Source organism: Gymnodraco acuticeps, unplaced genomic scaffold, assembly GCF_902827175.1.
Source record: "Gymnodraco acuticeps unplaced genomic scaffold, fGymAcu1.1, whole genome shotgun sequence".
Lineage (NCBI taxonomy): Eukaryota > Metazoa > Chordata > Actinopteri > Perciformes > Bathydraconidae > Gymnodraco > Gymnodraco acuticeps.
In genome coordinates, this window is record NW_022990949.1 from 290,148 (window position 1) to 413,040 (window position 122,893).

A 122,893-nucleotide genomic window follows, 5' to 3' on the forward strand; every position below is an offset into this window, starting at 1 on the left:
TGATCACATAAAATTGTTTTATTTTGTCAAGAAGTTGGCGGTTGGATCCATGGCCCCTGCAGTCAACAATCCACTTTACTCCTGATTGAACAGCCATCGTGTGTAAGTGGAGTCAATGTTTATCGCTCCTGATGAGCAGGTTTTGAACCAGTGTAAGAATGTGTGTGTGGGTTGCAAAGACTAGACCAGCATTTTAAGCAATCCATTTATTTATTTAATTGTTTATTTGGCAGGGACAATGCACAGTAATGAACACTTATAACATTTAAATGTGTCAAGCATTTACCATGTCATTGCAGAGGGCATCTGAACTGAATACATTTAATAAAAGTGGTCTCTGTTTCTCTGCACGTCTATCTTGAGAGTTCATCACAAAGCGTTTATCTGATCGACCTCACACTTGGCGAGCCATCGCTCTGGTTAATAACAGACAACATCCAAGTTGTATGTTGTCTGTTATTAACTAATCAAATGTCAAAGTGAGGTGTTCGCTTTCCCTCCCTTTGTCACTCTCAACACTGGGGCTCTCAGTCTCAGTTGTTAAGGGAACACTGTGCGGTAACATAGTGTCTGTGTGTGTGTGTATAAGGTATCACACACCCCTATCCTCATGAATTCACACAGGTGAGGCGGCCCAGACACAATGCCCTCCCCTGTGTGTGGCTGTGGGAAATCTCAGGTCATTGTGAACCTGGGACTTTCTGATGTAATACAAGAAACGGAGACACCTCTGAGTGAATAAGTCTCACATTTAAGGTGCTAGTTGTTATTAATTGGAAAAGCACTTAATGAGATTCCACAAGACCCCTAAGAGAGGATTTGGGTCAATTTAGACGATATCAAGAAAAAAAAAGTCAGTTAAGCCTTTTATCTGATTAGAGAGGATCCCCGAACTGCCTTTAATACTAATGCGTTCTTACCAGTGTGTCTATACATGAGACAGAGAGGTAATAAGCTGTGCACAAAATCAGCAAATTAAAACCTTTACAATAAGAATATCTTACTTATCCATCACCTTATAACATTCACAGTGCAACACGACCGCTTAATGGTATATAACGTATTGGAAAATGTCAGCTCAACTGCAGAAACCGAGTATTAACGTTGTATAAACAAGTGTCTGTCAGCAGCCTGAAGCCTGCCAAATTCCTCCACGTGAGTCAGCACTCACCCTTCTTCTTGAAGATAGACAGCAGAGAGTGGAGGCTCTTCCTCAAGGACACCACCATGCCTACACCAGCGCCATAACAGACACAAAATCAAAGTATATGGGAAAGCTAATTAAAGTCCAACAAGTCCTCTCTCTGTCTGAAAAATAAAGTAGATCCAAATGAGCTCGGAGGATGGAACAATTATAAAAATCTTGTCAAGCTCTCTCTTCCTCTGCAGGGACTTGAGAAGGACGAGTTCACAATCTGCTTCCAGCCAAGCAGCATGTCCCAGCTGCCTTATCCCCGAGTCTGATACCCCTCCTCCCCTCCCTCCCTCTCTCTTTAGCTCTGTCGCTCACACTGGCTCGCTCCATTGCAATTCCCTCTCTATTGTCAAATTAAGAACCCCCCCTCAGCAGCAAAACGGCTGTCAGAGTTTGGCTTTCAGGAGGCATCGACCCCCACTTTGCTCAATACAGACGGACACGTGTGATTGTGAATGCTCACACACGAGCCAAGAGCCTTGAAAGACAAAGCTTTCTAAGGCAAAAGGGAATATTTGAGAAAAATCGGACAAAACTATCACTAGGATTTTGTGAAGCTTCAGATTTCTCTTGAGACCCCGTAAGGAGTCTGACTCACAGGTTGGAAACGACTGTTTGATTACCGTTCGGTATTTTAATATTAAATTATTTATATCTTGTACATCAAAGTATTTTACAAGTTTTTTGAAGAGTTTGGCGGAGAGCATGCATTACATTCTTGTTTTTTTAAAACGAAAGTAAAATATTACTAATAATTACTGATACAACCTGAACATTTTACAAATGTTTGTGTATAAAACAACAACAATATAAATATTCTTCATTAGAATACATAGAAGCTAGAGACTCAGACTCAATTCCCTCATAACAAGACATAACAAAATAAATAATAATTTAAAAAATGTGTTACTTTAAAATACTGCATTCCTCAGCCTGTGCCATACAATGTTATTTATAGGCACTTAGAGTAAGGCTTTCCTCATTGTGTTAATTGTTATTAATTACAAGTGTGGCTATAATAAAAGCTGGTTATTTATTTAGGGTTATACAGCTCCATTTGTCATTGTCCTTTCCCCTAATGAAAGCCTTCAGCTGTCTGACGCTGCGTCTCATTATCTCACGGCTACAGGGCTACATGTGACAGCAGAGGTTGTGTCCTTACTGCTAAAAGTAACTGCATTTCCATGCCTACGTCTAACCCTCGTCCCTGCATCACTTCCTCCAGTGGCCTCTCTCCTCCCTCTGTCTCTGCAAATCTCTCCTCCTTTACATCTCTGCCGTTCCCTTCCTGTCTGCCCCTTTGGCTTTTAGCCACAGAAGTTTAAAGTTATAAATAACTGACACAGCCGCGGATCATCATCATCACCGCTTTCGTGGCGCTGTGTGTGTGCGTGTGCGTGTGCGTGTGTGTGTGTGTGTGTGTGTGTGTGTGTGTGTGTGTGTGTGTGTGTGTGTTGATGAGTTTCTATGCGACTACTGATGTTTCCTGAGAAACTGCAGCGGGTATGAAATACAACACGGCTATGGGGGGGGGGGGGGAGACTTTTTTGTGTGGAAAAAGGCTGATTCTGTGCCAAACAAACAACCAGTGCTGTGTTGCAGGGTTACTTCCACACTATAGAAGCAGCACTTGTCCTCTGAATGGGTGTTTATTCCCACAACAATTCCCCTACAACAGGACCAGCTGGAGGGTGAACACTATCACGTTCATCCACAACACTCCCACCATCCCGCCTCACACCCAAACCAACACGGAACTCCTACAATACAGATTTGAAGGATAATAAATGACTGTCAGATTAAGGCTGACATTTGTCACAAATATGCATCGACAAATATTTAAGACATACTTTTAACATAACTTTACATGACTAAAAACAACAGATTCAAGGCCCTTAAAGGTAGGGTAGGTAATTCACTTCAGAAATACTTTTTGTTATATTTCATGGAATGCTCTCTTAACATCCCGATAGCAATGAATACATTAAATGCTTTGACAATAAATACATTAAAAAAATGGATCTGTGGAAGCCGTGGCGCTAAAAAAACGCACGACCAATCATCTGAGCCGGCCCGGCTAAAGTAACTGGATGGCCTACCTGCCTGTCAGCCTTCCATTCTGTGCACAAACTTATCTCGTGCCCTCATTGGTCATGTGCACGTTCGTGTGTGTTGGAGGAGGGGCTCTGTAAGGAAGTCTGAAGGAAGGGGCAGATTTGTTCCGGTTGTGTATTTTCAAATTCTAGCCCACTCGAGCAGGTTTCTCCATTCTTACCTATCCTACCTTTAAATCTACATTTCATATGGGATTCAAATCTGTGTTTAATGTTGGGATTGTCTTCATATTTAATTGTTGGATCCTGTATCTCTGTTCAGTTAGGGTATTTTGGGTTTAGGAAGTTTCCTAACGGAGTACAATTACCCAGAAGTACCTAAATGGCAGCCATGATAATAGTTATTGAATTATTAGAAAGCTGAGGAAAGGCTCTTTAATTCTTCCCTTATTGTCTCCTTTAACAGGAGACATTTGACCCTCCTTTATAAAAGAAAAATGAGATAATCCGACAGCCTGGCGTTGGTGAAGCCTGTAGTCGGTTTGGGGCTGGAATAATCTGAGACCTTCAGGAGAGCAGCTTTCAACATGGGAGTCATGCCAGAGGATTTACTCTGTCAGAGACTAAACCTGTCCCTCTCATCACCTCACACCCACATATTTACTTCCCCTCCATCAGCACTTCTCTTTAGCTCCTAATCCATTTTCATTTGTGCACGACAGTTTACTAATATAAGGGAGCTTATGTGCATGAGGAAATGGCTGCTGTTTGACAGTGATGTGGCCTTTTAATATATGCCAGGGCAATATTAATATTATACTGTTATCATGATATGACACTAGATATTGTCTTTGCATATTAATTTTAAATATTAGTAGCAACTGCTGTTTTTTCCTTATTTAAAGGCTGCATTACAAACAAATATGTAATTTTCAATATTTGCCACTTGGTCATTAAATCCACATTTATGGTGATGAATTATAAAAATGGCAATTTGGCCACCATAGAATATCATCATTATTTGAAGGTATTTGGTCAAAACTATTGTTATATATTTGAATTTCTGCACATCTTAGCCCTATTCAAAATACTACTTTTCCTTTAAATAAATCCCTTCTACACCCAATCCCCTCAATGCAGACCTTTACTAAGTGCCAATTTTGGGCTTCTCTGGACCAGCCTGTGCACCCCCCTGTTCTTAACCAAGACCCCTCATATCAATATTCATTAGAAGGCCTAAAGAGACACCATCTGGTCCTGGGGCAGAGGGTTTCTAAATGCCTTTGATTCAGCACACAAAAACACACCATTCCTCTGCATAGGCTAAATTAAACCGTGCAAAAGAGAGAAGTAACATATGCTAACTTCATGTGACTTTTACCAGACTTTAAAAAATAAGAAGAGACAGCAAACATTTTTCTTCCAATATATTTAACTCTAGTGGCGACAACTTTCTTTCAACACTTTTAATTAAAGTACTGTGTCTTTTTAAGGGCGGCCCAGAGGCTGATTTACGGCTTTCTGTGTGTAAAGATAATACAATAAATCAGCCGAGTGGACGGTTAGCCGGTCAGACTGCAGGAGGACAATCCGAGTTCAGACAGCCAACAAAACAGACTTGTTCAAATGTCAAAAGGCCAAAAGAAAAACAGCTCATTAGTAAGAGCCACGTTGAAAATAATGTTGGTAATTTGACATGCTGCTTTCTCTTTCTGATTTATATCTAGTGTTGTGGATTCAAGCCAGTATAGCTGGAATGTACATGTAGAGCTGAGGGAAGTAGTTGATAAGTCGGGGTTAGTAAATCAAAGAAAACACATTTTTTATTTTGATAATCGTTTTAACAAATCAATAATCAAAGTGAACATGTTATTGTTTATGTGTCCAGTTTCTCTCAGACATTTTGTAGACTGGATATATTTTGTTTCTGTGTTGGTATTCTGTTTGTTCATGTTTTCCTGAAATGCCTTCCCCTCCTTTCCCTATCAACACACCTCCCCTCAATCAGCCTGGTTATTGTTCCCCTGCCTTTCCCAATCTTCTGCCTGACCTCACCTCAGCTTTCTCTCCACCTGCACCTCATCCTCTCTTCAGGTTAGTCTGTATTTAAGTGTTGGCTCTCAGTATTTGTTTAATCCTTTGTTTTTGTCTTGCCTGTGTGATTTTATGGTTATATATTAAAGTCCCGTAGCTTCCTGCATTCAGGTTCACCTTCTCCACTCTTAATGACACTTTTATGAGGACGAAACATCCTAAATGTTTCATAAATAAAATAAAGTGCACCTTTAAACCAAAACTGTCATCACCCAAAATTCTAAATAAACTACAATACATCCAGAACTGCGCTGCCCGCCTCCTCACCCACACCCGCTCTAGAGACCACGTCACCCCCATCCTTCAAAACCTGCACTGGCTCCCTGTCCGTCAACGAATACACTTCAAAATCCATCTGCTAACACACAAAGTTCTCAATAACCAGGCCCCCCCCTACCTCACCGACCTGATCCACCACTACACCCCTTCCCGCAGCCTTCTTTCATCAGAAGCGAACCTCCTCTCTATCCCCACACGAACCAAGCTCCGAACCTGGGGGGACAGAGCCTTCTCCATCGCTGCCCCCACCCTCTGGAACTCCCTTCCACAACACATTAGAGACTGCACCGACCCCCCCCACTTTCAAAACACTGACCAAACACACCTCTTCAGACTGGCTTTTAATTTGTGAATTATGTTGTGTTGCTGTTTTAATATTTTTTATTCTATTTTATCTCGTTTTATCACCACTGTAAAGCGTCTTTGAGCACCTGAAAAAGCGCTTGAAATTAAATGTATTAATATTATTATTAATTGCAGCTAGCTCTTGAAGACAAAGTCACCCACCATATATATTCTGGAATCAAATGCTGCTTATAAATCACTAGACAAAACGTAATAATGAACAAATAAACCAGACAAGACTGACTGACATAAATCAGGCACTTGCTGATTTAATAAAAACCTAATATATCAGTTTCACCGGATAAGACACAGATATTCTGCATCAACACGCCATTTGTTGTACACAGATATAACGTATTGCTCCACTAGAGGGTGCTGTATCCACTTCTACTGTTCTGCAAGTATGATTCTGCAAAAACAGCAGGTCATTGTATGAGAACATTAACTGGAGATAAACAGGGCCCGTTTGTACTGATGACAGAGAGCTAAATGTAATAAATGAGTCCCAGTGGACTGACCAAGCCCAGAGTCTGACTCTAACACACACACACACACACACACACACACACACACACACACACACACACACACACACACACACACACACACCACACACACACACACACACACACACACACACACACTTATTGGAAAATGTAATACCTTGACCACATGGGGAGTATTAGCTCATCTCATGTCCTCAGCTCAACCTCTTATTAGCTGCAGGGGAAGAAGCTTGTAAACAGAGACTCAGAGAGAGGATGCAAGAGGCTGTTCTATCTTTGTCTTAAACTTCAGGTGAGCATTCAGGCCACTGGGCCATGAGAAGTAGCCGGGTTTCCACTTCATGCACGACTGCGCTTTAAATGGCCGCTGTGTGTGCATATTCAGTGCCTACATGCTGGGTCTATTAGAAAGATAATTGGGTGAGGGGGACAGTGGAAGGAAGGGACAGAGCTATAAAGATAGACTTGAGTACCACAAAGATAACATTGAAAATAGAAGGAGCAGTGATTCACACCAGGTGTCAGGCACACCTGCAGAGCCACAAGGTCACAGCTGGGGAATACACAAAGCGTCTGTTCAGGACCGAAGCCTGGGACTTTCTCATCCTGGGAAAGTGTCTTGAGGTTTCAGGGAAATGTACCGTTGGATTGATAAAACACTGTAATTCTATATGAGCTTAATGTCTGTTAATGTCTACAAAATTGAAAACTGAGCGTAAATGTGTGAGGCTGTAAGATGTGTTAGTGCCTCTTAAAATACTTTCCTTCCTGTCTTTCAGCCCCAAGATATATTTGTTTTCATACAGAGGATTATAAAGATAAGGAAGACTAATGGGGAAGATAAACGTAGAAATCAATGATCATAAACCTATTTTGTGTCTCTTATAAGAGAAGAAAACAGTTATTCGTCTTATATCTGTGACTTTACAGTACATGACAATGCTTTCATATCATTTAATATAAATAATAATGAGCACTGACTCAACAATATACAGTATGTTGAATACTCTTAAAGAAAGAGGGAAAAAACTACAACTCGTACAACTAAATATTAAAAAATATATACAATACAATTTCATAAATAAAAATAAATACTTTAACAAGCAAGCACAATAGTTTTTTTCTTGAGGTAATGTTATGTGATGTTAAACTGGAGTCAATGCATTTGTTGGGAACTATTTTCAGATGCGGATGAATACACAGTTGGACGGTGTTTGTCAGATTGTAGAAGATAAGAAAGGAACATACCACAGGGTGGCCCATTAATGTATTTTAAATGATTTTTAGACAGCATTGCAGCTTTATTGCACATATAAACTCTTTTTGCCTTTGATTTGTTGGAAGAAAATATAAAATCAGTAGCCATAGTGATGACTTTCCCTATCGACCACAATGTGTTCACTACTGGTTGTTCAGATAGAGGTAATGAAACTGCCAGAGCACAGAGAGACAGGGTTAACATGTGACCAGCAATAAACCTTGCCCCAACACACACACACACACACACACACACACACACACACACACACACACACACACACACACACACACACACACACACACACACACACACACACACACACACACACACACACACACACACACACACACACACACACACACACACACACACACACACACACACACACACACACACACACACACACACACACACACACACACACACACACACACACAGGTGCCATTACTCCCCTGATTTGTATTCTATGGTTGCTGTGGTGTACTTGAGTTATGAGCGCTCCCCTCTATTGAGTGGTGTAGTATTAACCAGGGGGGGGGGGGGGGCAGCAGACTATGCACATTTTAGTGGAAGACTTCATGTTGCATTGTTATGTTGTGAAAGTATCCGGCACAGCTGTTCAGGTAACAAAATATATACAGTAAGATTACTCTGTGTCTGTCTGATGGGAGCTGATCGTCCTTGAGGGAGCGTTACGAAACAAAACATACACAATGTAAGACTTGGAGATGACAGTCTGAGTGGTGGAGAGAGAAGACATGAGGAAGGAGACAGAGGGGAGGGGAAAGGAAATAGGAGGAGGAGGGTTCAGGGGAGAGGCGGGACATACATCACCGAGTACAGTAACTGTCACATGAACCTCTGCATTTCTGATTTCCTCTGTGGGGGGAACGGAGAGAGAGAGAGAGAGAGATAAAGAGGGAACAGGAAAGAAGGTGAGAGGGTTGAGTAGAAAGGGGAGGAGGATGAAGAGGGAACAAGTCACTGTAGGGTTATGAGCAAAACTGCATCATAAAACGTGCAACACCAGATTATGTTGTGGACTCAGATCATGTGCTTTCCTATCATTTATTGTAAAATTCAAATGTCAGTTTACCTCTTTGTTACGTATTCTATGTTAGATATCAGGTATAAGAGAAAAAGCTTTGACAAAGTTGAGGTTTTTACTGTGGGCATGTTTTATTATGATAAATAAGTAAAATCAGGTCACTGCAATATTTGAGTTATGGTAAAATAACATATTCTAAAATCTAGATTTCCCTCTTAATACAAATAGTATTGCCTAAACTGAGAATTTTAATATACGATTTGTATACACATCTATCAGAAGGTGTGGCAGACTAATGGCACATTTCCACAGCGTCCTCGCTCAGGCCTCGGGCTGCCTCGCTGGCCGTCCGAGGCCGTGGCATTTCCATTACAGTTTAGGACCTTGGGTAGCAACGCAGTGTAGGCGGGGCGATCGGCTTTGTTGTTCCGTCGAGCTCCCGCTGGATTGTATCATCCCCAATGAGATGTAGGAACGTCGTCACCTCCTCGGTCGACCACGGTGTGCTTTTCTTTGACGTTGCCATTTTTGTAGCTCCTCCGTTTACAAAAATGCTGTGTATAAAAATGCTGCAAGCTTGCTTCTAGATATATATGCGAGGCTAGGGATGATCTCGTGCGCGATCTTGTGACGATTCTCTCTGGCCAATCAGCAGTCGAGAGTGTTGACGTCACTAGTTCAGCCCTGGCCCTGGTCTGAGGGAACCACGATTTTATGGGGCCAGAAAAAGAGGGAAAAAGTACCCGCTAGCCGGTGCTAGGCTATATGGAAAGGCCACCAAAAACTGGCCTGGCCGCTTGAGGACGATTAAGGACGCTTAAACGGGGTTACCCGCTGCAGTGGAAATGCGCCATAACATACATAAATACTATTATTGTTTATTTATGGTGGGCATCAAGACTATTGCTCCACTACTAGGTTTGTATAAATATAAACAAATGGAAGTTAAAGAAGACATCTTATCCTAATACAGGTCTAGAAGTATACACTATTATTTAGATCATCCCTGTAATTAGCATAAACTGAATTAAATGAATGCATTGGTTCTTCTATGGTTTATATATTTCATATTGCACTGTAGGCCTTTCTAACCTAACTCTTGTTTCTCATTTCCTTAGCACAGGTCAACTCAGAGCAGATGATCCTGACGGGCAGCAGGTTGAACACCTGAGCGGAGAGACTGGTTGCACTTCAGGACTCTGCGAGGAAACACTGAGCTACACTGAGCTGCTGCAGCACCACGAGCTTAAAATAGTAACTGTGTCTCTTTTTGTATTCCTCCCTATGTTCCTTCTTCTTTCTCTCTCTACCCGATAAGGGGATTTCTCCTCATGGAGGATGAGTTGTTTTGGCTTCCTGTCATATCGACTCAGAAGCTTTTTTAAAAGCCAAACTGAGAGCTCTGCAAACACTGATACAGATGCGTCACAGCGGAGACAGATCTTCTATTGTTCACTTCAATCATACAGTCTTAACACAAGATAATACATCTATTTGTTGCCAATTAGTGTGTGAGTTAGCAAAGTAGTCCTTTAAGGTGACCCTAAAAAATGTGAGGGTTGGAGAGACACAAAGGCCTCCAGACAAAACAGACAGAGGAGATAATACAACAAAAACTGTCTTCATTTCATTTTGTATGTCTTCCCATGCAGTGTCACAGAGACAGATGCCAACAACTAGAGCCAAAAAGCCAACTGTTTAGAAGCAAAAACTTGCGTTACTATTATTAAAGGTAAACCAGCCAAGCAACAGCTGTAAAAAAGGCACAGCAGGTGCAGCAGGTTATGAGGTTAGGCCTCATTTAGTATGATTGATGAGTTAATGAGAGACCTACAGCTTCCGCACAGACTCATCTTCGAGCAGGACATGACACGACAGGCCCGACGCCCTCAGGCTTCTGTCGGACCTAATGTCCGTCTCCAGAATAGTGTGAGGAGACGTGGGTGTAGAAAAAAAACAGTCCTACAGTAGCTGAAAAAAAAGGCATATTTAAAAAATGTCTTGAAATATACAATGTATTTAAGTCCCAACATGGTGTATACTTTGTTTAAGCATTAGGGAACTTTTTCACTTCCCAATTAGCATTAGCATTAGCATTATTTAGCACAAAGAACGGCAACAGCGGGAAAGAGCTAGGCTGGCTTTTGTTAACTTTGGAAATCAAATACGTAACAAAAACGGCCAAGCAGCTTAATTCCTACAAAAATAATGTGAGAGTAGGATGACAAGTTGTGGTTTAAGCGTGGTTATGTCCTCCCCTGCTGTCAGTCTTTATGCTAAGCAGCAGCTAAGCTAACGGTATCCTGGCTGTAGCCTCATATGTGATCGTTCTGACAGTGCATTCATCAATGTCACTTTTCAACTTTCAAGAGGGAGAATGTGTCTGTAGAGAAAAGGCGGTTTCACACATATTTAGTTTTAGTGATATCAATAAAAGAAAAAAAAAAAGTCATGACACCACTAAACAAAACTTGGGCCCAAAGCAGAATCACACTCCTGTTACGGACAAACCCTCATTTACAATTGAAAGGTATTCCTTGCACTTGCTGTAAAAGTAAGTGTTTCTATGTATTAACCTACACCTAACACGAGACTGATGAATGCATACAGAAAGACAGTGTTTCTCTCCGCAGTCACACACCATGACCCATGAGGACTGGATTATCACCATAACACTTCCACAGAGATAAAGACATGTGTTTTACAGGAAAACATTGTTTCACATCGAGCTGCTGTTCCAAATCCCCGCCTCCTGTTGCCCTTTTCTCAATTTCTATAAAATCCAAATGTCACAGCCTGGTTGGTCTCATTAGTGAATCAGAATGTATGTCTTCATTTGACTTTTAACCAAAATGTCCCTACCCTCCTCTGGAAGTTATAGAGATTGTAAAGATTTCCAGACATGGACATTTCTGTGAGACAATGTTCCCTTGTTCTTTCCTGTACATGGACTCTGTCTATTGTAATGGATTGGTCTCATGTGATTCAGCCACAAATTGCTGAAACACATGGGAATGGATATGGCTGTTTTAACAACAAAAAATATAAAACTACGCATTCAGGATAAGGTCACCATGTTGACGCTTTTCACTAAAGTCAAGTGAGCTGATGAGGAACAGAGCTACATTTGTTTACGTCTGAAGTCCTGAGCTGTGGGGTGAAATTAAGTTAATTTCACTTTAAGTTTTCGAATCACACTGAACACATTAAACAGTTACACGCTGTTTTAAAGAACCACACATTAAAGCACAGTAAAAGTACTAGTTGTTTCATCAGCAATATAAGTGCTACAACATGTGCATGTGAGTAAGAGATATGCAGATATTTTGGGTTGTGAGTGTGCCCCCTGCCCACAGACAACAACATCTTGTTCTGCCAATTCTGAGTCTTCATTAAAGCCCCCAAAACTCACTCCTCTTCATCACTCTTCCTCAGTCAAATCCCATTATTCACGGCCAATGAACTAAGCTCCCTTTTCGTAAACAAGTCAAATTTAGACTGAATCACTCTGAAAACACTCGCAAATCCGCGTGAAAAAACGACAGTGTGTGTGAGTGAACCTGCTGCCAAGTGTTGAAGTACAAACAGCGGCTGAGGTTCCACACCATCTGCTTGGCACACACACACACACACACACACACACACACACACACACACACACACACACACACACACACACACACACACACACACACACACACACACACACACACACACACACACACACACACACACACACACACACACACACACACACACACACACGTCCTCGCCAACATGGTAACAAGGTTTACTGTCACCAGTTAGAGGACATAACTAATGTTGTTGAGGTTAATTATAGCTGGTGTCATCAAAGACTTACACTGAATCATATGTATTTAAATAGATAAGAAAACCATAGCTCTGACTAGTCCAAAACTCCACAATATTAAAGTTGGAAAAACACATTTTCCGTATCTTTGTCTTAAAGGGGACCTATCATGCAAAATGCACTTTTTGATGTCTTTTATACATAAATATGTCCCCGGTGTGTCAGGGAACTCACGCAGCGTCAGAAAATAAAACCCTCTTTTTTTCCCTCCGTACCCAAATCTCTAAAAACGGGGCTACAACGGAGCTGATCCAGATTTGCGTCCGATAAGACGTAATATCGGAAATGTAGGCTGGCTTTACACCCACGGCCCTATCAGAAACGTTGCTATCAGAAACAATGCCCGACTGTTTTGAACGTAATATGGTCAGTGTTTACATTAGCATCGCTAACACGTACTGCACAGAGCATGTGTGTGAAGAAGCAGGAAATAAAAAGGAACTCACCTTGTGGTATAACCGGCAAGAGAGAAAGCCTTTGAGCTCCATACTGTTTCAGTGATAATCCTTGATAATCCATGATATGGCGTTTCATCACCGCAGTATCTGCCGGTAGAATCTCCCGCATCAGCTCAGCGCCCTCCTTTTTTTAAATTTATCAATTTTTTTTTTTTTTAAGCTTTATACCCCAAATCAGCACTTTTGAAACAGGAAGTGAAATAGAGGGATATGAGGCATGGCTAGAATGGGTGATCTGTTTGGTATTTTGAGCAAAACACTTCAAAGACATGTTTTTTATATATTTGTATATATCTGAGACCCATGCTATTGCCTAAAAATAGCATGATAGGTGCACTTTAAAAAAAAATGTGTTCCTGTTTGCTTACATTTGTGTTTCCAAAGTGTGGCGGCTCAATCCCCAGTTACGTTTGAGTCGCAGAGAGGCTAAACTTGGCTATAAACTGTGACGTGTTTTCGAAGAGAAAGTCCATAGTGAAGCAAGATAGTTTTTGGGATATTTAATAAACAAAATCATAACATAGTAACTATGGACAAAACGGTCAACAGAAAAAATGACAGCACAAGCTCACCCTCTGTCATACGCACTCGACATGAAACAGGTGACTTAAATAGACAAACCACACCCATGTGACAATTACCGGAAGTGCTCCACAAACAAATAAAAGTGACGTAAACAAATAATAATAATAATAATACAAATAATGAACTTGGGCTAAGTAGCATTATGGCACCTACACTAAGACCAAAGTCATTTAAATTATCTGACAAAATAAACCCTACCTGGTGTTTGGGATTTACTTAAAATTGGTCGATGTCAGTCTGTAAATGCTGCTCTGAACTCTGTGTTTCTGCCTATTGCACTTAAAAGATATCACAGTAACAATTGGTTAAAGAGAAAAGGTCTTTCATGCCCTATTGTGGTCTGCAAAAAATACAAATTCTGTGGCATTTTCATGCCGATGTGATGTAACTGAACCACTCATCGTGGTCCAAGCTCTATATTTGTTTAAATCAATCAAAGAATATTGGTTTAAGTCTTGTTTTTCCCACGCAAGACAGAACAGTATTGAGTAATGTTCTCAGAAAATAAAACTAGATTTACTCTTGTCAGTGTCAGAAGAAAGCCTCTGAATGAGAGCTCTGAGACGACCAGTATAAGCCATTTTGATTCATTGATAAGTTAATTTCAGCCAGGTTTAATCTTCATTCTCCATCAGCAGGCAAGACATGCAGCGCTAAGACTGTCACAAGTTTCAAATTACAGATTGGACACTGATTTAGGAAATTGAAGCCTAACGTGAGCATTTGAAGATGATTTTGTTCTCGTTTTAAAAGGATAGCATCAAATCCATGCCATGTCTACATTTGAAATAATGTCCTTTGAATGTGGAGGTCACACACGGGTCTGTGTGTGTGTGTGTGTGCTGTTTAGCGACATGGCCTGATGCTTTAATTCAATTTAGGTGGCGATGCAGGAAGCTACTGGACTGGGCCCCATTACAGAGCAATCCAAACACTGAGTCCTTTTGTTCTGAGACAGAGACATGAAGCTACCGGGGATTGGAGCAGCAACATGGATTATGCCTAGTCATAAACATTACTGAAACACAAAGTCCATTAAAACAACGTCTACAAAGTAAAAGTGACATTTTTTATAAATAACAATAACAATATGTACGTCATTTTGAAGGAATGAATTGTAAAAATGAATTAATGCAGATTAATGTCTTAACATCCAGTTGACATGGTGCAATCAAAGAATTTGATGTTGCCTTTAAGACCAATTGAAGTGCCCGTTCCATACAAACAACATAAACATCGGGATTTGAAGTTGCTTAATCTTTTTTCTAGTCAACTTTAATGTGTACTTTGATTGGTAATACCTTCCTCTTATTTACATGTATTGCTGTTACTGTATCATATTTTAAAATTCATGATTTTCCTGTTACAACGCTGTTATTCTTGTATATTTCTAGTACAGGGGTGTCAAACTCAAATACACAGTGAGCCAAAATTAAAAGATCGGTACTAGTCGAGGGCCGGACTGGTTCAATGTTTATTGCAAAACTTATTGAAATGAAGTTATTGCACATATTAAACCTGGAACTAACAAAGCTTAAATTATTGCCTATAAAAACAACATTAAATAATCAGATGCATTCATTTCTTATGGCTCCATCTGCAGCTTTCCCAGAGTCATTTCTTATGGCTCTATCTGCAGCTTTTCCAGATTAATTTCTTATGATTACATTTTTCCACAGGCCAACAACAGCTTCTAAAAAACTATTTCCCTCAAAGAAAAAACCAAACATGCCCTGTGTCTCAAGAAAGAAAGTGCAGAAGGAAACATCCATTAAAACTCAGTGTGCTGCTGTGTGATGCTAGCTCAAGCCAGATACTTGGCGTATCATCTCGGGTGCAAGTTCATCAATGTTTGGGCTCAGGCTCTGAGCTGAGGAAACCCTCAGGATTGAGTGAAGGTGTGCGTGCAATATACCGGCGTGCAATATACCGGCGGGCCAGATCTAATAGTAATTAGAAATTATCCTGCGGGCCGAAATTAAATCTACCAAGGGCCTGATTTGCCTAGTCAGTTATATAATAACAGTAAAAACTGTTCATTGTAAAGAAAATATGCTTTATTTAAAACCGTGTTCACCAGCTAACATCCAACATCTGTTTTTTGGTGCTGAGTACAGTGTTTCAATTGTTTTTAAATGAATGCTAAACACAGCTATCTGGAAACAAGGGTACTAAGATTTAGATTTTGAGTTTAAAGGCCAGGTGGAGCGGAGAATAACTGCAAGGTCGTGTAAAATGTATCTTTGGATTTGTTACTAGCAGCTACTCCTTTAAAGTCCTTTCATCCACTGTTTATACAAAAGTTCTTGATTAGCGCTGCTTTAATTAAGCAATGGATGTTATCATTAGTTTAATCTATGACTGCCTCGGGTCGTAAAACACTTTTTTAATGAGTAGTGAGCCCAACACCGCTCCTTATCATGGCTGAAATAACAGCATTTCTTTCACAACGACAGCTTAAGTTAAATTTGGGTCAACTCTTCACATAGGAAACTTAGAAACACTCCACATACACTTTCTTGTTTGAAGAAAGAAGGATGTATCCTTACTTCAAAGAGTCCTGGAACATTCCCATTCTACTTTTAGGACCAGAGTATGCAGACGAACCACAATTGCATGGTGCTAAACTCCTTTCATTCCGAGGAAGAAAACAAAAGTTCCTAAAGCTAAAGGGCATGAGAGGACAGGGTAGAGGAAGAGGGTAACGACCCCCTTTCATCTCCAAAAAACACTTTGTTGCAACAAGCCAGAACATGAGGTTACAGGTTTATGTTTATTAAGGATCCCCATTAGCTTTTGCTCTCGACAAAAGCTACTCTTCCTGGGGTCCGACACTTAAAACAATACAACAATAATACAGCAACATTTAGGACATAAGTCCTGACATCATTAATAACATTAACAACATTAAAAACATCACCAATATCATCAACAACATGCGATCAAATTAAATTAGGGTTCACAGCTCACAAGGGTACATGGTCATTAGTAGATGGCCCTTCAATCTCTTCTTGAAAGAGGCTCTGGACTCTATTTCAGTAAGGTAGTTTGGCAATGAGTTCCATTCCTTTATAGCTCTATAAGACACAGAAGATCTCAGAAGATGTGTCCTGGGTTTAGGTGCCAGTAGATGGCCTGATGTAGCTTGTCTAGTCTTATGGTCATGCTCGTCTCTTGTGTAAACTATTTGATCATAAAAATACAGTGTTTTTTTGCTAAATTGGACATTTTTTAGAAAAGTGATAACACGAGATTGCAGAAGTTTCTCAACTGGAAGCCATGATAGGCTTCTATGCATAACTCCAATATGAGTGTGCTTCGAACAGGTGAAACATTGATGAGGCCTTTTCACTGACTTAAAACAGACTTTGAAATCAGGAAGATGTAGATGAAGAAGAAAGGCAAACAGGAAAGTAAGAGAACAGTTTCTTAGGAGGAGGAGATCGGGTGAATAGATGGTTCAATCCTGAGCTCTGCAGTCAAAGTGTCCTTGGGCAATGTACGCCCAAAAATGCTCTGCCTCTGTATGAATGTGTGTACATGCTGACTTGTATATGCGAAAGCACTTTCAGGGGTTGCAAAGACTGGAAAAGTGCCATATAAATGCAGTCCTTTTACCATTTAGTTTGTCTTGCCTCCTGTGTTGGGAAAACTGCCGTCGAGACGTGTCTGTGTGCAGCGGTTGCTCGGCCGCATGAAAAGTAGTGTAATGCAGAAAGAGAAACAGCAACAGAATATAAAAGATCAGGGCTGGATGGCGAGATGGGGTAGGAGGGAAAGATAGCAGAGAAGAAGAAAAAGTTGACTTATTTGTATCCACGTATGTTGCCTAAGCTCTCTGCAGGGACTCCATGACTTTGACAGTGGCGCACAGTAAATGGGATCTTCAAAGGAGGACCAAGAAGAGAGAGTCTTAGCCCAGCTTACAGAAATCAAAAGGCTTAGGCAGGATAATGGAATATGCACAAGACAGTGGTAATGAAAATGGCAGGGAAATCTGCCTGCAGCCTTGTTCCTGAATTATCCACAGCGCCATACATCGTGCTTTATATCCTCTAGTCTCGAGTCAAGCTTTTTCAGATTTCCCCTCACTAATTCTGTCATCAGTTACTTCATATCAATCCTTCACTGTTACTTAAGTCACACTTGCTCCATGTTGCAGTCAAAGGTGTGCAGTCAGTGTAAATCTTACAGTGTGTTCATGCAAATATCAGCCCTTTGGAATGCTGTAAGATAAACGACCAGCCAACAATGCAAGGTCAAGAAGATAACAGCATAGGGGAGGAAGCAGAGGGGAGGAGGAGGTGAAAGTAAAAGGCAGAGGAGATGTTTTATTTTAACAACATGTCCTAATGTTTTAGTTTTCAATTCACAGTGCAAGAGATGAATCATTCTGACGTCTCATCTTAGTGCCGAAACACAATATATCCTAGGATGAAAGCCAGCTGAGGTTCTCCCTGCAGAGCGGACAGTCATGAGAATGTAATATGAAACATCTGGAAGCACATCAGTGACATCATACAAGTTTCTAAAATCTCAAAAGGGCCCAAGAATGATATAAAGACGTCACTATGTCTGTATGTGTACAGTGTGTGTGTATGTGTGTGTGTGTGTGTGTGTGTGGCTCTCTCTGTGTGTCACTGACCACCTGTGGATAAAGTGAGCTAATAGGGAGCTAATCTTATCCGCTGTTGTTGCGCCCACAGCTCCAGATGAATGGGCATCTGTGTGACTTTGGTGCTCATGGCAACATCTCCACACTGTTTCTTTTAACAGACTGTACAGAGAAACGCAGGCACTCATTGATAATTATTTGATGAGCTGATAGTGGGAATGTGCCAGAGAAATCAAAATCCATATTAAAAAGTTCAAAAGCATCTAGTTTTAACATTGTAGTGAACAATAAGAACGTTTCCCTGTTTTAAGAGACTTTAGTCAAAATGACAATTCGTCATTTAATTAATTACTCGATTGAAAGACATGACATTTTTCTGTTCCTTTAATCAACCATTCCCATTCACAATAGTGACCATCTGCTGCATCACTGCTTTGTGTGATAGATAATTTAATGTAGGGGTTTTGGACTGTTGCTTAGGCAAAATGTGTCATTTAGAGTAATTAGTAATGCTTTTCTAGACAATTTTTAGACTTCAAAAACATTGCTCACAATTCTTCTGATACTATTCCGCCCAACAATTAATTGAGACAGTAATCAGCATCAAATGATTTGATGAGGATAATTATTTGTTACATCCCTAACAGTAGCTCTTCTTCAGTGCTTCCCTGTGGTTCCCCTTCATTATGGCGACTCGACAATCAATCTCGGCAATTATGACTTGTTTTCATGATGACACTTAATTGGGTTTTGAGTTCACACTGTTGTTTAAGGAACAAAGGAGCTGAAACATGAGGTTGCTGAGCAAAGCAAATGGGGAACAAATACCCTTATGGATGACAATGGCCAAAGATACAGGAAAAGCTGAACATTTTACGTGTGACGTCCAGTCGTTTCCCAGTCTGTTAAGTGTTACATTCCTCAACACAAATAACCTCTCAGGTGTTGTGAAGGCCACAGGCAGGGTGTTTGATTTGGAAAATGTCCAAAACCACATACATAACACATATTCCATGAGCACACAGTGAAGATCTGGTCTCTGTGTTCATATCCTGCAGCACAGCGATATCATGTACCATAAGGTTGCTGCGTTTACTGTAACTTTAATCAATTAGCTATGGTTTACTGGTATATAAATACACATTTGAGGAGAATTGCCATAATTCAACTCCACATAAACACATATAATGACCATTCCATGCAATACAAAGCACTCTTTTCTTCTCTCTTGCTCAATCTTTAATCATTTTGGGGCATTGTGTAACAAAAAACAGCTGCAATAAGCCCCAAACAACAGGAATTTTGCCTAATTTCATGTAGTTGTGTGCTTGTGTGCTAGATGGGTGCTCATGCGTAGGGGAACGGGCTGGAATGTGGGAATGCTTTCACACCCCAACTTTCTGAATACACTCCTCATGAATGAGGCGGCTGAATACAGGAGAACAGAGGAAGACAATCACACACGGCCGCATGAGCATCGACCACCCGGACAGAAAATTGAATCAAGATGTGCTTGTACATGTACACACGAAGCAGAACACATTTATATTCTAGAAGAAGCTTTGTCCATTTTTTTTGTACGCACACTAACAGCATTTTGATGTTTTGATGAAAGACTTAACTGCCCAGTCTCCTGACTGAATACATTTGTGTTTTGTTGTTTTCTGTCATCTTCCAAAGTCTAAAAATAATAGAAAACAAACTAAGAAGAAGAAATGGAAGTCTGTCAAGAGTGGATTAGTCTCGGTCTGATTGTTATTTGTGTTCCAGCTAATGTAAGTGATATTTTATGCAGCCTAATGACACAAGCATTGGATGCTTTTAGAAATGTTCCAATGCACAAACTCCACCTAATGGCCTATAACCACGACTGCCTTCTAACGGAAAGAGGAAACGTAGATCTGTGGTGGACAGATTGCTTCATCAGCATCTGCTCGTGACAAGTCTTTCACCTTTCAACTTTAAAAACACATCAAGTGTTGCAACTAGGGGTGCACCGAATGGGAAATTCTTGGCCGAAACCGATACCGAAAATAGGAAACAGTTGGCCGAAAACCGAAAGGCCGAAAATGATTAATATAAATATATATATATAATGTATACATTTTTTACCAATGTTGTTCAGCTACCTGATTATGGAAATAGACATGATTATGGCAAAACTTAAATAATAATCACTATTATGGGTCCATAAAACATTTATTCAGCACTTTTGAATGCATACAGTACATTTATATATGTCATGTATTATTGCTAAAAAACATTATATCGCAGTCTTAGTGTCGCCAACTCGTTTCTAATATGCAAAGACAACAAATGCGTCTATGATGTGTTTTCGATCAGACGAGATCTCTCTCCCCCGTCTGTGTGCGAGGGGGCGGGGCAGTTTACACACACGCAGCTGCTACATGCAGCGGAGCACACTGCGGAGATGGCGGAGAGAACGCGCTCCGAGGTGTGGTTAAACTTTACCCGTCTCGATGTGGAGAATACTTGTTACCATAAGTGCAATAAGAGTTTAGCATGTAAACACGAGCAATTTGTCTAAACATTTAGCAAAAGTGCACCGCATGCAGACGGAGGAATGTACCGGGTTCCACTGTCTTTCTAGCAGCTCTGTAGCCCCATCCACGAGTAACGTTTCCACGTCAGGTGTTATGTATGCTAGCAGCAACACACGGAGTTAACTACATGATACAAACATGGGTTAATGATTAGAGGAAACTGAGTTATTTAGTTTGTTAAAATTTCAGCTATTCTGTTTACAGTCTGTCATCAGATTATTTAATACGATTTGTTAAAGGCTCAGGGCAATCTCGATGACAAAGGTCAATGTTCCCCCCCCCCCCCCCCCTGTGAGCCAGCCGCGAGCATGGTCGCCGCGTCTTTATTACGTCATCACAACAACACGTTAGGTTACCAACGTAAGCCTGTTCTGACATTCGGTGATATTTTTTCGGTGCTAAAACGCCGAAAGGGCCTTTTTAACCATTTTCGGCCGATAATTTTCGGTGGCCGAATATTCGGTGCATCCCTAGTTGCAACAGTCTTTTATCAAAACGTCACCACACTGACTTTTGGATTTGGTTTAGAACTGTTTCCCTAAAGGTACTTGGATGGAAACTAGTCAACATAATAAAACAGCTGATAGGCTTATAGTCGTTTTAATAGTGCCCTTATAGTTATATTCTGGGTGGCAGTCTTTGTCAGGTTAAAAATGGTACCAACCCAAGAGTAAGGAAGGATCATTAACGGTATGTTTAATGCTTGCAGTTTTGGTTTGTTTTTTAAAGCACAATAACAATTGAGCCTGAAAAATAATTGACTCAAACTGCATGGCTCCAAGCGTCATTTACTGAAGCAGCACTAATTGATTCTTGTGGTCATTCTAGGCTGTGGAACAAGCTGTAAACATGATATATTATTACCTCATTGGTTTGATTTGTAGCGTTACCGGCCATTTGGTGGATATGGCTCAAATATCCACTCAGCTTTAAGCTATGTTTTGGTGTGTACCAACTCTCAAATAAAATACCTGGCTTGTTCTCTTCTTAATGCTCTACTTTGTTCCCCAGCTATTATATAAATACGTATTTATTTGAAGTTTGGTGATGAGGATGTGGGGTAAAAAGGGTTTTTCCAACAGCTGCCTGCTGCGACGGGAAACAAGGTTAATGATAGCGGAGTGACCCAAAATAGTACAATTTATAAAATTAAAGTGCAGGGGAAAAAACAAGGAAATGAGCCAAACATACAAAAGCTGTGTAGAGATAAAGGGATCTGCAGATTCCAGAGATCATTCTGAGTGAAACAAGTAACCTTATACTGTGTACACGCAGTGATTGGATCCATTGTTAATATACAAATATTGACTGCAATTTCAAGGATAGAGTTGGCACAAGCATCCAGAAACCAGAAAGTTGATTTTGTCAATATAAAAGGCAGAAGAGAAACGAGGTGGATCTATGTGCGAAACACAGGTAGACTAAAAATAGTCCTGGGCGAGGACAGAAAACATGAAATGAAAAGTAACAGCCTGAGAAACAGAAAATGTCAACAGCAGATCAGTGAAAGACAAATCTCATTATCTGACAATCTGTCTGTGTCAGTGTGAGCTTGTGTTAAACCTGTTTGTCTGCGTTTTGTTGCTCCAGGGTCTGTTAACAGAGACAATGATCAGTGTGGGACAGGCTTGGCTCTGTTTTCCACTGCAGGTAGACGAGTATAGCAATAACAGCTCTCAGAATCACAAGATAGCCAACACACAGGATCAAATACACACGTATACAATGAGGTACATGGAGGTCTAGGTGAAAATAGCTGCAAAAAAAGGCTAATTCACAGTCTGTCTTCAACCACAATCCTCTGTTAATTCTCATCAATCAGCAGGAGAAACAAATCACTGGAACAAACTCACACTCTTGCCCACACACAACTCTCTTCTGCATACGTGTGCAATAAGCAGGAAGCCTTGAAGCTGACTAAGGTAAAGTCAGCATGGGAATATTGTCACTCTGCAGCTAAAATGCTTAGTGTAGGAACTAATTCACAACCAAACACCCACAGGCATACAAAGCCAAGTACGTATATGTCATCTTAACTCTGTGATCACATTCAAAACTGAGAAAGGCTCAGACTTTAACCAAATGTCCTATCTGACAATAACAAATGTAAAAGTGAAAAATAATTAGTATCCGCTTCATAATTGATCAGGTTCTATCCTTGGCCATGCTACAGCCTTATGCAAAGTTTCATGAATATCGGGTCAGTCGTTTCTTTAACCCTAACCCTAACTCTAACCTGCTTACAAACAAATACATCAACTAACAGAACCGAGAACAACCCATTTGACATATCCAATAACATGCTGCTAGACTGTGCATGAACATTTATGACAACTGCATCCACTTCAGATATCCTGCGTCCCGCTCACCTGTTTTCACTTTGTCTTGATGTCCTAACAGCCAGAAGCCTTTCGTTTTCTCCCGCTTGGGGCTCGGGAACACAGGTACAGAGAAGTTTTTCTCTGCCTGGAGTTTCTTCTTCTTCTGGACGCTGTTCCCCATTTTGGGGCAGTCCTGAAGCCCCTAAAGGGGGTCTGTCATCTTGTCGTCCTGTGCCATTACATCTGTATTCCTTCTCGTAAGACCTTCTTTCTCCAGCATGAAAAAATGATGTGCTCCTGAATCCTTTTGGTCAAATAATTCCTGCTCATTCAGTCCTGCTACACACACACACACACTCCTCGGTATAGTGAATGCGTGCTAAAGACCTATTGACACAATTACTATAACACAAACAGAGCTAATGCTAACACACACATATCCAGCATGCAAGAAAACACTTAAATCAATCCTATTCTCCAAGCTGACACACTTCCAGTCCTCTAGTACATCCAGCAGCATCCGCTACTGACAAGATCACTACCAAGTGTGTGTGTGTATGTATGTGTGTGTCTGCAAGTGCCCCTCCCACTCTTTCCCTCTGTGCTCGCTGCGCTCCCGAGCTGAGCATTCACAAAGCGATCTCACTGTTAGAGGGGAGGGGGGGGGGGGGGGTGAAGAAACACACATATACACACACTCTTCTCCTTACTATTCATCATGCTACGATTAACACACATTTATCTCATGGTTATTGCTACTGTTCATTTTCTTATGTCCCAAAATGTCCTCTTTTGGAGATAAGTGATTTGTTTTCTTTATTCCAAACCATTTCAAGCACAGCTGACAGATCCTGTCAACGAAACGTTGTGATTGGAGCAAAAACACAGATTCATTTATGACACACACACACAGTCTCACACACAGTCTTACACACAGTCTCACACACAGTCTCACACACACACACACACACACACACACACACACACACACACACACACACACACACACACACACACACACACACACACACACACACACACACACACACACACACACACACACACACACACACACACACACACACACACACACACACACAAAGCTATTGGGCACAGAACAGTATATCAATGGTGTTAATAGGAACGACTGATCAAAAACTGACTAAAAGGCAAGACTGGAATCTAAAAACAGCGGACGGGGATGTTCAATAATTCAAACGATATTCACAGGTGCAGCTCTCCTGCCCGGCACCTTTTGACATTTCTCACAACTCACATAGATAGATAAAACTATAAAGGGCAGGAGATGTGCCAGTCAACCGGTATGACGGATCAAAGCTTGTTTTGAGATGAGAAACATTCCTGCTATGCCTGACGGAAAAATACAGATGTTGAGCCAGATGGGTGAGTCACAGAAACAGGGATGATGGGGGATTTCACAGAAGCAATATGACTTTAAATGTAGCATTTAACACTGTAGTGTGAGAACATATTCAGCAAACATGAGGAAGTAAATGATTACAGTAAGTCGTTATCATTCCTCATGTTCTGTTTTCTTCTTCCACCTGCCATTTCTCTCTATCCTTCAAAGTGAACATCCCTGAATATCACGATGACTTGGCAGGCTATGTCCCACAATGATGTTGTCATGACCCATTGCCTTCACTTAGGGCTCCCAGAGCTTCTGGATCGATACCGGTCATCCCGAGCGAGGTCAGACAGAGACAAATGGAAGAAGAGAAACGACTCAATGTGCTCAAGACACGTGAAACTGAGATTCCTTGTAGGAACAAAATGGAGGAAGAGGCAGGGAGTGTGTAATGATGAAGAGCAAGAAAGTGAAACCCCACACTGCTCATCACGGTCACCCTGATCACGTTTCTTCCCATCCTCTCTCCAACATCCCCCCCCCCACCCCTCTTGTGTGTAGAGGGCCGCTGGAAGATAAAAAGCCTCCAATAAAAAGCAGATTTACTGACTGAGGGAGTCGTGAGGAGGGGGGGATGTGCTGGACCACTGAGCGAATTTACAATCCCTCGTTTTTCTAGTAGAGGAATTGATTCGATTTCTGAAGAGAGTAGTTTGGGGAATTCCCAAGTATGAAACATATAAAACATGCAACGTGCAATACAGACACTTCTTTTGGCGATTGTATTGTGTGACGATCACTTTAATGTGAAAAAAGACATTCTTTATAAATGTCTCAACGTCTTTTATCCTTTTTTCATAATGTCTCAACACCCTAATATGTTACTTATGTCTTACTAGTTGGTCTGACTGTCTTTATTTGTTATTCTTTTACTAATGTGTGCTTATTTTCCCTGTATATAATAAGTTAGCTTTCCTACTGCTTGCCTTTTCCACCTGCTATGCCACTTTTACTGTAACACTGCACATTTCCCCGCTGCGGGAGGAATTAAGGAATTCTGATACTGGAAGGCTTTGTGTATAAAGAGAAAGTTAGATCGAAGATATGAGATGATATCACTCGAGCTTAATGTGTAAAATGATCTGCAATAAAACGCTCACAAAGAGATGCTGCCTCCTAATGCTGCCCCACCAGAACCACACCCAGTACAATTGTGCTGGTGGAGCTCACTACCTCTCTGTAATAGAGAGTGCACTTTGTGTGTGTGTGTGTGTGTGTGTGTGTGTGTGTGTGTGTGTGTGTGTGTGTGTGTGTGTGTGTGTGTGTGTGTGTGTGTGTGTGTGTGTGTGTGTGTGTGTGTGTGTGTGTGTGTGTGTCTGTGTTGGATGCTTTGTACCCTGCCATCACCCACCAGCTGTAATACAACGTGCCCTAGATACATTTAAATATGAGTGTGATCAAAGTGTGTGTCACTGTCAGGAGACATTTTAGGATTTTACAGCAGCGGGGGAACTCAAAGGATATCGAGTCTGCACGTAGACATGCGTACATTAAAGGGAGTTTGTGCAGGGGAATGGCGTTGTCAGGGGAAAGTGGTTGTCAGGGTGACCATCACCAGGGTGTCAAGACTGGATTAGGGACCCTACCTTTCTTAATGTACTTTAATTAGTGAGACTTGGCTGGTTTAGGATTAGTTGCGAGAATTTGTTTTAAAGAAAAGAAAATGTTTCCAATATAAATCCCTGTGAGTCATTCTAGATTGACATATATGGCATTGATAGTGTCGATTATCCTTTGTACAAATATTACAGTTTATTCTCCACATCCAATGAATATGCCAACATCAGCCCAGCACTCCCATCTTGTGGCAAGGCACGGCTAAAACCATTACATTAATAGCAGTTGCAGAGCTGCAGACCAATATGTGCCATCTACAGGAAAAAGCAAATGCAGGTGAATAGATGAGAATGTGCACCATGTCAATCCTGTAGTTTTTTCTTCGTTGTAGCTTCTGTCTATGTATATGTGTCTTTTTGAGGTATTAACTAAGATTTCTGTTAACTGCAGCATGTTTTCTGCTGAATACAGTGGAAATGTACAAAGTACACACAGCTCTAAATGTCACTAAGAGTCCTTTGTCCTTCTGGTTATTCAAATCAACGTTTTTTTTTTTATCCAATCCAAACATAATTTGGATCCAAAAATATTAAGATATATATCATATTTTTGTAGACTATTTGCAAATGTCCTCCATTAGAGTGATAGATAGATGGCTGATCAACCATTTTGGACCCCCTTCCTCCCCATTCTGAATATCAGGTGATATATATATATGTTAAATGTAAAAATCCAATTAAATTCTGAAAAATGAAACATACTTCCTAATATCCTGCAGGGGGCAACTCCCCCAAAAGAAGTCTGACTGATGAGAAAATGACCTAAACATTTGTAATGTAATGACTGTATTGTCTGAATTGCTAGTTTCAGGTCTACAATTCACAGTGACTACATCCACTTTTTAAAGATATTTGACCGAAGCCATCAGTACATGAATGGTCCTAAATGTTCCTTTACTCAAGACTGACTGAATTTCTAAGTTGCTTTATCATCATCTGGTCTATTATTTCGTTTTCACAACAAAAACAAGTCTGGATCAGGTAAACATCATTCAACAGGTGTATCTATTACTACAAATTACATAATAGGAGCCACACACACACACACACACACATACACACACACACAAACACACACACACTTTAAGGGTAAATCAGTTGTATATATCCCTGTGTGTATACAGGCTCCGACTCCCTCAGTCCCACGCTGATGTCTCCCATCTGCTCCCCCCCCCCCGACATCAAACGCACTCCATGTCCTATAAAACAAACCATTAGCTCTTATTCCATAAACAACACCCTCTGGAGAGGAGCTATGGATGTTGATCACGAGTTATCTTGGTAACCCCATCCAATGTACATGTGAGTGTATCCATATGTGGAATCTGCATGGGTTTTCACAAGGAGTGTGTGTGCATGATACTGTACAGACATATGGTGAAAATATATAAAGACTAGTGTTACACGAGAGGGCAGACCTCCGCCAAGGCCAATGGTGCATTCGCATAACCTGGGAATGTCCATGGGAAGGGTTACTTCTGACTTCAGTGTGTTCATGAGCTTTAAGTCTCAATGTGGAAACAACATGGAAACTAAAAAGTTATTTTTTATCATAACTCTTTCAACATGCTTTAAACAGCATGTTGAAATCTGTTTCTGAGTTGTTAATCCGACCTAAGGGGGCGTTCAGTGGATTTACCCAGTCTGTAAATATATACCTGAATGCAGCAATGTAAAGAAAAGTGAAACATAATTCCTGTCTTCACCCTTAGATTGGCTCCACATTTTTTTGGAGGAATGCTAGAACCTTCCTCAAAGTTTCATGAAAACCAGGCCCCTAGCTTTTCTGTATTCTTTTTGACAGACAAACAAACCATACAAACAGACCAACTGAGCTGTAAACGTAACCTCTTTTGGAGGAGGTAAAAAGTGACTTGCTCTCTGCGTTGGTGTGTGGATTGGCCTTATCATTAAATGGATGAAATGAATCTGATAAACACAAAACGCTGGGGGGTTGTGACCTCAATTCTTATCGTGTTTTCCATTCTCTTCATGTTATCTCCATCCGCTCTTCATTACCCCACTTTGCTGCAACACATCTCGAGACGAGAAGACGAATAATGTTTCCGTGCAACACGGACACTATTGTTGCCACAGTGTTGCTGCCACACAGTGCCGTTGCCTGGGAGACGTTTACCTCACCACCATGTCTTTAGGTCTACGGGTGATGGATGAGGGCTGGAGGTATCTGCTTACCCAGGTAAAATTACCTCGTTCATCAAAGTGTGTGTGTGTGGTGAATGATGTCTGCGGTGAGGTTGCATTAAACTTTCACACTCCTCCCTCTCTCTGCTTCGCCCTCCACCCACTGCCTCCATCCTGTCACACTGTTATAAAGTGGCCCTGAGTTGTGGCCTGTAATAGAGCTAAGGCGGTATTCAGTGTTCTCCATGTAATGAGATGTTTGCTCTTCAATTACTCCGTTGAGTCTGTAATCTGCATTATAGTTTGTGAATCTACACACGCTGACTGTGTTTTGTGATGTGGCAACCACACCCACACACAGATAGAGAGACATGCAGAGAGAAGGAAAATCAAGGAACCATTATGAACAGATTTACAAGGCCGGCCTTTAAACGTATTCTCTCACACACACACACACACACACACACACACACACACACACACACACACACACACACACACACACACACACACACACACACACACACACACACTGACTACACACTCGGATACACACGTGGAATCCCAGGGATTGTGCAGAATGACCTCACCGCTCAAACAGCCAGCAGCAGAAGATGGGCTCGGCTGGACAAAGCAGGTAGTTGCGGGGGCTCTATATGCACTTCTGTGTGTGTGTGTGTGTGTGTGTGTGTGTGTGTGTGTGTGTGTGTGTGTGTGTGTGTGTGTGTGTGTGTGTGTGTGTGTGTGTGTGTGTGTGTGTGTGTGTGTGTGTGTGTGTGTGTGTGGAGGTGATGTAATGAACGCCAGCGCTGGATTGGCGCCGCCCTAAACCCGGCAATATGCTGCTGACACACAAACACAGAGATACCCTCTGATACAGGGTAGCACTCAGTCACACACACTCCCTCAGCAGCAGATGTCCACACACAACTTTAAACACACGCTGATTACACAGTAATAAGCAGTGAATGCCAACAGACCCACAGCAGTGCTGAATAGAAGGTATGAAGCAATGTGAGAAACATATGAGCAGAATGATTGAGAGAAAGAGAAATAGGTGTGTGTTTGTGTGTGCTGAGAAGTCGCTCTAATTAAAAAAAGCATTGAGAGAGTGTTCCCTAAGAGTCCTCTCAAGGCTGAATGGGCCTTTGTGATTCCTTGTAATCTCTCCTCTTCATCGCATAACTCTAGGCCCAATCTGGCATCCAGGCTGCCACGCACGCTGAAAAACCTTGACGACACACACACACACACACTGTGATGAACTGCTCTCAGGAATTCAGCACATCAAAGAGAGTTAGTTTCTTTTATGGGAGAGAAATCTCTGTAAAATATAGCCGACAGTCAGTGATGGACTGCAGAGCTCTGGATCACGGAGGAGAAGATCTGAGCCAGTTCTGCAGGGAGGATGACACGGCCAATGTAAACACAGCAACAAAGACATATTATAGTAAGAGTTGCATGACATTGCAACAGAAACAAGAAGGCATTGGCTAACCAGAGGAGGATAGAGTCAGAGTTGCTCTTTCACTTCACTCACTGTGTTCTGTTGGAAGTCAAATTTCCCAAAGAAAAAAAAAATTATTAATTTTACGAGAAGATCTTTTGCTTGTACCTTAATTAAGAGTTTAATTTATTCACCAGCACTTACAATGTTATTGCTTGTTTGAAGTGTTGTCAGGACTGTTATTATTGTCCTTAGTTTGAATATTTATGGTTTATTGCACTTATTGTAAGTAGCTTAGGATAAAAGCGTCAGCTAAATGTAATGAAATGTAAGGTAATGTGATCTACCTAGACATTGGAAAAATGATTTCAGTTTCTGAAATGGTTTCTTCACTATGTATTCAATATTTCCAATATGACTGACTTTTCAATCAACATGAGTGGCATCACAGGTGTAGATTTTGCATTATTGTAAAGTATTGTGTACAAGATCTGTTGTCATTAGAACAAAGACAATACATTGTCTATTTTTTTGCTCCAGAATATAAAAAAGGGGTACTACAATGTGAAGAAACAGAAACAGTCAGAATGAAGAAATTGGATGCATTTAATTAGTACAGTACTGATTAGCAAATAAGTGATGATTTCAGATGTAGCTTACGTGAGTGGATCCCCACCCTTTATTGGCTCATGCCCCATCCAAAGAAAAGCAGCTAGGGCCCATAGTTGACAACTTTGAGTTTTCAGCAATTACATTTCATACACAATTTCCCCTTTATACTTCGAAAATACATTTATTTGTAGAAAATGGGGACAAAGCAATCATCTGCTGACCAATCCGACTTATCATGTGACCCTTTGGAGGGGCCAAGCCTGTGTTTAGGGCCACTGGCTTATTTCAACATATTTAGATGATGCAACCTGTTTCTAATGCAGCCACTGGTTCAGAGATTTTGTTCAAAGAATCAAGAGGGAACTGAAACTTTTTACATTCCGACATTTTCCAGTATCACAATAGGACAAGTCACTGCTTGTTCAGATTGTGTCAAATAGAAACTTGATTGTGACTTTTGCTTTGTAAACCATTTGATTGGAACCCGTCAAGTCAAGGACTAAGTAGCCAGATAAAGGGCCTATGTGTTTAAGTACATCATGTGTCGGTATAGCAAGTGTCAGTTGTCTTTCACACATTTCTGCTTTGTCTCGTAAGGTTTTTAAAGTCACCCAGCGAGAGAAAAATGAATGGTGCAATGAGCCAATTATTTACTGGTGGAAAAACAGGCTTCCTATCACTCTATCTGTAGTCTGTAACAGACAAAGTGTCAAAGGAAAAAGCAAGACAATCCAAAGCTAACAATTTGTTGACACTTACGGGTGAAACAGAGAGCGTCAGCTGTTCATGTTGGTGAACTAAGGAACAGATTGTTCTGTCACTAGATACAGTGTATGAAAACGTCAACGATGGCTGCATGAACACAAAGCACCTTCCACTTCTTTATGTTCTGGTTTCACTGATTTCTGATAAAAATACAACTTTTAACCAATGGTAATCACATCTGCAGATACATAAGGTCAATCACCATCAATCAACAGCCAAACTAAAACAAAATAGTGAGAGTTATTAAAAGAAAACAATTGAAGGTCACTTGAATCTGCAGTGCCTGGCATGGTGTTCATAATTATCTGGGAAAATGCCCAAAAATATACTTCCTACACGTTTTTACTATGAGCCTTTGACCACATCCTCTTCTGGGGAATTATTAGCCCTATTACTAGTTAATCTTTGGTTTCAAATGGAGTCACTGTCTGCTACCCATCCAGTGTTCATAGTTCCCCAAAGAAGAAAACAAAAACATGATGTAAGGCATAATAAGGGATCATGGAAGATGTTTTTAGGCGGAACGAGCACAAAAACCACAAAAGCCCAGAGACATAATCTGGATTTCCAAGAGTTGTTAGATAGTTACTACAGTAACACACACACACACACACACACACACACACACACACACACACACACACACACACACACACACACACACACACACACACACACACACACACAACACACACACACACACACACACACACACACACACACACACACACACACACACACACACACACACACACACACACACACACACACACACACACACACGCACACACACACACACACACACGCACACACACACACACACACACACACACACACACACGCACACACAATGACAGAGGAGAAAGGGATGGCTTTTGGGGTGGAACAAAAACAGGAAATGGGGACCGTGGGTAAGCTCTGTGCTGCCGACCAAGCAAACGCATCAGTAAACAGAAAGGGGGATTAAACCCCTGTGTCAGTCTACGTGTGTGTCACTTTGGCCATTTTAAACATGTCCAGACAGATGATAACCCTGTTTCCATCTTAATCTAAAAGTCAACACATGTATCTGAAACATCATGACTATAAGTATGCAGTCTTTGTCATGAGAGGCAAAACAAGACAGAAGTATCGGTGGAGTTTCCAAACAAGCAAACTGACCTCACCTCACCTAAACTGAACCTTATGAAGGAATGTCCATCCTGACACAGACTTTGATGCAACTCTTATTAGAGACTGAAATGGATGTAATTGATATCAGGCAGCTTTTCTGTAGATGATGGATTTAAGAATAACTGTTCGCAATTTTACTAATAAACAAAATACCTTCTTGGATGGAAAGTTGCTGCAAGGTCAAATATTTTTAAAGTTAAGCTCACGTCTTAAGTGTTTTTTATATTAAACCTATTTTGGCCACTTGGGGGCAGCACAAAAAGCTGTAAACACAACACTGACATACAGTATAATATTATGGGAGACATATTAGCTAACGCTTGTTTTATTTGGACTTCCAGCAGATATTGGGTAAACGTTAATTTAAAGTTTTTTTTTGGATGACCTGAAACAGTGAAGTTGCTGACCATACAATTAAAACAATGATCTGAAAGATATAATTGTCTAATATGAACAAAACTGGTCGTACCATAGTGCCATTTAGTGTCAGCAGAAAGTATTAAAATAATGATTACAACAAAATGCAAAAAATAAATTAAAATATAAAATATATTTTAAGATCATGTTTAATCATCTAATTCGTCTGTCCATTGCTGTTTTAGTATGTGTTCTTCTAATTAGTGTCTACAGTGTGTGCCTATTGAGCTGTTTGTTTAGAGCCATGTGGGACAAAACCTCTATGGACAAAACCCGATCCTGCCCCTCCCTCTCACTGTCTAAGTGAACGGTGACTGTAAAAACTACACTGCGCATGCTCAGAGTATTTTCTTATTTAATGTGTGTGGCAAAAAATAATGACCATCATCTCACATAATTCAGAGTTGATTGGCTGTGAGTACGTGTGCCGCGAAAAGTGTGGTGTGTGAAGAGCAGGTGAAGAGGAGGAGAGAGACGCGTCCTAAAACCAGAAGGATAGGCAAATGGACTTCATCTTCAAGTCAAGGTAAGACCACAATTTTATTGAAAATGGGATCTTACTAAGAGAGAACAATTCAATATTTAAATAATAAAATTACATTTTTTGGGTATCCTTCTGTTGAACTGTCTGTTTAAAATTAATTGAAGCATCAGACTAAAGAGGCTTTTGAAAATAATATTATATTTTGATTTAGGTCAAAATATAATATTTGTAAACCTGAAGAGTCAGTGCCAGTGCCTCAGCAGCCATGAACCTCACTGCTGAAGCTTATATATAGACATCTAAGTTGTTTGTGCCCCACCACTTTTGTACATATAGAAACGCCACTGGGTCAAACAAAAAGTCTTGCTTGCATGGGGTTGGGGTTCTGTAGTCCATGACCTACATTTTCTTTTTTTGTGTCTTATGTACTCACTGGATAAAAGCATTCGCCGAGCACCAAAACTAATATAAAAAGTATTAAGTCTTGACCAACTCACCTTTTGCAGGGTCTTGATTCTGAAGTCCTTGCTTGGCATCCGTCACACCAATTCCAGTTCGGTTCAGCCCATTACCGAGGCCCTTCTTCTTTCGGCTCCCTTTTAACCAACCAAAGGCCTGTCCCAGGGAGCTACCCGGCTTCTTCTGCCCACGCTGAACCTTCGCCTCCCGGGCTAAGATCTGAGTGACGTCCCTGGGCACCAAGTCCCCTGTAGACCTCCTCCGGGACATCTTGGAGGTCGGTCCTGGGAGCTAAGTCTCGGTACCTCCACCAGGATCAATGTGTCTTCTTTGGGAACAAGTCAAAGAACCTCCCAACTCTCATTGGTTTGATGAACCCCTCCGTCCCTCTTTGGCCTCACTCAGTGTCTCTGTTTTTCCTGTGTGTCACCACCTGGGACAACAATGAGATCAGCAGGATGAGAGAGAGAGGGCGAGATGGAAAGACACCAAAATAGGTTAAAAATTAAACCCAGAGGGAGGACAGATTGAGATGAGATAGCAAGGATAAGATGAACAAAAAGCAGATTCATTAGAAAAGATTAAGTAGAATAATTCAAACTCACATAGGGTTGTTACAGAATAAAAAGGGAAAATTCCGAAGATACCAGCCTACATGTTAACAATGTATCAAGAGCATTCCCACATTGTCCTTCTAATGTTCCCCTCACATTCGGCCTCACTCCCCCTTTTCTATTCTCTCATTTCTGTGTATGTAGAACAGGAGCCCCTGGGAGGAAAGCTGGACCTCTGCAGAGTCTATGCGTGTGTTATTGTGTGTGTGTGTGTGTGTGTGTGTGTGTGTGTGTGTGTGTGTGTGTGTGTGTGTGTGTGTGTGTGTGTGTGTGTGTGTGTGTGTGTGTGTGTGTGTGTGTGTGTGTGTGTGTGTGTGTGTGTGTGTGTGTGTGACATGTGGTTCACATCAGCAGAATAGTGTGTATGGGTGAGTTGGAGACGAGAAAGAAGTTCAATTCAATAAAACTAGCAGTGGAAATGTTTTACTTCTTTCAGACTAATTTAAAGAATGTAGATGAGTACATGCACTTCATCTGCTCTGAGTCACATTAGAAAGCAATGAAAGAGTTTTGCTGTAAAACGGTCAGACAGTATATTACGGTATACAACTTACTCAGTGATCGAGAAGTCCTCTCCTTCGTTCCCCTCTTTTCTCTCAGCCTGAGAACAGCTTTTCCGAGCATGTGTGTGTGTGTTTAGCAGTGAATGAAGCTCCATGCTCTCTCAGCCCCTCCCTCTGTGTGAGAGCCAGCCTCTCCTCCCACCTCTCACAGTGTTGTTAGGATTTAGCCATACCATTCCAGTATTAGGTGCTTCTTCTTAAACAGTATTTTAGCTTTAGCATTGAGTCCTTTACAGAGGTCATTCAGAATTACTTGTCCTGCTGTTGGCTTTTCCGTTTGTCTTTTTTGCTAGTCTCCTTTCCGAGGATCAGGTGCAGTCATCCCAGTCTCCCTCAGGAAGGGAACCCCTGGGTGACGATTCATCATAGTGGATAGGAAATCAAAATAGACCTTTTGCCAGTATATCTCCAGATAGATCAACTCCTTTGTGAGGACAGCAGGTGATTTTGCTTTTTCTCTTGAAGTTAGAAAAATTGTAAAAAGCAAATCTCATGACAACGTTTCCTGGAAAACTAGTGAGCAGTCCAGTGTTGGAAGCTCGTCTGGCAAAGGTGAAGAGGTTCAGCATTTGTTATGCAGATAAGAGGGAGTGGCTCTTTCCTGTCACTGTGCAGCCAGGTGGAAACCCAACCCCCCCTTTTAAACATGACAGACAGACAGACAGACAGCAGACAGACAGGTGAGGTGGGTCACAAGGGGTCATTTATCTTTAAGTGATGTCTAATTGTCGATCTCAACATACAACATCTGTAACTGAACTTTAAAGTGAGTTTCAAATTGCTCTGTGGTGAAGACAAAACAAGCTGACATCACTGTATGTGTGTGGGTATGTGTGTGGGTGGGTGGGGGGACACTTGTCAGAAGTGGGTGGAGTGCACATGTGTGTCGCGGGACTGGATCATCTGGTTTGAATGTGGAGGAGAGTCACTGGGGTAAAAAAGGGGAAGCAGGAGTTAAAGGAGTTCATCTTAAGCTGCATTTACACCAAACCAGGAATTGTCGAGAATTGTGCATTGTTGTTGGTCGGTGTAGGAGTGATTCTAAAATGTTTTAACTAAAAGGGATTGAACAGCGATTTACATGTTTGTTCCTCCTCATGGTGGGCTTGTAAAATGATGGATTGCCGGTTACATGGTTGGCCACTTCAGCATTATTTCAAGCTGGTTTTATCCAAGCAGGTTTTATCCAAGCAGTTATTTTGTTTCAACTTTACGCAGTACCTAGCTACATTATTTTTCAGCTATTTCCTGGGCTCCCCAACCCCCACATGCTATTGTCAAGCAGCTAGAACATATCCTGCCTCACAAATAGTAATGTTCACTTGCATTAATAGATATCACTTGGGTATTAAAAGGGCACTGGATGATCTCCCGGTAACCTCTTGCAGAACTTACAAAACCCCTATCCCCACTTCTCGTCTGTGTAAAAACACCAAAGAACATCGTAAATTGTCCAGAGACGCTTAAATAAAGTAGCAACATTTGTTAGAGATGATTTCCAGCAGACACATTACATGAAGTAGTACATATCCACACAAAAACAGTAACACAGCTTTATCATATCCTTGGTTTTAGTTTTCAAAGCTAAAAGAAAAAAAGTTGTTCTAAACAATTGACATTGCCTATCAAGAAAACTAAACGTGTATATTATCTTGTTATATAATGTGTGACAAAAACAGATTCACAAAGTTTGCTTCCATTAGAAGTGACCTATTGGTCACTGTCTTCATTTAGTTCCTGTGATGAGGCAGCAAAATTACCTGTCCGTTGAGATTCCTGGGCTAATTCTGGCACACGACCTGAAGATATCACTGTCACTGTTCTTCTGTACACTGCAACTTTAATGGCTTCATTCCTGAACTAGATCACATACCGGCAGCCTCGTGCTATATCTCATGAGTAAACATTACAGAGAATCATATGGATCCTCTTCAGTCAAGAGTGGATTCATACATGTGGAGTAGGTGAACTTATACATCAAATATTGTGTTGAATGTGAAGCAGATTCACTTGGTAAAACATATCAAAACTTTATTTGCTTTTCCCCTGAAAAAACCTGTTTTCAGTAATGGATGATTCATGATGTTTCTCCATGTGGTGAGGTTTTTTTTTTTCGACTGGGGGAATCCATACTGTGTGCGTTTAACTGGTGTGTTGGGAGGGGTTCAAATGAGTCATAGTTTAGTTCACTAAAACACTGACATATTTCAATGTTTCCATGGTGATACAACCGAAAACAGCCGCCCTCTGTATGTCTGTGATGGAGTTGCAGAGTGTCTGTACATTTGCAGTAAGAAGAACAAAATAATGAACAGCCAGACCCCTCTGAGCCTTCGGGGGAATGTTTAACCAATCCTCCCTCATCTGTTCCTTTTCTCTTCAATCTCCACTGTTCTAGCTCAACTGTTAGCTTCATTTGCTGGCTATGTTGGTATGCACACACTACTTTGCAGGCATATACTGCTATAAAAAGAAAGTAAAACAAAATTGATGATCAAAATGTAAATACGTTTTTAAGGGACAGATTGTTATGCAAACCACTTCTGGATTGAGTTATAGGGCAAAAAGACTGCTGCATACGTTTTGGATCCAGCATTTCTCTGTGCATCAAACTTAATTCTATATAATCTGTGGAGAACAGAGAGATGTGAAAGAGATCTGTTTATTCATGAACCCATGATTACAGAGACTTACCAGACCTTGTTATGTATGGATGATGAATATTGCAGAAAACAAGGCAGTATCTGGAAAACGGTGTGCATATAAAAAAAAACAACTACCCAAAACAAGTTAAAACAAATCTGAAGACAAACAGCAAACACAAGGAGCCTAAAATGCCTCACAAGTAGGGCTAGCAATATGTTGTCAAAGTACTGGAGAATATACAACAATGAACAGAGTGAGAAATTGAGGTAATTTACACAAAAGTTGACGAGACTATTTACTTAAAGGCACTGTTATGAACCTAAAGGTATAGCGCTCAAGAAGAAGCCAAGAGATCATCAATACCAAGGGTTGGATGGACCAAATGTCACTGCCGGTGTGTCCTTGGGCAAGACACTTCGCCTGAACTTGCTCCTGTGGGTATTGTCCACAGTATCTGACCATTGCATGTATGATATATGTGTAATGTGTGTATATATAAAGCGCTTTGAGTCATTGAAAAAGCACTATAATAAATGTAAGGAATTAATTAATTATTATTACTGCCAATAGTTGAGACGTGTCACTAGCATGACTAAATTATACTATATATAACTAGTACTCCGTATATACTTTGAATTAACGGTCTGGCAAATGTACTATCATCATATCACCGATATAACAGGTAGTTAAATGATGGTACTAAAGTAGTACGGAAAATGCATAGAAAATATTATCGTCACCTAATGGAGTGTGAGAATAAAGCTGATTAAAAAACTTCCAAAAATCGTTACTGGCGTAGAAAGGCACCTTGCTCAAGAATATTTGAGGCTGTGAGATTGAGCAATCACACAGTGAGCTGACAGCAGCATCACAGTAATGACAGTAGCATGACCTTTCTGTCAATGACCTGGGTGTAAGTGTATTTTAGTTTGTATTAAGGCAGGAAGTCCATACTGCCAGTTGGGATAAGCTGAGCTCTCTCGGACCAGTATTATCGTTCCCGACCTGCCTTTGTCCGGCCACACACACATTCTTTCTGCACCGACTGCTTCTCTCTGTCTATTCCTCTAACAACAGCATAACATATTGAAACTACATTGAAAAAAAAACACCAAAACATTTTTCAACTGCACTTCTCTGTTGTTATGTTCAGATACCTTCTTTAGCATGTAATTAAAAGTGCTAAAAATGAACTAAACTCTCCAAAAGTTAAATTCCACAGTCCACTATTTATACAGTCAAGGCTGGGAGGGGTGGCAAGAGACATTGAAAGAGAAATGAGGACAGAGAGAGAATCAAGGCATGTAATAATAGTTTTAGAGAAAAGAGGGAGATGTTCCAGGTTGAAACTCAGATGTGAAATACAGAGGGGACTCAACAGAGACAGCTTTGTCTCACCAGCCTACGACTGGAATAGATGTCTGTCTCTTGGCAGTGAGTTCTGGTTGGAAAAGGGGTAGGGAAAGAGGAATGAACATAAGTATAAAGCAAAGTAGTGAAAAATGCAACGAGAAAGAAAAAAGGAGGTTAAAAAAAGGATCCTTCGACTCAACTGCACTCCAGTTTCCCCTGTCCAGACATGTTTTGCCCTTGGTGATAGGAGAGCCATTCACTGTCCCTACCACATTCCTCTGACCTGTCTTCATAGGAGGCCCAAAAAGACTGGGTAATAAGGTTATAAGAGCAGGAGGGAGGTGTCCATTTCATTCCCCTTCTTAAGGAAAGGGAGAAAGTAGAAGAAATATCGTTGAGGCATGTCTCTAGTGAGAGATGAGGAGGACAGGAAAGAGAACATGTGGGTTGAACCAGCTGAAAATCAAGCTGTAAGAGTTGGCTGTTGTCTGCTTTATGGTGCCTCTAGGGAACAATTTTGTCCAACAACCTGACGGCCTAGATAGACACTAGGGCTAAAGGAGGGTCATGGTCTTATAGCTGTAATTTCTACCCTTAAACAAAGCAATCTCCTCCAAACACTGCAGTTTGTGAATCTTAAAGTGACCACACCCTTTCAAACAGACAGGCGTGTTATTCTGTTCCTGTCAATAAATGGCCATGTCAGTTAGACAAATTACATAACAGACCTATAATCCAAAAAAAATGCTGTATAAATTGCCATTTTGTAAACTAAGCTGATTTGAAGCTGATGCTAAATACACTTTTGTATCATCTGTAGTGCTTTGAAAATAAAAATGTGATGGAGATACTTAATAAAATGTAATTGAAGTGTCAACCCTGAATTAGTTTTTCTATCTGTGATACTGTGTATGTAAGAGGCCAGGGGGTGGGATCTCCGTGTGTGTGTGTAACCCAGTCATAGCTTTTTGACCCATCCATCAAATGTTATGAGCCAATCAGTGTTTGCTTCTGCCCAGACACGTCGATGTTAGCCTAATGATGGTTCTTGCTTTAAGTTGACATGACCATTTTCTGGACATACATAAACAGATATAAATAGACATTATAAATGGTCCATTTCAGTTACCCTGGATCTTGTGCTTGCACTTAAAGATTAAAAACCGAAGTAAGAGCAAACTTCCAAATCCCTTTGTTGCTGTTCAGAGTGAGACTGTCTGCACAGTGGACAGTAAAGTATTTCCCAGAATCCCAGAGTGGTCTGAGCCAAAACACACTGGCTGTGTACAGAGCCATCTGGCTGGCAATTCATATACACACAAAGATACACACTCAGAGACTAATACACACTATTTACTCAAATAAAAGCCAGATATACTTAGGGCTTTGATACACAATACTTGAATGAAAAGCAAACCTGACTACATGACTACAGTCTGTAATTGTTTCCTCTGCTTTACTCCTATTGTGCCCTCTGACATTTGAGTATTTTGCTATCTAAACTAATTAAATATCTCTCTAACAATGGTCCATATATACGTTAGGGTTTGTTACGTTTGTATTTATTTCTTGTAAAAAATAATTATTTTCATTGATACATTTCATATATATTTGGACGTGAAATATATGGCTTCCATATATGGGGGTTATTCCCTATCTTTATTCAAGAGCGTGGTATTTAAATTTGAGAGCATACTTTATGTATTTATTTCCCTCAAACCCTGTCCTCGCACTCAAATAGTGCCTGCTTGCACTTAGATTTGCTCTGCTTGTGCTCAAACTGTACGCTTGCACTCAGATATATTGCTGCTTACAGATTTGTTCTGCTCTCAGATTTATTCTGTGCGCGCTCGAAAATGTTGTGCAACAATCCTGTCAAAATCCCTCAACCAATAGGAGGCCTGGTGTCCTTGCGGGTGCGTTCGCTTTACTTATTACAGCGTCCCGTAAGGGCGGTTACTCTTTGGTTTATAAAGGTTACTCTTTGGTTTATAAACTCCCGCCCTCCACGGCTTTATAACATAACATGTACTTCACTTTGCTGTACAACTTTTTTTTTGGGGGGGGTAAGCACAGTTAGTATATGTTTATAAAACGGGAAAGTCAAATCAAGCAATCTGATGTTTCTTAGCCGTGATATAATGAGCGTATATCCCGGATATATATGTAGTTACTTTTCACAAGTCAGTATCCCTCCGCGTCTGAGAACCGTTACAACTGTTACATTACGTCCGTCACGAAACTAACTAACTAACAAAGCTTAAAATGGAAACATTTAAGGTTAACTTCGAACTCCGGGGTGGCCTTACTATGGAGGAGTGGATTGAGAAGTGCCTATCTCCAGAAAAAAAAGCACCTAAACGACGACAATGCTGTCTGTCTAATATGTTCTCTAGCCGTTATTGTTGTTGCATAGCAACCACCTCGCACTATGTTTTGTGCAGAAGGCAACGGAGGGACTATTTTATTTTGAACATCATTATTTAATAATAAAAACTATTTAAATTGGAGTGTGTATTTTTCTTTCACATTGCCAGCCACACGTGGTAACCGTTTTATAAATGCAATAGCTCACTTCAGGCCGTGATATACGAATATATTATGTATACAATATGGGGTTGTCGACACTCCGCTTCGCGTCGGGCCGAACCAAGCCGTAGCACAACAGTGCTGGAGCAGAACAACAGTCTGGAGGAAGAAGTGGGCCGGTCGGAAAATTCACTAGCAATCCCCCCTTCCCCCGTTGACAATTTACTAGCGATAACGAGGGCCGGTCGAGATTCCCGGGCTGATTTTTAGTCCCAGTACGCCACTGAACGTAGCTATTATGTAAGGTGCTGGTATATATATATATACTAACTGTGCTCCCCCCCCCCCCCAAAAAAAGCTGTAAATCAAACAAGTGAAGTACATGCTATGTTATAAAGCCGTGGAGGGCTGGAGTGTTTATAAACCAAAGAGTAACCGCCCTTACTGGACGCTGTAATAAGTAAAGCGAACGCACCCGCAAGGACACCTGGCCTCCTATTGGTTGAGGGATTTTGACAGGATTGTTGCACAAAAGTTTCGAGCGCGCACAGAATAAATCTGAGAGCAGAAAAAATCTGTAAACAGAAATATATCTGAGTGCAAGCGTACAGTTTGAGCACAAGCAGAGCAAATCTAAGTGCAAGCAGGCACTATTTGAGTGCAAGGACAGGGTTTGAGGGAAATAAATACATAAAGTATGCTCTCAAATTTAAATACCACGCTCTTGAATAAAGATAAGGAATAACTCCCATATCCATACATCCTGTTAGGCAACATCGAGGCTTTTTTAAGTGAGAAAACATTAAACATGTTATTTTAAGGATTAACTACTCCTTTAAATAACATGACATGAAATATTTTTGCAGCAGGAATTCCTGCGAGGGTGTGGTTGCTGCTGAGTTGTTTGGGACTGGACAAAAACAAGCCACAAGTTTCCATCCAACTATTTCTCTTTTTTCTTTTCTTTGTCTCTCCCTCTCTCCATTTGCAGTTAAACTATCTGCCAGTTTTCGATCTCTCAGGGGGGGTCGTTTAAATTAAGCACTGACGTCTGTCAGCCAGGAAACCTGCGTTAACCTCTGTCGAATCTTTATTAAAATAACAGGTTTGGCACATGCACAACATCTAATTAGGATAGCTGAAAACAGAAACCATTTCTGAAAACAACAGGGATTAAAAACATATTTGTGCAGTCCCACTCCAAGGGTTTTGGGAGTGCGTATAAGGACCTATTGTTTTTACTTTTTAAAAGTCATAAAACCTCAAATTATATTTCAAGAAGCAATCTTAATACTTAATAATATTAGTGCCTCTATCAAACACACACACACACACACACACACACACACACACACACACACACACACACACACACACACACACACACACACACACACACACACACACACACACACACGTTTGGGATAAGGGCTAGCTTCAGGTGAAGGCTGTTCTATTGGAGCCTTTATGATGGATGGTTTTGCTAAAAGCGGCACCAGCAACTGGGTGAGCCTCTACTGGAGAGAGATGAGTAAGACCAGTGGAATGCTACAATTTATACTGACTAGTGTGCTGGATAATATGTTGATGTACTTACTGGAACCAAGTAAGACCTACTTGGACTAATGTTGAAACAAGACCATAAATCTACAGCCATGCTAGCAGCTCTGTGTGAGAGCGCACTGAAGCACAGGGGTGCTTTGAGATACATGGTAACAAGTAAGTTTAAAAGATAACAATTACAGCTAAAATCTCAAAAGTACAACTAGGGGTGATTGGAATTAGGGCTTTTATTACTTTTTAATGATGATGGCATAAAATAAGGAATTAAATAATCACCAAAGGGATTCCAATTCCTTCTGACGGGGCCGTGATTGTTTGTACAACATTTCATGGCACGACAATTTAATAGTTGTCGTGACAGCTCAGTCAAAACCAGGTATCCATCTCGTGGTGGCAATAACTGGAAAGTCAGGTGGTTTTCAAACTCGGAGGGTAAACTGTCTGGAAACCATTAACGTCTGTAAAATAAATGTTGCTAATCCACCGAGTAGATATTAAGATATTCCACAGGATATGTGAACACTTTAACCTGGTGGTGGCACCAAATAATACATCTGCTAGTCATGGATATCTATACCCAATTTCATGGTAATCAATCCAATAGTTCTCAAGATATTTTTGCTTTGTAAAGGTTGTGGAAATGGCAGAAGGAAAGATCAGAAGTTCAGCCAAGTATGTACTGTATGTTGACTAAAGCAAAACATTTCCTAAAAGGACTGAAAAATACATCTGGCTCTTGCGACACTGACTCTGCAGTCACTGAATCCTCCCACAAATACTTGCGTAAATCAGTGAACATAGGAGGATTATGTTCCCACACTCATACACAGAAACAGCCTGTCCAACTCATAAACAAACACCCTTACACTGATGTAAAGCAAGTCTGTGGTTAAAGATTTACAGATCAACATTGAACATCTCCTAATGATATAATTGTTATCGCTGTTCACTCTGTAGACGAAATCTGTCAACTATACATGTGATGTTTTGGTGTTGTTTTGTTTCTTTCCGTTAACCGTCAAGTGGGAAATAAGTATTTTTTTTGTGTGTTTCTCTTAGTATCCTAAGATACTGTTATGTTTGGCTGTGAAAAAAAATATTATTATTATGAAGGGCAGACCATCTATTTGTATTTATTTGTTTTTTTTAGAAAGGGGCAGGTCACATAAGATTTTATTCTTCTCCCTGCTCCTTTTCGCTAAATGGTAGAGTCATGTTTTGTGGCAATTATTGTACATTTGGTTTTGCGTACCATGAGCGGGACAAATACAAATGAAATGAAATGTATGATTCTTACTGACTGAGCATGTGACCAGTCAGCTCTTCTCTCTATATCAGCTGTTTTCATCTGCGGTGTCTCTTCATGGGAACTGGTTGTGACTGTGTAAAAGTGATTTCACTGAACAATAAGAAATTGTCAAGGAATACAAGACAACAACACATGCACTCTGTTCCCCAACGCTGTGAAACTTCTCAAAAACGATCAGAAGTAGCCTAATATGAAAATAGTTTATGTGAGATTAAAGAAAATAATTGAAGCACTGTGGGAACAAACCGGAGCAGCTCTGTGTCTTTTTAAGGGTAAGCGTGTATGTCATCTTTAAAGAGAACATTCTTAATCCAGAACAGTGGAAAAACACACTAGAGAAGGACATGGGCCCCCTCCTTTATTATATTAAGTGATCCCTTAAGACCAAGAAAAGCCAACTGGTACAAACACTGGGTGGCTGACGACAGTATGAAGATGGTGGCTGACAATTATGTAGCAGAGGCACTCTCTTTAAAGTAAACACACGATAAGGTCACTGTCATTAAAACACACTTAGCCACAGTGAGACAATGCTTTATGGTGCCCCACATGACAGAAGGCAGGGAACAACAACGTGAGAGAACCGAAGTAAGAGTTAGAAGGTTTATTAAACTTTCTTTTCAACATCACAAAAAGAAGAAACGTGCCAAAATCACAAGAATTACACAAAATGGACTCCTTTCAACACAAGGGTTCCTTTCCCCAAACCTTTCTTGAAATATGGCAGTTTGTTTTGATATTATGAATATTGTTATGAAGAGGTACTTAGTATTCCACCAGTCAAAATGATGTCGGAAAGTAAAATAAAACAGATGGCCATTGAACAGATTTTAGTAAATGATACAATAAATACTGTCCGGTTGTTCTTCAATTCTTATAGATTCTGCCCTGCCATCCCTTTCATGGCAATTTAAATAAAAGAAACATAAGAAATCATTCCTACAATATACCAAAGGGTTTGAAAAGTGAAAAAAACATTGATGATTTCAACTGGAAGATATTAAAGGATGGAATAGAAGAGAAACAGGAGGAAGAGGAGGACACACTGACAGGATGTTCTGGTGAGTTTGGACAGAACTGCAGATTGGAGCAGACAGTAACACACGAATGTCCAGCATATGGTGCGTCTCAGTGGGACATTCAGACCTCAACGCCCCCTTAAATATGTGGTTTCCCCCTTGTCCTACTCTACAAACACACACTGGTGATCTACATCATCTACGAAGGGAAGCAGAGACTGAAAAGATTATTTTTATGACAGGCAACGGAAAGTGGCTTCTTAGAGTCTGTTGGCCGTGCATCAACACAACAGGTTTGAAGAGTGTGTTGCAACAGTTAATCCCTCGACATAATGTCATCTAAATTACTGTGTTTCTCCCAAAGCCTAGACTTGCCAAAACAAAGAGTCATAGTGGTCATCAAGAGTGATTTAGATAAACATTACATCTATTCTTGAGCACAAGGCATGTCATCTTATCATGGAAACACTGAATCAGAATGTCAAAGGAAAGGCCGTCATTGTTTCATAGGGTGTTAACTGCAAATTAAAGTATATTTAGTAAGCCTTCGCTAACACATTTGAGAAAAAAGCAAGACAGACAAAGTCACTTTGTATGCTGCTGTCATTGTAACATGATAACATCTACACAATATGTTATAAATCACAATCACATTTAATGCTGTTTTAAAAAAATAGAAAAGCATAAAGAAAGACTGGGAACGTTTGAAAAGTTTCCTAAATAAATGACAGTATATTTTTTAGAAGTTAAACAGTGAGGCCATCTAGTGGTGTCTGACTGCAACGTATATGTGTGGAGAAATATTCAGAAATAGTGTTTAATGAAAAGTATGATACAGGAAGTAAGGCAAAAACATATATGTATAATCAATAAAAGGGATGTCAAAGAATAATAAAATATTATTATTTAAGATAAAGTATGTTTTCAGAGCAAACATTTACAGGTCGCAGTTTTTCCACTGATGTCTCTTTCTCAACATTCCACCTAGTCCATCATCTCCTCCTTTATCCCTGGAAAATGTTTCCCCTTACATCTGCCACATGTTTCCATGTCTTTGACAGGCCTGTCTCTTCCCCGCTGCCCTCTCCCTCAGACTACACCACCTGTGGTCCATTGTTGGGGTCAGAAGTTTAGGCTGAAACCAATCCTCCCTTGGGAAGTGGCCAGAAAAGCGAGGGGTGCTATTTAAAGTATTTTAAGACTCGATAATGAGGAGGCATGGGAGGACTGCTGGAGGCATATTCTCTTTCATCATAAACATACACACACATCATAAACAGCCTCCACACACACCCAACTCTCAACAGCCATAATAAATGCATCCAGCTGTAACTCCACCAGTCAATCCAGCGTTAAAATCCGAGAGATGCGTTAACATTTTCAGTCAATTATTCAATTTTAGGTTTAAATTCACCTTCAGTTTAAAGGTGGGGTAGGTCATTTTGAAAATTTGAAAATACACAGCCGGAAAAAATCTGCTACTTCCTTACAGAGCCCCTCCTCCAACACACACGAACGTGCACATGACCAATGAGGGCACGAGATAAGTGGAAGGCTGACAGGCAGGTAGGCCATCCAGTTATTTTAGCCGGGCCGGCTCAGATGATAGGTCGTGCTTTTTACAGTACTACGGCTTCCACAGATGACATTTGATGGATTTTTTGTCAAAGCACTTAAAATATTCATCGCTATCGGGATGTTAAGAGCATTCCATGGAATATAACAAAAAGTGCTCGAGCCGGTTTCTCAAACGTACCTACCCCACCTTTAATCTGAAATCCCTGTGATAGTGGGATAGAGGATTTCCGACGATAGATTATACAAAAAGAAACTTGTGACATATGATTACCCGGGGTTCAGTAAGATTCTTAGAGGTCCATTTTGAGACAATCCTGCATGTCTCTCGGGTTGAAACAGCCTGCAGTGGCTCCTCTTTCTGCCAGCCAGTGTTTATTAATAAACCTAAACAGAATTGAGGTAGTCATGGTCACACATAGCAGCACAGTGACTGAGAGAGCGAGGAGGCTGGGTCAACTGTCTTTACTCCCCCCCTTTGCCAAATTCATGCACACACTGCTCCTGCTCACTCTTTGCCGCTCACTTTGCTGGGGTTTGAACCTGAACTCACATTGGAAAATTCACTTCGAGGATAACGCCTAAAGGCTGAAGAAACGACAATATTCACACAAAGTAAGTGAATTATGATTTCATGTTTACATATGATGGCTGATCAAATTTTAATGGAAACTCGTGAAGAAAATCCAAAAACGAGCTATCATTCATGCCGCTTTTAAACTGTGAACTAATGTAGCTTTTTTTAAATTAATACATGTATCCCATGAGGCTTGAAAGAAAGTTACTATTTATATGATGATTAGTGGAAATACGTGTTCTTAATGCTCAGCAAATATAGGCCAGTGCTGTTTTGGGTGCCGGAGGTCTAACGGAATGTGACTTGTGCCAGTGCATGTCCTGCAGCAAGACAGCTGATGACTTTCACAGGGCTTTAGTCAGCCTTGCATAGCACAACTACATCCATTCTAGTAGGTTTTAGTACTCAGCATTAATTTTTTATGTGACCTTGTTTAACACAAAGATACGTCTTGCATTTTGGTTTAGAAGAGTTCTGGTCGAAGAAACAGCTGCTATTGAATAAATCACACTTGTTTTCTGTGCCCTTTCTACATTACTAATGGGTACCGATGATAGAATTGGGTCAATTTGATCAATCTACCCTTTAAGAGTCTCTGTATAGTTTTTGGCAAACACCTCAAAGGGTGAAATTACAGCTTCATTATTCACCAGGGAAACACTCAAATGCCCATCCATCAGCGGTGTGACATGTTATGATAATATGCTTTCCAATGTAATCTGTGTTATGCCACTTGTTAGTTTTGTATGTGTTTATTTAAGTAGTCCTGCGGTGTTCATGTAGATGCATGGGCAGGCTTGTTTGAGGTGTGTTTCAGATCATTGCCAAGCATTCAGTCGGTCCCTGTGGGCATCTAGCCTTCCAGGACAGCTGCTAGTAGCTTACCATCTGCTAAAATGCCCCCTTGCACACCTCTACGTGTCATCAGCATGACTTACACAGCTGTCTGGCCAAAATATTAACGCAGGCTGAGTATTTCTGACTCGCAACATGACCGCCTTGACCTACAGCTACCATGTTTAATATGTATTAGCTAGGATTACTAACCTATTCATGTGCTTTTGTTAAGGGATGGGACAGTTGTAAAGGAGACTCTTTCATCTGAAGTGCTACAACAAGACAAAACCAATGGAGGACGATAACATTTCCTCACCTGGGGTCAGGCCTCTTTTCATTAAAGAAGAGGATGAAGACCCGAACATAACCCTCATGGCACAAAGAGAGTTCAACATGGCACAATCTGGACTCACCTTCACAGGACCACAGCTGAATCAATCATCTTTAATCAAGCCATACTTGCAGGAGATGGATGGCTTATTGAAGAGCTGCGAGGAGCTCACTGGTCTCTCTTTTGGCTCTCGATTCAATGAAACAACCCTGGCCGAAACATCTTATAGCCACAGCAGAGAGGAAGTCAAAGTAGAGAGCTACGGGGAAACAATAGTTTCTCCCCAAGCATATCTTTCCACAAGCTACATTGACACACACATGGACGGGTCTGGAACAGAAGACCAGCCAGCACAAGGCCAGTCGCAAATGTTGGGCACCACTATTGACAGGTGTCAAGTGACCTCAGAAGATTCTCACCAAAAAGCAATGCCTCTCACTTCAGCAGGAAATAAACTGAGTGAAACCATGGTGGCGTACGAGGGTCAGCTGTTGGGGATGTTGGCTATGTTGGAGAGCTGTATGGAAGAGTCTGGGATGGATTTTGAGCCCCAAGGCTGGGCTACAGAAGCAAGCCAAGAGTATGTACACATCAGTAAGAATCCTCATCGGGGTACAACACTGGTGCCCATTCAGCAAGAAAGCCCAATGAGGTTTGAAACCCAGCCGATGCAGTTAGAATCCTTGGTTGGCCAACATGTGGAGGAAGATAAACCTTCCAAGAGAAGCAGATATGAAGAAACAGTGGGTTCAGCAGCAAATGGAAACCAGAGTGGCCTCTCAATGGAAACCCTTGAATGGCAAGACGCGGAGGCTCTTGATCCTCAGTTTAGGTTTTCAGGGCCATCAATGCCATGTGAGAGTAAAGAAAATGCTCCCATGTACTGTGAGGCGATGAAAACTACTAATAAAGCCACATCCAAAACATCAGACATAACTGGGATTGAAGTAGACAACACGGAAGTGCCTGATGAAGAGAGACAGGAGGATCTGGAAACTGGCATTAATGAACTTAGTGCAATAGGGTGTCAGATGGAGGAGTGTATAGATGAGGTTCAGCAGTTACAGAAGAGGAGAAAGGAGTTACTGATGGAGGTGCTGGAGTTGAGAGGGAATAAAGACACTGAGGAGGCGAGGGTGATCCATGAAGAGGAAACAGAAGAACAAGTTGAAAGCAAGGTGGCAGAGCTGATTATGGCACTGAAGAGGGAGGAAGAAGGGAGAAGAGAGGAGAGGAAGAAAGAGATTCAGAGCCTCCGGGAGGAGAGAGCAGAGGAGGAGAGGAGGCTGTGGAAGGTGAACCTGGAGAGGCAGGGGCTGCATGACGAGCTCAGAAAGCTGAAGAGGAGGTTGTTCTCCATGGTTAGGGACTGCGCTCACAACCAGGCTGCACTGAACACACAGCACCGTGAGGTGGAGATACTGAAGAGAGAGGAGGTAAGAAATTCCTCAGGAAAAGTCCTAATATGTGCAACACATCTCAGACGAAGCCTTGAAGTAAAAATATTTGTATTCCCATCTTCCAGGAGAGGCTGCAGTTGCTTGTGCTCCAGCTGACTGAAGGGTGCTCCCAGCTGAGGGCAGCGCAGAATCAACGGCTCTTAGAGCTGAAGGCGCAACTTCATGCCCAGCGCTCCAGTCAGACCAACACCCAGGATGAGATGAACCGGAGCAAGAGGCACTCCTGTGGAGACATCCAGCAGTATCTGCAGGCTGGGCTAAAGGCACTGGAGGACAGGTACCGTCTCCGTTTAATACTGATCATGATAGTTACTTTACTTTTAATAACACTTTAAATGCAGATCTTTCGTGTCTGATCTCTTTTATCTGTATATGGTTGTCTCGGCCAGGTATGAACCCATTCTGCTCACGTTGCTGAAGAGAAGGGAGACAACAGTGGAAACCCTGGTGAAAGCCAGAGAGCAGGCCCAAGAGATGAGGGCCCAGCTCAGACCCCTAAAGGAGGAGATCCAAAAGCTGAGTCTCCAGAGGGCTTGCTTAGAGGAGAAACTCAATATGGTTTGCATACATAGGAGAGAGGATGTGGGGCAGTACAAGGTAAGCAAGATGGTAAATGGGTGTAAAATGTGCAAGGGAGAGAGAGGGTAACAATCTCAATGGGGTTTCTTAGGTAGAAGACCAACCCTGTGCATTACTAAAGGCAGGGTCATCTGACAAACAAAGCAATACGCCGCTGTGCTATTTTTACAGGAGACAGTGTACTTCCTGGAGGAAAGCAGCCGAGAGCTGAAGACAGAGTTAAAGATTCAGAAGAGAAAAACCAAAGAGACGGAAGAGCTGAGAGACAGACTTACCAAACAACTACTCCTTTACAGGTACGATTTGGTATTCAGTATCAATTATTTAAAAAAACAACATTTGAAACGGCTCTAATTAAAAAACATTTTTTCTTACAGGGCAGCCATTGAGGACGTTAACAAGTGTGAAGACAAGGAGAAAACATGATTTTATAACAAACTGTTAGTTTTTCTTTTAGCAACATAGTGAACTTCAAGATTCAATTAATGCACTTTACACACATTGAATGCAGTAGGTTTTAGAACAGTCTATGAAGATTAGCTTGTAGAACGTTTTTTTATGAATAAAGCTTTTGTGTTGGTTGTAATCCAAGTGCGACTGACGATTAATGTCTGTGAGATGAGGGGAGAGGGGATAATGTACTTATAAGGGCAACCTGGATGGAGATCTAAACAGTGGGACAAAGAGTAATGGAGTGAGAGTATGTACGGCAGACAGGAAAGCACCAACACGTCACATCAGACATCAAAGTTTCATGAGGTGTAACTCAGGATTGTTTACTAAATACTTCCAAGCTTAGCAGGGCGCTGATCCTATAAAGGAAATATGCAAGTAACACATTCATACTGAGAGATGTCGACGAAGCGCACCCGATGACCAACGAAACACATTTTATTAAGAATGCAATCACTGTACAATACAAAATATTGAAAATTTAAAAAGTTCAAGCACTAATCTATAGCACAATATTTAAATGATTAATATATGACTAGGGTGAGGGGAGGTGGGAGGACAAATGAACACTTCAAAACACAAATATTATTTTCTAAAATAGTAATTTCACCGAGAAGCAGCTGGTGTGAAAATCCAGAACAAGTAGGTGATGACCAAACTGAAGCAGGGAAAATATGAAACATTTTTAGGCTGGCCTCTTTAGAAGAAACAGTAATCAGGCAGTTCATCTGGTCAAAAAGCTGGATACATTTAACTTTCCTGCAATATGTCCGAGGGACTTTTTTTGACAACAGGTTGTTGTGAATTGACCACTTGTTGTAGGCTTACAGTATGATCACCATCTTAGGTTCTTGAAACGCATTTAATTTATAATCGAAAAAGCATTCGCTTCATTTCAGTACACAAGGGAGAGCCAATTTCATTACAAAAATATATATTTTATAGGCAATGCGAGAAACCCGAGTGAGATCCATCCGACAATAAGTTATTCAGTATAAGGAGAGTTCTTCACAATAAGTATTCGAAAAAGGTGTTACAGGATTATTATCTTACTTGTATTTACAGGGATTTACAGCATACACTTTCCCTAAGTATAATAGAGAAAGGAAGGAGTGATAAGTAGCTGCATGGAAGTACAGAGGTGGCTGTTGGCAGTTTGTGATACGGTTGTAGTTTAAGACACAGCAGAGAGAAGTTACACTGTGGCCTCGGGGTCTGTCGAACCCTCCGGATCTTCATCATTGTAGATGTTCTCAGCCTAAAATGGAGAATCAGTGTGTTAGTCAGTTAGCCAAGGGTCCTTAAGAGGTATTAACGTCATCTTTTTGATTCCACAACAAACAGCAATAGATCAACTTTGAAGCTTCAAAGAGACACATTTAAAAAAGAAAGGAGTAGGAATACTAGGGCTGTGCGATTATGGCAAAAATCATAATCACGATTATTTCGGTCAATAACGATTATTAAAAACGATTATCCATTTACTTTGAAAACATCTATTTATTGGAGAAAAAAATGTTGGACATTATGTTTTTAACAGTTGATTACCCTAAACTTTAAGTATAATTAAAGTAGTTTTATTAAATGTGCCAACTGCTAGGACTGTCTTAGGGAAGACAGCTTTTAGATGCGCAGCTCCTCTGTCTTGGAATAGTCTGCAAATTAAATGGAAACTGAACAATCTGGTGCCACTAAATGTTTTTAAAGCTCGATTGGATGCTACTCAATCGGAAGCTATAGGTACCCGTTTATGTGGATGATTATGTAAATGATGCTGTATGATGTCCTTTTGTTCTATTTATGTTTTTATGTTTCATGTGGAACTACTTGAGCAGGTCTCCCTTGAAAAAGAGATCAATGGGATTTATCTGTATAAATAAAGGTTTGAAATTAAATGAAATCATTCAACTGAAAAAACAATAAAAAAAACAATAAACGTTTTATTTCGATTACGTTGTTTTCGGAATCGTTGCAAGCCCAAATCGAGATTAAAATACGATTAATTGCACAGCCCTACGGAATACTGCTCAGCTTTAGCTTTTCTGACTATTATCACAGTTCAGTGTTACAGAAAAGACAGAAGTGAAAGAAGGGCAAGACAATTAGGTTAGTAAACGTACCATTCCTCTCTTCGGCTTCCTCACTTTTCCCTGACTGAATCATTCCAAATGATAAATCAAGAATCGATCTTGACTGAGATTCTCTCTTTGCAGCTAGTGGTGAAAATGTCAGGAACTTCGTATCTCACCACATTTCCCTGAAAATACTTTGAAGTCTGCTGTTATTCACGTTTTAGTTTTGGTATGGGAGATGGAAACCGGAGAGCAGAGTTGCCTGCTGTTTGTGACCAAAACATGTGGCTGCAGAATGTATTATGTTCCACATGTTCTTACAATATAAAACAAAGGAGTAGTCATGTTATCTGCCTGTCCCTACAAACATGCAATTCAATAAAAAGGGGTGTCAGCTGTCTTACCATTTGCCAGACTTGCATAATGTTGTCTTCAGAGACCGAGCAGATGACCCAGGGCTCGTTGGGGTTCCAGGAGAAGTCAGAGATCTTGGCTGTGTGGCCTCCATGGATAAACTAGAAGATAGAAGAAAAGCCCCCATGTTTATTACCATTATACAAGCTGATGTGAACAATAATAGATCATCTCAACAGGCTTCAATGAGACTCACCAGTAGCTCGGGTGGGCCATCCTCTGCATCTTCTGGTGACTGCTCCTCTCCGATTTTACTACAAAAAACAATGCAAAACAAAAGAGATGAACTATTTCCAACGTCTGTTCAAGTATGACAAACCCCCACATGAAGGAGATCATCTCTGGTTAGCGCAAAGGAGCCTGAATGCAACACAGCTGAATTGTGTGGACATCAGGGGAAAGATGGTAAGTTGTTTACCTGAGGTCCCAGACGTTGAGACGGCGGTCGGTTCCACTGGATGCCAGGATGGTCTCATTATGAGGTGACCACTGAACCTGGAATAGCAAATCACACATATTAGGTGTTGATACTTCGGATTTATGATAACTTTTTGGCATATATAACAGAAAGTCTTCCATGAAACAGGAAAGCATGTTTTCTCTTAACTAGAACTTATAATTGCACAAACTGACCGTACAGATTTGCACACACTTCATCCGGTTATCCTCATATCAATAAAGTGTCATGATTGATAAATATCCTACCTGGAAGATCTCATCTTTGTGCGACTCAAAGGAATGCAACTTCAGTTTTAAGTTTCTCAAGTCCCAAAGAGCCACAGTCTGTGAGCGAGAGAGAGAGATATTTCACACACTGTAGTTGCAAAGTCAATGAGTTAAATGCATGTGATTTCATGGAGTTAAACCACATGCTGTAAATCAATCTAAATAGCAACAATTAAGATGGAGTGGAATATACATTACCTTGTCTGCAGAGCCGGAGGCCAGAATGAACTCGCTGTAAGGGTTGAATGACAAACAGTTGACCTCTGCTGTGTGGGCATCGACGGCATGGCTGGGTTTGGAGGTGTTGTTTGAACGAGTGTCCCAACTGAGGTGAAATAAGACAAATTCAACAACTGTGGAGATGCAATATCAAATATTTTTTTTGCTGAATTGTCCTCCTGTCAGATTTGACTTGGCTTCTTACATCATCAGCTTTTGGTCATCGGCTACAGATCCGAAGAGTGACTCGTGCAGCAAGTGCCATGAGACGTCCTCCACCACAGCAGTGTGACCAGTGAAGATGGTCTTTGCCTCTACGATCTTCCCCTCCTTCGGCACAGCACTTATGTCCCACAGACAAATTGTCTAAAACACATACAGATAAAAACACATTTGGTGACCTAATAAAACGACTAAGTTATGGGAAGCTTCTTGATGCAATAGCAATAAAACCTGAATTTTCTCTTACATGGTCATCTGAAGCACTAAGGAGAGAGCCGGACAGATTTGGATTCCAGGAAAGACCATAGCCTTCTTTCTGATGGCCTCTGAGACGAAGATCAGGGTGACACTCTCCAGAAGCATCTGCTGACAATTGCATTTATAAATAGTTTGTGTCTTTCACAGCATGAAAAAAAGCAGATAGTGTAGAGAGGCAGTATAATTAAAACACTTTTCCATAAGTCACTTTACTTTCAAAACAAAATGTCCCCTTTAGCAGTGTTATGTGCTGTGTGTGAGCTACATACCTGGTTTGGAAGGGTGTTTGGTGTAGTCAAACACCAGCACTTCAGAGGTGGGGGTCTTGGTGGCAATGATGCATGGGTTCTGGGGCATATAGCGGGCACGGTTAACCTCTCCTTCATGGTTGATCTTGATTTCTATCTCGATCTTGCCACTCACTGAGCCAAAGCCTCCAAACTCTGAGGGGAAACGAAGAAAAAGTGTTTTAAACAAAAAATAAGCTACAATTCAGCCAAGAACACCTAAATGGTTTCTCCAGTGGTCCCTTGAACCAAAGAAAACTATGTTACATGCAACAAACACATTCATTTGTCACTTTTAACAAATTGACTACTGTAACTGCCTGTCATTGACACTTACTTAGCCGGTAACCCACCTCCTTTTTCGCTGTCATAATGTGATGCTTCAAATTGGGCGTCATCATTGGGTAGCTGAACGCTGGCAATGACTAGGTGATTTTGCTCATCTGATGTATGAGTGCCCAACACCAGACGGTGCACACTGTAGTCCTTCCCCTCCGGCCTGGAACGAGGAGAACAATTCTTGATTATTATTGTCATACACAACAGTTGAGTGCATGTTGGTATGTGTGTGTAAAAGCGTGTACCTGGAAACATCAGGCAGCCACTGGGCAGTTAGGCTTGGCCACTCTAAAGCATGGGTCATAACCAGGTCATACAGAAAGGGGGTGTTTTTCTTCCAGATCTTGTACTCCTCATTTATCACCCTCTCCTCAACTGCATCATCAAATGCTCCTACTGAGAGTGATTACAAAAAGATGTTAGTGCATTTTGAAATAGTTGGAAAACAACCATTAATAAAAACAACCCTTGAAAGATGAATGTATAGCTTCCATTGACTGTTTATGAAGGTTTAACATCATGGAAACCGCCAGTGTATCTCAGAAAGTCAAGGCACTTAATTAACAGCTGTATACGCTTTCCTTTGCAGACGAAACAAAACAAATCATGGCCTGCCTAGTCTTCAGAACGTAGCAGTACGGGATCATGTTTTCACAAACACATCAGTTAGCTTACCATGCTATCATGATTATGTTCTTGCGAGGGTTAACCTACACGTTACTTTGTATTACGTTAACTGTGTTGAGCTACCATGGCAAATATGATGTATGGTAGACCACGCCAAGCGGTGTGAAAACAACAACTGTAAACTAAAACGTACATTGTTACAGCATACAAAAAGCAAATGCACCAGGCTTTTGTTATTACCGCTTATGGCTTCTGCGCTACAGCAGCTAGCTGCTACCAAAGCTAACCAGGTAGCTAATGCTAGCTAAAACATGTCAGATAACAACAAAAAACAATAACATATATCAACTTACCTTCCTTGTCCGCCATTGCAGGTTTCTTAACCAGCTGATAGTCCACAGAAACCTACGGATAATTGAGATGCTGAGCCAAAAATCCTTGCCTTAGGTCCTCCTTGTTGTGTGCCAGCAGAGCCCCGGTGCTGTTAAAAGCACAGAGTGAACAACGCTAAGCTAACAGCTAGCTAACAGCCGATTGTGAGAGACGTGGGTGCATTCGCGCGCTCTCTCCAAGCGGGAGGGCAGTCATTCAGCGAATCAGAGCACTGAAGAAGGGAGCCGTGCCGACCACATCACCAGTGGGACGAAGGAATGTCAATCTCTCATGGGCGTCACTTTGTTAGAAAAGTGGTGGGGACAATTTATCCATCAGCATAGCAGAAGACAGAAGATGTCCCTCCCCTGGGTGTTGAACCTCGAGCACCTGCATGAAAAACAATGCATAGACCTCTGGACCACCAATGTGTTACATCTGCATTAAAAACAATGAACGCCCAAATATAGGTGTTTTCTTGCTGTGATGTGATTTTGAGTGAATTTGTACCTTTATGCACTCAATGAGCACACATGTATGGACGACAGAACATGACATAAGTAACAGATAAATAAATGCATAAATACAGGAATAAATAAACACTAAATAATAATATATAAGTTGAGAACAAAACAGAACACACATATCTTTAATGTATTTTGTATTTTGACTGTATTTTGACTAACATTCATATTAATTTCTGTGTCTGTGCGTGTTTCACACAATGTTGTTCTGCTTAGCCTTGTATTCTGGGGATACGACAAAAATGTATAGTAATTGTACTTTCAATTGCTCTGAAAGTTGTGAACCTGTCTTAACAATATTTTTGAGTTGCTATAATATTTTACTCTGCTGACCACTCCCACTTTTGTGCCCTTGCCAGCCTAAATGAGACACACCCTGATTGATTGATTGATTGATTGATTGATTGAAAAGTTTATTAACAGCTTGTATATTGGGTACAGTACAGTACAGCTCAAAACATACAATTGTTAAGGGGATGCAGACCAGAGAAAGACTTTCGTCTTGTTTACATCAGGGTCCCCCATTTCCAATTCATCATAAACCACCCTATGGACACACCCCACCTCCGAAGGAAACAAATAGGTGATTTAATCCATTTAATCCAATCCTGTTTGCTCAAACTGCTTTATATTTAAGTGGTTAAAGCAGGCTGTTTAATCCAGATCTCTGTGAGACCCCAGTTTGGAAGAACATTTAGGCTTGTAGTTGTAATAGGTATAATAAAATAAAACGACTCTTATTTTTTTACTCGAAGGCCTAACATTGCCACGTCAGACCAAAAATGTTTAGAGTACATGACATTTAAACAATTTTAGATTCATATTTTCGCCATACTCTTTTTTTTTTCTCGCACGCTGAACCGTCACATTTCATGAAAAAAAAGACAACATGCCTTTTCTTGTTGGCTATTGGTCAACTGTGAGTTTGGACTTTGTAGTATGGGGCTTTCTGATTGGACGCTTACAGTAAACTGAACTGTCATTGGCTGAGGGTGACGCGGGACCTTCAACGGCATAATAAAGCTCAACCTATGGCTCAACCTCGAAGTTCTAATGCTAACCGCTGTTGAATTTCACCCATATTTCACCGTGTCCTGAATAACAACCACATCAACCATCGGTATGTCTACGACTGATATGTCTCCTACGCTGGACATTCTCCGGTTTCTGTATACTCACACACCGACACTGGAGGAGTTTGCGAACAGCATCGTGTTCAGAGAAGGAAATAAAGCAGTGCTGATTGAACAGTCTGACACAAACCGCTTCAAGTCCTTCGTCCGGGGTGTTATTGTCTGCTTTGACAAGGAACTACAGCAAGTGCCAAGCTTCAACCAGGTAACTTTAATTACCTGGCATTTCAGTTTCTGAGAGTTGACATGTAGTTAACAAAACTTGACTTCTGTAAAACCATGTAACAGTTGTTGCTAACGCTAGCTGTCGGGCTAACTGTCATAACGGTTTTAATGTTATGTTATTCCATGGCAGTGCAGACAAGAAGCGTTCTTCATAAATATCAGAGGTGGAAGAAGTACTCAGATCTGGTACTTAAACGTATGAGTACCAGAGTGTAGGAATACTCTGTTACAAGTTAAAGTCCCGCAATCAAAATATTACCTAAAGTACAACAATATATCATTTTATTGTGGACTTTTATAATAACATAAATAGGGATTATGAGGATAAATGTAAGGTTCAGTAGCTGTTTGGTCGATTATCTCACTTGTGTTGCATGCCACATTTAGATTAAGCCATACATATTGAGTTATAATTCCCTATTTTAAAGATGCTCAGACCAATAAGCCATCAGGTGTACAAGAGACTGGATTTTATGTTTTTATTTTATTTAAAAGGGAAGGAACATTTATTGCTATAACTGAATGAGAAACACTTCTGATGAACCCTGTTATGTTATTTATGCTTCCCACAGATCTGCACTCTACCTGAACTGCTGGCCGTCGTTCTTAACAGTCTGAAAAGAAAAAGAAAAAATAACATATTGGCACATGGCTACAATTTGCAGGCTCAGGAGAAGCGGGATGCAGACCCCTTTAAATTCCAAGGAGATTTAACTCAAAGTGCTGCCTATATTCATGGAAGTGACATGTGGAAGAGAGTCACACTACGCCTTGGCACAGACCTCGCACGGTACCTGCTGGAGAGCTGCTCTGTGTTTGTGGAAGTCCCTCCATCATGTGTATTCCAGTTGTGCGGCACTCCAATATATTACAGGGTGTCCATGTCTAATGTTACCAACCGGTTTCTTCTCAAGCCTGGGTCTCAGAAGAATAGCGGTGCTCAGTCTGGAAGGAATCAAAGGGCAGTGGCTTACAAAAAGAGACGGGCTGTTGAAAAGCCTACTCACAGCAAAACAAGGAACCAAAGGAATGAACGTGTGATGGAGGGGAAAAGAAAGCGAGAAACTGATCAGGAGGAGGAGGAAGAGTCTCTGACACGTTCAGGAAAGAGGATACGAGTAGCAAAGCAAGAGCCCACAAAGGAAATTCAACAGGTTTGTATTGAACCGGTGGAGGAAGAGCAGCCCGTATCTGTGGTACCAACACTATCAGTAAACCCTTTGGAAAAAGGCCCTACAGGTTCCAAACAGACTGTTGAATTACAGACAAGCACAATGCCCATGGAGGGAGGACCCAGTTGGAGAACGGGGATGTTCCCCTCTCTGCCTCCCTCGCATTGTTTTATCCGCACACTGGGATTTCTGTATGGCGGAAGGGGTATGCGTGGCTTCATTCTCAACAGGAAGAAAAAGAGTGCTAATGAATGCAGAAGGCTGCAAGGGCAAGATTTGGTACGAACTATCTTCTTTGAGGGACTGCCGTACTTAAACGGGATAGAGAGGAAGCCAAAGAAACTCCTGCCTCGGCGCTTCTTTAACATGGTCCCCCTGTTCAGTCAGCTGTTGCGTCAACACAGGAGATGTCCTTACAGCAGAATACTGCAGAGGGTGTGTCCAGTGGTGGGGGAGAGAGACGCAGGACAAGGGGAGTTAAGCTCCCTCTTGTCTCAACACTGTGCACCTCACCGGGTCTTCCTGTTTGTCAGGGAATGCCTCTCCACTGTGATCCCTCAGGAGCTGTGGGGCTCCGACCATAACCGACTACATTTCTTCATCAGGGTGAGGGGTTTCTTGCGCAGTGGCAAGTTTGAGAAGCTCTCACTCTCTGAACTGACGTGGAAGATGAAGGTGAATGACTGTGATTGGTTGAAGCTCAGTAAAACAGGTAAGCTTATCGTAGGTTTACATTTTTCTGCTTTACATTTTGGCCGTTTTAACTACATCACTCTTATCCGCAGGCAGGTTCCCTCCCAGTGAGCTCTCCTATCGGACACAGATCCTGGGTCAGTTCCAGGCTTGGCTTCTGGACGGCTATGTTGTGGGCCTCGTTCGAGCTTGCTTCTATGTCACGGAAAGCGCGGGCCAGAAGAACGCCCTCAGGTTCTACAGACCGGACGTTTGGGCAAAACTGCAGGACTTAGCCTTCAGGTACACACACACCTGCAAAGGTTTTTACTCATGTAATCACTGGACACACAAGCTCACCACCATTTTTGTGATTTAGGGTTCACCTCTCTACAGGTCAGATGGAGGAGATGACTCCGGCTCAGGTGGCATCCCTCCCCAAAGCCACCGTCACATCTCGCCTTCGCTTCATTCCAAAAACTGATAGCATGAGGCCTATCACACGAGTCATTGGAGCAGATGCCAAAACAAGGGTACATCTTGATAATGACATTAAAGTTCTCCATTTAAAAATCCATAAGCTGTGTGTTATTACAAGTTGGGATCATTTGCATTTAGGGCATTTATCTTTCCCCTGCAGCTCTACAGAGGGCGGGTCCGAGACCTGCTGGACATGCTGCGGGCCTGTGTGCGCGCCTCTCCGTCCCTGCTGGGCTCCACAGTGATGGGGATGACCGACATCCACAGGGTGTTACGCTCTCTAGCTCCAGCCCTGAAGAAGGAGCCACAAACCCTCTACTTTGTGAAGGTTGGTTTTGGTCGGCCAGTTTGTTTATTGTACTGGCAGAAGCTGACAACATATTAGTCATGTCTTTTGTCTATTTATCATATACAGTTTATAAAATGTATACATTTTGTGATTACTCCAGCATTGTAATATTATTAAGCACACCTACAACTATGAAACAAATACAAAAGTATTTTGTTAAAGGCAAAATTAGTAAGATTAGTTTGATTTTAAACTAACATGTTATAATGTTAATACATTTGTCATATTGCTTGAATACTTTGTGTCCAGCCATCTTCCATACAATCAGGGCTTGTAAATCAGACCCCACTTTATTTGTTTGTTGTTTTTACAAAAAGCATCCAACAAACCTATTCATTGTGCCTTTTAAATGCTATTTTTCTTCATCCCTGCATTTTAGGTGGATGTGAGTGGAGCCTATGAGAGTCTGCCCCATGACAAACTGAGTGAAGTGATTGGTCAGGCGCTGTCCCCTGTGCTGGACGAACTCTTCACCGTCCGCCGCTATGCCAAGATCTGGGCAGATGGCCGTGAGGGCCTGAAAAAGTCCTTTGTTAGACGGGTACGTCATACACACACACACACACACACATATTATACACAGTATTCTTGTGTGTGCAACCGTTGAACTGTTTCTCATGTTTGTTAATACAGGCAGACTTCCTGGAGGATAGCATGGGATCCACCAACATGAAAGGGTTTGTGACGTCACTTCAGAAAAAAAGAAAAGTCCATCACGCCATACTGGCAGAGCAGGTGAGACACCCTGAGATGTTTCTCTAGATCAGCATGTTTGTCACTTCTTTTAAATCTTTTCTTTTTTTCTTTTAGCATTTCTGCATTGATCTCCACGGCAGAGACGCCTTGCAGTTCTTCACCCAAATGCTAACGGGAAGTGTTGTTCAGTTTGGAAAGAAGTAAGCATCAAGATGAAATAGACCAATGTGGAAGCTGCATGTCACATCTTATTTGTGAATGTGATGTCCTGCAAAGAACCCAGGATGTTTTTGAGTTTATATAAAATGAATACTCTCATTGACATTTATTTTGCCTCGTTTCGAATACAATCTGCTTGTCCCCCCGTGTTTCAGAACATACCGTCAGTGCCGAGGGATTCCTCAGGGCTCCGTCGTATCCAGCCTGCTGTGCTGTCTCTGCTACGGTCACATGGAGAATGTCCTGTTTGAAGGCATGACTGAAAAGAAAGGGTACAGCAGACGGTTATATATTTATGTCAACGTCTGTAGGTGTAATATCTGTAGCAACAGAGGGCAGTCTTTCGGTATTGTTACTTTTGTAGTATTTACTGTATGTGTTATCTTCCTCTCTGTGTCCTGCAGATGTTTGATGAGACTTGTCGATGACTTCCTTCTGATCACCCCAGACTTAAACAAAGCACAAAGCTTTCTCAAGTATGTTGGTGATACTAGTTTTCCTTACACGCATCACTGTTGATATTTCAGAAGGGCTTTTTTGATATTTCAGAAGGCATCTTTTTCTCACAAGTATTTTGTTTCTCTTTTGCTCCCTTTTATTTTGATAAGAGGGTTAAAGGTTGATAATGACACTTGTTCATTGTGTGTAGTATCTTGCTGGCCGGAGTACCACAGTATGGTCTGGTGGTCAACCCGCAGAAGGTGGGGGTTAACTTTCAGGTGCCGGGGAGCATTGTCTCATGTCCCGGCATCCGAGTGCTGCCCCCTCACTGCCTCTTCCCCTGGTGTGGACTGTTGCTGGACACACACTCACTGGACGTCTACAAAGACTACTCAAGGTGAAGTATCTCGTCAGAATAATTATACTTCAGATGTAATGCTTCAAGTGTGCTTGTTGTTGTGAGGCTTTTTGCCTCATTTTTGTAAGCTTAGTGAAACCATTTTCTCATGTACTTTGAACGTACTCATAAATATTATTACAGTTCCCAGTCTTGCATAGAGCACAATACAAATGTTAACGTGCAATAATTGTTCATGGCAAAGCTGTAGTCTTTGCAGTATGTCCTTTTCAATGTTTGTTTTTTTCTTTCTTTCCATCTCCCACAGCTATGCAGGCTTGTCTTTGCGCTACAGCCTCACGTTGGGCTCCTTCTACTCAGCTGGACAGCAAATGAGGAGGAAACTGATGGCTGTCCTCAGACTCAAGAGCCATGCCTTGTTCCTGGACCTGAAGGTCAGAAAAATAATGGTGCCAGCTTTGATGAAAACTACTTTTATTCGAAAGTTCTCTACAAAGGAGTTACACCCCTCAAAAAGGCTGTTGACACTACTGTCTGTAAATTACGCTGCAAGACCAACTGACATCTGCTGCATCACAGTTAAGGGGCTGTCTCCTTCGGAAGTAGAAACCAAAGGAAACAAAGTATAACAAATTGCCTTATGTATCATGAAGAAATCTAAAAAAAAAAGATAATGCATTTTGATTTTCATAAAAGTGTTTGCACTTGACTGAGATGCATTTAATAAAGTAGAAGTCCCACATATAGGTTTTATTTTTCTATCAGTTTTATTATTGTTCCTGCAACTTTGTTTTTGTCCTTTTTAGAACAATTCTCTTGAGGCAGTCTACAAGAACATCTACAAGCTGGTGCTGCTTCATGCATGCAGGTAAAGTTCACTGAGAACTACCTGAACCGCCTTTTCCTCATGTACATTTTTCAAAAGTGTTGTTTTTCCCTTTTGCCTTTTTCTGATTTTGTTTGTTTTCCTCTTCAGGTTCCATGTGTGTGCTCAGAGTTTGCCCTTTGACCAGACTGTTGCTAAGAGCCCTTTGTACTTCCTGAGGATGATATTTGATATGGCCGAATACAGCAATCAACTCATCAGGCTCAGCAACAAAGGCATTTCCCTTTATTAATCTGGAAAAATATCAGTATTATATATGAAAAAAGAATACATTCACTTATCTCTTTCCCTTTTCCAGGATTGATTTTAGGCAATAAGGCCCAGACTGGGGTTTTGCAGTACGAAGCAGTGGAGCTGCTGTTCTGTCTTTCCTTCTTGCATGTACTGTCACAGCACCGTCCTCTCTACAGGGCTCTGCTCCCACACCTGCACAAACGTATGTACCCTTCGAAAACATCCACACATACACAACTATATCACACAGGAACTATTATTAGTGCAATTTATGGCTCACCAACCTTAAATGTTAACACAGAGATCAATAAAACACAAACACAGACATGGTTGAGATGAATTATTATTCAGTTGCACAATAATAATATTGGAGTACATCACTTGCCACAGCAGCCAATCGTGGAAATATGGGCTCAGAACAGTCTCATAATACACACATGCGCACAGAAGGATTCACACTTGTATTTCATGATCTGCAAAAGGATTCACACTTGTATTTCCGGATCCACACTTGTGTTTTTCAATGCACACACAAATGTATTCCGTTTCATATACATGTAAATAAAATCCAAATACAGAAAAAAGTTTTACATGTGTATTTTTGATCCTCACATATTTGTTTTCCGTTTAAAACCGCTGAACCTGCAAACACAAACAGCTTTCTGTGCACGGATCGCTGTGCATTCGTGTGTGGGTTTTTTGAGACTCCCCTGACGGTCAGTCGATTCGTACTTGTAATTATTTCTATCTATAGCCAATCAGATGTCTCCTCAATTCTAAGCCAATCACATGAGCGCGCCCCCACGAGGGTAGATTTCTTGCGTTCATGACGTAGCACTTCATGTACATATTTTGCGCAGTCCGGAGCTGACAGCTCCATGGAGCCTGCCTGCAGGCGCTAATCTCAGGACACCCTCCACTCTCAGTACAGCGCCACTTTCCGAACAGGAAATGCACGCAAATACAAGCCTTTATATTATTAAGGTACAGCGCCACTTTACAAACCATTGATGAATGCTTGTGTACACAAAAACGGCAGGCAAACCCGTTTTTAAATGAGTGTTTCCTGTATGGCGAATACAGCTGCTTTATTTATGTCTGTATGAAGTTGTTGTGAGTGTGGAGGGAGCAGCTACAGGTTAGCTTAGCCTAATCGATCAGTGCACTACGAAGCCAGTGCTAGACAGTGACCTGTTAACGGGGGGGAGCCCCGCCGGTCATTATCGGCCGATATTCACTCTTAATAGTTTGATCGGTGCTCTCTATAAAGGCCGATCAGGAGAGCTGGATCTGATCGATATGGACATAAACGCGAGTGAAGTATAACCAGACGCGAGAGAGAGAGATCAGATCAGCTGCTGAGTGAGTCTGATGGAGACACGCTGCTCTGCATGATCACCTGATGCTCCGCCCTCTGTTTAGCGAGCTGACCGGACTGCGCAAAATGCGTATATGAAGTCATCTTATGATGTGATTGGCTTAGAATGAAGGAGACATCTGATTGGCTATAGATAGAAAAAATTACAAGTACGAATCGGCTGACCGTCAGGGGAGTCTCAAAAAACCCACACACGAATGCAAAGCGATCCGTGCACAGAAAGCTGTTTGTGTTTGCAGGTTCAGGGGATTTAAACGGGAAACTAATAAGTCCATCCATCCATCTTCTCCCGCTTATCCGTGGTCGGGTCGCGGGGGTAGCAGTTCCAGCAGAGAGCCCCAAACTTTCTTTTCCCTGGCGACATCAACCAGCTCTGACTGGGGGATCCCAAGGCGCTCCCAGGCCAGCGAAGAGATATAATCCCTCCACCTGGTCCTAGGTCTACCCCTTGGTCTCTTCCCAGCTGGACGTGCCTGGAACACCTCCCTAGGGAGGCGCCCAGGTGGCATCCTGACTAGGTGCCCGAACCACCTCAACTGGCTCCTTTCGACGCGAAGGAGGAGCGGCTCAACTCCGAGTCCCTCCCTGATGACCGAACTTCTCACCTTATCCCTAAGGGAGATACCAGCCACCCTGCGGAGAAAAACCCATCTCGGCCGCTTGTATCCGCGATCTCGTTCTTTCGGTCATGACCCATCCTTCATGACCATAGGTGAGGGTAGGAACGAAAATGGCCCGGTAGACAGAGAGCTTTGCCTTCTGGCTCAGCTCCCTTTTCGTCACAACGGTGCGGTAAAGCGACTGCAGTACCGCTCCCGCTGCTCCGATTCTCCGGCCCATCTCACGCTCCATTGTTCCCTCACTCGAGAACAAGACCCCGAGATACTTGAACTCCTTCACTTGGGGTAAGGACTCATTCCCTACTTGAAGTGGACAGTCCATCGGTTTCCTGCTGAGAACCATGGCCTCAGATTTGGAGGTGCTGATCCTCATCCCAGCCGCTTCAACACTCGGTTGCGAACCGATCCAGTGAGTGCTGAAGGTCGCAGACCGATGAAGCCATTAGAACCACATAATCTGCAAAAAGCAGTGGTGCAATCCTTAGTCCACCGAACTGCAGGACCCCCTCCCCCATGACTACGCCTCAAAATCCGATCCATGTATATTACAAACAGGATTGGTGACAAAGCGCAGCCCTGGCGGAGGCCAACCCTCACCGGAAATGGGTCCGACTTACTGCCGAGGACCCGGACACAGCTCTCGCTTTGGGAGTACAGAGATTGGATGGCCCTGAGTAGAGACCCCCTCACCCCATACTCCCGCAGCACCTCCCACAGTAACTCCCTGGGAACCCGGTCATACGCCTTCTCCAAGTCTACAAAACACATGTAGACCGGATAAGCGTACTCCCAGGCCCCCTCCAGGATCCTTGCGAGAGTAAAAAGCTGATCCGTCGTTCCACGACCAGGACGGAATCCGCATTGTTCCTCCTCAATCTGAGGTTCGACAATCGGCCTGACCCTCCTTTCGAGTACCTTAGAGTAAACTTTCCCGGGGAGGCTGAGTAGTGTGATGCCTCTGTAATTGGCACACACCCAGGGGCGGATCTACCGGGGTGGCATGGGGTGGCAACTGCCACCCTAAACAATAGCCTTGCCACCCCAGCTGCCACCCCAATTGGCATCTTTGTTTTGAAAGAAAAGTTGTGGCTCATCGGACATTTATGAGAGAAAGTCTCTAATGTCCGAGTGCAAGTGAATGCAGCACAAGATGCACGTCATGTAACCCCTCCCCCGGTCCTGGCGCGAGAGTGGAAATATGATTGGTGGCGAATTCACTTGAACGTGGGAACGGCGCAAAACGAGAAGCCTTTCGGACCCAAGTACTGAAGGAATGAGGTAGTTGCGGTCTACAATGACAGAGAAGAGAATGTCAAGTTTGGCTGTACTCAGCATTGAATCAAAACGCACTACAGCTGTTGATCTTAATAAGTTTGTGAGGCGTTTTGCTGAACAAAATAGTAATCGCCGCATTAGACAATAGACAATAGACATGCCAACTTGATGCTCTGCTCACGGATGACTCGATGAGATAAGATGATGACCTTGTATGCGTGTATATATATTTTTCTTTGAGGGGGTCTGCCCCCAAAAAACAGTTTTAAGTCCTGAGAAAGTAAAATAAGACGGTGTGTAAAACTACACTGCCCAGCCAACAGAAAGTAACCACTTTGATTTAACTAGGCCAGTAGGTAGGACCTTCCACTGGATAATAACTGCAGCGATGTTTATGTTTTAGCTGAAGACACGTTTTTTTAACCCTAACTGATGCAGTTAGTCACTTCTTTAATGTTTGTTCTTTCTGATGTAAAGTCAAGGTTGTAACTGTATATCAATAATGATATAATTACTTGTTTTTCAAATTTGAAGGAGGGTGAGCAAGCATCTTGATGAACATTCATCATTAACTCCTCCAAAAAATATAGTTTATTCAATAATAAATGAATATGTGAATCATAACAGTTCTTCACTATATCTGTAAAGCGTCTTTGAGCACCTGTAAAAACGCTAACAAATTAAATCTATTATTATTATTTATTAACAGTGATTGACAGCTGATAGGAATAATATGATTGTTAATAGTATCATATTCATTCAGACAAACATCGATGAGACAGTTAATTAATGTACTTATTGCAGCAGTCTGTATAGATTTGGTACCCCTGCTGGTCTAAGAGTGAAACAAACTCATTCAGTTATTGTTCAGTTAAAATTCATTAAATTACGTCTGCCACCTTGTAAGGCTTTACTGATGTGCCACAATAATATCACCTATGTGATTGAGTTAAAATATTAATATTGTGGCTTTCCAAGTTAACATTGATTGTAGGGGTGTAACGGTTCACAAACATTTCGGTTCGGTACGTACCTCGGTTTTTAGGTCACGGTTCGGTACGTTTTCGGTACAGCAGAAAAAATTATCACAAAACATTAAATATTTTTTTTAAATTATTATTAAACTGTGACTAATGTATTCAAATAAATACAAAATATAGTAAAATAAACATTAAGGTGCAGCATTTCGATGAACTGAAATAATCTGTATTTGAACTGTACTAGTACCTAAGCAGCCAGCTTGACATTAGGACTTGCTTGTCATTGTATTTTCATGTTGTTTAAAGAAAGATGAACTTGTCCACATTGCTTGCCGAAAGGGCAGATCTGCTGGCACTAACAATGGCTCCTGCTGTGGAGAACACCCTCTCTAGGGACAGTGGCAGCAGATACAGCCAGGTAGCGCTTTGCTAACATGGCAACATAAGGATATTTGGCGTTTGTAATAGCTTTGGCTCGGTCTGAACTCTTTGCGAGTGGTGGAGGCTTACATGCTAGTGGGAGTTGGGTTTGCACTTCAGTCTTTTTTCTTTTGTTACCGGTAATATTCACATTCGGGTGATGCCTTTTCAAATGAGTGTGATGTATTGCCAGCCGCGTAACCAATGTTAGTTGAACAATGCCGACAAACAGCTTTGGTTCGGTCCACCTGTCTTTGTCCGTCATCCTTGTACGTAACTGCGAAACCAAAATGTTCCCAAACCGGAGACTTCAATGATGCCGGAGGATTTTCGAGCTCAACTTTATCTGCGTTCGCCATTTCGACAGTGCCTCAAATTACTGACTACATTTGAACGCATCCCTGTGACCAGCTCTCATAGTATGCCTCTCGTCCAATGAAATGACTTGGTCGCTCTATGATATAGATTACTTCCAGAGAGTTGTTCATGTTCTCAATTTTTTACGTTTAACGCTATATTCGTTCGGTACACACGTGTACCGAACCGAAGGGCCCGTACCGAATAATTTCAGTACGGGTACGTGTACCGTTACACCCCTAATTGATTGATATGATTGCGATTTAAATCAGCATATACTTCTGTCAGGGGATGCCACCCCTCAAAATCTCCTGCCACCCTCTTGCCACCCCATGAATATTTGTCTAGATCCGCCCCTGCACACACCCTCTGATCCCCCTTTTTAAAAAGGGGAACCACCACCCCGGTCTGCCACTCATTCGGTACTGTTTCCGACTTCCACGCAACGTTGATGAGACGTGTCAACCATGACAGTCCCTCAACACCCAACTAATAAGTGAGGATCAAAAATACATATATAAAACTTTTTTCTGTATTTGGATTTTATTTACATGTATATGAAACGGAATACATTTGTGTGTGCATTGAAAAACACAAGTATGGGTCCGGAAATACAAGTTTGCGGCGGAGCTCAAGTCTAGTTTCTCCACCTGGAGATATTCCCACTATTTCACTTTTGTCGAGCACAAAGAAAAGAACGTTTTAGTTAAATGTAAGTTGTGTCTTGGCGGGTCAAAGATCCTATCTACTGCCCAAACCAGTAATTCAAATCTCTTAAAACATCTGCAAAAACAACATGCTGGGACGAAGCTAGTAGCTAAGACCACAGGGACTCAGCCGACGCCACTCCACCTCCACCTAAGCAACAGCGGCTGGATTTTAACCAAGGGACTGCTGGCCAGGGAAAAGTCGATAAAGCCATTGCACGGTATGTTGTAGAACACATGCAGGCTATTGCTACAGTGGAGTCACCCGCTTTCAGGGAGCTAGTTAGCATGATAGCATGTCCGGGCGGCACACGGCATATGGGACGGAACCCTTTTTCCAACTACCTGGAGAAAGAATATACACAAATGGAAAGCCAGCTAATATCGATGCAATCCAGATTGCATATAATGCATGTCAAGTTGATCAACAGATTGTATTATTCTCCAATGCAATAACAGTACTGAAATGAAGGCTATAAGGGCATTAATGGGAGCCCTTTTTTCAAGTAACAAAAACGTTACTTTTCACAGTAACGCATTACTTTTGGGTTTAAGTAACTAGTAAAGTAACTGAGTTACTTTTGACATGAAGTAACTAGTAATGGTAACTAGTTACTGGTTTTCAGTAACTAGCACAACACTGTTCATATCACATCATAATGTATCATATATTTCCTTATCTGAGTCAGCTGAGCCGTATCTGGCCGTGCAACACTCACAGTGTCACATACTGTATGCAGAAGTGTTATTTTAAGCAACACATTAAGTTGAGGAAACACTCGAGACAAATGTAATTAAAGTCAGATCCACTCGTGTCTTAGACGGGGCAGTGATATCATAAACCTGTTAATGTACGCATTCAAACACTTTTTTCTTAGTTAGCCGGTTGGCCTAATCCAAAACATACGGGCTCTCGCTAAACGGTACTACGACGCGGGTTATCAAGTGGATCGCTCAAGCCAGCCGTGTCCTATCTAGTTGCGCGTTCACATGAGAGGGGTGGTATTTGTAGCATTCTACCAATCACAAATATGGAGAAGCATACTGACAGCGCAGCGTCATACTTCCTGAATTAAAAGTCAACTATAATATTAGACATATGAAGAAGTTAAACTTTAAACATCCATGACTTAAACACTTTATCCAGGATAAAAGCCACATAGCTGCACCTGCAAGGTTAATACAGCTGGTAAACTAAACATATCCAGGTTAGGTTGAACCAGCTTCGTAGTACAGGCCTCTGGTCTGCTTCAGTCTTTTCCTCCTCCACTGTGGTAGCTGTAAAGACAAACCTTCAACTACTATCTTTCTAAAATGCTAGGCAGTTCTCAGATCTGGTACTGATGAGGCTAATCCTATTTTGTATCACTCACACCAACTAAAGCTATCAACATTTTGTGGCTAATGCAATGAGAGGCGCTACTTAATAATAAGCTTCACTGAGCATGTTGGTTAAGAGCAAGAAAGTTACTTACCTGCAGGAAAGTAGAGCCATTGGTCTCAATATGAACAATATGTAAACATCATCATGACAACTTGCCTATAAAGCCAATCCATTTTAATCTGGCTTTGTGAGAGATTAACCAAACCCAACAAATGTAGGTACAACACAATCCAACATGTACAGAAGTTGTTAATTGCTACCTTTTAACCCTATTCTACAGATGCTTGAATTTTACATTTCACCATTGACGAGCAAAAAAAGAAATGTCCTCTGCTTTCTTGACAGGGAAGCGCAGTCTCGAGAAGTGTCTGGGGGTTCTGAGGCTGGCCAGGGTCCGACAGGCCACTAACCCCAGGACCCCTGACGACTTCTTCGCCATCCAGTGCTAGACTACAAGCCAGCCCCGAATTTAGCTCCCAACAAATCCCTGAAACCAACAGCAGCTCAAAGGTATAGACAAACATTCTAGAGAAGCTGGACTACATACTGATGCAGTAAGTTTTGTCTACCTTTCCTTTGAGTGCTTTGATGATGTGTCAACAAAGAATTACAGATCTTTATATTTCTTGTCTCATTCTCAGGGTTGAAATTAGTGATTTATCTAAACTTCAGTGTGCCAAAATAAAAATGTAATTTATCCTTTTCACAAGGCTTTAGAGAGATAACACAGCAAAGTGATAAACATCCATCATAAACACACCCTATAAAATAGCTAACACAGATACAGATGGATAGTTGAAAATCATCCAGCTACTTTACTAGACCCCGTCTCGTCCCACAGCTGTTTCTCTCTGTGGTCTTTGATTTACACTCTTGTGGTAGTTTTCCACAAGACAGACATGACGGCACTTGGGCGATCATTTCTATGTAAATAAGTTCAGAGAAATATTGTCGACACTCACATACTGTGTATATATATATATCTTATGTAATTACTTTTTGACATGGCTGTATATTTCAATATGATGTGTTAAATTGTTTGTTATTTACATCATGTTCACTGCACAACAATGTACAAAGGAAAGACTTTCACTGTTAAATAAATCCATTTATTATATGATCAAGGAAGCAAATGTGATTTGTCAGGTTAGGTCCTAATAAATGTTAACGTCACAAATCAAAGAAATGTCTATATTTCAATTCGGCATAATTTATTTTATGTCAGCTTTCTGGCCAATTAGGATGTACAATTCCACAGAAGCAGGGACATGATCAGGATTATGTCATTTAAAAAAAAAGTTCCTGTGTTTCAACCTCGAAAGCCCCCATTGCATTAGGGACTATGTTGAACACGAGCAGAGGTCTTTTTCATTCTGCAGGAGATCAGTTTGTAGAGCGCCACCAGTGGGATTGAAATCACAGGTAGTAGACTGAGGAGGACGATTATGGCAAACACCCAGTCTGGATATTGCTTTGATTCCGTTTTTGGGAATAGTTCCTGAGGAAGAAAAATACAAAGAAGTCTCAAATGGGAAATTGTTACATCGTTGTGCGCTTGATATGAAGCTACAAATTCCAAAAACGATTAATTTTAACCTGCATTTATTTATTTTTGGATGCGCAAGGAATGCTCAAGAAGCTGTAACAACCACACTGACCAATTATGTGGATTTTAGCGGAGTTAAATACTCGGTTGCATATTTTTTACATATTTGTTCACTCAATTGCAGTATATCTTCCAAATATATTTCAAGCCTTGAATCAGATCTCTACACCCGAAACATCTCCATGTGACTTCCCTCGGCTTTCTTACATAGTCCGGGTTCCAAGCGAGATAAGAGGGTCGTTTCTGTGCCTGAACGACAACGTATGCAACCAACACCACCAGTAGCATTAACGGACTGATCACCATCCAGCAGGCCTTCCAGAAGATGTTGGGTTTCTTCCCAGTCATGAAATAGATGTCTTCACTGAACCTGTTGGAGGACACCGGGACAGGAGAAGAGGTTTCACACAATGAGATCAAAATTGTTTATAAATCTCATACATTTCTACAGAATATCAAAGAAGAGGAGAAAAGTTACCTTTTCATTCCATAGACATAAATGACTCCAATAATCTCAAAGAGTGCAACGATGAGGAGGGGTAAGGAGCCCACGTAGCCGTTAAAGATCTCAAACCAGTAATTCCCCGAACCCAGGGTGAATATGAGAGCCGTCGAGAAGGATATCAAACAGATGATTGCTAAAAAAAATATAGAGGAAAAACGTGTTTTCAGTGAGGGAACTAATAGGGTTAACATGTATTTCTTTATCTTTTGAACACCTTAACTTTACACTGTGGGCTAACTGTTCCTTACACAATGAAATGGCTATATAATGATGACATCAACTATAATCCACTGGTCTTTCAGGAACATGTAGGCTCAATTTACTTCACAAAGGAAGTGCCTCAACCATTGCACAACCAAAACACTGAGAGGATAGCCTTTGTCTTCCCCGGTTGCTATACCCAATTAGCAAAGATGATGAATATACGTTATTTGAAGATACTATCCCCAGTAGTGTAAATGGCAGACTATGGAAAAACCAAAGTGTGGGAAACAGAATGCAGTGTGTTGTTGTTGGTAGTTGCTAGACTCAGGAAAACAGAAAGCCATCAAGTTGTCTTTTCAACAGCGGCAACATCAATCATTTCCACTTAAAACTTGCCTGTTACGAGTTCATGAGGGATCCACTTGGGAAATAGGTTGAGGTCCTTGATGGGTGTGAGGACTGCTTCTAAGTTGCCAAACATGGACGACAGACCCAAGCTGAAGAGCATGGTGAAGAACAGTATGGCCCATATCTGTGAGCCTGGCATTTCTATCACTGCTTCGCTGATCACGATAAAAGCCAGGCCGGTACCTGATGCGCTCTGGGGGAGAAGGATGAAGGAGAGTCAAGAAACGAGGACTGTACATTTTTGACTGGCACCTCATGGAAAATTAGAATGCAGTTTACAAGATCCAATGTGTTTACACAGTTACATTACCTGGTCAAGAAATGTTTGCAAGTCACAGTGCCTCAGGTCCAAACCGGCCACCTCACCTGGATATGAACGATTTAGATACTTAAACCAGTGATCATAGTTCTCCACTGTTATGTTCTGGTCAGAAAACTCAAAGTGGTTGGTCAGAATCAAGATGTTTCTGCAAATGGGATTCCAAAAGACAATCTGCCTCAACGGTATTGGCAGGAAAAGAATAAGCTTTAAAATAGTTTCATGCTTCTTGTGGTCAGCGCACTACGGACTTTGCGCTTGGTCCCCACGAATGTTTCTGCAAACCCTGCCTGTTACATAATCTTGAAGGTGTATTGCCCGATGCTCAAACCCTTGGCGCACAATTACCCTTCTCGCAATTGCACAATTTTGCCATCTGCCACCCCCCGTGCTGACCAGAAGGAGCATGAAGCATTCATTATGCTGCATTCACAGGGTATCTGGTCGAAGGACAACGCATTCTGGATTGAAGAGGAAAACGAAATCTTATGGTCGTACGTCATACGCATGTTTGTGTCTACTTTTTGTTTAACTGCTCTTGTTATGCAGCTTCTTGTAATATGTAGGTAGGAATTTAAACTCTCGCCATGGTGCCAAAGAAGCACTCCTGGTAGAGTTGTTTTCTCTCAATCCCACTTTTCAAGTCTATCTTCCCTCCCTTTCTCAAAAGGGATCAAAAATATGTTTGAAAAATGTAAATGATTTCTACTACTGATAAAAAAGATTGGCTCCATCGTTGTCCAGATCGGCCATGTTTTCTCCCTTGTGTGAAGAAGCTTCGTAGGCTAGTTCATAACATCTTGTTGCCGAAGAAAGGCATCGACTTCTACCGTTACCATTGCCGGTATTTTCTACCGGATTCAACTTAATTTACTGTCCTGCTGTATTCCACAAAAATGTCCATCTGCATTATTCCATGTGAAAGCAGAATAACAATAACATTGAATATTTGTGCGTACGTACTCCTCATTACAGGAGTTGTAGGCGGAGTTAGCTTTAAATCCCAGGATGGAGAAGATGGAAATGGAGGCGTAGAGAGATGTGGCGCTGTTTATTGTTCCTACTAGAACAGCATCCCTTTCACAGTTGTTCCTAATGGACACAAAAGAGGAAACAATTCACACAAATTATCCCACTACTGAGGGAGGTCAAGTGTATCAGTCCTTACCTCTCTGCATTATAGCTCGAGAAAGCTATGAAACTTCCAAAGGCCACAGAGAGGGAAAAGAAGATCTGAGTGGCAGCATCCAGCCACACCTGAGGGTTCTTCAGGATCTCCCACTGCAGACAGTCAACACATCAGTTCATTGTGTCCGTCGGGTACTCTTGACATCACCTTTGGTAGCAACACACTCACATCAGGAGTGAAGAGGTACACCAGTCCATCAGTAGATCCCGGCAGAGTGAGAGCCCGGATCAGGAAAATAGTCAGCACCAGGTAAGGGAATGTGGTTGTCACATACACAGCCTGAAACAAGCAAACAGTACAGCCATCTTTAACTCTTGGTAACGCTTGTTTTTATTTTTTTCCCAGGAAAACCGACCTTCCCTATTGACTTGATGCCTCTGATAAAGCAGATGTAGACCACACACCAGGCGCTGGCCAGACAGATGACCAGCCACCATTGCAGGGAGCCGCTGGTCTCGATGTCAGGTGTGATGTTCAGGGTCTCACGGTACCAGAAGTAGTTTGCTGGAGTGCTCTTCACACACTCCTCATTATAGCCTGTAAGAATGCATTCACAAAGGACAATATTTGCTTAATCAAGACGGTTGTTGTGTACATTGGGTAAGACATGCCTTATTTTGTACCTGAGTTTATGTACTTTCTGAGATTAGTATGAATTTATCCCACAATAAAATACTTCTGCATAGGTTAAGACATAGGAACATGTAGTTCTTAAAACTGTTCCACCATGAGACAAACTTAATATCTTGGTAAGATTACTAAAAACAAACGAGACGATATAATAATGATCTTCTTTTATAGTACATTACGGGAGGACTTGCACACAGAGAACTAAAGAGACTCATACAAGACTCTTGATGTTTTCCTATGAAACCTGATCTGAAATGCCACATGGAGCCTAATAGTTAACCAGTCCTTGCATGTGTGATAATAGAACTGTAAAAAGCAGCTAGCGTGACTGATGGAGTTCCTTGTTACCTGTGAGGTTATCATTGACCAGGCACTGGCTCCAGGGCAGGGGGTTTTGGAAAGAGTGAAAGAAGTACCACATCGCCCAGGCCAGGAGCGTGTTGTAGAAAATGCTCACCAGAAATGACACTATCATGGAGGCAATTCCTACACAAATACATGATAAACAACATATTCAATATCACAAAAAACATTTTGGTAATACTTACTCTATCTATAATCGGTGAATTAATATGAATTATTACATTTCATTTGGCAGACACTTTTATCCAAAACGACTTACAATAAGTGCATTCAACCAGGAGGGTACAGAGTAACAAGAATCATGTAGGTACATTAGCTTCAACAAAGCCAAACCATTTAAAGTGCTAGTACATTAGCTTCAACAAAGCCAAACCATTTAAAGTGCTAGTACATTAGCTTCAACAAAGCCAAACCATTTAAAGTGCTAGTACATTAGCTTCAACTAAGCCATTCCGTTCTACGCGCTAATACCTTAGCTTCAACTAAGCCAATCCGTTAGTGCTAGTACATTATTACAATATGTAGAGATTTCATTGGCCGAGGTGCAGTCGGAAAAGGTGTGTTTTCAGTATGCGACGGAAGATGTATAGACTTTCTGCTGACCGGATGTCGATGTGGAGGTCATTCCACCATTTAGGAGCCAGAACAGTCGTGTTTATTATAATGGTTGAACTTGTGCATTGACTAGTTTCTGATGGTCCATTAGAAGACACCAACTAATTTCTAGCTTTAGATTAGCTATTGAAATAATGGAGAATCTGTCCAAAATAAATAAATAAATATTACTAATAATTATCTTCTACCCACCGACTCCCCCCAGCAGGGGTGAGATGGATTTCCAGACGCCGATGCTGCCCATGCGGAGCCTCTGTCCTATAGCCATCTCCAGGTAGAGCAGAGGGAGGCCCTCAAACACCAGCGCTATCAGGTAGGGGATGAGGAATGCACCTGAAGACATCAATTACAAATGTGACTATCAGATAGACAAATCCCATTATTTCCATGGTTATCCAAGTGACAAACCACACAAGTGGAGAAGTATAAATAGCCAGTTAAAAAAATAAGACATTTGGCTGAATATACGACACGATATGAATGTAGGAAAAAGCTTGTCTGTTGGAATGAAGTATTTCAACGAATATGTGAAGATTATAGAGCTTATCCGTGGTGGGCGAAGTGTTCAGATCTTGTACTTAAGTAAAAGTAGAAGTACCAGAGTGTAGGAATACTCTGTTACAAGTAAAAGTCCTGCATTAAAAATGTTACTCAAGTAAAAGTATTAGCATCAAAATATACATAAAGTAGTAAAAGTAATCATTCTGCAGATTGGTCCATTTCAGAATAATATATGATATGTTTTTATAAATATTGATCATTAAAGTGTTCTCAAAGCTGGTAAAGGTGCAGCTAGTTTTAATGACTTTGTATACTAAAGGGTAACTTGTGAATTTACTCCAGGTGGAACTAAAGTCTGATTTAATGTGTTGATTATATTTAATATCATTAATCAAAATATGTAAAGGTATTAAATAAATGTAGTGGAATTTAAGTTAACGATTTACCTCCGAATTGTAGTGGAGTAGAAGTACAAAGTAGCATAAAATGTATATCAAAATTGTACTTAAGCACAATACTTGAGTAAATTAGTTACTTGACACCACTGAAGCTTATGCACATTTTGAGTTTCTAGCTCTTCATAATTTACCTGAAACTACAGTATGAGGAAGTACAGGGTTAGAGAGTTGATCGTGAACAATCCCTGATGATGAGATGGTCGATCATACACAGAAAATATCTACCATTTTGTAAATGAATGGCCTAGCCTATTTGTTAATGACTAATTGTACTGAGGCAGAAAGAGGCAAGTGTTTCTACAACTCAATTTGGTCTCTCATTATAGGATAACATGTCTGGAATACAGTAATAAATACGTGATATAACTTTTAAAACTTTAATGGCAAACGTATTTAAACTATGGTTTGGCGTAAGAGGGAAATTAAATGCAACTCGTATGCAGCCTTATATATAATAGCATCTAACCTCCTCCATAGATTTGGCACAGATAAGGAAAACGCCAGACGTTTCCAACTCCCACTGCAAAGCCGATACACGTTAGCAGGTACTCAGCCTTGTTGTCCCATTTGGGTCTCTCCTCCACCTCAGAGTCTTTTGTTTTGGCCATTCTTTGCTGGTTTGCGAAGTTCCAGTCCAGGACACAACTCTTCTTAAAGTGCACACACGTTTTAATGTTTAGCTTCAGCGATATCCAGTGCTTCTCTCCTCAGTCTAACTCTAAAGTGGGCTGTCCTTTAATGTCCTTTAAGATTTATTGTTTTGTATTTTAAATGCGAGTGTGCTAAGACTTAGATTAATGAGTAACATGATGATGTGGAAATGTCACACTGTCCTAAAGGGAGCAGTATGAGTCAATTTAAAAACGCACCATGATGGTTGTGTCATGACGGAGACGTATGTATATTCAAAATGTATTGTTTTTATTTGACTTTTTGAACAGACGAGACATCAGTGTTACAGCAGTCGAGTCTGCATTTTACAGAGGTAACACAGGTGTATCTGTAAAAGGAGACTGCTCACTGACCCCGAGATGCAGAACGGGGTTTCAGATGTTTTCCTTATATGCAGCAATAATAAAGCCATCATGTCTGCACTTCCTGCCTGTGACATTGATCGCAGGTTCACTCTTCTCCTTTGCTATTATTCTGCTGTTAATTCATAGTTACTCTATAACAATTAAAAGTTATACTGTGTTACACTATCAATATTGATTCCTGGAAGTAGGTTTGTTGCTTTAAATGGTTAAAGATGTATGTAATTGCTAACTGGCCTCCGTTTTTGGAAATACCAAGATAACACATGAATTTCCAGAAATGATTGGACCATTATACTGTAGAAACTTTCCATCTCTCTTTTTTTTTAAAGAGTAGTTCAGCAAAAGAAAACAAAGGTTACATTTGTCATGATACTTCCCGCTCCAATTATATTATTGCTTAAAAATATATACAATGTGATAATTTCCACTTCTTTTTTCACAGTCAAAACACAAGAGATGTTGTGTAATGTAATAATAATCATTTTTAATTACCTTAGTTGGTTATTGGCTAATGGTTACAAGCCATAAAAACGTTATGACATCATAAAGTGGCCAAAATCGGATCAGCTCATTTTCAGACAGGTTTTTATATAAATGGATCAGGACGAAAAGAGAGGGAATCTTTTTTTCCCTGAAACTTTCAGAATCTCTTTACACAGAGGGGACACATGTTGATGTATAACATACATGAAAAAGTGGATTTTGCATAATAGGTCCCCTTTAAAGAAAACTTGCATATCATATACACAGATCATGATGCATGAAGCCAGCCAGCTTCTTTGTTTTCTGAAGATCTGTTTGTCTTAGTTGACTCTGAGGCTCCGTCCACAGAAGAAACACTTAACTTCTAATGTTGTTTTTTATTTTCAGAGGAATTAAAAAAACGTTGGCTTATTTATAGGTTTGCTTAAGCATCAGATTCAGCGCCATGATATGAACTAACACATCCTCAGCAGCAGAGGGCAGTCTTTCTGTATTTCAGACCTTTCCTGCTTTTACTGTAAGTGTTATTTTCCTCTCAATAATGTCCTGTAAATGTGTGATGGTGAATTACCTACTTACATATCCCCCCCAGATTTAGACAAACAATTCTTAACTATGACACACATTACTTTACGGACTGTCATGACTTTAGGAAATCGCAGACACTGCATTTTTCACTGAGTTTATATGTTAGTCATTATTTTTTCTTCGCAGTAAAATTGTTGCCGGAAACCAAAGAAGATATTTTTAAGTAGAAGCGCAATATGCTTTGCAGTTTCTGTAAAACCAAACACAATTGTACCTAAAGTTACATTTCCCTTCAGTTACTCTTCTACCACTTTTGTTTCTCTTTGCTCTCTTTTTTTTTTTTAAATAGCAGGGTGTAGTCAGTTACATAACTATAGTTGAACTTATTAAATGAAAATGAAAAGGATTTAATAACATTCATGATGATCCTTATTTGCAGAACACCTTTCAAATGGACACATTAAATCAATTCCATGGTTATAAGAATCAAGTAAAAATACGTTTTAAATAAAATTATGCATAAAGAAATTATTTGAAAGATTATACTGACTGTTTCAAAGCCAGCGGCCTGGAACAGATAAAAGACGTCTGTCCGAGTATCTCAAGCTTGCATCATTTTAGAAGGTCAGTCGGAAAGGTAAGGCTACTCAGAACCTTAAAAGTAATCAATACGATCATAAATTATTTCTTAAGACAAACTGAAAGCGATCATGCCAAGCTACATTTTAATTAAAGATAGATTTTGCGGGAAGATGCCTTAAAGTCTGACGGCTTAGGGCTGTCCCACGGTTAAATCATCAAGTGCCTGAGGGCTCTTTTGACGACATTTTTAGCCATTTAGGCCAATTTCAAATATGTTCACATTTCTGCAGACTGTGCCTGAGAATCACACCCAATTCATAGACTTAAAGGACACCAGGTGAAAAACAGAGAAAACCGCTCATGGGTGATCAGTCTGGCATGTTGAATCTACACAGGAACCTGATATTAGCGGTTTTAAAAAAAATATATATTATATAAGGTTAAGAGATACAGATTTAACATGATTCAGAATGTTTTGTTTTGATAACTTGCACAATCTTGTTTGACAAGGTGGGGATCGACTTTCACAAAGACCTTGAAATGTTGCTTCTCGTCAGTGATAATTATATCCAGTAATATTGCGTAAGGGATTGGGCTTTTGGATATGTTTATGGTATCTTGTAAACTGAGTGAAACCCCACCCCCCCATTCCTTTACTTTGTACCTACCTCATAAACATTCTTGGAGACAACTCCCAGTGTAGCATGGGTGAATCATATTTTTCCAAAGGACAAAGTGCTCTTATTGTTTTAGGTAAAAACCTGAATTTGGACTTCCTCTAACAAGCGACCGGGTCACGTTACTAATCAACATGTTGAGTATGCAATATGCAAGGTGACCAGCCGGAAGTTTCTCTCAAACATCAACTGGTCAGCGGTTGTAAAATCAAGGTCCACAGTAAAAGAGGTTTTCACTGTTGACGTTTCACTTTAAAACATAATGGATTAACAATGGAACTGATTGATTGCGAATATGACTAAATACAGACGGCAACATTTAAAAACTAGAGAATGCAATTCCTGAAGAAATTGCTAGTGGGAATGCTTTATGCTGAAAATCTGACGCTAAACTGCTATGCTGAAATGTAATGTGTAAGAAGAAAGTGAAGAATTTAGATTGAAATGATACATGAAGACTGGGGCTTGAATGTGTGATGAGAGAAGAAAAGAAAGTAAAAAGGCTTGGAAAAGCAGCAGAATATTTGAACTGCAAACTTCTGAACTAACTTGATTGCGAATGATCTGTCGCCATGGCAACGGCATTTGATGACACCCCATAATACGCTTAGATGCGTTGATGGCTGCATCGTTACCAAACCTGTGAAGTTTTGGGGCGTTTGGAGCAGTTTCACTGAAGTTATGAGAAAGCCGTGTTTCATGGCGAGCATTGTGTTGCCATGGCAACGGCATTTGAAGAAATCTCAAACTGTCCCGTAGATGTCTTCACGGCTGGACTGTTAGCACACTGCTATCTGAAGTCTGCTGCTCTGAGCATGTCAGTTGGAGTGAGGACATCATCGTGTTCCATTACACAGGTGTTTATAGTTGAGCTAACGAGCTCTGTAGAGATCACAGGTTTCCATTGTTCTGAATGAGAGATAAACCTCTTACATGTGAACGTTTTGTGGAAGAACCGTAACAGATATCTGTGAAATTTCAAAACGTGAAGCATGTCAAGGAAGTTGAGTATCTGAAGTGTAATTTTTGTGTACTTTCGGGTTAATAATGTGGCCTTTTTGGCAGTTTAACTAAAGGTGTGCGGCTGCTACCGTGAGGAAATATCAGCCTGAAATTACAATGGGCTTTAATGGAGGAATGTTGAAAGTATTTGTCACTTCATGCCCTCAAGAAGTATTTTGTTTAATTATTTGGCTTAATTATTTGCCATTTTTCAAGCTACGAGATGTTTTCCTACGTTTGTCATGTAAAATTATGTCTCAGGAATGTAGGGTTTGGGAATTATGGCAATTTAAAAAAAATATATGAAGGCATATTTCAAGATGTTCTACCCTCTAGCTGTGACATCACGCACTCTAGTTAATGTTAAAATGTGAAGAAAACCTCTTTAACAAGGTCTGAACAAGGTTTAATATCTCTAAAAGTAAGAATCAGATTTAAAAGTTGTTTTACATGAATAATGTCAGAAAGATGTGTAACATTTTAAAGTCAGAATGAGGTTTCTGAGTGAAAGTATGAATGAACAGTTAGCAGTTTAATCGCATGAAGATTTGTTGAAGTCTGAAGATTTTCTCCGTTAAAAATTTGATGAATTATGGATGTATCTCTGGAATTATGAAAGTTATGAATGAGAAAAGTAATAGCCTGCGATTCCCGACCGAGCTGAACATTTTGATGTTAGAACGGTATTTCTGCGATGTTCAATGCGGGAGGAGAAGAGGGCCAAAATACCAGCGGAATAATAATAATAAACTTTTCGTCCATAGCATAACAGATAGTTGGAATGCTGTTAACAGCATTCCAACTAAATTAAAGTATTGTCTATTGTTAATCTTGCCCATGTTTGGTATCTTGTTCAATTATAAATGAACCTTTTCTTTGAGTTTACGTTCAAATGATTTGCATTAAAAGTCCCCCATTTTTTTTTCTTCTATTTTAGTCACTTTTATATAATTCATTGACCTTTTGATATTCTAACCATATACTAATAGGTCCGGTTTCCTTTTCAGACCGATCCTCTTCTAGAAACCTAAAAGATTATTTACAAACTGGTTCTGCTTCACGGATGCACTGTAAACTTTAGTGTTCACAAAACATCCTAAACTAGCACTTTGTATTATTTAGATGAATTACAGTCAAGAGGGCACTGCAAATTATTTGTTTTCTTTAATCACCTAAAGCAGGGCTATTCAATTGGCGGGCCAAATCCGGCCCCGGGGTGCTATTTACTGGCCCTTTGAGTATAATGTTGTTTTGGGCCAGAGTGCCTTTATTCCAGAGAGGGTGTTACATTGAGAGATAGAGGGGAAGACATTGCCTGAAAACTTTAGCAGGCTCGGGTTTCGAACCCACCTACTAGCTACTGTAGTGACAACTCCTGTCATTTATTGCATCTCTGCGTGAATGATTAGTTCATTTCACCTAAATTAAATCAAATTAAATGATGTTGATGGTTAAATTAGCTTCACATGTAGGCCTACTGAGTCTGAACTTGCCATTTAGATCTATAAAGGTCTTGGGGCTATGTTGTTTGATTTAATTAAACACAATATATGCACTCCAATATGTTGTTGTACTGTATCTGAAGCTCTTAATATGATTGCTCATATTTCAAGCCATCTTTTTCCCGGCCCCTTGCTTTGGATCATTTTCATCAACCGGCCCCCATTCCAAACTAATTGAATAGCCCTGACCTAAAGTATTGAAGTACAGTTCAGATGAACACAAATCTTCACACAGCACTTAGTTCCTGTTCACCCCTTCTAATAAATCAAACACAGGGTGGGTTATTAATCAATAACAGCACTGAGCTGAGAGCTAATTGTGCCGGTCTTTATCTCATAATGTAAACAGTTTAATATTCAGGGCATGTCTTGTGTTTTCACTTTTGTGTCCATCTGTGTTTTATTTTTCTCTTTTAAGTCGATGTGTGTGCGTAGAGTTTGCCCTTTGGTCAGACGGTTGCTAAGAACCCAGTCTACTTCCTGCAGATGATATTAGATATGGAGTAATATATATATATATATATATATACAGTGGGGCAAAAAAGTATTTAGTCAGCCACCAATTGTGCAAGTTCTCCCACTTAAAAAGATGAGAGGCCTGTAATTTTCATCCTAGGTATACCTCAACTATGAGAGACAAAATGAGAAAAACAAATCCAGAAAATCATATTGTCTGATTTTTAAAGAATTTATTTGCAAATTATGGTGGAAAATAAGTATTTGGTCAATAACAACAGTTTATCTCAATACTTTGTTATATACCCTTTGTTGGCAATGACAGAGGTCAAACGTTTTCTGTAAGTCTTCACAAGGTTTTCACACACTGTTGCTGGTATTTTGGCCCATTCCTCCATGCAGATCTCCTCTGTGATGTTTTGGGGCTGTCGCTGGGCAACACAGACTTTCAACTTCCTCCAAAGATTTTTTTATGGGGTTGAGATCTGGAGACTGGCTAGGCCACTCCAGGACCTTGAAATGCTTCTTACGAAGCCACTCCTTCGTTGCCCGGGCGGTGTGTTTGGGATCATTGTCATGCTGAAAGACCCAGCCACATTTCATCTTCAATGCCCTTGCTGATGTGCCTGAGAATCACACCCAATTCATAGACTTAAAGGACACCAGGTGAAAAACAGAGAAAACCGCTCATGGGTGATCAGTCTGGCATGTTGAATCTACACAGGAACCTGATATTAGCGGTTTTAAAAAATATATATTATATAAGGTTAAGAGATACAGATTTAACATGATTCAGAATGTTTTGTTTTGATAACTTGCACAATCTTGTTTGACAAGGTGGGGATCGACTTTCACAAAGACCTTGAAATGTTGCTTCTCGTCAGTGATAATTATATCCAGTAATATTGCGTAAGGGATTGGGCTTTTGGATATGTTTATGGTATCTTGTAAACTGAGTGAAACCCCACCCCCCCCATTCCTTTACTTTGTACCTACCTCATAAACATTCTTGGAGACAACTCCCAGTGTAGCATGGGTGAATCATATTTTTCCAAAGGACAAAGTGCTCTTATTGTTTTAGGTAAAAACCTGAATTTGGACTTCCTCTAACAAGCGACCGGGTCACGTTACTAATCAACATGTTGAGTATGCAATATGCAAGGTGACCAGCCGGAAGTTTCTCTCAAACATCAACTGGTCAGCGGTTGTAAAATCAAGGTCCACAGTAAAAGAGGTTTTCACTGTTGACGTTTCACTTTAAAACATAATGGATTAACAATGGAACTGATTGATTGCGAATATGACTAAATACAGACGGCAACATTTAAAAACTAGAGAATGCAATTCCTGAAGAAATTGCTAGTGGGAATGCTTTATGCTGAAAATCTGACGCTAAACTGCTATGCTGAAATGTAATGTGTAAGAAGAAAGTGAAGAATTTAGATTGAAATGATACATGAAGACTGGGGGCTTGAATGTGTGATGAGAGAAGAAAAGAAAGTAAAAAGGCTTGGAAAAGCAGCAGAATATTTGAACTGCAAACTTCTGAACTAACTTGATTGCGAATGATCTGTCGCCATGGCAACGGCATTTGATGACACCCCATAATACGCTTAGATGCGTTGATGGCTGCATCGTTACCAAACCTGTGAAGTTTTGGGGCGTTTGGAGCAGTTTCACTGAAGTTATGAGAAAGTCGTGTTTCATGGCGAGCATTGTGTTGCCATGGCAACGGCATTTGAAGAAATCTTAACTGTCCCGTAGATGTCTTCACGGCTGGACTGTTAGCACACTGCTATCTGAAGTCTGCTGCTCTGAGCATGTCAGTTGGAGTGATGACATCATCGTGTTCCATTACACAGGTGTTTATATTTGAACTAACGAGGTGTGCAGAGATCACAGGTTTCCATTGTTCTGAATGAGAGATAAACCTCTTACATGTGAACGTTTTGTGGAAGAACCGTAACAGATATCTGTGAAATTTCAAAACGTGAAGCATGTCAAGGAAGTTGAGTATCTGAAGTGTAATTTTTGTGTAGTTTCGGGTTAATAATGTGGCCTTTTTGGCAGTTTAACTAAAGGTGTGCGGCTGCTGCTGTGAGGAAATATCAGCCTGGAATTACAATGGGCTTTAATGGAGGAATGTTTTTGTCACTTCATGCCCTCAAGAGGTATTTTGTTTAATTATTTGGCTTAATTATTTGCCATTTTTCAAGCTATGAGATGTTTTCCTACGTTTGTCATGTAAAATTATGTCTCAGGAATGTAGGGTTTGGGAATTATGGCAATTTAAAAAAAATATATGAAGGCATATTTCAAGATGTTCTACCCTCTAGCTGTGACATCACGCACTCTAGTTAATGTTAAAATGTGAAGAAGCTGTTAACAGCATTCCAACTAAATTAAAGTATTGTCTATTGTTAATCTTGCCCATGTTTGGTATCTTGTTCAATTATAAATGAACCTTTTCTTTGAGTTTACGTTCAAATGATTTGCATTAAAAGTCCCCCATTTTGTTTCTTCTATTTTAGTCACTTTTATATAATTCATTGACCTTTTGATATGCTAACCATATACTAATAGGTCCTGTTTCCTTTTCAGACCGATCCTCTTCTAGAAACCTAAAAGATTATTTACAAACTGGTTCTGCTTCACGCATGCACTGTAAACTTTAGTGTTCACAAAACATCCTAAACTAGCACTTTGTATTATTTAGATGAATTACAGTCAAGAGGGCACTGCAAATTATTTGTTTTCTTTAATCACCTAAAGCAGGGCTATTCAATTGGCGGGCCAAATCCGGCCCCGGGGTGACATTTACTGGCCCTTTGAGTATAATGTTGTTTTGGGCCAGAGTGCCTTTATTCCAGAGAGGGTGTTACATTGAGAGATAGAGGGGAAGACATTGCCTGAAAACTTTAGCAGGCTCGGGTTTCGAACCCACCTACTAGCTACTGTAGTGACAACTCCTGTCATTTATTGCATCTCTGCGTGAATGATTAGTTCATTTCACCTAAATTAAATCAAATTAAATGATGTTGATGGTTAAATTAGCTTCACATGTAGGCCTACTGAGTCTGAACTTGCCATTTAGATCTATAAAGGTCTTGGGGCTATGTTGTTTGATTTAATTAAACACAATATATGCACTCCAATATGTTGTTGTACTGTATCTGAAGCTCTTAATATGATTGCTCATATTTCAAGCCATCTTTTTCCCGGCCCCTTGCTTTGGATCATTTTCATCAACCGGCCCCCCATTCCAAACTAATTGAATAGCCCTGACCTAAAGTATTGAAATACAGTTCAGATGAACACAAATCTTCACACAGCACTTAGTTCCTGTTCACCCCTTCTAATAAATCAAACACAGGGTGGGTTATTAATCAATAACAGCACTGAGCTGAGAGCTAATTGTGCCGGTCTTTATCTCATAATGTAAACAGTTTAATATTCAGGGCATGTCTTGTGTTTTCACTTTTGTGTCCATCTGTGTTTTATTTTTCTCTTTTAAGTCGATGTGTGTGCGTAGAGTTTGCCCTTTGGTCAGACGGGTTGCTAAGAACCCAGTCTACTTCCTGCAGATGATATTAGATATGGAGTAATATATATATGTATTTAGTCAGCCACCAATTGTGCAAGTTCTCCCACTTAAAAAGATGAGAGGCCTGTAATTTTCATCCTAGGTATACCTCAACTATGAGAGACAAAATGAGAAAAACAAATCCAGAAAATCATATTGTCTGATTTTTAAAGAATTTATTTGCAAATTATGGTGGAAAATAAGTATTTGGTCAATAACAACAGTTCATCTCAATACTTTGTTATATACCCTTTGTTGGCAATGACAGAGGTCAAACGTTTTCTGTAAGTCTTCACAAGGTTTTCACACACTGTTGCTGGTATTTTGGCCCATTCCTCCATGCAGATCTCCTCTGTGATGTTTTGGGGCTGTCGCTGGGCAACACAGACTTTCAACTTCCTCCAAAGATTTTTTTATGGGGTTGAGATCTGGAGACTGGCTAGGCCACTCCAGGACCTTGAAATGCTTCTTACGAAGCCACTCCTTCGTTGCCCGGGCGGTGTGTTTGGGATCATTGTCATGCTGAAAGACCCAGCCACATTTCATCTTCAATGCCCTTGCTGATGGAAGGAGGTTGTCACTCAAAATCTCACGATACATGGCCCCATTCATTCTTTCCTTTACACGGATCAGTCGTCCTGGTCCCTTTGTAGAAAAACAGCCCCAAAGCATGATGTTTCCACCCCCATGTTTCACAGTAGGTGTTCTTTGGATGCAACTCAGCATTCTTTCTCCTCCAAACACGTCTAGTTGAGTTTTTACCAAAAAGTTCTATTTGGGTTTCATCTGACCATATGACATTCTCCCAATCCTCTTCTGGATCATCTAAATGCTCTCTAGCAAACTTCAGACGGGCCTGGACATGTACTGGCTTAAGCAGGGGGACACGTCTGGCACTGCAGGAATTGAGTCCCTGGCGGCATAGTGTGTTACTGATGGTAGCCTTTGTTACTTTGGTCCCAGCTCTCTGCAGGTCATTGACTAGGTCCCCCCGTGTGGTTCTGGGATTTTTGCTCACCGTTCTTGTGATCATTTCACCACGGGGTGAGATCTTGCGTGGAGCCCCAGATCGAGGGAGATTATCAGTGGTCTTGTATGTCTTCCATTTTCTAATAATTGCTCCCACAATTGATTTCTTCACACCAAGCTGCTTACCTATTGCAGATTCAGTCTTCCCAGCCTGGTGCAGGTCTACAATTTTGTTTCTGGTGTCCTTTGACAGCTCTTTGGTCTTGGCCATAGTGGAGTTTGGAGTGTGACTGCTTGAGGTTGTGGACAAGTGTCTTTTATACTGATAACAAGTTCAAACAGGTGCCATTAATACAGTTAACAAGTGGAGGACAGAGGAGGCTCTTAATGAAGAAGTTACAGGTCTGTGAGAGCCAGAAATCTTGTTTGTTTGTTGGTGACTAAATACTTATTTTACCGAGGAATTTACCAATTAATTCATTAAAAATCCTACAATGTGATTTCCAGGATTCTTTCCCCCCATTCTGTCTCTCATAGTTGAAGTGCACCTAGGATGAAAATTAGAGGCCTCTCATCTTTTTAAGTGGGAGAACTTGCACAATTGGTTGCTGACTAAATACTTTTTTGCCCCACTGTATATAGGCTTTTCATCAGGCTCAGAAACAAAGGAAATCTTTATCCTTCATCTAGGAAAAATATATTCTAATATAAGCAATATTACGTTTTTATCTCTGCTCCTTTTTCCAGGGCTTTTTTGGCAGTAAGAACTGGCATTGTGCCGTATGAAGCAGCGGAGATGCTTTTTGTCTTTTCTTGTTCCTTGTGTTGTTCTCACCAATGTTTCAAGAGTCTCAATAAATGACCAATATGAAATCACGGAAGACCAGTGCCTTTGAATGTGGACTTTGTGAAGTGTGCACCCAACCCAACAAAAACACGATCTTGCATGTACACAAGTCAGCCTCTAATTAGATTTACAGTGGCTTGGAATAATTAAGGTGGATATTTTTTGCTCATGCTCTTGACAGAGAAGCTGTGTTTTGTTTTTCAGAGATAGACTCCCAGCTTGCCCCAATTACATCACCCAACACAACCAAAAACTTTCAGCAGCTCAAAGGTAAAAATAAGTATTATGTCCAACTTCTCTCAAATGTTTATGTTGTTAGTTTTGTCTCATTTTCTCCAAAGCTTATTAAAGAAAAGTGAATTTTCCCTAGTTTCTGTTAAATTGTCAAGTCCTCAGTTTTAAGTCAACTGTTAAAGGTAGGGTAGGTCAGTAGGTAAGAATGGAGAAACCAGCTCGAGTGCGCTAGAATTTGATAGTACGCAGCCAAAAAAAATCTACCCCTTCCTTCAAACTTCCTTACAGAGCCCCTCCTCCAACACACACGAACGCGCACATGACCAATGAGGGCACGAGATAAGTTTGTGCACGAGATGGAAGGCTGACAGGCAGGTAGGCCATCCAGTTATTTTAGCCGGGCCGGCTCAGATGATTGGTCGTGCTTTTTACAGCGCCACAGCTTCCCCGGCTGAAATATTTTTACGTATTTACAGGCATGCAAACTTGTCACCTTTCGGCGAAATTCGCCGTTTTGAATCCAAAATAGGTCGTTTATGTGATTCATGTAGATCTGCAATAAAAATATTGTTGGGGTATGGGGGGGGGTCTGGGACCCGGAGTAATCTTCGGCCGCGAGCTGTTAACTTATGTGCCATCATACACGCATGGTGTTCTTTTTTTATTATAATGAAGCGCGAGCTGTGTGCTCGAGTCTTCCTGCCTGTCGGCTCTGCTCATGGATGTATTTATAAGGTTCTGCTGCTCCGCGATGAGGGTGCTACATTACCTACGCGTGCGTTCATTAATATTAACTGTGTGGTCCGGAGTCACTGTGGCACAGACTGGACCGCTGGTGAACAGCTGTTAGAACGGGCCGTTCAGGTGTTCAGAGCAGAGCTCCCTGTCGGAGCGGCAGAGCGTGATGTGCACTGAAAAGTTTTTCTGTCGCAATATTATTTAATGAATCGTTGAGCTAGCTAACTAGCATACATTGTCACTATCTGCTAACGTTAGCTTTAACCTTCGTTTTCTAATATTTTTTTTCATTGGCTATAAACAGAGGTAGTATAAGTATAGATATTGTACTTCAGTAATAGAAGCACTCAGATCTTGTACTATAGTAAAAGTAGAAGTACTAAGATCTTGTGCTTGAGTAAAAGTAGAAGTACTCCGATCTTGTACTCGAGTAAAAGTAGAAGTACCAGAGTATAGGAATACTCTGTTACAGTAAAAGTCCTGCATTCAAAATGTTCCTCAATTAAAAGTAGAAAAGTATTTTATCATCAAAATATAGTGAAAGTAGCGACAGTAAAAGTAGTCGTTGTGCAGATTGGTCCATTTCAGAATGTTTTATAAAGATTGATCATTAAAGTGTTCTCAAAGCTGGTAAAGGTGCAGCTAGTTTGAATTACTTTTTATACTGCAGGGTAGCTTGTGAATTTACTCCAGGTGGAACTAAAGTCTGATTTAACACTTGTTTATATTTCACATCATTCATCCACATCTGTAGAGTAACTAAAGGGATTAAATACATGTAGTGGAGGAAAAGTACACCATGTACCTCTGAACTGTAGGAGAAAAGTACACCATGTACCTCTGAACTGTAGGGGAAAAGTACACCATGTACCTCTGAACTGTAGGAGAAAAAGTACACCATGTACCTCTGAACTGTAGGAGAAAAGTACACCATGTACCTCTGAACTGTAGGAGAAAAGTACACCATGTACCTCTGAACTGTAGGGGAAAAGTACACCATGTACCTCTGAACTGTAGGGGAAAAGTACACCATGTACCTCTGAACTGTAGGGGAAAAGTACACCATGTACCTCTAAACTGTAGGGGAAAAGTACACCATGTACCTCTGAACTATAGGGGAAAAGTACACCATGTAATGTAGGTCTACCTCTGAACTGTAGAGGAGAAGAAGAACAAAGTAGCAAAACATTGAAGTATCTCAAAATTGTACCCAAGTACATCAACTTGTTGAGTTGATGAATTTAGTTACTTTACACCACTGGCTACAGATAAGCCAGACTAAGCTTTGAACAGAGGCATGAAAATACATTTTCAAAATGCTCAACAGTGCTGCCAAAATGATAAACTGATTGCTACACAATTAAAATAAATGCTTTTATATATTTCTATTAGATGTGACTCTTTAACGTTTCTGTTATTATTAACTGCTGCTTTAGTTGTTCTGACTGCTAACATCCTCTGTTATTCCTCATTTTAAAGCCGATATTCTGTGGGGTCGGGGGATCGGATCCTTGTCACCTTTTTCATACCTGATGAGTTTGCATCCCTGGTATTTATTGTCAAAGCATTTAATGTATTCATTGCTATCGGGATGTTAAGAGCATTCCATGGAATATAACAAGTGTTTCTGAAGTGAATTACCTACCCTACCTTTAAGTTGAATCTGATTTGTTTCAAAATACAAATGAACAGTGTCATGAAAGAGGCTTTAGAGAGAGAAACGACAGCCTAGATGTTTTATACTGAGGTGCTTTATACCAGCTGACTACGGAGTCAGCTGGTATAAAGCACCTCAGTATAAAACATCATAAAAGCGGCCCATAAAATAAAAACCACCACATCAGTAAAGATGGATAATTAAAGATCATCCAGCTACTCTACTAGACCCCGCCTCATCACACAGCTGTTTGTTTATCTGGACTTTGATTTACACTGAGTGGTATTTTTCCACAAAGAAGATGTACGGTAACCTGGAAGATCAATTGTATGTAAATAATACACAGAAATATTGTCGGCCATCACATGAACAAAATCTGATGTCGTTTGTACATAACAGAGATTTAATGTTTTTTACAATACACAACAATGTACAAAGTAAATCATTTTATCATTAAATATTTCCAGTTTTGTTGTGAGAAGTAAGTTTTCAGGTCGGTTCCTGATGAATGTTAATACTTAAAATCAATATATTACAGGTTTGTATGACATATTATTTCAGCTCTCCAGTGAATTTAGATACAAATTCCACAAAAGCAGTGACGATGATCATGATGTCCCTTTTTGCTGGTACTTCTGCATCTTTCTTTAAGGTGTCTGGCTCTTCTATTCCCGTGTTTCAACCTCAAAGCTGTCATTGCAGTAGGGGTTTAGTTCACCTCGAGCAGAGGACTTCTTAATTCTGCAGCAGATCAGTTTGTAGAGAGCCACCACAGGGATGGAAATCACAGGCAGAACACACAGGAGGATGATTATGGCAAACACCCAGTCTGGATATTTCAACATTTTAGTTTGTGGAAATAGTTCCTAAAGAGAAAGAGAAGAAGTACAATTACTAATCATTAATTGGACATTTTGTCAGACTTGCCTATTCTCTTTTTTAATTCTTAAAATCACTTTGCTCAACTAAGAACTACTTCTAGCTCCTCTTAAAACTAGATCTAATTTGAACTTTTTGTTATTTGATTACAGCGCTTTTAAAATGAACTGATACATTGCTGTTTTAAGGAATTTTAACTAGAGCACCATATATCCAGTATATATATTCTTATATAATGTATTCAACATCTCCATGCGAGTACCCTCGGCTTGCTTACATAGTCTGGGTCCCATGAGGGATATGAGGGGTGCGTCTGTGCCTGGATGGCCACGTAGGCAACAAACACCACCAGAAGCATCAACGGACTGATCACCATCCAGCAGGCCTTCCAGAAGATGTTGGGCCTCTTCCCCGTCATAAAATAGATGTCTTCACTGAACCTGTCAGAAGAAATGTGGGGAAGCAGATAAGGTTTCACGCCATGTCGAGAATTACAGCGTAACACTACTGAGTATCAAAGAAGAGGATCAAAAGTTACGTTTTCATTCCACGACCATAAGCGACAGCAGTGATCTCAAAGAACGCAATGATGAGGAGAGGTACGGATCCCACGTAGCCGTTAAATCACCTCCACCCAGTAGTCCCCGAACCCAGGGGTGAAGATGAGAGCCGTCAAGAAGGCTATCAAGCAGATGATTGCTAAGGAAGTAAGAAAATAGAAGTTTTCAGAAAGAACATTTAAAGGGTAAAAGCTGTTTCCCTTTTACTATGCTGCAACCTTATCTGATTAGTAGAGTTAGTCTATATACATTTTATCATTAGAATTGCAATATTTTTGACTGAAAACGTTATCAATATTGCGACAAAATCGGAGGAGTTTTCATAAAACATATAAAAATGCGTTAAAAAAACATAAATAATGCGGGTATAATGAATAAGACCAATAATAACAACTTGGAAGGTACCATATATATATATATATATATATACTATAATGCACTCTTTAAAACTCATATAAGACAACACTTTACACGCCATATTAAGATATCCAAATACTAACACAATATCAAGATACAGCTCTATTTGAAGGTACCTGTTACGACTTCACTAGGGATCCACTTTGGCACTAGCTTGAGGTCATTGATGGATGTCAGGATTCCCTCTATGGTGCCAAACATGGAGGAGAGACCCAAGCTGAAGAGCATGACGAAAAACAGTATCGCCCATATCTGCGAGCCTGGCATCTCTATCACTGCTTCGGTGATCACAATAAAAGCCAGGCCGGTACCCGATGCACTCTGGGGGAGGAAGATGAAAGAGAGGCGAGAAATTAAGGAGTAAACATGAACTGACTGTACCAGCAGATGATGTACTGCACTCCTGGAAATGAAAGGGGTGGCAAAAGGAGGACAAGGATTTAAGGGAAGAGGGAAATTAAGAAAAAACACAGCAAAAAGAATGTGAGATTGGCTGTGTTTTCATACTAAAACTGTACCTGGTCAAGAAATGTTTGAAGGTCACAGTGCTTTAGGTTCAAACTGGCCAAGTCATCTGGAGATGTGCGATTTAAATACTCAAACCAGTCATTATAGTTCTCCAGTGTTATGTTCTGGTCCGAAAACTCAAAGTGGTTTGTCAGAGACATGATGTTTCTGCAGATGGAATACAAAAATAACTGTCTTATTGCTATCAATAAGGAACCATTTTTGAATGACACTGAATATATGCGTGTACAGTACATACTCATTGCGACAGGAATTGAAGCCGTTTGTAGCTTTAAAACCCAGAATGGCAAAGATGGAAATGGAGGCGTAGAGAGATGTGGCGCTGTTTATTACTCCTACTACAACAGCATCCCTCTCACAGTTGTTCCTAATGGACAAAGAAGAGGAAACAAGTCACACAAGAGATTCAAATTTGTGATTCAAGTGAGTTATAGTCCTTACCTCTCTTCGTTATAGCTGGAGAAAGCTATGAGACCTCCAAAGGCCACAGAGAGAGAGAAGAAGATCTGAGTGGCAGCGTCCAGCCACACCTGAGGGTTCTTCAGGATCTCCCACTGCAGACAGAGTCAACACATCAGTTTATTGTGTCCGTCGGGTACTCTTGACATCACCTTTGGTAGCAACACACTCACATCAGGAGTGAAGAGGTACACCAGTCCATCAGTAGATCCCGGCAGAGTGAGAGCCCGGATCAGGAAAATAGTCAGCACCAGGTAAGGTAATGTGGCTGTCACATACACAGCCTGAAACAAGCAAACAGTACAGCCATCTTTAACTCTTGGTAACGCTTGTTTTTATTTTTTTCCCAGGAAAACCGACCTTCCCTATTGACTTGATGCCTCTGATAAAGCAGATGTAGACCACAGACCAGGCGCTGGCCAGGCAGAGGACTAGCCACCATTGCAGGGAGCCGCTGGTCTCGATGTCAGGTGTGATGTTCAGGGTCTCACGGTACCAGAAGTAGTTTGCTGGAGTGCTCTTCACACACTCCTCATTATAGCCTGTAAAGATGCACATTAGTGAAAAAGAATGACAACATGGGCCTATGTCGAAGGAGGTAATGTATTTGGCTTGGTTAATTTGTTTGCCAGTTGGATCACAGATAGTCTACTGTCCCAACTTTCAGGAAACCTTGTGGTAGGGTGTGTCATTGGCCAAGTAATAATCCACTACATTTTGGAGGGGATCCTCAAATTGTTCATCAGTTTCGTTAACATGAAAATGTGCATTTGTACTGCATTCATGTGGTGTAGGATATCAAAACAAATGAGTTCCCAACTGATAACATCTATGGCAACACCAATTTAGGTCAGAACAACAATATCGACTTTTGGTCAAGGTTTTGGAGGTTTCAGAGTTGATATGATATTGTGCAGAAACATGACAAAAGTAAATGTAGGGTTGAAGGTTCTGAGCAATTAAACACAGCACTCCGTGTTGTTTTTACTTTTCGAATTTAAGCTCATAAACACACCAAAGTCAGAAGAACAACTTCACAACACAGGAATTGGGACCCTCCAAGAGAATCCATAATTTGACTTGGCGAAGTACAGTGCTCTCAGAGAGTCATACTAGTTGGTATTATGTTGGTTTGTTGATTGGATTGTTTGGTTGAAACTACTGGCTCCATTATGCTGACACTTGTGGGAAAGGTTCGTCATAAGCCAAGGTAAAAACCCATCAAATGTTAATTCATACACATTATATTTCACTTATGGAGATAGCATTGTCGGAAGTTTGTGCTCAATGATTTCCCTTTTTAGTTATTTAATGTTGTATTGAAGAATCTCTTTGGGCCATAAAACAAAAAAAACAGCCATTATCTTATTACATTTGACATGGAATGCAATGTGGAGCCTGATGAGTCCTCTTGTAACTGTTTTATAATTACGTCACTATCTCAAACCCAATTTGATACATTGTATTTTTTATACATCGTTATAGGCAATATTTCTACCACTGTGGTAGTAGCATTCTTAGTGTGTGACAGTAAACGTATGTAGTTTACCTGTGAGGTTAGCATTGACCGGGCACTGGCTCCAGGGCAGGGGGTTTTGGAAAGAGTGAAAGAAGTACCAGAGCACCCAGGCCAGGATGGTGTTGTAGAAAATGCCCACCAGGAATGACACTATCATCGAGGCAATTCCTACACGGAATAAATTACATTTTTCATACTGATAAAAAGCTCTTTAAATATTGAAAAAATTGACAAGTAATCCTAAATTCCCCTTTATAATTCTAGACCACCCACCGACTCCCCCCAGCATCGGTGAGATGGAGTTCCAGACGCCGATGCTGCCCATACGGAGCCTCTGTCCTATAGCCAGCTCCAGGTAGAGCAGAGGCAGGCCCTCAAACACCAGCGCTATCAGGTAGGGGATGAGGAATGCACCTGAAGACAGATACTGCACAATTAGAGCCAGATAGGACCGTCTGATAAATTAGGTTTATCAACACAGCAAAAGATCTTAGTGAAACAGTGGACAACTACTTTCTTATCATCGAATCATAATGGTCATAACAGGGGATAGTTCAGGCCATGCTAAATAAGTAAAACTAGGACGTCCAGAAAAACATGAGAATTTTTTTTTACAGAATTAACTGTTTGCTTACCTCTTACTTAGGTCCTTTGGTATTCTATTGCGACAACACAAACTATCTAACTAGGAACTATGAGAAAGTAAATACAGAAATTGGGTCGGTTGATAACCCCATTCATCATACACAGATAAGATTCACCAATGTGACAATGACTGTTTGTCCATGTGTTAATGACTAATTAATGCTGTGAAGAGAGAATCTAAAGTATTTATTTCAATGAATTCAGTATCTCGTGTTATGTATTGAATAGTCTGAAAAAAAAAACGAGGTATAGAGTGAATAAATCAATTAATTGATAAAACCCATCTTTAACAGCAAACAAAATTAAACTATTGTGTGATTTAAGATCAGGGAAATATAATGTTGATAATCAGAATACCTTTATTAGTCCCACAGAGGGAAAATGTACGTTGTTACAGCAGAAAAAGAGCCACAGACAGCTTAATGTTACATATGTTACATGCATTAAAAAGTATTAAATAAAAAATATAATACAAAAACAAAAAAGTTACACAATTTACAAAATACACATCCTGTAACAGTTCTTAGGATTTAGCAGCCAGGTATATATTGCACAGTTATTAACAGCATATATATATTGCACATATAGCACATATAGTGCTGATGGCATCATATAATCTTACCTCCTCCATAGATTTGGCACAGGTAAGGAAAACGCCAGATGTTTCCAAGTCCCACTGCAAAGCCGATACACGTCAGCATGTACTGAAATTTGTTGTCCCATTTGAGTCTCTCCTCCACCTCAGAGTCTTTTGTTTTGCCCATCCTTAGCTGGTAAAAAGGTTTAGCAAAATTCCGCTTCTCTTGCAAGGGTGCTACTCTCCTATTGCTAACAAACACGAGAATATATTTGTATCTGTCCACAATTCTCCTGATCTCAGCTCAGTGTATGTCAAAATATACTGCCTTGTATAGTCTAGGTGATGTCCAGTGCACTTCCCTCGTCCTCTGTCTTACTCACTAGGTCTGCCCTACTGTCCTTTCACGTTATATAAGTTACAGCTTTATTTTATTGTTTTTTTATGAAGAAATCAAGTTACCAGGGAGAGGGAGGGAAACAAATCAGGCATAATGATTTTGTGATTGAACCTCCCTGTTTTTTTCTTCAGAAATGGGAGTGTGCTAAGCCTAAAATAATGAATAACCTGCTGATGCTGTTTCAATGTAACACTGGCCTTAAGTGATCTGTTTGGATGCAGTCAATACAATAGACAAAATGAACGCTGTTTCTTGATGGAGCCATATCTTCATACAATTACTAACACTTCCTTACACAGCAAAGTAGACAGACACAAACTGATTTTTTTCCTTTCTCTCAGTGTTCAAGGCTTTTTTATTGTCCTTCATACATAGCTACAGTGTAGTTATGTCGATGAAAATCTTAGGTCCCAAGCTCCTCCAACAGTGCAACACAATAAAACAGATACAATAGCGCAAGTAAATACAATAAAATAGAATAGAAGTAGTGCCATAAGGGTCTATGTACAAGTGATACATAATTTGTAAGTTACAAACAGGTGAATGTTATGGATGTTCTTAGTTCAGGTGTTTTAACAGTCTTGTTTTACTGTATATGTACCAGCTGTTGGTAGTGGGGAATCCAAATACATCCATCAAATGCAGTTTATTCTCGCTTGCTCCGTTTGTTGTGCTTTGTTAAATCGGATTCACTTGGCCATTTTGCCTCAGTATCAATGTGATGTCTCCCTCTTTTGGCTAATTTGCTGCTCTACATGTTTTATATGGTATTCATGGTTAGGACCTGGATACAACCACCGTTTTGAAGGTTGCACTTAAACGCACCACAGACTAAATATATATTGATATACGGTATATACATATACAGTATATAAATATATTAAAAGATGACATATGATCCAATGTATGTACACATAAATACAGTATGTACATTGTGATTTCCTCATTGCTGTAACACTGTACAAGCAAATCACTCTACTTTTTATGTTGTTGACTACAAGAACCAATATAAAAGTCTTCATGTTCTCTCATCATCTCCGGATGTAAAGCAACAGTGGAAAAAACTACAACTAGATCCTGGAAAAAACTTTAAATAACACCAGGCTGTCAGTCAGTGACCCAATTTCAAACTTAGAAGCTATCATTTTTGGCATTTCTATGTTTTTTAAGTTTGTATTATGCATATTACCCTTTAAGTTAGCTTTAGCATGTTGTGTGGTTAATGTGGATAGCTTTGATTGTAGGTCCACCCACGGGGGCAATACTGGATTAACAGTTATGTAATACTGAGAGACACTATGTGACTGTTGAACATTTGAAGCCAGGAAAGTCAGTAGTAGGTTAAAGTGTTAACTGCACTACTAGCTTTGTTGTTACACAAAAACCTTTTCCATCCCTGACTCTTGATTGTATGCCTGTGTGTGTTATGTATGTTGTCATACTGTGCGTATATAGAGTTACTTGATAGACACTTCCTGAAGGGACAGTTCTTATAAATTAAAGGTCAAATTGTATGAATTTGCTTTGATTCAAAGTTGGTAACTTGCTCAGTCCCGAAAGCTGGCCAAACAGATACACTTTTAATAGTCTACTGTGTAACTGTAATAATCGTGAGTAACACAATGTATCAGCTACATTGCAGTTCCAGTATTTATTGTATAGTTGGAGGCTCTTGGGAGACCAACGCCTCTCCTTTTGCAGCAACAAAGACAACTCCAGGAAATGTAACTTAATTTAAAAGTCTTTGGTTTGTCACAACACAAGCTAAAGTCAAATGTAGGCTTTCTGATCAGATTCCAGCTAGAAAATGTGCATGTAAAGTTTTGGTTCAGATGCTTTTTTATTGTGGTGATTTCAGGGTACAGCTGCAGTTTAACTTGTTAACAGTTGTTCCCTGGTTACATTCATGTTGCCAGCAAAGATGTGGAGACCAAAAGCCTTAACCAATCAGCGCAGACTTTGCTTTTTGGAAGGAGGGGTTTAAAGAAAACGGACCATATCAGACGGAGGGTAATAAGCAAAACATTATTTTATTTTTATTACACTCTGAAATCTATGACTTGATAATCAATACAGAAACTCAGCTAATTCTTTAACTGGATTTTATTTTTTCTTGCAGTGAACAAAGATAAATCTACATAATGCATATACAGGTATTGCCAGACTAGGGACTCCTGCCAAAAGAAAGATGACGGCATTGATCCAGGAAGGGTACGGTACTGATGCCAGAGATGGAAAGTTGTCCTGTAAACCACAAAACAGTGTAAGTTGTTACCACTATGCGATGTACTATCAACAGCATTGATCATACCTATGCTTGGTACAACATGCATTTGTCTAGTTAGCAAAGATAGCATCATTGAAAAATATGTCAACAAATGGAGGGACGCTTATTTCTGATTTATGAAGAATCAAAGATTACTTTTATGAGCTGGAGTGCTTACCGAGTTGACATCCCAGACTAAGTAGGTGAGCTCTTTTTGGACTTGTGTCACCAGGTAGAAAACTAAAATAACCAGAACGACCAGAGGACTGACGAACCGCCATGAAATCTGCCAAAAGATGTTGGGCTTATGTCCGACCATGAACTTCAAGTCCTCATTGAACCTGCCACACAAAAAGGTTTTAGTACGTTTTTGAAATGAGTCCTGAATCAAACAGGACTTCAATATGTCAACCATACCCCTAGGGGTTTGTCCAATAATTGGTTAAGCATGACGCTACAAATGCTGGATGACCTTTTTATACAACAATAATCAATATAAATGATGAAGGAAACATAAATGGACAATGTGTTGCTGAAATATTTTGAATAAGCACTAACCTGTCTATGCCGTAGATGTATACAATAGATATCATCTCAAACAATCCAATGGTCAGAAGTGGAACAGATCCAGCAAAGTTGTCAAAAAGTGTTACCCAAATAAAACCCTGATTTCTGGGCAAACAGGAGACAGATGAAGAAGCCTACAAAACATGTGATACCTGAAACACACGTCCACAAAAACAAGGAATCACGAGTTAAAACAAGAATCAGACAAACTAAACTTAGTTTAACTACAAAACAAGATACCTGTCACTGCTTCTTGGGGCCAATTTTTAGGTATAATATTCAGATCTTTCAATGGGACCACCACCCCCTCGATGTTGCCGAATAGGGTTGAGATTCCCAAGCAGAGAAGCATGACGAAAAAGAGGACGGACCAAGCTGGAGAACCGGGCATCTGGGTGATGGCTTCTGTGAACACGATGAAGGCCAGACCTGTTCCCTCCACTCCCTGCACAAACACAAGGAAGTCATAATGCAGGAAGGAGCAAATAATATGGAATCTGGCCGATATTCATCAATATAGTCACCTCACTAAGAAGTTTCTGCATGTCACAAGTTTGTATGTCCAATCCAAGAACTATATCAGGATAAGAGCTGTTGAGACGAATCAAAGCCGCCTCGTAATTGCTTATAGTGATGTTGTCTTCAGGGAGCTCAAATGTATTTGACAATGTCATGATGTTTCTAGGGAAAAAATGTCACTGTTAAGAAACACTGCTTTACTCGGGGTGTCCGCGGGGTCTTAATCAATCAATCAATGTGTATTTATATAGCCCAATATCACAAATGTTACATTTGTCTCAGTGGACTTCACAGTTTGTACAGAATATCAGTATGACAATACGACACCCTCTGTCCTTAGACCCTCACATCGTACACGGAAACACTCCCAGAGAAAACCCACAGTTTAAAGGGAAAAATAGTATTATAAGTTGATCAATCAATTTAGTGAAAATGAAGGCTATTAAAAAGTATTAAACTGCATTTTCCAAGGTATTACATTTTGTAGCTTGTTTTCAATAAGTATATGAATGGTCCAAAGAGGTTGTATTCTACAGTCTGCCTGAATGTAATCATTGCGTAGGTGTGTAGTGTGATTCTGTGTAGTTTATTTATGGCTTCCCGTTGGATTGGACGTCATCTGAACAGGACATCGCACGCTCACTGCTTGATAGCGCGACGGTCCGTTTACGCCAGTTGTTAAAACAACATCGTTATGGGGAAATGCAAGTTTGCGTCCAAATGGTTGGAAGATAAGGAGGAAGGACAATCAATACTGAATATAGTCAATGTTTCGCCAATGTAACCGGTTAAAACTCGAAGTGGCGATGAGGTCTTAAAATGTATGGAAAGGGTCTTAAAAAAGGTCTTAAAAGGTATTACATTCGACTTCAGGATTCCTGCATATACCCTGTTTACTGGAATTTACATAAAATAATACATTCAGATTTGTCTGTCTATATTAAAACAATCCTAACATGGCTTTTAAAGATGTACTGGTTTCTATATCCTGTCCATACTCATTGTAAAGTGAAACTTTACTAGTGACCTTATTTTAATTTAGGTTTCAGCCATCTGACATAAGCCATCTATCTAAAGGCGTAAATGTCAACCTGTTAGTTGAAAGATCTGGGGATTACCATAGTCATTTGTACAAAATGTATCCATACAAAATGTACTGGCACTCCATGGTCACTGAGATATTTCATTCTGGACTTAAGATGATTAACTAAAGTACAACATTGTCATCTCTGCAGCAAACCTGCTAGCCTGGCCAAGAGACTATTACATTGGCAAATCTCATTCCAGGATGAATAACAGCAACTAATAACATCTCCAACTTATATATAAGCATGTGCTTAACTTTTTCAAAACCTTGAAACGTACTATTCATTTACATGCTGAACTTTTAGGACTACTATCTTTCAAAAACATTGAAAGCAACATCATGTGACTACTCACTCACTGATACACTTGTCATATTTCGCTGTTGCTCTGAAGCCAATAATGGTGTAGGTGACTGTCGCAGCATACACAGAGGTGAAGCCAGTGATGGCCGACAGGATCACAGCATCTTGCACGCAGTTGTTACTGTTGTTGAAACAAAAAAAAGACAAATGATTAAGGACACAGCATGTTTGAGAACGGCTGCCATTATTATAGTTTTGTGGCTTGTGACGTATATCTTACTGAACAGGGTTGTAGCTTGAGAAGGAAATGAGACCACCCCAAGCTAAGCTAAAGGCATAAAAGACCTGGGCACCTGCATCCAGCCAAGTTGTTGGATTCATCAGCTCATCAACCTGCAATATTTGGGTATACATTATGTGGTTTTTTCATTAGATATTTAACTTGTTTTTGAACATAAGTAATTATATACATACATCTGGTGTGAAGAGGAACTTTACTCCATTAAGGGAACCTTTTAGAGTCAGTCCTCTGATCAGGAAGATGCCCAGCACTATGTAAGGCAGGATGGCTGTGACGTACACTGCCTGATGTCAAGAACAAAAGGGAAAAAAAGCATTTACTAATTTGGACAGTGGTTATTCAGGAAAGCATATTGTGTGTCTGAAGGTTTGACAAACCTTGCCTGAAGTGCCAATGCCCTGCATGTAGCAGACACATATAAAGCTCCAGGCAGCTAGCAGACAGACCACTACGGGCCAGTGCATTCCTCCAGAATCCGATATAGAGGCCGAAGTATTCAACGTTACTCTGTAATAATAATAATCCACTGTGGAGCTCTGTTCACACTCCGGTACAAAGCCTGCAGGGGCAAGAAACAGTCCTCTTTAAGTGTTTATTCATGGGTGAATCATGAGTTGATTTTGGTGCTTAATGAGTATCTCTGTATTTATACCAACCTGTCCCATTGATATTCAGAGGACACTGGGTCCAAGGCAGCGGGCTTTGAAAGGAATTGAAGAGATACCACATAATCCAGGCTATCAAGGTGTTGTAGTACAGTCCAATCAATAAGGACACCAACATGGAGGCTATACCTGAGAAGTACAGAATTATTAACTGATGCTTTCTTTTATTATGCTTTGGACAACTTGTTTCAGAGCCTATTTAACTTACCAATACCAGTCAGATAAGGGTTGATGGACCTCCAGACTCCTACACTGCCTTTCCTGAGACGCTGGCCGATGCCAAACTCCAGCAACAAGAGAGGCATTCCTTCCAGGACAAGCAGGATCATGTAGGGAATTAAAAATGCACCTAAAAAAGTATTATTATTATCAGAAACATATTTACACAACTCTAGTGTTGCGCTTATGACAATCATGAGCCTTTTCAGCAGCCTAACTATGAAAATGCCTAAGCAGAAAATCTAAGCTTGATTTTAAATGTGCTCTATAAAGCAGTCGCACATGGCTCTGTCTGCAGACAATGAATACTTATATTATTTAGTTACCCCTGTCAAAACCCCACCTGCTCTGCTTGCCTTCCTTTCCTGCTCTGTGGGTCGCCCTGACTGTTGCTCACAGTTGGTGTTGTGTTTGTCGTTTATTGGTAACTGCAACATCTGTCCTTGGCCTCTTGGTTCATAACGTTTTTCCTCCAATTAAACTTGCGTTAACATTCACTGTGCACTAATCCGTGTGTATACTTTGATAAAAGATCAAAGAAACCCAGATTGTATTTATGCCGTTCATAAATCACCAGATTCAGTTGTTAGATTACAAGTGAATGTTTTGAAAGTTAAAAGAGTTATTAGATCAGGGGTGTCAAACTCAAATCAGGCCCGCGACTTCATTTAATGTGGAGATCTGAAAGAATATATATATATACGGTTACATGCCGATTTACAGAAGCACGTTGCCCATAAACTACATGTCCCACAATGCATCTCAAATATGAATGTTGTTCAGAATTGGACTTTTTTCTCAGAATTCGACTTTTTTGCTTAAAAATGTCACTTTTTGTTTACATTCACATTTTTTCCAGAATTTGGCTTTTTAAAAAAAATCATTTTGTGACATTCTCACTAAAGAGACTTCCAATTATTTGCCCTAGACTTCTGCTTTCAGACGTAGTTCATTATTAAGTTATTACCCTATCCCATAATAATCCAATGCAGAGGAAATATTGTAATATAATACATACGTTTATATATATTGAATATTTATATATATTATATATATATATGTATTTTTATATAGTCTTAAAGTTACAACCGGCACTTTGAGTGCAACCATAATGCTGATGTGGCCCGTGATGAAATTGAGTTTGACACAGCTGTATTAGATAAAACATGTAATGTGTATTTTGTCAGTTAATAGTAAAACAAGTCTCTAGGATAAATACTTTTTAACATACAGAATATAGGATACTCCCAGCACCTCAAACACACTATAATCTGTCAACCATTATTCAAGAATTGACAGTCTAAGATGGTAAGGTGTTCCTTTCCCATTTTCATCTGAGCTTACCTCCTCCATGACTTTGACACAAGTAAGGGAACCTCCACACATTGCCAATCCCAACGCAGAATCCCACACAGGTTAGGATGTACTGGGCTTTGTTGTCCCACTTGGGCCTGTCCCCAGCCTCCTCCTTATCCATCCTCTCCAGATCATCATAGCTAGGGATCCTGTCATCCAAACCTGGGTTAGGAAGTACCAGCTTCATGGCGACGCTACTGAAGCTTAGATGTTACACTATCCTTCTCGGAAGTCAAAGTGAAGGCACTTGGCACTCTACAATATTAAACTGGTTTATGATCTTTCACTTTATCTAGTGTGGTTCAAAGATTAGCCCATGCACCCTCTGCAATTGTCACACTACCGGTTAGTCATTTCATTCAGTCAAAAACTATAACATTACAATACTGGCACAGAAGTTGCCACTGTTCCTTCACCTCAATATCTCCCTAGGTTTAAATTGACTTACTAATCGGAGCACTGGGCCTTTTACCCAATGTTAAGTTCCCTCTCACATGGTCTAACTGCTGTTCGTCCCTGAGGCTGATAATGGGGCAGATAACGAAGTAAACCGAGGTTCAGGCATTAACAGTGACCCTGAGAACTGAGTCATTTTCGCACTGGTTGCTTTAAGATCATTATGAAGAGAGATTATCTGAGGAGAATTGTCAAGAGGGTTCCCCCGAAATTGCCTTTAACTGCTCTCATTGAGTAGATTGCACCTGAAGAAAGATGGAAAACCTGTGCTTGTTTCAGATTCAGCACTAACTAATACCAACTCAGCAGATAAGGGCCTTTAGGTGGCTCCTGCTTTATTATCTAATCTTGAGGCCCAACCTTTAAGAGGGTGAACTCTACTTTCTAGACATAATTTCAATTCTGGCTGACATTTCCAAATCCTCGTGGTTCATACATTTACTACACAATAACCACTGTGCAGGTCAAAGGCAGAAAACTAAAATCTCAGTTATGGTTGAACGTCTGAGACTTTGAAAGACAAGAGACGTTGCATCCCACATGTTTCCATTCAAGTACCACTTCAAGACACTGGTACTTGCTTACCGTGCTGCGAATGGATCTGGCCCTTCCTACATCCAGGACATGGTTAAACCGTACACCCCAGCGCGTGCACTACGCTCTGCATCAGCCAAACGACTCGTTGCGCCCTCGCTGCGAGGGGGACCCAAGTTCCCATCGGCGAAAACACGTGGGTTTGCTATCCTGGCTCCAAGATGGTGGAATGAGCTCCCCATTGACATCAGGACGGCAGATAGCTTGCACATCTTCCGGCGCAAACTGAAAACTCATCTCTTTCGACTCCACTTCGAGCGTTAGAACGATTAACAAAGCACTTTTATATTAATAAAGGACTGGCTTACCTAAAGCCAGTTGAGTAGCACTTGAAATGTTTGGCTCTATGAAACCTGATATACTTATATGATTCTGTTTTCTTCAAGGTTGTGTCTTCCTGGTCGAATGTACCTATTGTAAGTCGCTTTGGACAAAAGCGTCAGCTAAATGCAATGTAATGTAATGTAAAAAAGTACTCTAACATAATTCAAATCAAAACAGTTCATCATTTGATAGGACTGAATGAGGACTTCTTAAGTGGCTAATTTAATTGTATTGGCTTGTAAAGCAACCCAGAATTAATGACTGCGGGACCAATTGATGATCCTAAAGGTAACCCAATTTATTGTTTAAATGTTCAGCTAGTGTGCACCAAGCTTTTAAGTATGACTTGACAGTGACCTTGCAAATAATTTAGTCGTTATATAAGACATTTACACATGGTCAGCTACATATTGTGTGAATCATTAAAGGATAATAGTCTGGCCTTCGATCAAGTGCATTACATGATCAAGGAGCAATGTTCAAATGGATGGAAAATGCATCCATAAAACAACTTTTATTATTATTATTAGTTACTTATTGTTAGTGTACTGTATGAACACTACAAACATAATTCCATCTCAGTTTGTATGTGCTTACTACTATACTGGGAACAACTATTGTCCTAAGAACTGTCCTAAGAACTGTTACAGGATGTGTATTTTTGAAAATTATGTAACTTTTAATTATATTTTGTATTATATCATAACTTAGTACTTTTTAATGCATGTAGCTTATGTAACATATGTAATATTAAGCTGTCTGTGGCTCTTTTTTCTGCTGTAACTACGTAAATGTCCCCTCTGTGGGACTAATAAAGGTATTCTGATCAAATATGTTTGATTGAATGAACTATACCAACTGGTGGGTCGCCCGTTTCGAGTGGGTCGCAGATGTGAGTTTTTTTTATGTCAAATTTTTTTTTTTCAAGGCCCAATTTTCGCTGTGCATGCAGTAGGCGTTGGACTGGAAGTACCGGAGACCATAAAAGGTTTTGAAAACTTCTGTCACGTAGTGATCATCTTCTCAATAAAACATCTTTGCTGATGTTTTTTCGAGTCTTCTGGCCAATCAGAATCAAGATTGTAGCCGGAAGTCCCCACGGAGAATAACTTTGCGGTAGAACTATTCTTTATACATCCAAGGGTACAACTTCAGATACAAATGAACACATAATGAAATATGACCCCCGGTTTGATGATTAACAGGTCACAGAACAATGGGAGCTATCTACCCTTACCCACAATTTAGTAATTCACACAGACTATCTCCTCTTTACTCTTTTCTCTGTGTGGAGCAGCAAGTTCAGCTTCAGAACAAAGTGAAAAACAAATAATGGCATACAATATTATTAATATGTCGGGTAGTAATACATCTATTTATTTTCTTCTCAGTGTACCAGATTAAGTCGTTTATATGTTAGTATTTCAAAAAATCTGAGGGAGAATCCCCCCTGACTCCCCTTCTGGGGTTAGGTATTCAGCACGTGTGCCTTTTTTTGTTATACAGTTCAGCTTTGATTCCATCATCTCATTAAACCTTTTTAAAAAGCATACTTTAGTTCTGTGAAGAGATATAAGGGATGCACTGTACTTCACTTTAATTAATAATGTATGCTGAAAAGCGTATATATTACAGCACGATTTTTTGTTGAATTGATTTGAGTGAATCAAAATGTATGGTCGCGATTTATTGACAAAGGAAAAAGTGGGTCCCCAGGCCTTACCAGTTGAGAACCACTGAACTATACCATACACAGGTAAAGTTTTAAATAGAGGTGTTATTATTGCAGTAATAGTGGTTTATTTACACAGTTTAAGTACTTTAACACTCCACTGTCCCTATAACATGCAATGCATCTCGCCTTCTCCTTACAGTATTCTGTGCTTTGTTGGATCAGCTGACCTTACACAACCTGCTCTGTCAGTGTGAAGTCTCCCTCTCGTGGCCAATTTGCTGCTCTACACCTTTTGCCTACCTTTTCTAAAACTGACAGCAAAGAGCTAATGCTTTGAAAGACCAACCTTTTCTCTTCTGTTAAATATTTCTACTGACCATACCACCAATAAGACTACTGTCCTAGTAGTTTTTAACTTGTTAAGCCCCCCCCCGAGCCTGTTTTTCAGGCCTCAGGCTCGAAAATGACATGCCCAGAACAAATGACTATAACTTCACTTCTAAAAGGGGTAAATTAATAATCTTTTTTCTCAAAGCAATGATATACCTGTGAGTTATATGTAGTAAAGTCAGAATCAATATAGATTTTTTTATTTTAAAGTAAATTCAGATTGAACATGGTAAAAAAAAAATGTAAATTATAGTTTCCGTCCAAATACTATAGTGAAAGCCACCCTTGAATGATGGGATATTAGCCAAAAACCTTTAGGAATCCAAACTATAACATATAATAAGTACCCTGTGGGGGGTTCCTAAATCCACCTAAACATTACCATTGAGGAGTGAGAATGATGCGCACGCAGTTTGCCCAAAACCGAAAGCTCTCTCATACACTATATGAAAAATAGGTTTATTGCCATAAATATGATGATGGTTTATCAGTAATCATTTCAAAGTGACACAGAGACATTGGATTAACCTTCAGCAGCGTTTATATGTGTTTTAATGCCCTTGAGCACAACTTTTGATCAGAAAACAGCAAAGGTAAGACGTATTTGCCGTTTTGGCCCCGTAAAGTGAAGTTGTGTGTTGTCTTTCCTGGCTTTCGCTGCCGTGAGTTTTGGTCGCACAGTGATGATACTTATACCAATGGAATCTGTGGAATCTCAGAAATGATATATACACTGAACAAAAATATAAATGCAACACTTTTGTTTTTGCTCCCATTTTTCATGAGATGAACTCAAAGATCTAAAACATTTTCTATATACACAAAATAACCATTTATCTCAAATATTGTTCACAAATCTGAAAAAATCTGTGATAGTGAGCACTTCTCCTTTGCCGAGAAAATCCATCCCACCTCACAGGTGTGGCATATTAAGATGCTGATTAGACAGCATGATTATTGCACAGGTGTGCCTTAGGTTGGCCACAATAAAAGGCCACTCTAAAATGTTCAGTTTTATCACACAGCACAATGCCACAGATGTCGCAAGTTTTGAGGGAGCGTGCAATTGGCATGCTGAGCTGTTGCCCGTGAATTGAATGTTCATTTCTCTACCATAAGCCGTCTCCAAAGGCGTTTCAGAGAATTTGGCAGTACATCCAACCGGCCTCACAACCGCAGACCACGTGTAACCACACCAGCCCAGGACCTCCACATCCAGCATGTTCACCTCCAAGATCATCTGAGACCAGCCACTCGGACAGCTGCTGCAACAATCGGTTTGCATAACCAAAGAATGTCTGCACAAACTGTCAGAAACCGTCTCAGGGAAGCTCATCTGCTTGCTCGTCGTCCTCATCGGGGTCTCGACCTGACTCCGGTTCGTCGTCGTAACCGACTTGAGTGGGCAAATGCTCACATTCGATGGCGTCTGGCACGTTGGAGAGGTGTTCTCTTCATGGATGAATCCCGGTTTTCACTGTTCAGGGCAGATGGCAGACAGCGTGTGTGGCGTCGTGTGGGTGAGCGGTTTTCTGATGTCAATGTTGTGAATCGAGTGGCCCATGGTGGTGGTGGGGTTATGGTATGGGCAGGCGTATGTTATGGACGACGAACACAGGTGCATTTTATTGATGGCATTGTGAATGCACAGAGATACCATGACAAGATCCTGAGGCCCATTTTTGTGCCATTCATCCACGACCATCACCTCATGTTGCAGCATGATAATGCACGGCCCCATGTTGCAAGGATCTGTACACAATTCCTGGAGGCTGAAAACATCCCAGTTCTTGCATGGCCAGCATACTCACCGGACATGTCACCCATTGAGCATGTTTGGGATGCTCTGGATCGGCGTATACGACAGCGTGTTCCAGTTCCTGCCAATATCCAGCAACTTCGCACAGCCATTGAAGAGGAGTGGACCAACATTCCACAGGCCACAATCAACAACCTGATCAACTCTATGCGAAGGAGATGTGTTGCACTGCGTGAGGCAAATGGTGGTCACACCAGATACTGACTGGTTTTCGGACCCCCCAATAAAGCAAAACTGCACGTTTCAGAGTGGCCTTTTATTGTGGCCAGCCTAAGGCACACCTGTGCAATAATCATGCTGTCTAATCAGCATCTTGATATGCCACACCTGTGAGGTGGGATGGATTATCTCGGCAAAGGAGAAGTGCTCACTATCACATATTTTTTCAGATTTGTGAACAATATTTGAGAGAAATGGTTATTTTGTGTGAAAATGTTTTAGATCTTTGAGTTCATCTCATGAAAAATGGGAGCAAAAACAAACGTGTTGCATTTATATTTTTGTTCAGTGTAGTTTGTGCAGATAGCATGAAGTATACAATATCGCTACCGTACTCTTTCGCTTAGTGCTAATTCAGAGGCTTGGTGTTACCCTTGTGTTTTGTTTAGCCAAAATGGTTCATATCATCAGTGTTAGAGATTTGGAGGGATAACTGGTCCGCTTTTCAAATCTCCGCGCGTTCCTATGAAGCTGGTTATAATACAGGAAGGAATCCATATCTACAAAGTAACCGTTAACAATAATCTACTTTAATGGCAATATGACAATGCAATACAATCATTACAATACAACATGATATATTACAGTTATATTGTAATGCTTAAGGAGTAATGCCGGCTTACTCCTGCCCTAGTCCGCATACTGCAGAGCTACTTTCACCCGAGGGCAGCATGTGAAGAAGAGGCCGAACGCCAGGGATCCACCGGATATATACCAGAGTAAGAAGGAGGGGTTTGGTGTTAGGTCAGCTGGTCATCTTTTCAGGTCATCTCATTGGGAGACGCAACGCAGCAGGAAACGCAGCAGGAAACCAAACAGGCTCACTTTACAACAAAAGGTCTCAAGGCCTGCATACCTACACCTCCCCCACAGAGCCATAAAACCCTGTTTACTCCAACCAGCCCAGAATGTTTATAGCCATTTGTAGTCCTTACATTTATGAAAGGATAAAACAGAGAAATCAATATAAAACACAAACACAGGTATTGTTTGAACAGTATTCACTTAACTGCTACTATTGATAAGCACCAGAGAAACCCAAGGGACCTCTCTTAACATCACAACCACTGTAGCTCGTTCTAAGTTGAATGCAAATCAGGACATGCTCTCACCTTCCCCCATCTTCCTTTGTCCTCAAAAACACATGTCAACAGGCCCCAAATGCAGCTCACAGTTTTACCCAAATTATTCCCATTTTAAGCTTATCCATAGTTTGCTAACATGAATAAATACAAATATAACTCTACAAATCCCCCTTTTTATCTCCTTCTCCAGAGATAAACTTAGACAAGGCATTTTGAAATATACCCACGGTCATTCTTTTCTACTGTGTCCGTAAATCCATCCGAAGCTGGTATTTAGAGTACTTGAAACCTTCATGGAGACAGAACACCACTTTCCATGGCAGTGAAGGAACCATGAGGGGGTAGCTGAGTGCTAGAATCATCACCCCCCCCCCCCCCCCCTCGGAGGAATAGCCCACAAGGACAGCTAATAGGGAGGGGGAGATGCAGCTTTCCCTTCACGGGTAGAACTGATCAGAGCGAAGTAGACTCCTCTCCTGCCTCGACAAGTTCCCTGTGCCGTCCTGGCTTGCCGTGTCTTTGTCCCCCAATCCGCTGACGGCAGCTTCTGGGCTGCCTGCTAGAGAGATGTCTTCCTCCTCCTCGTCCTCCGGCCCGCTGATGGCGGCTTCCGGGTCGATGCTGTAGAGATGTCTCCAGGGTCCTCCTTCTCCGGCCCGCTGATGATGCCTCCCGGGTCGTCTGCTGTAAGGATGTCTCCAGGGTCCTGCTCCTCCAGTCTGCTGCTTCCGAGTAGTCCACGTCTGCCAGGGCCACGTCCGTCCTGATGTCGTCCCCTGGTCCTAGCAGGTGGTTTCCCCGCCGCACACTGGCTCCCGTGGTACGAGCTGTCCCCCTTTTCTCCCAGGCAGACGGCATAAGAGGTCCGCTGGGTCACTCGGTCGGGGTCGGAGAGCCTGGGGTTGAGCCACTTTGTCCTCGTGCTTCTCGGGTCCCCCTTTTGGCGCCAGTGACCTGTGTGGAGAAATCTGATACAACTCCCTCAAGCCTACGCTCAGCTGTTTTGACCCACTTGGAGCCTCTTGGTGGGGTGTCTTGAAACAACAGCCGTCTGTGAACAGGTTTTCCAAATTAATTGTAGACCTCCTATCTGCCAGTGCAGCTTCAGAATCTTAATACTTGGATTGTGCCAACTAAATAAGAACCCCAACATCTTTAGGTAAACTAAATAACATATTTCAATAGCTCTGAATTTCTGACAAGCATCCGTGTTTATTTTTAAATGAAATCCTATTTAAAACCCAAATATAATATGAACTGCTAATGTTTCTGGTAAAGAAACACACTAATGTTATGGATTCAAAAACAACCAAAATCACGATGCTAACAAAGTGAATGATTTCCTGGTGATACTGCTTCTACCTGTCAGTGCTTAGATATTATCACGCTGAAAAAATGAATACAGAATTCCAACAAACTGTCATCAAATGTCTTTCTATTATAAATTTAGATGAAATGTATATCCCTATAATGACCTAAACAATAAAGTCTATGGCTTTTACTTCTTTACCAGGCTAGTTACATGATGCTGTCTAAATTAAATTCTGTCTCAATACACTACTATGTTTTAGCTTTAACTGTAATATGTTCTTTCTACATTTCAAACCTCAGTTACTCTAATGTCTGTTAAAATATTACAAAATTGTTTCACTATCACAGGTCAACTTCTTCGGTTTCACAGTAGCCCCTTGGCCACTGCTTCTTTGTTACCTGTTATAATTCAAATCAATATTTAGAAACATCTCAACATTCATCAAACAGTATCTTATCCCCAGATATGGAGCAGGTTAATTACATTCAATGCTCAATCCTTAAAAGAAAAATGTAAATTGTGAATTTTACAGCCATGTTGACATTTATACATTATACTCACTCCCCCCTTTTTACACATGAAATCATGTGTAACAAAAGCCTGTAATGGGAGGGGAACAAAAACTGTCAGGTAATTGGTTAGGAACATAACGAACATTATTATCATTATTTCCACAGTGAACACTTCAGTGAAAAGAAGTGTTCCTCTCCGTCCTTCAGGCCTAAAAGAAACAGAATCTTCAGATTGTAGTTTTACATTTGCAAACCGCCAACTCATGTGAGAGGAAAATATCACATGTGCGGTTTCCCCTTTTTGTGGAATTTTTAGGAAACCTCTCGTTTCCCTTGGAGCTCCAAAATAATATGTTAGTCCAAAAACATGCTTGGTTAGTTATTGTTTTAGAATCATGCAGTTACACTGATCACATGCCGGCATACATTCACACTCACACTGTCTGGTTGTCATGTCAAGTTTGGTCAGGTTCACCCCAGAGTCAGTCATCCACAGTGCCTTGTCAAGTTACACTGTCGGTCAGGGTCAAAGGTCAGTTGGTCTCCGTCTTTTTTGGCCATGTGTCGTGCTCTGCAGAGACTTTGACATTTCAGCATAGGCCAGTATCCTTTGTCTACAAAAATATGTCACGATTTCAACTATCATTTTCAAGATGATTCTCACTTGTCATTGGGACTTCCGCCTCCCACTTTTCCTGAAACTTGGTACAAAACTCACTTCCTTCGAGTACCACTACTAATTAAAATGTCTAATGATCTATTTCAGAAACTTTTGTACAATAACTATTATCTTGAGTCAAAACATTACTAGGATCTGTGTCGCTCTGCATTTCATAGCTCATTATAATTCTGGTCTACTTAAAAAACGATGTTAAACTCTTTAGCAGTGTGTGGAACCTTGGGTGTCCGAACATGCAACAATTACTCCCTCCTTTATCAAGGATTTAAAACCGAAGTCTGGTAATAACTATGCCACAATGGTGAAATCAACACTTTAGATTGGAATTTAATATGTGGCTTGGCACTAGCCATTAATACAAACAAAGATTTGTCCTATAGAGTGGTTCCTAAAACTATCCTTTTAATGGTGATCAATATTGTAACCAATGAGACCGCTACTTTATTCACACGTGAATAAAAATGTCTTAAAGAATGATTTGTTAACATGATGAAAATATTGAAGAATATGGTTCTACTCTGTTAGTGTGTTTTAGGATGATTATCATTTTACTTTAATAGTTTCCTCTTTACTGCTATTTTTAATTTACCAAATGATTAATAAATCTTTCTGTCTTTACGTATTTATGAAGTTAATTCAAGTTATTTAAATGTGCGTTTCGTGAATAAGTGTGTTTATGTGTAAACTCACTCATTCCCGTTCTCCTTTCCTCCTCCCCTGGTTTTCTCAAGCCGTGACCCCGGCCTCCTCACTTCTAATCGACCCTGCCAACTCCTCTGATTCTGTCTTCTCTTCAGTCCATCAGCTGTTGAATCCATCCGCTGTAACTTTTGTAGGCAGCCATTGGCCCAGTCACATCTGCAGCCCCATCATGCCACTGTTGTTGCACTCCTCCTTTACAGTCTCTCTGCTGTTTTTATGGAGGGCGGATTCTGCTCTCATGTCTATTGTGCCAAATCTCGCGGCGCAGTTTGGAACTTCATGTCCTGTTTGAGGGACCGATGAGAGTATCTCTCTGTATGTCAGCATGCTGGTTTGGTTCTGGATGCCACAGGTGGAGATAGTTCTGGCTGCAGTCTTGATGTAGTCTTGTTGTTGTTGTTGGTTCAGCTCTGGTTCTCTGTCTGTACGATGGAGAAGGAGGAGTCTCCTGTTGGGTTAGGTCTCGTTGTCTGCTTGGAGGGTCGGGATCAAAGCCTTTCTAACTCAGAGGGGGAGTCCAGGTCCCGGTACACATTACCTATAAGAAGTCTAGCACACTGATGTTAAATAAATCCAACCCTTTCCACTCTGTCTCTTTCTAATCATACTATCTGTCTTAGTTGTTAAATGCCATCTAAACAACATAATTAATGTCTACTTATGATATTACAAAAACTAACTCCAAAAATTGTTTCATCCATTGTTACATATTTACCCAACACAACTCTGAAATACTTACATGTTTCCAGCATCACATATTCCACACACTATGAAAGAACATCTCCATATCTTCTCTCATTTTAAATCCCACTGTTACTTCGAACAATAGTAAACCTGCAGAGCACACCAATCGGATCACAGTAATGAAATTTGAATCAAGTGTAGGCCTATGTCTTCTTTCTGAACATTTATTTATATTGTCTACATTTGCAAACAGTTCGAGTGTAAAATGTGTTTTGCACAATGTATTTACACTCTACAGATTCTTGAGTTTACTCATCTCCTGGTGCTGTCGTTGTAAAAAATGTTCAATCCCTTATTGTTTTGTACCAGTTTACCAAACAATACCGGCCAGCAATGTAATGATTAAACTCTAAGCTCGCATAAGTTTCAAGGGTGTGATACCCCCTTTCAGCCACTAGATGGCAGCAGCAGAAGTTTCAAGGGTGTGATACCCCCTTTCAGCCACTAGATGGCAGCAGCAGAAGTTTCAAGGGTGTGATACCCCCTTTCAGCCACTAGATGGCAGCAGCAGAAGTTTCCAGACAAAGGGAAACGCTCTACCTTGGTTTAATATATAACAGACCTCTGGCTTTAAGCTTTTAGCATTGGTCTGTTATTTAAACCCCAGTTTTAAACGGCGACTCGATCTGATTTATCGAGTTTCCAGGTTTTGTCGTGCAGGAATCAAACCTCGCATAACAAACTGCACCATTTCTACGCCACTCAGGAATATTCTACCTGCAGATCCGCGCCAAACTGCTCTATTTTACGTCACGCAGGACTTTCGTCTACCTGTCGATCAACGTTTACGTTTTGTATATAACTTTCCTAACATAGTAAAATATGCATTGTATATTCCATTTAAACTATAAAAACACTGTGAAACGCCTACAGACAATCCTAAAGTTTTAGCGTATCCAATTACAGACAGGCGACTTTCATCGTCTGCTTACCTTATTTGCAAAGTTGCAGAGTCCTGCTGATTGTCTGAGATGTTTGAAAGCGTCTGAATTCTTCCTCAGCTTCGTTATCTCTAGACGTCGGGTCACCATTTTGTTGGAGATTTGGAGGGATAACTGGTCCGCTTTTCAAATCTCCGCGCGTTCCTATGAAGCTGGTTATAATACAGGAAGGAATCCATAGCTACAAAGTAACCGTTAACAATAATCTACTTTAATGGCAATATGACAATGCAATACAATCATTACAATACAACATGATATATTACAGTTATATTGCAATGCTTAAGGAGTAATGCCGGCTTACTCCTGCTCTGGTCCGCATACTGCAGAGCTACTTTCACCCGAGGGCAGCATGTGAAGAAGAGGCCGAACGCCAGGGATCCACCGGATATATACCAGAGTAAGAAGGAGGGGTTTGGTGTTAGGTCAGCTGGTCATCTTTTCAGGTCATCTCATTGGGAGACGCAACGCAGCAGGAAACGCAGCAGGAAACCAAACAGGCTCACTTTACAACAAAAGGTCTCAAGGCCTGCATACCTACACCTCCCCCACAGAGCCATAAAACCCTGTTTACTCCAACCAGCCCAGAATGTTTATAGCCATTTGTAGTCCTTACATTTATGAAAGGATAAAACAGAGAAATCAATATAAAACACAAACACAGGTATTGTTTGAACAGTATTCACTTAACTGCTACTATTGATAAGCACCAGAGAAACCCAAGGGACCTCTCTTAACATCACAACCACTGTAGCTCGTTCTAAGTTGAATGCAAATCAGGACATGCTCTCACCTTCCCCCATCTTCCTTTGTCCTCAAAAACACATGTCAACAGGCCCCAAATGCAGCTCACAGTTTTACCCAAATTATTCCCATTTTAAGCTTATCCATAGTTTGCTAACATGAATAAATACAAATATAACTCTACATCAGTTAGCTGAGTTTCTTCCAGTTAAGTGGGTATGACACATTAATAGGTTGTTAAATGTTAAGAAGCCCTGACACACAGTTTCGTTTAATATTGTTGTGTTTACCCCCGCCAGCGGGGGCAATCGGGCTTAACAGGTTTTTAATACAACAAGAAATCAAATGAGCAGTAGGTAAGTATGGTTTAGTAGTATTCTAAAACGTCTGACTTTAAAACATTGTTTTATTAATTTTTGTTCTTACAGCAAACAAAGACAAATCTACACAATGCATACGCAGGCACTACCAGACTGGGAACTCCTGCCAACAGAAAGATGATCACGTATATCCAAGAAGGGTAGGGTACTGAAGCCAGAGACGGGAACTTCTCCTGTTAACCACAATACAATATGATTTAGCCCATTTGGTATGCAATGACCAATGTAAGTATGATTGACCAAAGTCAGTTTAATTATGATATACTGTATAATTGAGAAACAACATTTACTTGAAGATATTGAGCATGTGAGATAGAGTGGCTGATCACAGAACTTGTCTACTTACAGAGTCGGGATCCCAAACTGAGTACGTGAGTGCTTCTTGGACTTGTGTCACCAGGTAGAAAACTAAAATAACCAGCACAATTAGAGGACTGGTGAACCTCCATGAAATTTGCCAAAAGATAGAGGGCTTGTATCCAACCATGAACTCAAAGTCCTCATTGAACCTGCCACATAAGAGGGTTTTAGTTAGTTTTGAAATGAGTCATGAAATCAAGACTGTATCATTGGATTTCGATAGTTTACCCATCTCCTGCTAGAATATGTTGAATCACTGACCTGTCAATTCCGTAAATGTATACAACAGCTATCATCTCGAACAATCCAATGGTCAGAAGTGGAACAGATCCAGCAAAGTTGTCAAAGAGAGTTACCCAATAAAGCCCTGAATTCTGGGCAAACAGGAGACAGATGATGAAGGCTATGGCACATGTTAAACCTGAAACATACAAACACAAAAACAAGCTTGTGTTAAAACATAAACCAGGGACGAATACCAAAGGTGTTTTATTGAAGATGGAAAAACAAATCTTTTTGCAACCAAGTTACCTGTCAGTACTTCATGTGGCCATTTTTTAGGGAATACATTCAAGTCTTTCAATGGGACCACCACTCCTTCGATGTTGCCAAACAGGGTCGAGAGTCCTAAGCTGAAAAGCATGACGAAAAAGAGGACGGACCAAGCTGGAGAACCGGGCATCTGGGTGATGGCTTCTGTGAACACGATGAAGGCCAGACCTGTTCCCTCCACTCCCTGCACAAACACAAGGAAGTCATAATGCAGGTAGGAGCAAATAACTGGCAATATGGCCGATATTCATCAATATAGTCACCTCACTAAGAAGTTTCTGCATGTCACAAGTTTTGATGTCCAATCCAAGAACTATATCAGGATAAGAGCTGTTGAGACTATTAAAGGCCTCCTCATAGTTGCTTGTGGTGATGTTGTCTTCAGGGAGCTCAAATTCATTTAATAATTTCATGATGTTACTATAGGAACAAAAGTCACAGATTAGCACATTTGTATTGTACATGAGAAGATGAATACAGATTTGTCTATTTTACTACATTATTTAGATGTCAACTAGTAAAGTGAAGAGTCCATACTACAAGTGTAAAGGGACCCTTACCTTTTTTGACTCAAATGTCCACAATCTAACCGATACAATTGTGACGGCTTCAAAGTAAAAGCAAGGTAGAATATACTTGTAGGACTTCTCATTTATAAAAACATTGAAACCGAGGCATGTGACTACTCACTCACTGATACAGGTATCATATTTTTCAGTTGCTCTGAAGCCAATGATGCAGTAAGTAACTGCTGCAGCATACACTGAGGTGAGGCTAGTCACGACCGACAGGATCACAGCATCTTGCACGCAGTTGTTGCTTGGGAAAGGAAATAAGCAAAATAAATACTTTGGCTTCGGTTTTGAGAACGGCTACTCCAATCAAAGTGTGCAAAATGAGACTTGAAATTAAGAATCATCACATGTCCTCTAAATGTGTCTTACTGAACAGGGTTGTAGCTTGAAAAGGAGATGAGGCCTCCCCACCCCACCCCAAAGGCATAAAAGACCTGGGCACCTGCATCCAGCCAAGTGGATGGTTTTATCAACTCATTCACCTGCAAAGGAGAGACACACATTTGAATGCGCCTCTGAGTTATGAGATTCAACGTTCCTATGAAGATTTGAAACATACGTCTGGTGTGAAGAGGAACTTTAATCCAGTCGTGGCACCTTTTAGAGTCAGTCCTCTGATCAGGAAGATGCCCAGCACTATGTAAGGCAAGATGGCTGTGACGTACACTGCCTGATGTTAATGACAAGGAAACATGGAATTATTGATATTTGGCAAAAGATTGAAGTTCTGAAAGTAGTGGAGAAGATGGGTCTTGGCTACAGTTTGAGTTTCTTTAAGTTCAACAAACCTTGCCTGCTGTGCTGATGCCCCTTATGCAGCAGATTGCCACAATTGTCCAGGCAGTTAACAGGCAGAGTACTATCGGCCAGTTGATTCCTCCAGAGTCAGTTATAGAGGTGGTACTATTCAAAGTCACTCGGTAGAAATAATAATCAACAGTGGAGCTCTGTTCACACTCCGGTACAAATCCTATAGGGGCAAGAAACATTCCTCTTTAAGTGTTTATTCATGGCTAAATCATGAGTTGATTTAGGTGCTTAATGAGTATCTCTGTATTTATATCAACCTGTTCCATTGATATTCAGAGGACACTGGGTCCAAGGCAGCGGGCTTTGAAAGGAATTGAAGAGATACCAGATAATCCAGGCTATCAAGGTGTTGTAGTACAGTCCAATCAATAAGGACACCAACATGGAGGCTATACCTGAGAAGTACAGAATTATTAACTGATGCTTTCTTTTATTATGCTTTGGACAACTTGTTTCAGAGCCTATTTAACTTACCAATACCAGTCAGATAAGGGTTGATGGACCTCCAGACTCCTACACTGCCTTTCCTGAGACGCTGGCCGATGCCAAACTCCAGCAACAAGAGAGGCATTCCTTCCAGGACAAGCAGGATCAGGTAGGGAATTAAAAATGCACCTGAAAAAACATTATTATTATTATCAGAAACATATTTACACAATATGTGTCGTTTATTGGTAACTGCAACATCTGTCCTGGGCCTCTTGGTTTATAACGTTTTTCCTCGAATTAAACTTGCGCTAAACATTCACTGTGCACTAATCCGTGTGTATACTTTGACAATTGTATTTATGCCATTCATAAATCACCAGATTCAACTGTTAGATTAAAGTGAATCTTTTGAAACTTAAAAGAGTTAATAGATAAAATATGTAATTTTGTTAGTGTCAAATAAGTCTCTCTAGGAAAAATCATTTTAACAGCACCTCATACACACTATAATCTGTAATCAAGAATTGACAGTCCAAGATGGTAAGGTGTTCCTTTCCCATTTTCATCTTTGCTTACCTCCTCCATGACTTTGACACAAGTAAGGGAACCTCCACACATTGCCAATCCCAACGCAGAATCCCACACAGGTTAGGATGTACTGGGCTTTGTTGTCCCATTTTGGCCTGTCCCCAGCCTCCTCCTTATCCATCCTCTCCAGATCATCATAGGAAGGGATCCTGTCATCCAAACCTGGGTTAGGAAGTACCAGCTTCATGGTGACGCTACTGAAGCTTAGATGTTATACTATCCTTCTCGGAAGTCAAAGTGAAGGCACTTGGCACTCTGCAATACTAAACTAGTTTATGGTCTTTTACTTTATAGTGTGGTTCAAAGATTAGCCCATGCAGCCTCTGCTATTCTTGCACTACCGGTTAGTCATTTCATTCAGTCAAAAACTATAAAATTACAATACTGGCACAGAAGTTGCCACTGTCCCTTCACCTCAATATTTCCCTAGGTTTACATTGACTTACTAATCGGAGCACTGGGCCTTTTACCCAATGTTAAGCTCCCTCTCACATGGTCTAACTGCTGTTCGTCCCTGAGGCTGATAATGGGGCAGATAACAAAGTAAACCGAGGTTCAGGCATTAACAGTGACCCTGAGTCATTCTCGCACTGGTTGCTTTAAGAATATTATGAAGAGAGATTATCAAAGGAGAATCGTTATAGGGTTCCCCCGAAATTGCCTTTAACTGCTCTCATTGAGTGGATTGCACCTGAAGAAAGATGGAAAACCTGTGCTTGTTTCAGATTCAGCACTAACAACATAATACCAACTCAGCAGATAAGGGCCTTTAGGTGGCTCCTGCTTTATTATCTAATCTTGAGGCCCAACCTTTAAGAGGGTGAACTCTACTTTCTAGACATAATTTCAATTCTGGCTGACATACATTTCCAAATCTTCGTGGTTAATACATTTACTACACAATAAACACTGTGCAGGTCAAAGGCAGAACACAAAAATCTCAGTTGTATTTTACACAGGCTCCGCCCTCTACTGGACTCTATTGGCGCATTTCCACTGCAGCGGGGTAGCCCCGTTTAAGCGTCCCTTAGCGTCCTCGCTCAGGCCTCGGGCTGCCTCGCTGGCCGTCCGAGGCCGTGGCGCATTCCCATTACAGTTTAGGACCTGGGGTAGCAACGCAGTGTAGGCGGGGCGATCGGCTTTTTGGCGGGCTTTTTGGGCGGAGCGACGCTGGGTAAAACTGCAGTGGCGTCATCTTCAATGCGACACAACTCAAAAAACTATCCCTTGCAAAGCTGGCTCTTAAAACCCTTACCAGACACTGGACGGCTGACAGCAGAACATGTGGTATACAACAAGAAAATTTGCAGCGCACGGGTAGTGGTTGAAAACGCATTTGGTAGACTGAAGGGAAGGTAGCGTTGCCTCATGAAAAGAAATGACTGTGATGTGAAACTTGTGAAATCCATGGTGCTGACGTGCTGTGCTCTGCATAACCTCTGCGAGAG

At 40.7% G+C, this 122,893-nt stretch overlaps 6 protein-coding genes and 2 pseudogenes across 12 annotated transcripts in view; 2 read left to right on the plus strand and 6 right to left on the minus strand.

Annotated features, from left to right (window-relative positions):
* Positions 1-35,484, minus strand: part of kiaa1522 (KIAA1522 ortholog) — a 45,147-nt gene extending 9,663 nt beyond the window's left edge. Inside the window, exons 1-2 of one of the 3 annotated variants that reach the window (XM_034235029.1) lie at positions 34,912-35,484; positions 33,782-34,176 (exon numbers count right to left, since the gene is read on the minus strand). In XM_034235029.1, the coding sequence (XP_034090920.1) occupies positions 33,782-34,013 (232 nt within the window). In that variant the 5' untranslated portion in view covers positions 34,014-34,176; positions 34,912-35,484. Of the gene's footprint in view, positions 1-1,171; positions 1,417-23,244; positions 23,742-33,781; positions 34,177-34,911 lie in introns of those variants that run through there. The other 2 variants (XM_034235030.1, XM_034235031.1) reach the window with 2 other exon arrangements.
* Positions 35,485-47,402: 11,918 nt separating this feature from the next.
* Positions 47,403-51,300, plus strand: sync (syncoilin, intermediate filament protein). Its single transcript, XM_034235047.1, has 6 exons — positions 47,403-47,529; positions 48,561-50,095; positions 50,185-50,396; positions 50,509-50,716; positions 50,870-50,994; positions 51,076-51,300. Exons 2-6 carry the CDS (start codon positions 48,620-48,622, stop codon positions 51,122-51,124), a joined length of 2,070 nt encoding a protein of 689 aa, XP_034090938.1. The 5' UTR covers positions 47,403-47,529; positions 48,561-48,619; the 3' UTR covers positions 51,125-51,300.
* Positions 51,301-51,571: 271 nt separating this feature from the next.
* On the minus strand, positions 51,572-56,979 carry rbbp4 (retinoblastoma binding protein 4). Of its 2 annotated transcripts, none has more exons than XM_034235048.1 (12): positions 56,669-56,979; positions 55,934-56,084; positions 55,703-55,848; positions 55,332-55,505; positions 55,052-55,170; positions 54,788-54,948; positions 54,562-54,688; positions 54,343-54,420; positions 54,056-54,132; positions 53,834-53,891; positions 53,628-53,738; positions 51,572-52,409 (listed from the first exon to the last, which is right to left on the minus strand). In XM_034235048.1, the coding sequence occupies exons 1-12, from the start codon at positions 56,682-56,684 to the stop codon at positions 52,347-52,349; spliced, it is 1,281 nt and encodes a 426-aa protein (XP_034090939.1). In that variant the 5' UTR covers positions 56,685-56,979; the 3' UTR covers positions 51,572-52,346. The 2 variants fall into 2 exon arrangements, with proteins under 2 accessions (XP_034090939.1, XP_034090940.1); XM_034235049.1 differs by having other exon boundaries at positions 55,052-55,167; positions 56,669-56,978.
* Positions 56,980-58,246: 1,267 nt separating this feature from the next.
* tert (telomerase reverse transcriptase) lies at positions 58,247-72,317 on the plus strand. 4 transcript variants are annotated; one of them, XM_034235054.1, is made up of 16 exons: positions 58,247-58,549; positions 59,142-60,453; positions 60,527-60,716; positions 60,793-60,946; positions 61,054-61,221; positions 61,622-61,783; positions 61,876-61,977; positions 62,053-62,138; positions 62,313-62,429; positions 62,562-62,633; positions 62,807-62,995; positions 63,264-63,405; positions 63,763-63,824; positions 63,933-64,057; positions 64,141-64,278; positions 71,543-72,317. In XM_034235054.1, the coding sequence occupies exons 1-16, from the start codon at positions 58,334-58,336 to the stop codon at positions 71,644-71,646; spliced, it is 3,339 nt and encodes a 1,112-aa protein (XP_034090945.1). In that variant the 5' UTR covers positions 58,247-58,333; the 3' UTR covers positions 71,647-72,317. The 4 variants fall into 4 exon arrangements, with proteins under 4 accessions (XP_034090945.1, XP_034090946.1, XP_034090942.1 ...); XM_034235055.1 differs by having other exon boundaries at positions 63,264-63,390; XM_034235051.1 differs by lacking the exon at positions 71,543-72,317 and having other exon boundaries at positions 64,141-64,560.
* Positions 72,318-72,530: 213 nt separating this feature from the next.
* Positions 72,531-78,603, minus strand: LOC117558703 (inactive sodium-dependent neutral amino acid transporter B(0)AT3-like). Its single transcript, XM_034235056.1, has 12 exons — positions 78,462-78,603; positions 77,229-77,369; positions 76,407-76,544; positions 75,784-75,965; positions 75,597-75,707; positions 75,408-75,520; positions 75,203-75,331; positions 74,231-74,387; positions 73,909-74,113; positions 73,282-73,441; positions 73,011-73,173; positions 72,531-72,695 (listed from the first exon to the last, which is right to left on the minus strand). The coding sequence occupies exons 1-12, from the start codon at positions 78,601-78,603 to the stop codon at positions 72,531-72,533; spliced, it is 1,806 nt and encodes a 601-aa protein (XP_034090947.1).
* A 14,069-nt stretch (positions 78,604-92,672) lies between these two features.
* Positions 92,673-98,326, minus strand: LOC117558692 (annotated as a pseudogene).
* A 2,051-nt stretch (positions 98,327-100,377) lies between these two features.
* Positions 100,378-105,745, minus strand: LOC117558696 (annotated as a pseudogene).
* Positions 105,746-116,298: 10,553 nt separating this feature from the next.
* On the minus strand, positions 116,299-121,632 carry LOC117558694 (sodium-dependent neutral amino acid transporter B(0)AT1-like). The gene is made up of 13 exons (XM_034235042.1): positions 121,434-121,632; positions 120,903-121,043; positions 120,686-120,823; positions 120,407-120,588; positions 120,178-120,288; positions 119,988-120,100; positions 119,734-119,862; positions 119,307-119,463; positions 119,023-119,227; positions 118,753-118,912; positions 118,478-118,640; positions 118,166-118,304; positions 116,299-116,333 (listed from the first exon to the last, which is right to left on the minus strand). The coding sequence occupies exons 1-13, from the start codon at positions 121,630-121,632 to the stop codon at positions 116,299-116,301; spliced, it is 1,872 nt and encodes a 623-aa protein (XP_034090933.1).
* Between the last annotated feature and the right edge of the window lie 1,261 nt (positions 121,633-122,893).

Bases quoted from the DNA above. Each gene is read 5' to 3' on its own strand.
- sync (XM_034235047.1), top strand. From the start codon at position 48,620: ATGGAGGACGATAACATTTCCTCACCTGGGGTCAGGCCTCTTTTCATT. The intron at 50,096-50,184 runs GTAAGAAATTCC...CCCATCTTCCAG, and splicing joins AGATACTGAAGAGAGAGGAG to GAGAGGCTGCAGTTGCTTGT. The intron at 50,717-50,869 runs GTAAGCAAGATG...CTATTTTTACAG, and splicing joins AGGATGTGGGGCAGTACAAG to GAGACAGTGTACTTCCTGGA.
- rbbp4 (XM_034235048.1), bottom strand. The intron at 54,133-54,342 runs GTAGGATATTTA...TTGCTATTCCAG, and splicing joins ACAAAGATGAGATCTTCCAG to GTTCAGTGGTCACCTCATAA. The intron at 53,892-54,055 runs GTAAACAACTTA...TGTTTTTTGTAG, and splicing joins CTCAACGTCTGGGACCTCAG to TAAAATCGGAGAGGAGCAGT.
- tert (XM_034235051.1), top strand. From the start codon at position 58,334: ATGTCTACGACTGATATGTCTCCTACGCTGGACATTCTCCGGTTTCTG. The intron at 61,978-62,052 runs GTGAGACACCCT...TTTTTCTTTTAG, and splicing joins ACGCCATACTGGCAGAGCAG to CATTTCTGCATTGATCTCCA. The intron at 62,430-62,561 runs GTACAGCAGACG...TGTGTCCTGCAG, and splicing joins GGCATGACTGAAAAGAAAGG to ATGTTTGATGAGACTTGTCG.
- LOC117558703 (XM_034235056.1), bottom strand. From the start codon at position 78,603: ATGGCCAAAACAAAAGACTCTGAGGTGGAGGAGAGACCCAAATGGGAC. The intron at 75,521-75,596 runs GTGAGTGTGTTG...GACTGTCTGCAG, and splicing joins TGTACCTCTTCACTCCTGAT to TGGGAGATCCTGAAGAACCC. The intron at 75,332-75,407 runs GTAAGGACTGAT...TGTGTCCATTAG, and splicing joins TCGAGCTATAATGCAGAGAG to GAACAACTGTGAAAGGGATG.
- LOC117558694 (XM_034235042.1), bottom strand. From the start codon at position 121,632: ATGAAGCTGGTACTTCCTAACCCAGGTTTGGATGACAGGATCCCTTCC. The intron at 120,589-120,685 runs GTTGATATAAAT...TTGCCCCTATAG, and splicing joins TCTGAATATCAATGGAACAG to GATTTGTACCGGAGTGTGAA. The intron at 120,289-120,406 runs GTTTGTTGAACT...CATTAACATCAG, and splicing joins GCATCAGCACAGCAGGCAAG to GCAGTGTACGTCACAGCCAT.